Source organism: Pseudophryne corroboree, chromosome 4 (genome assembly GCF_028390025.1).
Source record: "Pseudophryne corroboree isolate aPseCor3 chromosome 4, aPseCor3.hap2, whole genome shotgun sequence".
Lineage (NCBI taxonomy): Eukaryota > Metazoa > Chordata > Amphibia > Anura > Myobatrachidae > Pseudophryne > Pseudophryne corroboree.
Window position 1 is genome coordinate 738,031,645 of NC_086447.1, and position 121,896 is coordinate 738,153,540.

Here is a 121,896-nt window from a genome sequence, read left to right on the forward strand (position 1 = left end):
AGGCGATATAACTAAATGATATGAACGTTCTTGTTCATTAATGAACGAGAACTCGTTCATATTGTTCAGTGTGTAGGCACCTACGATGAACGATGCGTGGCCTCGCGCTCGTTCATCGTTGGTGAGGGTCACATACGCATGCAAGGCAATATGGACAATCTCGTCCATATTAGCTTGCACTGTTATGGAGCCGGCTCGCCGTCGGGCAGCTCGGTGATGGGTCGGCGAATGTGTAGGGCCCATTACATGTACTGTAGCATAACATTCAGGACACACACACACACATTCCATATGTGTCAGCAGTGTACCTGAATGTAATGTGTATAGAGATGACTTAAAACCAAAGGCCCATGGCCACTAACAACCCGGGTAATAATGTAAAGAGCAAAATGAAGATAAGCTGTGCAACACACCCTTTTCCACTGGCAATAAGACTTTTTGCTAGGTTTGAATTTAAGTTTATATATATATATATATATATATATATATATATGTGCAATGATAGATCGGCACTCACGTTACTGTCCCATAACACACAAGAAGGCGGCACTCACAAGACTTACAATGGATGAATAATAATACGAACAGCGTCAGTAGTTCAACGTTTCAGTCTTTATGGACTTTTTTCAAGAACAAGAAAAACGTGTACAATCTTACCTTAAATAGGTAAGATTGTACACGTTTTTCTTGTTCTTGAAAAAAGTCCATAAAGACTGAAACGTTGAACTACTGACGCTATTCGTCTTATTATTCATCCATTGGAAGTCTTGTGAGTGCCGCCTTCTTGTGTGTTATATATATATATATATATATAGATATAGATAGATAGATAGATAGATAGATAGATAGATAGATAGATAGATAGATAGATAGATAGATAGATAAACCAATATGAACAAGCAGCACTCAAAGACTGAGTTATAATGTCAATGTATTAAAACACCTAAGTGCATAACCTCACAGTGTTTTGCCGCACGACTGCCCCTTTATCTAGGTGTGCCCCGAAACATTTGAATTTTCTGTTTTAATACACTGACTTTATAACTTGAGTCTCCGAGTGCTGCTGCTTGTTTGTATTGGTTTCTATTGGATTTATGCCAGAGGGCCCCGCAGCAGATAACATTCTACAGGAGAGTGGTGGTGGTGGTGGTGGTGGTGGTGGGGGGGGGGGGGGTGAGGTCATGCTGTGATGTCATAATGGAAACTGCCTATATCAGGGCTGTGCTTTTGCTGTCTCTTGCATATGCCTCCTGAGGCCTGGGACGGCATAGCACACCGGCAGAAGGTTAGTAACTGGACAAAGATAAGGGTAGCTTAGACCGAAGCGCCGGCAGACTTTTAGCATGACTATTATAATATATGACTTATGACCATGGGGATAGCATAGTATTGGTAAAAACAAAATCTCACACCTACTGGACAGTGTTGTTACTTAACAGCCACAAGCAGCTGCAAACAGGTCATTGGAGATATTTGAAGAGAGCTATCTAGATGGGCCTATAATGTCCCTAATTAAATCCTTTATGCGTGGCTGCACCTATGACATCTCCTTGGAGTTGTTTGGTGAGCCTATAATGTTGCAAGGTAAATCCTTTACTCTCTCTCTCTGCCTGCCTAAATCCCAGTGTGCCAGTTTTGCAGGCTGTTCCATTTTTTCTTAATTTGCAGAGGTGTAAGAGAATTATATTGTGCTTTAGTGCTTACTTTTGTTTTCATCCAATACTATATACAGATGTAGCCAGGCTGATCATGGCTACATCTCAGGTAAACGTGCAACCTCGACGCAGATAGGGCATGCCTGCGCCTAGCCGCGCCGAGCTGCGGAATTTGCCGCTCCCAGTCATGCGAAGTGGTCGCACAAACATCTTAGACGTCCAGACGTACGCGGCACTATTATGCCTAACAAGGCGGTATGATATAGCCACAACGAGATTGGCTACATTTGTACAGTTGTAACTCCCTGTTAGCATCAGAGATGAGTGCTATGGTGGTTATGACTGTCCCCCTCCCCAATCCATCTCTTGCTCTTTTTTCACTCTCTCACCATCGACTCTAGGTGCGTTCTTCACCGGCAAAGTAAAAGGTCAAAAATAGGATTTTAATTACCTACCGGTAAATTTTTCTCGTAGTCCGTAGAGGATGTTGGGGTCCATATTAGTACCATGGGGTATAGATGGGTCCACCAGGAGATATTGGCACTTTAAGAGTTTAATAGTGTGGGCTGACTCCTCCCTCTATGCCCCTCCTACCAGACTCAGTCTAGAAACTGTCCTACCAGACTCAGTCTAGAAACTGTGCCCAAGGAGACGACATACTTCGAGAGAAGGAATTACACAGATAGTGGCGAGATTCATACCAGCTCACACAACAGGCAAATCCGGCTAACATGCCGGAAAAACTCAGCAACAGCTGAAAACAGTAAATAACGCAGAACTTACCTAGGAACCAGGCAGTACTGAACTATAAAACCAATGCAGGAAAACAAAGCGCTGGGCGGGCGCCCAGCATCCTCTACGGACTATGAGAAAAGGATTTACCGGTAGGAAATTAAAATCCTATTTTCTCTTACGTCCTAGAGGATGCTGGGGTCCATATTAGTACCAACGGGATGTACCAAAGCTCCCAGAACGGGAGGGAGAGCGCGGTGGCTCCTGCAAGACTGCTTGACCAAACTTGAGGTTATCAGAGGCCAAAGTATCGAACTTGTAAAACTTGCCAAACCTGTTCGACCCAGACCAAGTAGCTGCTCAGCAAAGTTGTACAGCCGAGACACCCAGGGTAGCCGCCCAGGAGGAGCTCACTTTACGAGTAGAGTGGGCCTTTACAGATATTGGACACGGCAATCCTGCCGTAGAATATGCATGCTGGATAGTGAACCTGATCCAGCGTGAAATCGACTGCTTAGAAGCAGGACACCTAATTTTCTTGGGATCACAGAGGACAAACAGAGAGTCAGTTTTTCTATGACGAGCTGTCCTCTTCCCATCCAAGGCCTTTGAAGCAATTGAGGAGTCATTAGCCACTGGCACCACAATTGGTTGGTTGATATGGAAAGCCGATACAACCTTAGGTAGGAACTGTGGACGAGTCCTAAGTTCCGCCCTATCTTCATGGAAGATCAGATAGGGACTTTTACAAGACAAAGCCCCCAATTCCGACACACGTCGGGCAGAAGCTAAGGCCAACAAAGTGACCGTCTTCCACGTTAGAAACTTGATGTCAGCCTCCAGTAGAGGCTCAAACCAAGCTGATTGCAGGAACTGCAACACCACATCAAAATCCCAGGGTGCCGTTGACGCCACAAAGGGAGTCTGGATCTGCAGAACCCCTTTCAAAAAGGTCTGAACCTCAGGGAGGACAGCCAATTGTTTTTGGAAGAAGATAGACAAAGCAGAGATCTGGACCTTGATGGAGCCCAATCTCAGTCCCATATCCACACCGGCTTGCAGGAAAAGGAGAAAACGTCCAAGTTGAAACTCCACCACAGGAAATTTCTTGGATTCACACCAAGAAACATATTTTTTCCAAATGCGATGGTAATGTTTAGACCAGTGATGGCTAACCTTGACACTCCAGCTGTTGTTGAACTACACATCCCAGCATGCCCTGCATCATTTTTAGCATGGCCAAATAGCAACACTGTAGCAGGGCATGCTGGGATGTGTAGTTCAACAACAGCTGGAGTGTCAAGGTTAGCCATCACTGGTTTAGACGTTACCCCCTACCTAGCCTGTATCAGGGTAGGAATAACCTCACTCGGGATACCCTTCCAAGCTAAGATCTGGCGTTCAACCGCCATGCCGTCAAACGTAGCCGTGGTAAGTCTTGATAAGCGAACGGCCCCTGCAGTAGCAGATCCTCCCGAATAGGTAAAGGCCTTGGATCTTCCAGCAGAAGATCCAGCAGATCCGCGTACCAAGCCCTCCTTGGCCAGTCCGGAGCAATGAGGATTGCCAGAACCTTTGTTCTTCTTACCAGTTGAAAAACCTTTGGTATCAGAGGAAGTGGAGGGAACACATACACTGACGTGAACACCCACGGTGTCACCAGTGCATCTACCGCCACTGCCTGTGGGTCTCTCGACCTGGAACAGTACCTCCGCAGCTTCTTGTTGAGGCGGGAGGCCATCATGTCTATGTGAGGAACCCCCACCAACCGGTTACCTCCTCGAACACCTCCGGATGGAGGCCCCAATCTCCCGGATGGAGATCGTGTCTGGTGAGGAAGTCTGCTTCCCAGTTGTCTACTCCCGGAATGAAGATTGCTGACATTGCCACCGCGTGCCTTTCTGCCCACAGGAGGATTCTTGACACCTCTGACATGGCAGCCTTGCTCTTTGTTCTGCCTTGTCGGTTTATGTAGGCCACTGTGGTCACATTGTCCGACTGCACCTGAACAGCCCAATCCTGTAGAAGGTGTGCTGCTTGCAGAAGGCCGTTGTACATGGCTCTTAGTTCCAGAATGTTTATCAGGAGAAGGGATTCTTGATCCGACCACCTTCCTTGGAAGGTTTCCCCCTGAGCAACTGCTCTCCAACCTCTTAGACTTGCATCCGTGGTTAGAAGGATCCAGTCCTAAACTCTGAACTTTCGGCCTTCCAGAAGGTGTGGTAGTTGTAGCCACCAGAGGAGCGAAATCCTGGCTTTCGGTGAAAGATGTATCCTCTGGTGCATGTATAGGTGAGATCCCGACCACTGGTCCAAGAGATCCAACTGAAAGGATCGAGCATGAAACCTTCCTTACTGTAGAGCCTCGTAGGAGGCAAACATCTTCCCCAGAAGGCGGATGTACTGATGAACTGATACCCGGGAAGGCTTTAAGATATCCCGGACCATTGATTGAATCACCAATGTTTTCTCCACAGGAAGAAACATCCTCTGCACTTCCGTGTCTAGGATCATCCCCAGGAAAGACAGCCTCCTTGTCGGCTCCAGATGAGACTTTGGAAGGTTCAGGATCCAACCGTACTCCTTGAGCAGATGTGTTGTGAGAGCAATGGATCGCAACAACTTCTCCCTGGACGACGCTTTGATCAGGAGATCGTCCAGATACGGAATTATGTTCACCCCTTGCTTGCGTAGGAGAACTATCATTTCCGCCATCACGTTGGTGAAGACCCTTGGTGCTGTGGAGAGGCCAAACAGCAGTGCCTGAAACTGATAGTGATCGTCCAACAGTGCAAACCTGAGGTATGCCTGCTATGGTGACCAAATGGGAATGTGGAGGTACGCATCCTTGATGTCCAGTGACACCAGGAACTCCCCCTCCGTCAGACCTGAGATGACAGCTCTCAGAGACTCCATCTTGAATTTGAACTCCCTGTGGTAGGGGTTCAGAGATTTTAAGTTCAGAATTAGCCATACCGAACCATCCGGCTTTGGTACCATGTAAGGGTTCGAATAGTAACCTTTGTTCCACTGATGAGGTGGAACTGGAACAATAACCCTGGATACCACCAATTTTTGGATAGCTTCCAGAAGAATTGCTGTCTGCCGGCAGAGCTGGCAAGCCTGACTTGAAGAAATGGTGAGGTGGGAGATCCTGAAACTCCAGCCTGTACCCTCTGGACACTATATCCAGAACCCAGGGGTCCAGGCCAGACGACACCCAGACGTGGCTGAAATGCCGGAGTCTTGCCCCCACCTGACGTTCCTCCAGGCCTAGCTGTCCACCGTCATGCAGAGGACTTTGGGGTATCAGAAGCAGGCTTCTGGTTCTGGGAGCCAGCGGGAGCAGGCTTCTTTCCTTTAGCACAGGGATGGGGAACCTTTGGCCCTCAAACTGTTGTTGAACTACACATCCCAGCATGCCTTGCAACAGTTTTAGCATGGCCAAATAGCAAAACTGTAGCAAGGCATGCTGGTATGTGTAGTTCAACAACAGCTGGAGAGCCAAAGGTTCCCCACCCCTGCTTTAGCATGACCACCTCTGAAGAAGGTTTTGGAAGGCTTGTTCTTTCTAGGCCTCGTGGGCCGAAAGGGCTGTGACGTGGCTGGTGCAAAAGGCTTCTTCGTAGCCGGTGCAGCTGAGGGGAGAAAAGGAGACGTACCCGTGGTAGCCGTGGCAATCCATGCATCCAGCGCCTCCCCAAAGAGAGCCTGACCTGTATATGGTAGGCCCTCCATGCTCTTCCTGGATTCCGCATCCGCAGACCATTGGCGCAGCCAGAGACCCCTGTGAGCCGAGATGGACATGGAGGAGATCCCCGAAGCCATGGAACCCAGGTCCTTCATGGAGTCTACCAGGAACCCTGCAGAATCCTGAATATTACGTAAAAATAAATCTATGTCACCTTTATCCATCGTTGTTGATTCCTCCTGCAGAGTGATTGACCACCTGGCAATAGCCTTAGAAATCCAAACACAGGCTATAGTTGGCCGCAGTATAGCCCCTGAAGCCGTGTAAATGGATTTTAGCGTAGTGTCCACCTTGCGATCTGCCGGGTCCTTCAACACGGTAGATCCCAGGACTGGAAATACCACCTGTTTGGACAGCCTAGAGACAGAGGCGTCGACTATCGGCGGAGACTCCCACTGTTTTCTATCTTCCTCTGGGAAGGGAAAGGCAACCAAGACCCTCTTAGGGATCTGGAATTTTTTCTCCGGATTTTCCCAGGCTTTTTCAAAGATAGCATTTCATTCCTTAGATGCTGGGAAAGTGAGGGGGGGGGGGGGGGGCTTTTTACTGTCTGTGAAAAAGGCCTCCTCAACCTGCTCAAGAGTTGTGTCAGTAATGTGTAACACATCCCTCACGGCCTCAATCATCAACTGCACCCCCATCAACGTCTGCCGTGTCAGAATCAGTGTCCGTGTCATCCTGCATAATCTTTGCAAGAGCAGGTTTGTGAGAATGTACCACAGGGAGCAGTATCAGACCATACAACCATAGAGGATTACAGTACCTGAGTGGCATGCTCAGTTCTAGCAACCCTATCAGAAATCTGAGAAATAGTCCCCCTAAGAGAGGCTAACCATTCCGGCTCTCTAGCTGGGATCTGCGCTACAATAGTGCAATCCTGATTACATGGGATGGGATCTTCCTGGGAAGATAAATCCTCTGCAGCATATGAAACGGAGTCTCTAGACATGTTTGCAATTGCACACCAATCACCCCACATAAACACAGGGTACAGGGCAGACAGAGTTTCGCCCCCAAGAATGGCAGAGAGACACAGAGATTGGAGCCAACCCACACACAGCGCTATTATAGGTATAGGGAGACCCCAAACCAGCGCTGACTGTGTCCCTTAATAGGTGACACAGCCTTTACACAGCCTCTCCTCCCTTCTACAACCCCCTGGTACTAATACAGATAGCTGGAGGTGCTCTGGAGGGACTGTTCTTCCACTGGCTGTGTGTATGCAGGTAGGAAAATGGCGCTGAATGCGGCTTGGTCCGCTCTGAGGAGAAGCTCCGCCCCTTAATGCCGCTGTCTTCCCGCTCTTCTGAGATTATACTGGCCTGAGGATTTTGTGCTGGCTGAGATCCGCTTGATTTGGTCAGTGTAGGGTCAGGTGCTGGCTCAGGGTGCCCCTCACAGCGCCGCACGAAGTACCGCTGAGCCGTTCAGGAGCGCTGTTAATACTGCGCTCCTACCCTTAAGCCGCCATCTTCACACTGACCCCCCGCTTGTAAAAAGGGACAGTGATTCACTCGCCACACTTCAGCTCTGGCTGCTGGGGTGAGCGTTCCCCTGTGGCGGGGCGCGATCTGTCCCCTCTGGAGCTCAATGTCCAGTCAGCGGAGACAGTTGCTCAGACCCTGCAGGGCGGACACTGCTCCTCCCCTCAGTCCCTCATTGCAGGCATGCTGAAGCGTTTTGCTGCATATACCTTGCAGCTTTTTCAAAGGTCCCTCATCTCAATCCGACTTTTTTTAAAGTCTGATTGATATGGTCGGAAAAGGGGCCAAAATCTGTCGGATTTGGCCGTTCCTGACCATCTCAATCCGACTTTAAAAAAAGTTGGATTGAGATGAGGGACCCGAGAGGAGGAGATGGGGAGAGCCGTGGGGAGATGTGGAGAGCAGCTGGGAGACTGGGGAGAGCAGCGGCTACAGCACAGCGCAGCAGGAGGATGGGGCACCACCGCTAGAGCTCATGGCAGCATCTACCTGGCTCCAGCAAGCAAGGTCCTACTTGCTGAAGCCGTGTGGACGCTGCTGTGAGCTCTAGCGGCGGTGCCCCATCATCCTGCAGCGCTGTATTGTAGCCGCTGCTCTCCCGTCTCCCCGTTGCTCTCCACGTCTCCCCGCGGCTTTCCCTGTCTCCTCCTCTCAGTTCCCTCATCTCAATCCGACATTTTTTAAAGTCGGATTGAGATGGTCGGAAAAGGGGCCAAATCCGAAAGGTTTTGGCCCCTTTTCCGACCATATCAATCAGACTTTAAAAAAAGTCGGATTGAGATGAGGGACCTGAGAGGAGGAGACGAGGAGAGCCGGGGGGAGATGTGGAGAGCAGCAGGGAGACGGAGAGCAGCGGCTACAGCACAGTGCAGCAGGAGGATGGGGCACCGCCGCTAGAGCTCACGGCAGCGTCCACTCGGCTCCAGCAAGTGAGGACCTGCTTGCCGGAGCCGGGTGGATGCTGCTGTGAGCTCTAGCGGCGGTGCCCCATCCTCCTGCTGCGCTGCGCTGTAGTCGCTGCTCTCCCCCATCTCCCCGCTGCTCTACACGTCTACCCGCAGTTCTCCCCGTCTCCTCCTCTCAGGTCCCTCATCTCAATCCAACTTTTTTAAAAGTCTGATTGATATGGTCGGAAAAGGAGCCAAACCCTGTCGGATTTGGCCGTTCCTGATCATCTCAATCTGACTTTAAAAAAAGTTGGATTGAGATGAGAGGTCTGAGATGAGGAGATGGGGAGAGCCGTGGGGAGATGTAGAGAGCAGCGGGGAGACGGGGGAGAGCAGCGGCTACAGCACAGCGCAGCAGGAGGATGGGGCACCACCGCTAGAGCTCATGGCAGCATCCACCTGGCTCCAGCAAGCAAGGTCCTACTTGCTGAAGCTGGGTGGATGCTGCTGTGAGCTCTAGTGGCGGTGCCCCATCATCCTGCAGCGCTGTGTTGTAGCCGCTGCTCTCCCGTCTCCCCGCTGCTCTCCACGTCTCCCAGCGGCTTTCCCTGTCTCCTCCTCTCAGGTCCCTCATCTCAATCCGGCATATATATTGGTAGATGCTCAATTAGCTTAGTGATATCATTCAGGTGCTCATCTCAATCCGCCATTTTTTAAAGTCGGATTGAGATGGTCGGAAAAGGGGCCAAAACCTTTCGGATTTGGCCCCATTTCCAACAGAAGCACGCGGATCGGCGGCTATTCCGACGATCCACGTGCTTTCCGATAAGTCGGAATTCCCAACTTGTCGGATAATTTTGGGGTGTATTGAATAGGTTGGAACCCCTTCCGACCTAAAAAAGTCGAAAACTGCCATCTTTCCGACAGACGGCAGCTTTCGACTGCAATTGAATATATCCCTTAGTCCAAAATACCGTTTTATAATACAGAGTAAATAATAATAATAATTACAAAATAATAATTATAAGAAGAAGAAGAAAAAGAAGGAGAAGAAAAATAAAAAGAAGAAGTAGAAGAAGAAGAAAAAATAGGCTATATTTTACTTAAAATAAAGACATTTCTTTTTTAAATATATTTTGCTTGAAGTTGTTCTTATTTTTATTAATAAATCCTCTCAAAAGGTGAAGAAATAACACATATTTGGGGAGACAAAAATATTAGGAGAGTTCAGAACCATGCATTGTTTATTCTACACAAGAGAGTACCAGGCGAGGCAGACATGTTGGGCCCGCTACATAGGTTACACTCTGTGATTACCAAACATGGCAATGAGGCATACAAGGGTAAAATGAAAAACAACTAACAGGACACCTAGGGCCTAATTCAGACCTGATCGCTAGGGTGTGTTTTTTGCATCCCTGCGATCAGGTAGTCGCCGCCTACAGGGGGAGGGGAAATTCGGTGTGCAGGGGTGCGATCGCATGTGCAGGAGAGCTGCACAAACAGAAGCTTGTGCAGTCTCTGCACAGCCCAGGACTTACTCTTCCAGTGTGATGATCGGGGCCGGAGCTGACGTCAGAAATCCTCCCTTCAAACGCCTGGTCCATCCTGCGTTTCTCCGGACACTCCCTGGAAACGGTCAGTTGCCACCCACAAACGGCCTCTTCCTGTCAGTCACCTTGCGATCGCCCATGCGATCGCTTTTTATGCCAATCCCGTCAGTATGCACCGAATGATGCCCGATGCAGTTGTCTGACCTGCTGGCCCATTGCGGTGCATACGCATGCGAAGTACAGACCCAATTGCTCGCCGTGCGAAAACGCACAGCAGTGATCAGGTCTGAATTAGGCCCCTAGTTCTGCAGCTTACACAGTAAGGAAAATGCCCTTACTCTGTAATTGCTTATAAACACTTTTCTCCTTTATAACGAATTAAAGTGAGCTGAGAGAAAATAACAAAAGAGGGTCCAGTTATATTTTGAAATAATTAAAAAAAAAAAAAAAAATTATCTGATAAAAAATGTAAAGTTATATTAATTCTCTAACACTACGAAGATGATAAGCTCATATTGGGCTCATATTGTGAATTGCATAAAATATTTATATGAAGCCCACATGGATTACTAACACCTCAGGAGGGATGTGATAACTTTGGGCTGTGGTAAGGGTTCCAATGACACAGACTTTGTTTCAGTGCAAAATAGACAAATACAAGTGCTATGAGACCACCTAAACAAATGTTAATTACATTCTAAACAACTAGAGTGGAGATAATGGTGGTCATTCCGAGTTGTTCGCTCGCTGCCGTTTTTCGCAGTGCAGCGATCAAGTGAAAAAACAGCAAAAATGCGCATGCGCATGGTACGCAGCGCGCATGCGCTAAGTCAGTGGTTTCCAAACTTTTTTTAATCACGGCGCCCTAGAATATCAGAATTTTTTTCACGGCACCCCTAGGCCAAAAATTTCTTATGGAGAAATTTAGAAAGAAATATTACATTAAGTAGATCGCGTTTATATGTCATCCTTAGGGTCAGTTGTGTGGTGAGGGCAAGATTTGCTTCTGCTTGTCCACATATTTTATGACTGGCAGACACCAGCACTGGTTTTGCCTATTATATTAACCATGAATAATTTGAATTGGTCCTGGACCACCAACCCAAGGCACCCCTGCAGGTGTCCTGAGGCACCCCAGGGAGCCACGGCACACAATTTGGGAACCTCTGCGCTAAGTACTTTCACACAAAACTTTGTAGATTTACACAAGCTCGAGCAATGTTTTTTCATCGCTCGAGTGATCGTAGTGTGATTGACAGGAAGTGGGTGTTTCTGGGTGGAAACTGGCCGTTTTCAGGGAGTGTGCTAAAAAACGCAGGCGTGCCAGGTAAAAACGCAGGAGTGGCTGGCCGAACGCAGGGCGTGTTTGTGACGTCAAACCAGGAACTAAACGGACTGAGGTGATCGCAATCTAGGAGTAGGTCTGGAGCTACTCAGAAACTGCAGCAAATTATTTAGTAGCAGTTCTGTTAATCTTTCGTTCGCTTTTCTGCTAAGCTAAGATACACTCCCAGAGGGCGGCGGCCTAGCGTGTGCAATGCTGCTAAAAGCAGCTAGCGAGCGAACAACTCAGAATGAGAGCCCATATCATACAGTTTTTGTCTAATTTTCACTTTAAAACCAATATAGAAAAAAAAAATGCTGAACCAGCGCTGGATGTGATCAGCAATACAGAATTTCTGACCTGCTTCCTAGGACTTGACCAACGACTGACCTGCAGAGTCCTGAGAGCCGCAGCACATGACTGGACCAAATAAGAAAACAGCGCTAATGTCCTGGAACAGCGGAGGGCTTATTGCAAAATGAGCTTCAAACAAACATCTATTCCCTAAGCAGGGGCGGATTGGTACGCCGGGATAGCGGATGAGTTCCTGCTTGGCTGCCCCTCTGCTGCCTTCCGTAGCTTGCTGCAGGGCTGGCTCCTACTGTTGCAGGGCCGGCTGCTGTGTTCGGAGCTCAGTCAGCTCTGATCGGGCAGCCACAGTCACAGTTTTTTAAGAAGCCCCTCAGTCAGGGGCTGGCTGGCAACTTTTAGCCTGGGGGGCAAATCCAGAGCACTGGCCCATAAGTAATGACGTCATCTTAAATGGAGTTTTTTTTTTTGTTTAAAAAATATTTATTAATTAAAAAAAATTAGGCCTGGCGTAAATTATCCCAAAGATATTTTATTATAAATTTGTCAGTGCGGCCGCGGCTTCAGCAGAGCTGTGTAGTGTAGAGGTGGCCAACAAGTCAGTGGCAAAGAGCCAGAAAAGATCTGTAGTCAAGGGTAAGTGCCATATCAAAAATGGGGGCGTGGCATAGTTGTCACAAAGCCACACCCCATTTTTATGCGCACACTTTTCGGTTTGACGTTTGTAGGAGTATGACCTTGTGTCATAACCCCATTTTTAGTCATGTTGTACAGTGCCACATACAAATAAAGCCCCTGTACAGTGCCACATACATATAAAAATACTCAAAAATAGGTGCCTCCACAGTGCCAAATACATATATGCCCCCACAGTACCAGATACATATATGTCCCCACAGTGACAGATACATATATGTCCCCACAGCGCCAGATACATATATTCCTCCACAGCGCCAGATACATATACTGTATGCCCCACAGTGCCAGATACATATATTCCTCCACAATGCCAGATAAATATATTCCTCCACAGCGCCAGATACATATGTGTCCCCATAGTGCCAGATACATATATGTCCCCACAGTGCCAGATACATATGTCTCCATAGTGTCAGATACATATATGCCCCCATAGTGCCAGATACATATATGTCCCCATAGTGCCAGATATGCCCCCACTGCCAGATACACATCTCCCCAGTGCCAGATATGCCTCCAGTGCCAGATACACGTCCCCCCAGTGCCAGATACACCCACAGTACCAGATACACATGTCCCCCCATTGCCAAATATGCCCCCAGTGCCAAATATGCCCCCAGTGCCAGATATGCCCCCCCTGCTAGCTACACGTCTCCCCAGTGCCAGATATGCCCTCAGTGCCAGATATGCCCCCACTGCCAGATACACGTCACCCCAGTGCCAGCTACACGTCCCCCCAGTGCTAGATATGACCCCAGTGCCAAATATGCCCCCACTGTCAGCTACACGTCTCCCCAGTGCCAGATATGCCCCCAGTGCCAGATATGCCCCCACCAGGGACGTGCAGTCAGGGGAGGCAGTGCCTCCCCTGTCATTAATGATTACAGTAATACAAAGAAAATACTTATGACTCATTCCGTGTCACAAGTATCTTCTTTACATTATTCTAATCATTTAAAGGCGTTAAAGCAGTTTGGGAGGCACTGATAGCAAGTGCCTCCCGCTGACAACGGTAACTGGGATAGAGAGGGGGCGGGGCTAAGCACTGGGCAGTAAATGCCCATTGAAAAAAGCTGTAAAAGCGTCACTTTTACATGTGCCCCGTTAACAGGGACGGGCTTCCCCTGCCAGCGAGGCACATGTGATTGGACAGCAGATCCAGTGCTGGATCCGCTGTCCAATCACCCATAGGAGGCGGAGAAACAAGGCTCACCTCCGAAGTTTTCATTACCCCTGACTCCTCTCTCCTCCTGGGGCCTGGGTGATGTGAGCCTTTTTGACAGGAGCAGGGTGCGATTAGTGCTCTCAGGCACCCCCTAATGTTCAGCCCCCTCCTCATCAAGTGTGCCGATTGGGTCCATGCTGAATCGCCTGTACAGTAAAGCAGAGGGACACGGCAGTCAGAGAGCACTGCTTAACAGTGTCTGGCCGGCCCCTCCCACCAGGCTTAAAGTGGGCTGCGTGTGTCTCTGTTTCGGGCTGGCTTCTGCTATTCACAGGACTACACTAAAAAGCCAGGTAGGGGCTGTGGTTACTGGGGGGTAATATGGAGGAGGGAGGGGGATGCTGTGTATAATGTAGCATGGGTGTCCTATGGGGGAGGGGTTTCTGTACAATGCAATATATTATAGATGTGGGAGGGCTGTATATATTATAATATGCTTTTTTGGAGGGGCTGAATATAATGTTGCATGGATGTGCTATGGGGGAGGGGGCTGTGTATAATGTTGCATGGGTGTGCTATGGGGGAGGGGGCTGTGTATAATGTTGGATGGGTGTGCTATGGGGGAGGGGGCTGTGTATAATGTTGCATGGGTGTGCTATGGGGGAGGAGCTGTGTATAATGTTGCATGGGTGTGCTATTGGGAGGGGGGCTTGTGTACAATGTAATAAACTATGGGTGTGGGTGTGCTATGGGGGAGGGGGGCTGGATATATTATAATATACTATGGATGTGCTATGGGGAGGGGAGGCTGTCTATAATGTAATGTAGTATGTGTGTGCTATGGGGAGAGGGGCTGTGTTTAATGAAATATAGTATGGGTGTGCAATGCGGAGGGGGGGGCTGTGAATAATGCAAACAAACATGTGTGCTATGGTAGGGGGGGCTGTATATAATGTAATATAGTATGGGTGCGTTATGGGGGGACTGTGCATAATATAATCTATGGTGTGTGTACTGGAGACAGTGGCAGATTCGGGGGTGGGGGGCACCTAGGTATGTGCCCCCAGGTCGTTCAATTGATTTTTCTTTATTTTTTTATTTTTTTTGCAGCTGCATGGACAAGGCTGCTGCTGACAACCCTCCCCCATGCAGCTATGATTGATCTCAGTGGTGGACTGTAGCCGGCAGTAACAGTCAGGACCCAGCGTGGCTCTGTGGTCTTCATTTTCAGCATCCTCAGCTGGCCTGCAGCCGTGAAGTGGATTGAGCAGCAGTGGCCATGTGTTGGTGAACCTCATACCATGTGGCATAATGTGACTTTCGGCTCATACCATGTGGCATAATGTGACTTTCGGCTCATACCATGTGGCATAATGTGACTTTCGGCTCATACCGTGTGGCGTAATGTGAATTTCGGCTCATACCGTGTGGCGTAATGCGAATTTTGGCTCATACCGTGTGGCATAATGTGACTTTCGGCTCATACCGTGTGGCATAATGTAACTTTCGGCTCATACCGTGTGGCATAATGTGAATTTCGGCTCATACTGTGTGGCGTAATGTGAATTTCGGCTCATACCGTGTGGCGTAATGTAAATTTTGGCTCATACCGTGTGGCGTAATGTGAATTTTGGCTCATACCGTGTGGCGTAATGTGAATTTTGGCTCATACTGTGTGGCATAATGTGACTTTCAGCTCATACCATGTGGCGTAATGTGAATTTTGGCTCATACCGTGTGGCGTAATGCAAATTTTGGCTCATACCGTGTGGCATAATGTGACTTTCGGCTCATACCATGTGGCATAATGTGACTTTCGGATCATACCATGTGGCATAATGTGACTTTCGGCTCATACCATTTGCCATAATGTGAATTTCGACTCATACTGTGTTGCGTAATGTGAATTTCGACTCATACCGTGTGGCGTAATGTGAATTTTGGCTCATACCGTGTGGCGTAATGTGAATTTTGGTTCATACCGTGTGGCGTAATGTGAATTTCGGCTCATACCGTGTGACGTAATGTGAATTTCGGCTCATACTGTGTGGCTTAATGTAAATTTGGGCTCCCACCATGTGGCATAATGTGAACAAGTGGCACTACTGTCAGTAGCTGGTGAGCATGGGGACATGTGTGTCAAATGCTGGTGTCCTGCGGAGGAGAAGTCTGATGGTATAGGAAGAGGCAAATGTGGGTCTGATAGCACTTGTGTAAATTTTAAACTTTACTTGTGTTATATATTAAAACTCAAATGTTTGGCCCCCTAAATATCCCGTAGTTTTCAGAGTGGCCAGCTCAAAATCAGGATGTAAGTGCTGGGGGTGCAAGTGGTGGGGTGTGTGTGGGAGAGGGGGGATGCATATGCACCTAGGCACACCACTCTCTAGTTCCGCCACTGGGTCAGGGATAGGTTGGGGAAGTGTAAGCAGTGATAGGGTGCAGCAGCAGAAGCTAGAACTCAGGGTTATCCATAGCGGACAGTCAGTACTGGCCGGTGGTTGCACCATTATGTTTTATTTTATTTCTCTGGGGTGTATTAGATCTACTTTATTATTAGGAACTAGGGAGAAATTAGATTAAGCCATGTGATTTTACTGAGAGAATGTAAAATAGTGATAGACACGCCCCTGGGTGGTGCTACCCTTCCTGCGGTGCACCCCCTAATAAATTTAGCTGTGCATGCCTATGGCTGGGAGTGCATTGTGCAGCGGAGGACGGCGCTCTCCTCCTCCTCCTTTCAGGTAGCAGCTTCAGCAGCGTCAATGCCTGCTGCAGTCTCCCGCCGGAGGCGCTACACACAGGCTGATGGGGATGTACTGGAGAAGCCAGTGCCTCCTCAGCCATTGAACTCACCGCACGTCACTGGCCCCCACTGCCAGATACACGTCCCCCCAGTGCCGGTACACATGTCCCCCCAGTGCTAGATATGCCTACAGTGCCAAATATGCCCCCACTGTCAGCTACACGTCTTCCCATTGCCAGATATGCCCCCAGTGACAGATACACGGCCCCATCAGTGCCAGATATGCCCCCAGTGCCAGAAACACATGTCCCCCCAGTGCCAGATATGCCCCCAGTGCCAGATACACGTCCCCCGTGCCATATATGCCCCCAGTGCCAGATACACATCTTCCCAGTGCCAGATATGCCCCCAGTGTCAGAAACACGTCCCCCCCCCAGTGCCAGATATGCCCCCAGTGCCAGATACACGTCCCCCTCAGTGCCAGATATGCCCCCAGTGTCAGAAACACGTCCCCTCCAGTGCCAGATATGCCCCCAGTGTCTGATTCACGTCCCCCCAGTGCCAGATATGCCCCCAGTGCCAGAAACACATGTCCCCCCAGTGCCAGATACACGTCCCCCCAGTGCCAAATATGCCCCAGTGTAAGATACACATGTCCCCACACTGCGCCCCCCCCAAGTGCTGCTCACCGCCGCGCTGCTGCTCTGCTCAGTCTGCTGCTTGTGAGGAGAGAAGAGCGCAGCGTGTGCCTCTCCTGCCCCACAGTCTCCACTCTCCGGCGGCGTTGATTCTCTCTAATTAGGCGCCGGTCCATGAGCCAATCAGAGTTCGCGGACCGGCAGCTAAGACTCCTGATTGGCTGCTGGTCCGCGAGCTCTGATTGGCTTGCGGGCCAGCTCCGGGCACTGCAGACTAGGGCAGAGGGAGGCGCAGCAGGAGCTTACGAGCCGCATGCAGAGATAGAAGGAGCCGCATTTGGCTCAAGAGCCGCGGGTTGACCACCGCTGGTATAGTGGAAGGTGGCGGCCGGCCCGTGACCCTTGGCAGTAGCATGGCCCGGGGTACACATGGCACCCTGCTCCCCTGGCCAGCCACCTCTGCCCTCAGTACCATGGGGCTTTGCGGAGGCGGAGCTCATGAGTCAGCTCCATGCTCCATCCAGCAGCTCAGCTTGCCTGGTGATGCAAAAGCCCGGAATACATGGAATAACATGTGGACAGGCGCCTGGAGCCCTGCAGCCAGCCGCCGCGCAGATGGGGTGAGTGAGAGGAGAGCTGGGGCTGGGTAATCCCCAGTATCACCTTCTCTGTGTGGCCATGGGCTGGGAACACACTGCAGTCTGTCTGTGTATACTTATAGAGACACTCAACCACCTCATGCGTGTGTGTGTGTGTGTGTGTGTGTGTGTGTGTGTGTGTGTATGTATGTATGTATGTATATATATATATATATACACACACACACACACACACACACACATTATACATTACACGTGGGCTGACATTACACAGGGACTGACTTTACACATAGATTATGAGGGGACAGACATTACACCAGTACATTACATGGGGGCTGATATTAACCCTATGCATTACATGGGGGGTGACAATACACCTGTGCACTACACAGGGACTGACATTACACCTATACATTACACGGGGGCAGACATTACACCTATACATTACACGGGGGCAGACATTACACCAGTACATTGCATGAGGTCTGATATTAACCCTATACATTACAAGGGGGCTGACAATGCACTTGTACATTACGCAGGGACTGACATTACCCATATACATTACAAGGGGGCTGACAATGCACTTGTACATTACACAGGGCCTGACATTACCCATATACATTACAAGGGGGCTGACAATACACCTGTACATTATACAGGGACTGACATTACACCTATACATTACACATGGGGGGTCATTCCGAGTTGTTCGCTCGGTAAAAATCTTCGCATCGCAGCGATTTTCCGCTTAATGCGCATGCGCAATGTCCGCACTGCGACTGCGCCAAGTAAATTTGCTATGCAGTTAGGATTTTTACTCACGGCTTTTTCATCGTTCTGGCGATCGTAATGTGATTGACAGGAAATGGGTGTTACTGGGCGGAAACAGGCCGTTTTATGGGCGTGTGGGAAAAAACGCTACCGTTTCCGGAAAAAACGCAGGAGTGGCCGGAGAAACGGGGGAGTGTCTGGGCGAACGCTGGGTGTGTTTGTGACGTCAAACCAGGAACGACAAGCACTGAACTGATCGCAGATGCCGAGTAAGTCTGAAGCTACTCAGAAACTGCTACGAGGTGTGTAATCGCAATATTGCGAATACATCGTTCGCAATTTTAAGATGCTAAGATTCACTCCCAGTAGGCGGCGGCTTAGCATGAGCAAATCTGCTAAAATCCGCTTGCGAGCGAACAACTCGGAATGACCCCCATGGTCTGACAATGCACCTGTACATTACACAGGGACTGACATTACACCTATACATTACACATGGTCTGACAATGCACCTGTACATTACACAGGGCCTGACATTACACATATACATTACACGGGGGCTGACATTACACCTGTACACAGGGCCAACATTATACCTATACGTTTGTTGCTGTTTGTTTTTTTTCTGCGGGGAGCAATGTGTGTGTGTGTGTGTGTGTGTGTGTGTGAGTGAGTGTGTGTGTGTGTGTGTTTTTTTGTGTAATATTTTTCATCTGTGCATGCATTGAGTTGCACAACTTACGCATCCGGATGGTGTTCATACAGCATCACAGTACAGAGTGTATTTAAAATCTGTTGGGCAATACGGGGTGGTTACAGAGGTTTGGATAATCAGCCGCAGATGTAACGTAGTATGGGTGTGATATTAAAGTGACGTACGTGGGTGTGTTGCTGAAAGTGGTTGCGTATAGAGATGCTGAATTGTTTACACTGGAGGCCATACTTGGATGAATGATCTGTACCTAGTACAGGGCTACTGCATTTAAAGGCGCACAAGGAATGATTGCAGCATGTGTAGACACTGAATGGGGACATCTCAGTCCATGTAAATTTGGATGCACGGCCAGAGCCGGTTCTAGGCATAGGCAAACTAGGAAAATTCCTTGGGGCACACTCAGCTTCTGCTGATTAAAATGATATGCAGCATGCCTATATTCCGTGTGTGACTTGCGGCTGTATCTGCATATGAAATGCTACGTCACAGTGTATTCCTGGAAATCACTGCAGATACAGCCACAGTTGCACACAGAATATAGGCATGCCACATATCATTTTAATCAGCAGAAGCTGCTTGTGCATCCTAGTCACATAGTAATGCAATTAAGACACTTTTTCTGCAAAAAAGGGTGTCCGACGTTAGCATAGCTGGCCGGGAGCTGCCAGCTGACTCATGCAGGCATCTCCTGCTGTATGGTGTATTGAGGCAAGATGTATGAGGACACATCTGTATCCAATCAGAGGCAGAGGTCACAGTGTTAGCAGCTGTGTGAGAGCATCGTGTAGGTGGGTTGGTTGTGAAATATTGTGCGGCATATGTGTAAGGGGGATTTTATGTGTCGTGTATAAACGCATTATTAATGTGTGGCATATGTGTAAGGGACATTATGTGTATAACGGCATTAATAAAGGTTGGCATAATGTGTAAGGTGCATTATGTTTATAAGGACATTAATAATGTGTGTCATATGTGTAAGGGGAATTACTCTGTGGTATTATGTGTAAAAAGGCATTACTAATGTGTGGCATTATGTGTATAAGGTGCACTACTGTGTGGTGTAACATATAAAAAGGGCACTTCTGTGTGGTCTAATGTGAATAAAGGCCCTCATTCCGACTTGTTCGCTCGTTCTTTTTCATCGCATCGCAGCGATTTTCCGCAAACTGTGCATGCGCAATGTTCGCACTGCAGCTGCGCCAAGTAAATTTGCTAAGAAGTTTGGTATTTTACTCACGGCATTACAAGGTTTTTTCTTCGTTCTGGTGATCGGAGTGTGATTGACAGGAAGTGGGTGTTTCTGGGCGGAAACTGGCCGCTTTATGGGAGTGTGTGAAAAAAAGCTGCCGTTTCTGGGAAAACGCGGGAGTGGCTGGAGAAACGGGGGAGTGTCTGGGTGAACGCTGGGTGTGTTTGTGACGTCAAACCAGGAACGAAACTGACTGAATTGATCGCAGTGGCAGAGTAAGTGTCGAGCTACTCAGAAACTGCTTAGAAATTTCTATTCGCAATTTTGAGAATCTTTCGTTCGCAAATTTGCTAAGCTAAGATTCACTCCCAGTAGGCGGCGGCTTAACGTGTGCAATGCTGCTAAAAGCAGCTTGCGAGCGAACAACTCGGAATGAGGGCCAAAGAGCAATATGGTAAAGAGCAATATGGTGTGATGTAATGTGAAGGGACACTATTGCATGATATAATGTGAATAAAGTTGCACTACTGTGTGGCGTAATTTGAATTGGGGGTACTACTGTATATTGTGGCCATGCCCCTGCCTAGCAAAAACACGCCCCTTTTTGGGCTGCACAGCGAATGTTTGCACTGTTCCTATTTAAAATAATAAGATTTTACTTACCAGTAAATCTATTTCTCGTAGTCCGTAGTGGATGCAGAGGACTCCGTAAGGACCATGGGGAATAGACGGGCTCCGCAGTAGACATGGGCACTTTAAGAAAGAATTTAGATTCTGGTGTGCTCTGGCTCCTCCCTCTATGTCCCTCCTCCAGACCTCAGTTAGAGAAACTGTGCCCGGAAGAGCTGACAGTACAAGGAAAGGATTTTGGAAATCCAGGGTAAGACTCATACCAGCCACACCAATCACACCGTATAACTTGTGATAACTTTACCCAGTTAACAGTATGAACAATCACAGAGCATCAGATAAACTCTGATGCAACTATAACATAACCCTTATTTAAGCAATAACTATATACAAGCATTGCAGAAGAAGTCCGCACTTGGGACGGGCGCCCAGCATCCACTACGGACTACGAGAAATAGATTTACCGGTAAGTAAAATCTTATTTTCTCTAACGTCCTAGTGGATGCTGGGGACTCCGTAAGGACCATGGGGATTATACCAAAGCTCCCAAACGGGCGGGAGAGTGCGGATGACTCTGCAGCACCGAATGAGCAAACACAAGGTCCTCCTCAGCCAGGGTATCAAACTTGTAGAACTTTGCAAAGGTGTTTGAACCTGACCAAGTAGCCGCTCGGCAAAGCTGTAATGCCGAGACCCCTCGGGCAGCCGCCCAAGAAGAGCCCACCTTCCTTGTGGAATGGGCCTTAACTGATTTAGGCAGCGGCAACCCAGCCGCAGAATGAGCCTGCTGAATCATGTTACAGATCCAGCGAGCAATAGTTTACTTTGAAGCAGGCGCCCCAAGCTTGTTGGAAGCATACAGGATAAACAAAGATAATGTTTTCCTGACCGTAGCCGTTCTGGCTACATAAACCTTCAAAGCCCCGACTACATCCAGTGACTCGGAATCCTCCAAGTCAGTAGTAGCCACAGGCACCACAATAGGTTGGTTTATATGAAAGGATGAAACCACTTTCGGCAGAAATTGTGGGCGGGTCCGCAATTCTGCTCTATCCGCATGGAAAACCAGATAAGGGCTTTTATGTGACAAAGCCGCCAATTCTGACACACGCCTAGCCGAAGCCAAGGCTAATAGCATGACCACCTTCCACGTGAGATATTTTACTTCCACCGTTTTGAGTGGTTCAAACCAGTGTGATTTCAGGAAACTCAACACCACGTTAAGATCCCAAGGTGCCACTGAAGGCACAAAAGGGGGCTGAATATGCAGCACTCCCTTTACAAACGTCTGAACTTCAGGCAGAGAAGCCAGTTCTTTTTGAAAGAAAATGGATAAGGCCGAAATCTGAACCTTAATGGAACCCAATTTAAGGCCCAAAGTCACTCCCGACTGTAGGAAGTGAAGGAAAAGGCCCAGCTGGAATTCCTCCGTAGGGGCATTCCTGGCCTCACACCAAGCCACATATTTTCGCCATATACGGTGATAATGTTGAGCCGTCACATCCTTCCTAGCCTCTATCAGCGTAGGTATGACCTCATCCGGAATGCCTTTTTCTGCTAGGATCCAGCGGTCAACCGCCATGCCGTCAAACGCAGCCACGGTAAGTCTTGGAACAGACAGGGCCCCTGTTGCACAAGTCCTGTCCTAGAGGCAGAGGCCACGGGTCCTCTGTGAGCATTTCTTGCAGATCTGGATACCAAGTCATTCTTGGCCAATCCGGAACAATGAGTATTGTTCTCACTCCTCTTTTCCTTATGATTCTCAGCACCTTGAGTATGAGAGGAAGAGGAGGAAATACATAGACCGACGGGAACACCCACGGTGTCACCAGTGCGTCCACAGCTATCGCCTGAGGGTCTCTTGACCTGGCGCAATATCTCTGCAGCTTTTTGTTGAGGCGGGATGCCATCATGTCCACCTGTGGCAGTTCCCACCGACTTGCAATCTGCTTGAAGACTTCTTGATGAAGTCCCCACTCTCCCGGGTGGAGGTCGTGCCTGCTGAGGAAGTCTGCTTCCCAGTTGTCCACTCCCGGAATGAACACTGCTGACAGTGCGCTTACGTGATTCTCCGCCCAGCGAAGAATTCTGGTGGCTTCTACCATCGTCACCCTGCTCCTTGTGCCGCCTTGGCAGTTTACATGAGCCACTGCGGTGATGTTGTCTGACTGAATCAGAACCGGTTGGTCGCGAAGCAGGGACTCCGCTTGACGTAGGGCGTTGTATATGGCCCTTAGTTCCAGGATGTTGATGTGAAGGCAAGTCTCCTGACTTGACCACAGCCCTTGGAAATTTCTTCCCTATGTGACTGCCCCCACCCTCGGAGGCTTGCATCCGTGGTCACCAGGACCCAGTCCTGAATGCCGAATCTGCGACCTTTGAGAAGGTGAGCACTCTGCAGCCACCACAGGAGAGACACCCTGGCTCTGGGGGATAGGGTGATTAACCGATGCATCTGAAGATGTGATCCGGACCACTTGTCCAGTAAGTCCCATTGGAAGGTCCTCGCATGGAACCTGCCGAAGGGAATGGCCTCGTATGATGCCACCATCCTTCCCAGGACTCGAGTGCAGTGATGCACTGACACCTGTTTTGGTTTTAATAGATTCCTGACCAGTGTCACAAGCTCCTGAGCTCTCTCTATCGGGAGATAAACCCTTTTCTGGTCTGTGTCTAGGATCATGCCTAGGAGAGGCAGATAAGCTGTAGGAACCAACTGCGACTTTGGAATATATAGAATCCAGCCGTGTTGCCGTTACACTTCCAGAGAAAGTGATACGCTGTTTAGCAACTGCTCTCTTGATCTCGCTTTTATGAGGAGATCGTCCAAGTACGTGATAATAGTGACACCTTGCTTCCGCAGGAGCACCATCATTTCCGCCATTACCTTGGTGAATATTCTCGGGGCCGTGGAGAGACCAAACGGCAACGTCTGAAATTGGTAATGACAATCCCGTACCGCAATTCTGAGGTACGCCTGATGAGGTGGATAAATGGGGACATGAAGGTATGCATCCGTTATGTCCAGAGTCACCATAAAATCTCCCCCTTTCAGGCTTGCAATGACCGCTCTTAGCGATTCCATCTTGAACTTGAACCTTTTCAGGTATATGTTCAGGGATTTTAAATTCAATATGGGTCTGACCGAACCGTCTGGTTTCGGGACTACAACATGGTCGAATAATAACCCCCTCCTTGTTGAAGGAGGGGAACCTTGACCACCACCTGTTGGATACAATTTGTGAATTGCAGTAACACTGTTTCCCTCTCGTGGGGGGAAGCCGGCAGGGCCATCGGTGAGGGGGCATCTCCTCAAAGTCCAGCTTGTATCCCTGAGACACAATATCTATTGTCCAGGGATCTAACAGGGAGTGAACCCACTTGTAGCTGAACTTACGAAGGCGTGCCCCCACCGGGCCTAGCTCCGCCTGTGGAGCCCCAGCGACATGCGGTGGATTTTGTAGAGGCCGGGGAGGACTTCTGTTCCTGGGAACTAGCTGTGTTGTGCAGCTTCTTTCCTCTGCCCTCGCCTCTGGCAAGAAAGGACGCACCTCGGACTTTCTTGTTTCTTTGTTCGAAAGGCTGCATTTGATAATGTCGTGCTTTCCTAGGCTGTGCAGGAATATAAGGCAAAATATCAGAATTACCAGCTATAGCTGTGGAGACCAGGTCCGAGAACCCTTCTCCACACAATCCTCAGCCTTCCATATGCCTCTTAAGTCGGCATCATCTGTCCATTGCATATTCTACAGGACACGTCAAGCAGAAATCGACATAGCTTTGACTCTAGGACCCAGTAGACTCATGTCTCTTTGGGCATGTTTTATATATATATCTCTTAAGACAGCATCTTTAATATATATATCTCTATATATACATTTATATATATATATATATATATATATATATATACATACTAGGGTCTCAATCTCTGCTGATAAGGTACCTGTCCACGCTGCCACAGCGCTATAAACCCATGCCGACACAATCGCCGGTCTGAGTAGTGTACCAGAATGTGCACGCTATCTGCAGGATCCCTGAGAATAGCTGTTACGTCAGGGCAACCTTTTGGGCAAACGTGACACCCTAGGGGAAGATTCCCATCGTATCCTGGCCCTAGTGGGGAAAGGATACTCCCTGAGAATTCTTTGTGGGAAACTGCAGTCTCTTGTCTGGAGATTCCCACTCTTTTTCATCATGAGAGGAGGGAAATTTACCTCAGCTTTCTTCCCCTTAAACATGTGTACCCTTGTGTCAGGGACAGATGAGTCATCAGTGATATGCAAATCATCTTTTATTACAATAATCATATATTGAATACTTTTCTGCCATTTTGGCTGTAACTTTGCATTATCGTAGTCGACACTGGAGTCAGACTCCGTGTCGATATCAGTGTCTATTATTTTGGATAGTGATCATTGAGAGACTCTGAAGGTCTCTGCGACATAGGGACAGACATGGGTAGATTCCCTGTCTGTTCTCTAGTCTTTTGTGCAATAAATTCACCTTAGCACTTAATTACACATATCCAAACAGGTGTCGGCGTTGTCGACGGACACACCCTCTCACACACATATTTGCTCCATCTCCTCCTTAGGGGAGCCTTTTACCTCAGACATGTCGACACACACGTACCGACACACCACACACACAGGGAATGCTCTGTTTGAAGACAGTTCCCCCACAAGGCCCTTTGGAGAGACAGAGAGAGAGTATGCCAGCACACACCCCAGCACTAATAACCCAGGAATAACACCGTAACTTAATGTAAACCCAGTAGCTGCTGTTTATATTGATTTTTGCGCCTAATTATGTGCCCCCCCCCTCTCTTTTTACCCTCTTCTACCGTGTAACTGCAGGGGAGAGGCTGGGGAGCTTCCTCTCAGCGGTGCTGTGGAGAAAAAACATGGCGCTGGTGAGTGCTGAGGAAGAAGCCCCGCCCCCTCGACGGCGGGCTTCTGTCCCGCTTTCATGTAAAATTTTTGGCGGGGGCTCATACATATATACAGTGCCAAACTGTATATATGCAAACTTTTGCCAAAGAGGTCTCTAATTGCTGCCCAGGGCGCCCCCCCTGCGCCCTGCACCCTTACAGTGACCGGAGTATGCGGGTGTAGTGTGGGAGCAATGGCGCACAGCTGCAGTGCTGTGCGCTACCTCAGTGAAGACTGGAGTCTTCTGCCGCCGATTTCGAAGTCTTCTTGCTTCTTTCACCCGGCTTCTGTCTTCCGGCTCTGCGAGGGGGACGGCGGCGCGGCCCTGGGATCGGACGACGAGGGTGAAATCCTGTGTACGATGCCTCTGGAGCTAATGGTGTTCAGTAGCCTAAGAAGCAGGACCTATCTGCTTCTTAGGCTACTGAACTTCTCTCCCCTCAGTCCCACGATGCAGGGAGTCTGTTGCCAGCAGAGCTCCCTGAAAATAAAAAAACCTAACAAAATACTTCCTTATAGCAAGCTCAGGAGAGCTCACTAAACAGCACCCAGCTCGTCCGGGCACAGATTCAAACTGAGGTCTGGAGGAGGGACATAGAGGGAGGAGCCAGAGCACACCAGAATCTAAATTCTTTCTTAAAGTGCCCATGTCTCTTGCGGAGCCCGTCTATTCCCCATGGTCCTTACGGAGTCCCCAGCATCCACTAGGACGTTAGAGAAATAGGGGGTAGGAGCACCAAAATAAGAACTGCTATGGCTGAGGGGTGATGGTGCTGGGAAAGGGGTGCAGGGTCAGAGGCAGAACTAGTGGTGAAATCTTGCCTAGGGCATCATATTGGTTAGGGCCGGCTCTGGCTGCGTAGACTGCTATTCTTACCTTAGGTGTGTAGACGGAATGGGTATTTTTTACTTTTAGGCGAGAAGCCGCCTGTCAGTATACCGACAGCGAGGCAGCAAGTCCCCTCACGGGTTCGCTTCGCTCGCCACAAGTTATATTCCCACTCGGTTGGTGGCGTTGACCCATCAACTGAGTGGGAATACCCTGGGGATGTCGCGATTCCGTCCATTTGTATTTCACCGGCTGTTGGGATTCCAATGTCAACCTCCTGAACATTGGGATCACAACAGCTGGTATTTTAACTGCATCCCATATAGACTGCTATTATTACCTTAGCTGTGTAGACTGCGATAGATAATGATAATGCGGTGAAACGGTCTGAACATTTAAGGAATGATATATGCTTTTTCATACATTTACCCCTGTGTTCTGTGTCCAGCAGCATTACAGGGGACCCTACAAGTTTATAAGCTTAGGGTGTCTGGAACCCCTAATCAGTATCCATGATAGGTCGACAGTCAATAGGTCGACCCTCTGTGGTCAACGTGCATTTGCTCAACATGGTCAAAAGGTTGATAGTGTTTAAGGTCGACAGGTTTAAATTGCCTGAGGGGAAAAAGCTGTTTTTATGTCTGACAGTTTTTACGGGATGTGCTCTATAGCGCATGTAGACCTAACTACCCTGTTGACCTTTTGACCCTGTCAGCCTATGCTGACCTATAGTATTGACTGTTGTTCTAATTAGTGTCAACCCAATGATCCATCCCCCCTCCCCCCCCAATCCGTCCCTGACAATTATTCCGGAAATAGAAATCTCTTCTATCTGACATGTGTCAGGGCCTAATCCCACTGACGATAAACACTGTACATACACAGATCTTTGCAACATGGATCAACTTTTTTCTGTATATTTTACTATATGGAATCATGAGTGCTAGACTCAGGGCCTAATTTATATTTGTAAGGAAAGGAACTGAACAGCCGTAAGGAAGATATTAATTCAAATGCAATGGTAGACAGAACAGGTCATAGTGGTGATGCTTATGCTGAGTCCTTTTTCTTCGACCCATGCTTCAGAACCATACCTCAGCATGGGAGTCCATCTGAGAGAAAGAAAAAGATACAAAGAATGTCAGAGGAAGAAACTGAGAAAAGCCATCAAATATTTCAGCCAAAGATCAACCTTAGCACCTTGGACATTCTTCAGGTGTCAGCTTATATGGTGCCCAAAGGCAATACCTATGGCTGTGCTGCCTGTTGTCAACAGTTCCCCAGCATTCGATCCCTAGTGCAGCACATTCACAGTGGATATAAACACGGCTACAGCTGTCAAGTCTTTTACCACGAATTTAAGAACATGAAGGGGGAGATTCAAATGTTTGAAAAGTCAGTTGGGGGGTCTGTTTTTTCCTATCTAATAGACAGGAAAAAACAGACACCCAACCAACTTTTCAAACATTTGAATCTCCCCCTTAGAGAAACTCTAAAGGCATCTGCAGCAATAGTACAGCAAAGAGAAATGGTTAGAAGAAATGAGAAATGTGGCATTAGGACACCAATTAATATTACAATAATTACCATCACAATTTATCTGTTATGATCCTGAGTTATTTCTTTCATGCACCTAGTAATTTCCTTCCTTGTCACTTACCTCTCCTACCTGTCCTGCTTTACCAAATTTCTTGCCTAGAAGTTTGCTTTGCATTCAAGCTGCAATACCTTCAGAGTAAGCACAAGCCTGTGTTTCTGATCCTGTTTGTTTGCGGTTATATATATGTAGTTTGAGTTGTGGGATGATGGGATCTATAGAGAAGAACAAGTACAAGTGATTCATGGGATGATCTATTACTTGTTTTTTGACTAGTAAAAGTGGGGGTGATTCAGATTTGGATGGAGTTGCTGCATCAGCCGCAAATAACCGATTATCCCGCACAATGGACGCAGAACGGCATCAGACTGTTAGTGATTGACAGTCTGATGCCGTTTGGGAGTGGCAATGGCCTCCGTTTGTCTAAGTGGAGGCATGCCGCCGCCATTTTGGGGATGGGGAAGAGGCCAGGATCTCCGTTGTAGGACAGAGATTTCCTGGCCTCTTCGTAACAGATGCGATGGCCACGCAGCTGGCTGATGGTGCCAGGGAAGATCCTATGTCATGTCCTTGGATGCAGTTTGGATCAGTAATGCTGCAGGTGGTGTGCTGCATTACATTAACACTATCGCTGTTGCTTCTGTGTAAGCAGCAGCGATAGCAACTCCATCCACATCTGTATGAGGACCAGTATTCCATCTAATCTGGAGGTATGCCGTGTGCGGGGGTGTATCTAGGGGTCCGAGCACCCCTGGCAAAGTAAGGGACTGGCGCCCCCCATATTAGGAATAATTAATGTGTGTGTGCCAAAAAAAGGGGCATGTTCACACTACATCGCCCCCAATTCAAATGACACCACACACTAGTGCCCCATATACATATTATACCACACAGTAATGTCCGTTATTCACCTTACGCCACACAGTAGTAACCCTTATATACATGACGCCATACACTAGAGCCCCTTATTAACATTATGCTACACAGTAGTACCCCTTGGTGAGAAAATGAGGTCTGTGACAATTAAGATAGCTATGCCTCATTTCCTATGTCAAATATGTACTTTTTATACCCATATCATATTCATCCAATTTGTCTGTTTGTTCATTCTCCATAACATGTCCATTGCTGCTCACCCAATACTGTGTTTAAATCATCCTTAATATTGTTAATATATGCAATTGTGATATGTTATCTGTTACCCTTTAGATAATGTATTTATGTTAGACCTAGTTTCCTATTGTTTTCATACACCACAGTGGACCCTGAGAGGGTGAGTCATATAAGGTACCATTGTCTATGTTTGTTTACTCCCTATTGTCCAAAAGTGAGCTGACCAGATAGGGTGGCTCTCTGGCTGATGTAATCACCTTGATTAGAATATGTATTGTATTCCAATGCTGTAAGATCCTAAGACACAGAGGTCACACACACCCCAGCAATATGAAGCTTCTGGAGGTATAAGTAGAGCTACCCAGAGAGCTGAAGGGAGATTCTTTGATCCCAGGCTAAGAAGTGATGTTCTGCCAGGGATCTGCTTGGGGACCCATCATATTGGATTTATCTGGGACTCTGTATTGCTAGAAGAGAATCTCTGCTCCCAGAGTAAGAAGTAATGTTCTGTCAGGAGATTGTGGTGGGAATTGTCATGTGGAATTGGATCACAGAAGTGCGCTGAGCTGTTTATCACCCATTCTGTTCAATAAACCACTGTTGGCGGTCCAAAAAAAGTTTTGTGCAGAACTTACTCAGCCGCTGCGATCACTTCAGTCTGTCCGGGCCCAGAATTGACGTCAGAAACCCGCCCCGACGAAGAATCTAAAAATTAAATTTCATCTTCACTGCAAGCTTATTTTAACTTGCCCGATGTTTTAGGGAACATATGGCCAATCATCGCTTGTCAATCAGAACAGCCATTCAAACTGGCACAACGGACAAGCCAGTAGCCCGGCATTATTTACAAAGAGGACATCAGGTCTTTAATTTGAAATGCAAGTTAATCGATTGGGTTAGACCCCTACCCAATGGAGGTGATCGCTCTTTGGCATCACGAAAGCGCGAAAGCTTCTGGATCTCACATTTAAATACAGTTTCACCTAGAGGTCTTAATGAACACTCTGCTTTGAATGTTTTCTTATAAAATATTCTTCACCTTTTAATCAGGTCGGGTGTTGTTACTGCCCTTGAGGCAGTGACATGATTCGATGTGTGTTTGGCATGTATACATTGACAGTGCTTGTATTTTATTGAAGATGCACAGTAGGAGAAATATTCATTATAATTAATGACTAAAATAAAAAATAAGAATTTACTTACCGATAATTCTATTTCTCATAGTCCGTAGTGGATGCTGGGGACTCCGAAAGGACCATGGGGAATAGCGGCTCCGCAGGAGACTGGGCACAAAAGTAAAAGCTTTAGGACTACCTGGTGTGCACTGGCTCCTCCCCCCATGACCCTCCTCCAAGCCTCAGTTAGGATACTGTGCCCGGACGAGCGTACACAATAAGGAAGGATTTTGAATCCCGGGTAAGACTCATACCAGCCACACCAATCACACCGTACAACTTGTGATTTGAACCCAGTTAACAGCATGATAACAGAGGAGCCTCTGAAAAGATGGCTCACAACAATAATAACCCGATTTTTGTAACAATAACTATGTACAAGTATTGCAGACAATCCGCACTTGGGATGGGCGCCCAGCATCCACTACGGACTATGAGAAATAGAATTATCGGTAAGTAAATTCTTATTTTCTCTAACATCCTAGTGGATGCTGGGGACTCCGAAAGGACCATGGGGATTATACCAAAGCTCCCAAACGGGCGGGAGAGTGCGGATGACTCTGCAGCACCGAATGAGAGAACTCCAGGTCCTCCTCAGCCAGGGTATCAAATTTGTAGAATTTTGCAAACGTATTTGCCCCTGACCAAGTAGCTGCTCGGCAAAGTTGTAAAGCCGAGACCCCTCGGGCAGCCGCCCAAGATGAGCCCACTTTCCGTGTGGAATGGGCTTTTACAGATTTTGGCTGTGGCAGGCCTGCCACAGAATGTGCAAGCTGAATTGTACTACAAATCCAACGAGCAATCGTCTGCTTAGAAGCAGGAGCACCCAGCTTGTTGGGTGCATACAGGATAAACAGCGAGTCAGATTTTCTGACTCCAGCCGTCCTGGAAACATATATTTTCAGGGCCCTGACTACGTCCAGCAACTTGGAATCCTCCAAGTCCCTAGTAGCCGCAGGCACCACAATAGGCTGGTTTAAGTGAAATGCTGAAACCACCTTCGGGAGAAATTGAGGACGAGTCCTCAATTCTGCCCTGTCCGTATGAAAAATTAGGTAAGGGCTTTTATAGGATAAAGCCGCCAATTCTGATACACGCCTGGCTGAAGCCAGGGCTAACAGCATTACCACTTTCCATGTGAGATATTTTAAGTCCACAGTGGTGAGTGGTTCAAACCAATGTGATTTTAGGAATCCCAAAACTACATTGAGATCCCAAGGTGCCACTGGAGGCACAAAAGGAGGCTGTATATGCAGTACCCCCTTGACAAACGTCTGAACTTCAGGAACTGAAGCTAGTTCTTTTTGGAAGAATATTGACAGGGCCGAAATTTGAACCTTAATGGACCCTAATTTGAGGCCCATAGACACTCCTGTTTGCAGGAAATGCAGGAATCGACCCAGTTGAAATTCCTCTGTAGGGGCCTTCCTGGCCTCACACCACGCAACATATTTACGCCAAATACGGTGATAATGTTGCACAGTTACATCCTTCCTGGCTTTGATCAGGGTAGGGATGACTTCATCTGGAATGCCTTTTTCCTTCAGGATCCGGCGTTCAACCGCCATGCCGTCAAACGCAGCCGCGGTAAGTCTTGGAACAGACATGGTCCCTGCTGGAGCAGGTCCTTTCTTAGAGGTAGAGGCCACGGGTCTTCCGTGAGCATCTCTTGAATTTCCGGGTACCAAGTCCTTCTTGGCCAATCCGGAGCCACGAGTATAGTCTTTACACCTCTCCTTCTTATGATTCTCAGTACATTGGGTATGAGAGGCAGAGGAGGGAACACATATACTGACTGGTACACCCACGGTGTTACCAGAGCGTCCACAGCTATTGCCTGAGGGTCCCTTGACCTGGCGCAATATCTGTCCAGTTTTTTGTTGAGGCGGGACGCCATCATGTCCACCTTTGGTTTTTCCCAACGGTTCACAATCATGTGGAAGACTTCTGGGTGAAGTCCCCACTCCCCCGGGTGAAGATCGTGTCTGCTGAGGAAGTCTGCTTCCCAATTGTCCACTCCCGGAATGAACACTGCTGACAGTGCTATCACATGATTTTCCGCCCAGCGAAGAATCCTTGCAACTTCCGTCATTGCCCTCCTGCTTCTTGTGCCGCCCTGTCTGTTTACGTGGGCGACTGCCGTGATGTTGTCCGACTGGATCAACACCGGCTGACCCTGAAGCAGAGGCCTTGCCTGACTTAGGGCATTGTAAATGGCCCTTAGTTCTAGGATATTTATGTGAAGTGACGTTTCCATGCTTGACCACAAGCCCTGGAAATTTTTTCCCTGTGTGACTGCTCCCCAGCCTCTCAGGCTGGCATCCGTGGTCACCAGGACCCAATCCTGAATGCCGAATCTGCGGCCCTCTAGGAGATGAGCACTCTGTAACCACCACAGGAGAGACACCCTTGTCCTTGGAGACAGGGTTATCCGCTGATGCATTTGAAGATGCGATCCGGACCATTTGTCCAGCAGATCCCACTGAAAAGTTCTTGCGTGGAATCTGCCGAATGGAATCGCTTCGTAAGAAGCCACCATCTTTCCCAGGACCCTTGTGCATTGATGCACTGACACTTGGCCTGGTCTTAGGAGGTTCCTGACTAGGTCGGACAACTCCCTGGCTTTCTCCGGGAGAAACACCTTTTTCTGTACTGTGTCCAGAATCATCCCTAGGAACAGCAGACGTGTCGTCGGAATCAGCTGCGATTTTGGAATATTTAGAATCCATCCGTGCTGTCGTAGTACTACTTGAGATAGTGCTACTCCGACCTCTAACTGTTCTCTGGACCTTGCCCTTATCAGGAGATCGTCCAAGTAAGGGATAATTAAGACGCCTTTTCTTCGAAGAAGAATCATCATTTCGGCCATTACCTTGGTAAAGACCCGGGGTGTCGTGGACAATCCAAACGGCAGCGTCTGAAACTGATAGTGACAGTTCTGTACCACAAACCTGAGGTACCCTTGGTGAGAAGGGCAAATTGGGACATGGAGGTAAGCATCCTTGATGTCCAGAGACACCATATAGTCCCCTTCTTCCAGGTTCGCTATCACTGCTCTGAGTGACTCCATCTTGAACTTGAACCTTTTTATGTAAGTGTTCAAGGATTTCAGATTTAAAATGGGTCTCACCGAGCCGTCCGGCTTCGGTACCACAAACAGCGTGGAATAATACCCCTTTCCCTGTTGTAGGAGGGGTACCTTGATTATCACCTGCTGGGAATACAGCTTGTGAATGGCTTCCAATACCGCCTCCCTGTCGGGGGGAGACGTTGGTAAAGCAGACTTCAGGAACCGGCGAGGGGGAGACGTCTCGAATACCAATTTGTACCCCTGAGATACTACCTGCAGGATCCAGGGGTCCACTTGCGAGTGAGCCCACTGCGCGCTGAAATTCTTGAGACGGGCCCCCACCGTGCCTGAGTCCGCTTGTAAGGCCCCAGCGTCATGCTGAGGACTTGGCAGAAGCGGGGGAGGGCTTCTGTTCGTGGGAAGAGGCTGTCTGCTGCAGTCTTTTTCCCCTTCCTCTGCCCCGGGGCAGATATGAGTGGCCTTTTGCCCGCTTGCCCTTATGGGGACGAAAGGACTGAGCCTGAAAAGACGGTATCTTTTTCTGCTGAGAGGTGACCTGGGGTAAAAAGGTGGATTTCCCAGCCGTTGCCGTGGCCACCAGGTCCGATAGACCGACCCTAAATAACTCCTCCCCTTTATACGGCAATACTTCCATATGCCGTTTGGAATCCGCATCACCTGACCACTGTCGCGTCCATAACCCTCTTCTGGCAGAAATGGACATCGCACTTACTCTTGATGCCAGAGTGCAAATATCCCTCTGTGCATCTCGCATATATAGAAATGCATCCTTTAAATGCTCTATAGTCAATAATATATTGTCCCTGTCCAGGGTATCAATATTTTCAGTCAGGGAATCCGACCAAGCCACCCCAGCACTGCACATCCAGGCTGAGGCGATTGCTGGTCGCAGTATAATACCAGTATGTGTGTATATACTTTTTAGGATATTTTCCAGCTTCCTATCAGCTGGTTCCTTGAGGGCGGCCGTATCAGGAGACGGTAACGCCACTTGTTTTGATAAGCGTGTGAGCGCCTTATCTACCCTAGGGGGTGTTTCCCAACGTGCCCTAACCTCTGGCGGGAAAGGGTATAATGCCAATAATTTTTTAGAAATTAGCAGTTTTTTATCGGGGGAAACCCACGCTTCATCACACACCTCATTTAATTCATCTGATTCAGGAAAAACTACAGGTAGTTTTTTCACACCCCACATAATACCCTTTTTTGTGGTACTTGTAGTATCAGAAATGTTCAAAACCTCCTTCATTGCCGTGATCATGTAACGTGTGGCCCTACTGGAAAATACGTTTGTTTCCTCACCGTCGACACTGGAGTCAGTGTCCGTGTCAGTGTCTGTATCGACCTGAGGTAACGGGCGTTTTATAGCCCCTGACGGTGTTTGAGACGCCTGTACAGGTATTAACTGATTTGCCAGCTGTCTCATGTCGTCAACAGTCTTTTGTAAAGTGCTGACACTATCACGTAATTCTTACCATAAGACCATCCAGTCAGGTGTCGACTCCCTAGGGGGTGACATCACTAACACAGGCAATTGCTCCGCCTCCACACCATTTTCCTCCTCATACATGTCGACACAACGTACCGACACACAGCACACACACAGGGAATGCTCTGATAGAGGACAGGACCCCACTAGCCCTTTGGGGAGACAGCGGGAGAGTTTGCCAGCACATATAACCTTATATAAGTGTTTTTCCCTGATATAGCTGCTGTATATATTTATCTGCCAAATTAGTGCCCCCCCTCTCTTGTTTTACCCTGTTTCTGTAGTGCAGGACTGCAGGGGAGAGTCAGGGAGCCTTCCTCCAACGGAGCGGTGAGGAAAAAATGGCGCCAGTGTGCTGAGGAGATAGGCTCCGCCCCCTTCTCGGCGGCCTTTCTCCCGCTTTTTTATGGAAAAATTGGCAGGGGTTAAATGCATCCATATAGCCCAGGAGCTATATGTGATGCATTTTTTGCCAAAAAAGGTATTTTTATTGCGTCTCAGGGCGCCCCCCCCAGCGCCCTGCACCCTCAGTGACCGGAGTGTGAAGTGTGCTGAGAGCAATGGCGCACAGCTGCGGTGCTGTGCGCTACCTTATTGAAGACAGGACGTCTTCTGCCGCCGATTTTCCGGACCTCTTCAGTCTTCTGGCTCTGTAAGGGGGCCGGCGGCGCGGCTCTGGGACCCATCCATGGCTGGGCCTGTGATCGTCCCTCTGGAGCTAATGTCCAGTAGCCTAAGAAGCCCAATCCACTCTGCACGCAGGTGAGTTCGCTTCTTCTCCCCTTAGTCCCTCGGTGCAGTGAGCCTGTTGCCAGCAGGTCTTACTGAAAATAAAAAACCTACTTTAAACTTTTACTCTAAGCAGCTCAGGAGAGCCCCTTAGTATGCACCCTTCTCGATCGGGCACAAAAATCTAACTGAGGCTTGGAGGAGGGTCATGGGGGGAGGAGCCAGTGCACACCAGGTAGTCCTAAAGCTTTTACTTTTGTGCCCAGTCTCCTGCGGAGCCGCTATTCCCCATGGTCCTTTCGGAGTCCCCAGCATCCACTAGGACGTTAGAGAAATTATATAAATACTGTATTTGATAACCCACTGTTAGGGTGGTATTTTTTGTGACTGGTTGCTATATGTGTTGTTTGATAGATTTATCTTTCATATGTTATATACACTACTGTGTTGTCTATTTTATAGTTTGTAATATATGTATATTACTGTCTATTTATGGACACTTCTGGGTCCCCATTACATGACATTAGTCCTACTATTTTTTGACTACACACCTCTGGGACCAAGCTACCAGTGATTTACCATGCCCAGTGCTGTTTGGGAGCTAGTATTTTTGGGTTTGGTATGTGGCTTTGAAGATTGTCCATTAAGTGACTCTATTTATTATCTCATCATCAGCCTGGTTATGATAGGTTGCCTGCACTGTGTAGATCTGCTAGCGCCTCGTTCCCCGCACTTTGCATCACCATTATGTTAGTCACGGTCCGGCGGCGCCTGGAACGCATTGTGCTTCTGGCTTCTGGGTGTTGGAACGCATGGCGTTCGCGTCTCCGGCGGCTTTTGTAGGCTGCCTTGTCCATCCCACGGCCGTTTTAAGTACACTACATAGGTAGAGAGGGCAGTCTAAGAGGCTTGGCATGGTTGAATCCTAGCAGCCTGGAGTGTTTAATGACATAGGCTTTTGTATGGTATGACGCCCTGTTTTTCCAGCTGCACGGTATACTTCCGGTCCCGGGGTATTTAAGTCCACACTGTGAGAAAGTTAGTTGTGTGGCTGTAATTTGATCTGGAGGTTGATGAGGCATCTATTGGTGAGTACATAGTTTAAGGGTTATGTCACTAATCCATGCTGCTTTGTACATAGAATCCTTGATTATCTACACTTTTCTTTGTGATTACTTATTATGGCATCTTTTTATAGCAGCGATGTCTTTTCCTAATCTCCTTGTGAACTAGTTGGCTGAGATTGGATTTAGTAGATTGTGAGTATCACCCTTTATCTGCATTGGTGGGTGGCTTGCTATTAATATTCTTTGGTTTAAGGAGTCTTATATTGTTTGATTCATTATAGTGGACGTTTCTGTATAGAACTACATTACACTGCCACTGTACCATCTGAGAGCCCCATGCTGAATTGATAGAGTAAGTGGAGGATTTTTGAAAGTGCATGGTCACACTGGTGTTGGTGCTTTGAATACACTATAGAGTTGTCTGTAGGGGATTTTAGCACTTGACTGAGTACCCATGGTTACAAAATTAGTGTATTTCTCTGTGCACATGGGGGGTAATTCCAAGTTGATCGCAGCAGGAAATTTTTTAGCAGTTGGGCAAAACCATGTACACTGCAGGGGGGGCAGATATAACATTTGCAGTGCGAATTAGATTTGGGTGGGTTATTTTGTTTCTGTGCATGGTAAATACTGGCTGCTCTATTTTTACACTGCAATTTAGATTGCAGATTGAACTCACCACACCCAAATCTATCTCTCTCTGCACATGTTATATCTGCCTCCCCTGCAGTGCACATGGTTTTGCTCAACTGCTACCAAAAATCCTGCTGCGATCAACTCAGAATTACCCCCTTGGTGAGCTTGGTTCTAGATCTATTATCATTTTGAGGCCACATATCTTATAATTACATATAAATGTGACTATATTAAAATGTGTTTATCATGTAGGTTAAGGGACCTGGGAGACTGATTTCGTGTTCCTATTGTGTCTTTATTTTATATATGTTATTTAATTTTTGTAGTGCAATCATCATGTGATGCTTTAAAAAAAATTTCATCACGGAAGCTTGTCTTGATAAAGATTAAAAATACTGGATCGAAACGTCGACAACAATAAGCCGGATTTCAACTGAAATAAAGTTACTGTGAAATTGAAGCTGTTGAAGACATCATTGAAGGAGTGCACCTCCATTTTGTTGGAGTGTGTGTGTGTGTATATATATATATATATATATATATATATATATATATATACGAAACCCCTAGCCCTATATACATGCAATTCGGGGAGCATAAACCTTCCATGAGGTAAGCAGCCACAAAGCAGGGTTTTTTTAAAACTCGACTCCAATGAAGAGGGGTGAAATGTTTCCTGTCGTATGGGGTGATTGGGTGAAAAAGCAACATGTCTCAAGTGCTGCAGGACTGTAAACTCATCGTTTGGGATGAGTGGCGGCTCGAGTGGTGGGGCTTCCGCACAGTCCAATATACAAATAAGAGAGCAACACCAACTGCCAGTGATATTTGGCAGCATTTGTTGTGGCAGTTGGTGTGGCTCCCCTATTTGTATATTGAACTGCTCTGCGGGTCCACATCTCGAGCAGACGCTACAAAGGACTTAACTTTTGGACTAGGTCAAGAATCGCTCAGGCATGGCGTATGATCCAGATGTGGCTTATGAGACAATTGGGGCAGATGTATTAAGCCCGGAGAAGTGATAAAGAGGTGATAAGTGGAAGGTGATAATGCACCAGCCAATCATAACAGGTTTCAAAAATGATAGTTAGGAGCTGATTAGCTGATGCGTTATCACCTTCCACTTTTCGCTTCTCCAGGCTTAATACATCTGCCCCAGACAGCACTGTGGCCCTGGGGACCATGAGCCACAAGTGCCACTACTGCCATGCCCTCCAGCGGAAGGATGAGGCCCTCGGCATGTACGGCAGCGCTGGCGAGGTGCAACTACCGCCCTTCAAACCGGGCACATCAACTAGCAACAAATAAAAACAAGGGTACAGGCATGTGTAATAGGTGGTTTATTGAAAAGTTACTACTTTGTAAAGCTATGAAATACTCTGCATTTTGCATGAGACTGGCTACGGAGGGCACTGTTGCAGCACATATAGTTTATTTTAGCGCAGCAAGGAGAAGCAGTATGGCCACTGCCCCTCATAATAGTAATTGTATAAATAGGGAAAGCAATGGGATTCTCGGTGCTGAATGACACGTGCCCAAAAAGTAAATAAAAAATAAGTAACTCAGACCAATTTATCAATACGGTATATTTCCCTTTAATAAGGGAACTGGCCTGGACAATTTGTTATTGAAATAAATATACACAAATAAAATACATTCAATTCAATCAAACACACTGTAAGACACAATGCGACTGTTCTATAGGAACCATCATCCAAATATGCCTCCCACCTATCCAACCCAAAGAAAGTAAAATAAAACCTAGGACAAGAAATAAAAAAAGTGAGAAGCTAAGGCACTAAATTGTTGCAAGACAGTTTCCATTCCATAAACCCCACGTGAAGACTGGAGTCACAAATGATACTTTCTTGTGGTCTTTACTTCTTATAGACGAAAACAAAGTCCCTAAATTCACATACAGGAGGGTATTGGTGCTCTATACTTCCATAAAAAAAACTCAAGCTTAAACTAAATCTGCATCCTTCATTCAATGGAAAGTTAAAAATAAGTTGTAAAAAAAAAAAAAAAAGTTTGGCTTGCAAAAGCATAGAAGCTAGGTACAGTACTGTGCAGATACTTCAGCTCTTCCTGGAGATTTTACCAACAAGTTCACTGTATCCTCTTCCAGACAAGTTCTCTATTGCATCCGTTTGGCGTGATACTGGGTGAGAACGTCGAGTTGAATCTCTACCAATAAATATGGGACAGCAGTGCTTGTGGATGTAGATAACGCAGAATCTTCAAAGCTTGATGAATATATTGTCCTGGGTCTCCTGCTGTTCAGTGTTGCCGAGTGGAAAGACACTGGAGATCGCTAAATCCACAATACCTTGACACAGTTCAGCATACAGCTTCCTGTAACAGTAAACCGAAAAGATTCTGAGAAGTCTGTCAAAAGGTATCTTCAATATTTTAATACTTAATAATATATGAAAGTTATCTTATACAGGGCATGGTTCAAAGGTGCCTGAAGTTGCATACGCAGCGGCGATTTCATTTGCAGTGGACTTGCGGAAATATGCTGATGACTCAGCCTCCGTCTTGTGCACAGATACACCCACTGCCAAGTACATAAGCAGAAAGATCAGGAACATCGGATAGACAATCGGACCTGTGGGAAACCCTAAGCCAGACATGTCCAAATTGCGGCCCTCCAGCTGTTGTGAAACTACATATCCCAGCATGCCCTGACACAGTTTTGCTGTCAGAGAATGCTAAAGCTGTGTCAGGGCATGCTGGGATGTGTAGTTTCTCAACAGCTGGAGGGCCGCAGTTTGGACATGCCTGCCCTAAGCTGTCTCAGAGCAAGGCCTCTCCAGCTGCGGATTAAGTTGCAGTGACTGACAAAGCACTGACTAGCCACTCCCCATTATCTCCTCCAAACGCTGGCAGTCACTTTGTGAATAAATCCTCTGTGCGTCTGCAAACACTAATCATTCACAGCGTGTGCACAGTGCGGCTTTGATGTTCCACTGCGTCTGACATAGAAACTGCTTCCAACTCTACATTAGGTCCACAGTCACTATGCTAGGGACAATGTAGGGAAAGACAGGGTCATGTTTTAATGTAAATTAATCTATTTAAGAGACAAAATAAGGGACAGATTCAGAATTGGGAACAATGAGAAAAGACTCTCACCACTACAACCCATTTTGAATGCAGTTGCAAGGCTAATCTTCCTATCAAGACATTCACGTCTGCTTATCCTCTCTGTCAGTCCCTCCACTGGTTGCCCATATTCTACTGTATTCAATATAAAATACTTCTCATGTAAAGCTATTAACCAAACTACACCAACATATATCTCTTTGCTTATCTCAAAATATCTCCAAACTCGACCTCTCCGCTCTGCAGAAGATCTGCGTCTCTCAACTGCATGGATCACTCGCTCCCATTCACAATTGCAGGACTTTCTCCTGGCAGCACCCACCCTATGGAATGCCCTCCCACGCCACAATAAGACTCTCCTCTAGTCTCCAAACTTTCAAGTGTTCCCTGAAAACTCACCTATTCAGGCGAGCCTATCAAATTCCTGAACAGCCCACATAACCTTCAGAAGCATGCATATCTAATTACATCCCATCAGGACTGTCTATGCAATCTGGTGACTGATATGATATAGATAGAGCCTATCCTTGTGTATCCTTCCTATTTCCATATAGATTGTAAGCTTGCGAGCAGGGCCTTCCTACCTCTATGTCTGTCTGTTATTACCCAGTTTGTCTTATCACTGTTGATTCCAATTGTAAAGCTCAACAGAATATGCTGCGCTATATAAGAAACTGTAAGTAAATACATAAATAAATAAATTAAATAAATAATAGGACCAACTTTGCACCTGGACACACCAAAGGGGTAAAATACATATAATGGGCTATATGCAAAAGCAGCTTCAATACTGGCTGGTTTTCATATAGCCCACAAATACTGGACTCCTTTCATTTTTACACTGCACTCTTGAATTGAATTAGGACACGCCCCTTCCAACTCTAAATCTCTTCCAGTTTGTTCTACTCGCCACTCTGAATCAGCTCCTAAGTCTCAAGCAGTTTGGATTTTCGATTCCATACCTAAACTTTAATTTTTCAGGTTTACATATACCGTATGCTGGATCAAATACTGTCACCATTTGCTAAAGAAGTTCATATTTTTATCACACAGAGGAACAGGATATACCGTAAAGGGTGGTACACATGGAGAGATCCGTGCTTAAAAATCGAAGCAATCTGACTAGATTGCTTAGAAGTTAGGCACAGATCTCTCCATGTGTATGCCCCCCAGCGATAGAGATGCGCGGCCCCGCACATCGCTATCACAGGTGCTAGATTGAGCCTGCATGCAGGCTCAATCTAGCAGGTTGCTCACTTCAGCGCTGTGTGAAGTGGAGCACACATATCGCGCTGTGCTGAGCGGGGGAGAGACGTGTTCTGAGCGGTCTGTAATAAATCGCTCAGCACACATCTCTCTAGTGTGTACCCCCCTTAAGGGTTTCAGAAAATAGGTAATTTTTAGAAATACTTTCACTTTTGTATTTGTAAAGCCCCTTACCCACTAGTGTTTTTCTTACTTAAAAGATGCAAGTGCAAACTGCATGTGTAAACGCAATGGATATAAATCTACATGGTTGATACTGTATGTGCATCTCATGTACGCAAGTTAGCAAGAGGTACGGAAAGTTTCCATTCATTTATATACTTATTTGAATAGGGTTTGCAGTATGTATGAAATAAGTGGAAACCCCATTGAAATGAATGGACCATTTGAATGAATAAATAGAAAGAAAGAAAAATTCAAGCAGTGCCCGCTTCCAAATTCCTCATCCAGCCTCAGAACTATATAGCCAAGGCTGGACAACCCTTTTTTCTGCGTATAGAGCATAGAGCACGAACAAAGAATCCGTCTTTCTGATCTGAGACGTTCGCTTGACATAGATCTTCAAAGCTCGCACAGCATCTAACGCAGTGATGGCTAACCTTGACACTCCAGCTGTTGTTGAACTACATATCCCAGCATGCCCTGTTACAGTTTTATTATTTGGCCATGCTAACACTGATGCAGGGCATGCTGGGATGTGTAGTACAACAACAGCTGGAGTGTCAAGGTTAGCCATCACTGATCTAACGTCTCCAGGGGAGCAGAAGAGCCAGAACTTGACGGAACCACAATAGGTTGATTCAGGTGGAACGCGGAGACAACCTTCAGCAGGAACTGCTGTCTGGTACGGAGGTCCGCTCTGTCCTCGTAAAAGACCAAGTAGAGACTCTTACACGATAAGGCCCCCAATTCTGAGACACGTCTAGCAGAAGCCAGGGCCAGTAACATCACAGTCTTCCATGTGAGGTACTTGTCTTCAACCGTCATCAGAGGTTCAAACCAGGATGATTGTAGAAATTCCAACACCACATTCAAATCCCAGGGTGCCGTAGGCGGCACAAAAGGAGGGTGGATGTGAAGCACCCCTTGCAAGAAGTTCTGAACTTCTGGCAATACTGCCAATTTCTTCTGGAAGAAAATTGAGGGCCGAAATCTGGACCTTGATGGAACCCAGGCGTAAGCCCTTATCCACACCAGCCTGCAGGAAACGTAGGAAACGTCTTAAGTTGAACTCCGCAGGCGGAAACGTGCATTTCTCGCATCAAGAGACATATCTTCTCCAGATATGATGATAGCGTTTTGACGTCACAGGTTTCCTGGCCTGAACCATGGTAGCAATAACCTTTTTGGAAAGGCCCTTGTGAGCTAGGATGTTCCGCTCAACCTCCATGCCATCAAACGAAGATGCCATAAGTCCAGGTGGACGAACGGTCCCTGTTGAAGATTTCTTCTTAGTGGGAGAGGCCAAGGGTCTTCGATGGACATGTCCCAAAGATCCGCGTACCACGCCCTCCAAGGCCAATCCGGGGCAATCAGAATTGCCTGGACTCCTTGATTCCTGATTCACTTGAGCACCCTTGGGAGCAACGGAATCGGAGAAAACAGGTAGACCAGCCAGTAGGGCCAAGGCGACGTCAGTGCATCCACTGCCCTCGCCTGAGAGTCCCTGGTTCGTGGGCAATACCAGTGAAGCTTCTTGTTGAGTCAAGAAGCCATCATGTCTGTTTGCAGGTAGCCCCACCGGTTGACGACCTGCTGGAACATCTGCTGGAGGAGTCCCCACTCCCCCGGGTGGAGATCGTGACGACTTTGGAAATCCGCTTCCCAGTTGTCCACACCCGGAATGAAGATTGCCGACATTGCTCTTGCATTTTTCTGCCCAGAGGAGTATTTTTGACAACTCTCGCATGCAGACTCTGCTTTTTGTACCTCCTTGCCGATTGATGTACGCAACTGCTGTGGCGTCCAACTGTACTTGGATCGCGTGGTCCCTGAGCAGAGGAGAGGCCTGAAGCAGAGCACTGTAGATCGCCCGAAGTTCCAGAATGTTGATCAGAAGGAGGCTTTCGTGGGCTGACCACCTGCCCTGGAACTGTGCCCAATGGGTGACAACTCCCCATCCTCTTAGACTCGCATCCATCGTGAGAAGGGTCCAATCCTGAAACTCTGGCCCTCCAGTAGATTGGAGGACTGCAGCCACCACAGGAGGGAAAGCCTGGCCTGAGGTGACAGCCGAATCATCCGGTGCATCTGTAGATGTGATCCGGACCACTTGCTCAGGAGATCCAACTGAAATGTTCTGGCGTGGAACCTTCCATATTGGATCGCCTCGTATGAGGCGACCATCTTTCCCAACAATCTTATGCAAAGATGGATGGACACTCGAGTAGGTCGGAGCACCATGCGGACCATCTCCTGAAGTGTTCTCGCCTTGTCCTCTGGTAAGAACACCTTCTGGGCCACAGTTTCCAGCAACATCCCCAGGAACAGGAGCCTCTGAGTTGGTTCCAGGTGGGACTTCTGTAAATTGAGGATCCACCCATGGTGTGACAGGTGGATAGTGCGATCGATATGGAGCAATAAAAGCTCCCTGGATCTTGCTTTTATCAGAAGATCAACCAGGTAAGGGACAACATTGACCCCCTGGACCCAGAGTTGGAACATCATCTCCGCCATCACCTTTGTGAATACCCTCGGAACTGTGGACAGGCCGAAGGGCAGGGCCAGGAACTGGTAGTGATTGTCCAGCAGGGCAAACCTCAGGTATGCTTGATGAGGTGGCCAAATCGGAATATGAAGGTACGCATCCTGAAATTCAAGGAGACCATGAATTCCTGTTCCTCCAGGCTCGCAATCACTGCTTACAAGGATTCCATTTTGAACTTGAAAACCTTCAGGTAAGGATTCAAGGACTTTAGATTGAAAATGGGCCTTACGGTCCCATCTGGTTTTGGTACCACAAACCGGTTGGAGTAATAACCCTTGCCTCGTTGTGGTATTGGTACTGGAAAAATGACGTGAGACTGGACCAACTTTTGGATGGCCTGTTGTAACGTAACCTGCATATCCTTCAAAGCTGATAAGCTTGATTTGAAAAATCGCTGGGGAGGAGCACCATCGAACTCCAGCTTGTAGCCCTGAGAAATAAGATCCCTGACCCAGGTATCCTGGCAGGAAGCCTTCCAGACGCGGCTGAAGTGACGCAGCCAAGCTCACACCTAGAGATCCCCTCGGGGTGGGCGGGCACTGTCATGCTGAGGTCTTAGTGGAAGCAGAACTGGTGGTCTTTTCCTGAGAGCTGGTGCTTGCAGGTTTCTTCTTGACTTACCTCTGGTGCCTCTATTTGCATTTGAGGCACCTCTGGCCTTAGATCAAACTCTGTTAGACCGAAAGGACTGCACAGACGGCCCCGCGTAGGAGCGTCTCGCCGGCGGGGCCCCAGAGGGGAGAAACGTGGATTTCCCAGCTGTAACTTTGGAAATACACGTATACAACTCAACCCCAAAAAGCCATTCCCCCCAAAAGGGGAGGGATCCACACTGCGCTTTAATTCTGCGTCCGCAATCCACTGACGCAACCACAAAGCCCTGCGCGCCGCCACTGCCATGGCAGAATTCCTAGCATTAATATTTCCCAACTCCTTGAGCGAGTCACACAGAACGCGTGTAGTGTCCTGAATGTGCTTGAGGAGAGTTACCATAGTGAAAGGCCCTCCTGAATCTGAGTAGCCCACGTATGAATGGCATGGAGCATCCAGCTATGACTGGCCTCTGCGATACATCTGCAGCAATGTAAATAGATTTTAGCATAGTCTGTATTTTCCGGTCCCCAGGATCCTTTATGGTAAAGGAGCCCGGGGCAGGCAGCACCGCCTTTTTAGACAGTTGAGAGACTGATACGTCAACCCCTGGGGGTTCCTCACAAAACTTCCTGCCATCCGGGAGCAAATGGGAAAGTGCACTAAAAATTTTTGGAGTTTTTTTGTCTGGATTTTTCCAGGCTAACTTGAATAGGTCATCTAACTCTGCCGAATCAGGTAAAGTGACATTAGATATAAACACTAAACAATATAAAGGTTTGTTGGCGCTGTGCAGGTAGGTAGGAATAAAACCTGTATGTCAGCTGCCACCATGTTCATCAAACGGCTGGTTTCAGCGGCTGCTATATTACACAAGCCTGGAAGAGAATATATACCACCTTTACACATATTCTTGGTGTTTAGATTGACTGAACTAATACTGAGTCTCCGCCTGCCAAAAAAAAAAACGGTGGTAACTATATGTATCTACTTCATTTGCCTTTTTATTCAAATTATTAACTCCAGGGATATTTTAGGAATTAATTACATTGTAACATTTTCAGAATAGTACTACTATCTGATTATTAATTCAAAGATATTAACTGTGTGTTGTTTAATTGTTTTGTATATGTGGAATAAAATGTTTACTTTTAATTAATTGTTCCTGTTGTCAAGCGCCTACCAAATATTTACTATATAGTGACATTAGGCTTGTTTTGTGTAAATAAAAATGACTGCTGTGACGCAACGTCTTCTAGAGGGAGTTTCAACACGTCCCGTATAGCCAAAATTAGGGGTTCAATACCCTGAGCAGAATCTGAATCCCCACTAACGAGATCCAAGTCTTCCCCATCCTCCTGTATATCCTCATCTGTATCAGAGAGTAGAGCAGGTAAACCATGCTTTTGTGGACCTGCATGAGAGAGGGGGAGGGGAAGCTGTGGAACATCTGCTCTAGCAGCTAAGTCTGCAACAGCTTATTGTAGTAGCTGCGTTTTCTGTACATTAGCAGTGAGCTGGGATGACATATCAGACATCATAGTTTTAAGAGACCCTAACCAGTGGGGCTCTGGACCCTTTCCCCCAGCCCCTTCACTGAGTTGTGAAGATTGGCTGCATTGTTCACAAGAAACAGAATCAGATGACAATAGAGACACACTGGTGTGGCATACACTGTACAGCTTGTGTTTAACCATGTTTCACAGTAAGCACAATAACATACACAGTAATATACTGTATTGCAAGCCTGCCCTTACTGTACGTGAGAGGAGACAGAGAGGGGGAGAGAGAGACACACACACACACACACACACACACACACACACACACACACACACCAGCACACCCCTAGCTGCACTGCCCCAGTGAGGCTGACAGCTAACTATAACACAGTAAATACCAGTAAATTCTGTCCTGCAGAGGACACAGACTGTACAATAGCGGCTCTCCCCCTTTGCTACACCCTGCACCAGATTTTCAGCGTGTCTCGTGAGGCACAAAGTGCTGCGTGTGCTGTCCGTGGCTGCATTAAGCAGAGGAAGGCTCCAAAATGCCTCTGGTCCTGCTCTGAGTTAGCTCCGCCCCCTCCAATGGCGCCGTAACTATAATGATATTTATACTGGCCAAGTCTCCTTTGTGGCTTAAAAACATTGCACAAGTGCTAGTTCAAGTTAATATAAGCCAGTCTACACGGGGGGCTCTAGCGGGACCCCCAGGAGGGTCCCGTATGCCGCACCCACGTTCAGTCACACTTTGAATCTTGGAACCCCCTAGTGGGGCCCCCGGTTTGTACTCACCACAGATGTCACCTTCAGGCTAGTGTTAGGGGTGTGCGGCGTTCTGCGATTGTGACAGCTGAACAAACAACCTCTCAGGACGGTGGTCCTGCAGCTGGAATGCGGCTTTGCACCTCGCAAGGCCGATGACTGCCCCCCCCCCCCCCCAACTCCCACGGTGCAGGTATGTAGTTGCCCAAACAGCATACCGAAAATAATAAAAGTTTAAAAGAAATTGAAGAAAACTCTCTGGAGCTGCAGAGATGTCCATCCTCTCCTGAGGGCACTTTTTTCTAAACTGCCTGTGGGAGGGGGCATAGAGGGGAGGAGCCAGCACACCCAGTGAAGACATTTAAAGTGCACCGGCTCCTTTGGACCCCGTCTATACCCTATCGTACCAGATTCCCAAATATCCCTTATGGATGCTAGAGAAAAAGGAATAGACCCATTGGGGTAAATTTACTAAGATGGCAGTTCTATTTAAGATAGGATGTTGTCCATAACAACCAATCAGATTCTACTTCTCATTTATATAGCACCTTCTAGAAGATAATACCTGGAATCTGATTGGTTGCTATGGGCAACATCCCATCTTAAATAAAACTCCCATCTTAGTAAATTTACCCCATTGTGTCAATAGCAGCCATGTGGGTAGCACAAGAGGCTTCTTACATGGCTGTGATGAGATTGGCTGCTGGTGAGGGTAGCACCAGGGGCTCCCTCCATTTATAAGAAATCAGAAAATGATGGGAGGGATCCTTTGGAAGCTGCATTCATGCCAACTGTCTATTCATTTCAATTGTGTTTCTATATGTAATGAACAAACTCACATGTTTTGGGGAAACGTTGTAACTGTGATTAGACTAATAAAACATGCAGGTATTTCTGTGTTGTATGCTAAGCATCTTTAATGAAGGACTGTAGTAGGTATATGTAGTATTGTGTAGTGTTAAGGCCCATTCACACTTGCCGAGAAAATGAGTGACGTCGCTCATTTTCCCCCTTCCTGAGCGACGTCGCTCATTTTCTCGGCAAGTGTGTATGCCGCCAGCAACGATCGATGCGCTGCCCTGCGGGTCGGCAACGATCGTCGCTGTCGGCATTGCACGCATGCTCTATCTGGACTGTCGTCCAGGAGCTGCATGCACGGCCGGCTGCTACAAGACGTCACTGAGCGACATGAGCGGTCATATCACTCAGTGTGTACGGGCGGCCATCGAACACCCGGCCGGGTACTGGTTCTAAATTTAGGTAACTTGCTCCATGTGTAATTTTAACCTTCAAATCTAAAGCCGGTTACACATTAAACAATGGGGGTCATTCCGAGTTGTTCGCTCGTTGCCGATTTTCGCAACGGAGCGATTAAGGCAAAAATGCGCATGCGCATGGTACGCAGCGCGCATGCGCTAAGTATTTTAGCACAAAACTTAGTAGATTTACTCACGTCCGAACGAAGAATTTTCATCATTGAAGTGATCGGAGTGTGATTGACAGAAAGTGGGTGTTTCTGGGCGGAAACTGACCGTTTTCTGGTAGTGTGCGGAAAAACGCAGGCGTGCCAGGATAAAATGCGGGAGTGTCTGGAGAAACGGGGGAGTGGCTGGCCGAACGCAGGGCGTGTTTGTGACGCAATTCTGCTACTCTTTCGTTCGCAATTCTGCTAAGCTAAGATACACTCCCAGAGGGCGGCAGCCTAGCGTGTGCAATGCTGCTAAAAGCAGCTAGCGAGCGTACTACTCGGAATGACCCCCCAATGTGTGTTCCCTTCGATATTGGTGGCGACGAGACCTGATGTCGGCACCGACTGAGCAGCGGCAGGGGGAGGAGCAGGGCCATGCTGCATTCAGCAGTATTCAGCATCATGGCACCGCTAGCAATTTCCCCAGATTGAGCTGCATGTACAGCTGACGAGGGACATTGCTAGTGACCTGCGGGAGCACGCACCATTAACAATCTAGTGGGTACACACTAGATGATTTTAATGATGTGTCGTTCCGATCCGTCGGCACTGGCCACAACGATAGAATAATCGTCTAGTGTATACCCAGCTTAAGTTACGTCCATTACTAACCAACAGTGGTAGGTTATTTAGAAATATTCACAAAATGTAAAAAACACATAGGAAAACACGCATTAAACAAAACGGAGCCACAAAATGTCTTACTGTGCACAGGCTGGGGCCCCATTCACTTCAATCAGCCAAACCTTCAAATCTTCATCCACCATGAAGTCAAAGCCAAACAGCTGGAAACTCTGGTAGGGCAGATACTTAGTGCTGATTGCCGGTTCTATACAAGTCAGGCTGGTCCTGAATGGAATAAGAGTTACGGATGCTTTAGATGTATACGATTACACAATATAGTTTTATACAGTATATCTCTACCAGAACAGTCTGCCTAGTAATGAAAGAAAGTCATCATTGTGATCAATGGTGTCAAGTTGGATTTAGCTTGTGCCTGATTTAGAGATGGATACAATGCTGATTTTGTGGAGAGGGTGGGCCTGGACTGCACACCCTAGCTTCTCATAATGAGATGTGCTACCTTGCTGAGACTTAGGGGGTCATTCCGACCCATTCGCACGCAGCAGTTTGTCGCTGAGGTGCGAACGGGTCTGGAATGCGCATGTGCGGCGCTCGCACTGCGCGCACATCGTTTCCCGGCGACAGGGGTCGCCGGGTTACATCGCGGACAACGAAGAAAGCTGTCGCAGAGGCGAATGCAAGAAGATTGACAGAAAGAAGGCGTTCCTGGGCATCACCAGACCATTGCATGCCGTTTTCGAGGAGTGGTGAAGAAAACGCAGGCGTGTCCAGGAGAACGGAGGGCGGATGTCTGACGTCAAAGCCGTCCCCAGTATCGCTGAGATCGTCGCACAGGGTAAGTATGTCCAGGGCTAGTCTTGTTCTGCATTAAATTTTCTTAGCTTAGCAGGGCGGCACAAGCGATCGCAGCCCTGCAAAGCTAAAATATACTCCCCCATAGACGTGGACTAGTTGATCGCAGCAGCAGCAAAACGTTGCTGGCTGCGATCAACTCTGAATGACCACCTTAGTGCTACCATATAGGAACAAAAGTGCAGGTGCACCATACACCATTAAATTATAACAACCATAATATCTGAGGTTCTTGGCATAAATTGGTCAATATATAAGCCTGCCCACCTACTTCACGGTGACCTCATCGGACAGGTCCCTAACATTATAGGGGTTTTGCCTCTGGGGCGCAGAGCACCCCCAAACCACCCCAGCCATACAACTCCACGGCATCACACAAATAAGGGAAAGAAGTGAGAAATCAGTGTTAGGCAAGTGAAAAGAGGCTGCTGAGTGTAAGAAAGAGGACAGCAGTAAGGTGTCAGAGTGTTAGAAAGTGAGGTTAGCTGATTACTGTTACCAGTGTAAAAGAAGTGTGAAAAATGCTACATAAATAAAAAGAAACACAGGGTGATATAGGTGTTCAAAATAAATTTAGTTGCCCAGCCAGAGCAATTCAAGGAGCCCCACGCTCCAAAAGATGCACTTGCACTCTTGTTCCTACAATGCAGATTTTTGTATGCAGCGGAGTTATTTTTTTCCCCACTGCACATGCATATAAGTCACACTGCGCATGTGACGCGAAGGTGTTGTGACGGCGGTTGCAGTGAGGATTTATTCATAAGGTGATTGACAGGGAGTGTTTGTGGGAGGTAAAGGGAGAGTGGCAACTCAAACACAGATGTGTCACGACCACTGTGGAGTGTGTCACAGCTTGCGACTGTGATCCCGTACGCAATTACAATGACTCTTTACTGCAGCACACATGCTGCATGAGCCAAAGGGGTAGATGGTTGATATTTCACCGATGTGCGTTCTATGGTCATCACTGTGTTAGGAGATGCATTCTTTTACTTTTTTACCTAGTATAGGGCAAGTGCAAGTACACACTGATCACTATTAGTAAACCAGGTGCATATCCAGCTGCTGATGAAGAGGTGCCGGGATCTGGAGATAGACAGCTCTACACACATGCTCCACGGCTGTAATATCACTGTAACCCTGGTCGCCACTTGGGGGAGGAGACATGACGCGTTTCACAAAGAGGAGGCGTGTCATCTCTGTTTTGTGGGAGTGCCGGGGTCAGTAACTGCATCTTCCGACACAGATTTACCCGCCTCCATTCTTAGGGTTACACAGATGGCTGATGATGCAACTGATGGTGATTTGATGCTGTGTCTTTGGACGCAGGCATTGGATCTAAGATGCTGGCAGTCTGTGTCTTTTAACACAAGATGCCTCCTGAAGCATTAGCATATCCAAAGACACGGCTGCTGTGCTGTTTTGTTCACCTCTGAATCAGACCCAGACTGTCAAAAACGATTTGCAGATAGAAAATGGTACCTTATTATTTGCTTTATCTGCCAAAGGATGCTGTTTTCTAGATTAATGTTAAGAGAGGTCATAAGGTATTGATTGAATTCTTCAAAGAACATCTCGTTCCCGTCCTCGTATCGACCATAGTTTTTAGAATGTTCCTTCTGAATACAATGATTGGTTAAGTGGCTGGTCATGTCCTGGAAATCAGAGTCATTGTAAGGATCAGATGACGTTCTTAGCACACCCTCTCGATACAGGTAGATGTTGTACTGATTGTCCACAAGGACCCAGCTCCTAGAAGACACCAAGAACAAACAATATAAAAGATGCTAAAAGTCTTTCACTGTTCCACATTAAACATAAAAAAATATTTTTCTAACTCAATTTACAGTTAGCTATTTGCAAGATATGTGCCCATATATCCACCCATCCATCCAAAATGTTTTAAAGGAAAAACACTGTAGCTTAGCATTTTGTATGCAGATACAGCCACACGCTGCATATTATTTTAATCAGCAGAAGCTGCTTGTGTGTCCTATTACATCACTTTGCATCTACAACATTTTTGCGGAATAAAACGCACAAAAAAAGACGCTCAGTGCTACCAAGTCACACGGCACTCACGCGTTATGTGTAAGATGACTTGTAGCACACGGAGCACAGATGTAAGAGAGCACATCTGTAGTTACAATATTTACTGAACTTCTTAAGGGTAGAATCTTTACTAGTCATATTGCTTCTAGAATAAACAGAGGGTGGAAGTGTCTAAGCGCATCTGAGAACGTTAAAATATAAATATGAAAGGCATTGACATTGAAACTTCACAGTAAATATTATATTTATATTTTCTCCCACGCTTCTTGCAGTATACATGATACCACTGGGTGAAATAATCAGACGTCATGGCCTGGTCTGCCACTGCTATGCAGTGGATACACAGCTGTATAACCCGATAACAAACCTAAATGGCTGACTAGCTGAGCGCTAGGAGTGGATAAGTGCCAATTGGCTGCGACTGAACCCTGATAAAACAGAAGTCCTTATAAATCATGGTTGGTCACAGGACATAAACCCTCTATCGGCAGATGTGAGGCTGAGTGTCTCCCACATGCTTACCCCCAATAAAAACCCTTTAACCATACAACTCTAAACTTATCTAAAATAACGACACTGACAACAGAAAAGAATGCCATTAAAATCGGTCAAACTTTTTATTATTTAAGAAATCTATTACACATATATATCTAACTATATATATAGCAGTTTCAGACCGGCACTCCACGCAAATTTCAAATGACTGCGCCGGTGCCTCCACATATACCGAAAGTATAAATATAGACTTGCAGAAGTGTGGCACTCGGCTTGATGAATAGACAATAAACCAGTCAGGTCTTACAACGTTTCAGTGCTTTTATTGCACTATCGTCAGGATACAAAACAAATGAAAATGTTACATACCTTTATACACCTACACCCAGAGTGAATTCGCGCCAGCAGGTCAGTCTGAACCTCCCACTCGCGTCCAATACATATTACATCATCACGTTAGTGACACCCATCACCATAACAACAGAAAACAAATAATCTCATCACGGCCTCTGAAAAAAGTATCTGTATATTTCAAGAGCAACAAATCTTAAAAGCAACTGAAACTCAGATATTCATTTAACCCCTTGGGTGACAATACATCCAAGCGGTAAATCCATTCCGTTTCCCGTTGCAATAATAATCGATTACGATCACCTCCTCTCAGAGGCTTTTGTACAAAATCAATCATCCTGTATTTAATACTCGCAACACTGTGGTTAAATTCGGCAAAGTGCCTGGCTACAGGTTGGTCAGATTTACTCTTGCTAGCTAGAGCAGCTCTAATAGCCGACCGGTGCACAGACATTCGGTCCTTAAATCTGCCCTGTGTCTTACCTATATAGGAAAGACCACAGGGACAGATAATCTGGTACACCACATACGTTGAATTACATGTCAGGTGGTGTTTAATGCGATATTCTTTACCTGTATGTGGGTGACAGAAGACATCACCAGGTATAAGATACCCGCAAGTAGTACAACCACATTTGAAGCAGCCAAAGCTTTTAGTAGACATAAAGTGTGATGGTTTCTCCTTAATGGCACTAATGTCGGCATGTACTAATAGGTCTCTTAAATTGCGACCCCTCGTGAAACAAGGCATGGGATTCATATTGTGAAAAGGTAATTGTCGGTCAGACTTAATAACATGCCAATGTTTTTTAATTACTGTATTAACCTTTCTCGATTGGATGTTAAATTGATTAATTACTGGAAATCGTGTCATATCATTATTTTTAATCTCAGATTTATCCAATAATCGTGCTCTATCCAGCATCATCACTTTCACGCTGGTTTTTACTAAATCTTGTCTGGAATAACCTCTTGCAACAAGTTTCTCAATTAAAGACTCTATCTGTGCTCTAGCAATGGAGCTGTTAGAATTAATTCTCCAAATCCTTAGCATCTGAGAGTAAGGTAATGATTTTTTCAAGCTAGGAGGATGGCAACTAGTGTATTGAAGAAGTGTATTGCGATCAGTTGTTTTTGTATGTACTGATGTCACAAACTTATGAGCATTAATCATAATGTCCACATCAAGAAAATCAATTTTCTCTTGACTCATTCTGATGGTGAATTTAATTGGACATTGACTATTATTGTTAGTTTCAATTAAATCAACAAATGATGACTCAGTACCCCTCCAAACAATAAATAAATCATCTATAAACCGTTTATACAAAACAATATTGGATGAAATATCTAAATCAGAAAAAAAGATTTTTTGTTCTATATTAAACATAAAGATATTAGCTATCATCGGAGCAACAGCAGAGCCCATTGAGCATCCGCTCAACTGAATGTAAAACTTGTTATCAAATAAAAAATAATTTTTTTTCAACACAAATTCCAATAAATGAATACAAAATTCCACAAAACCCTCAGAATACATGCCACTGGAGACCAAGAACTCATTAACCATCTGTAAACAAGCCTCTTGAGGAATCACGGTATAAAGGCTAACAACATCAGCGCAAATCATCCAAGCTCCTTCAGGTAATTCCTGTAAGGAAATCAGTTCATTCAAGAACATCGTGGTGTCCAATAGAAAGTTCTTATGTTTTTTAACCAGCGGTTGAAGTATTGCGTCCAGATATACAGAAGCAGGTTGTGATAGCGAACCCCGTGCCGACACGATCGGCCGACCAGGAGGGGGAGTTAATCCCTTATGTATTTTTGGGAGGGTATAAAGGAGGGGAGTCAAAGGGTACTTAGGAAACAAAGAATCGGCTAATTTTTGATTAATTATATTATTATCAACCGCCCTTTTAAGAATCAATCCCAATTCTTTTTGAAAAATATTAACAGGGTCAAAAGGTAACTCTCTGTAGGTGTTGGTATCACTTAACTGGCGCAAGATTTCCTTACGGTAATCCTGCAAATCCTGTAATACAATAGACCCACCTTTATCGGCGGGTCTAATAATAAGATTTTTATTATCAGTCAAGGTTTTAATAGCTAATTTTTCACCCGGAGATAAATTAGGATGAACCACACCTGTGTCAGAAGTAACCATGCTAATCTCTTTGTCTACCAATCGCATGTACGTTTTTAGGCTAGGGTTATTTGTATTAGGGTCAAAACTCGATTTAGGCAATATTTTTTTCAGCTGTTCTGGTATAGGATCAGGTTGTGTATCACTAACGGGAAGCACTGATCTATTAAAAAATTCTTTAATTTTTAATTTCCTAAATAACTGGTGCTTTTCTTGCTGCCATCTAAAGTCATCTGGCTGAGTAAATTAGAAAACCAAGTTGCCATGTACCGTAGAGATCTATTGAAATTCAAAAAAGAAAAATTTTCCAAGGTTCAATTAGATTACGAACAACACACAGTGTATCAGTGGATTTCTGGCAATAGGGGGACTATGAACAAACGTCCATTTTTTAGACGTAACCCTAGATTTGGTGATTCTTCTTCTCAAGATTATACTACCAACAGTGATTCTGATTTTTCTCAACCAGGTTCAGCCCCTTTAGGGACACAAACCCGGGCAAAAATCAAAGCAAAAAATGTAAAGCAACAAGGAGGGGTGGCCAAAATAAAAGAAGGGGCCCTTGGAAAGAAACCTCCGGCAACCAGGAGGAAATAATATTTAATCTTTCCTCCTATGACCTCTCTAGAACAGAACAATCATTATTAAATAGAGGTCTATCATTTATCCCTACCACATATTTTGATGACTTTAGATGGCAGCAAGAAAAGCACCAGTTATTTAGGAAATTAAAAATTAAAGAATTTTTTAATAGATCAGTGCTTCCCGTTAGTGATACACAACCTGATCCTATACCAGAACAGCTGAAAAAAATATTGCCTAAATCGAGTTTTGACCCTAATACAAATAACCCTAGCCTAAAAACGTACATGCGATTGGTAGACAAAGAGATTAGCATGGTTACTTCTGACACAGGTGTGGTTCATCCTAATTTATCTCCGGGTGAAAAATTAGCTATTAAAACCTTGACTGATAATAAAAATCTTATTATTAGACCCGCCGATAAAGGTGGGTCTATTGTATTACAGGATTTGCAGGATTACCGTAAGGAAATCTTGCGCCAGTTAAGTGATACCAACACCTACAGAGAGTTACCTTTTGACCCTGTTAATATTTTTCAAAAAGAATTGGGATTGATTCTTAAAAGGGCGGTTGATAATAATATAATTAATCAAAAATTAGCCGATTCTTTGTTTCCTAAGTACCCTTTGACTCCCCTCCTTTATACCCTCCCAAAAATACATAAGGGATTAACTCCCCCTCCTGGTCGGCCGATCGTGTCGGCACGGGGTTCGCTATCACAACCTGCTTCTGTATATCTGGACGCAATACTTCAACCGCTGGTTAAAAAACATAAGAACTTTCTATTGGACACCACGATGTTCTTGAATGAACTGATTTCCTTACAGGAATTACCTGAAGGAGCTTGGATGATTTGCGCTGATGTTGTTAGCCTTTATACCGTGATTCCTCAAGAGGCTTGTTTACAGATGGTTAATGAGTTCTTGGTCTCCAGTGGCATGTATTCTGAGGGTTTTGTGGAATTTTGTATTCATTTATTGGAATTTGTGTTGAAAAAAAATTATTTTTTATTTGATAACAAGTTTTACATTCAGTTGAGCGGATGCTCAATGGGCTCTGCTGTTGCTCCGATGATAGCTAATATCTTTATGTTTAATATAGAACAAAAAATCTTTTTTTCTGATTTAGATATTTCATCCAATATTGTTTTGTATAAACGGTTTATAGATGATTTATTTATTGTTTGGAGGGGTACTGAGTCATCATTTGTTGATTTAATTGAAACTAACAATAATAGTCAATGTCCAATTAAATTCACCATCAGAATGAGTCAAGAGAAAATTGATTTTCTTGATGTGGACATTATGATTAATGCTCATAAGTTTGTGACATCAGTACATACAAAAACAACTGATCGCAATACACTTCTTCAATACACTAGTTGCCATCCTCCTAGCTTGAAAAAATCATTACCTTACTCTCAGATGCTAAGGATTTGGAGAATTAATTCTAACAGCTCCATTGCTAGAGCACAGATAGAGTCTTTAATTGAGAAACTTGTTGCAAGAGGTTATTCCAGACAAGATTTAGTAAAAACCAGCGTGAAAGTGATGATGCTGGATAGAGCACGATTATTGGATAAATCTGAGATTAAAAATAATGATATGACACGATTTCCAGTAATTAATCAATTTAACATCCAATCGAGAAAGGTTAATACAGTAATTAAAAAACATTGGCATGTTATTAAGTCTGACCGACAATTACCTTTTCACAATATGAATCCCATGCCTTGTTTCACGAGGGGTCGCAATTTAAGAGACCTATTAGTACATGCCGACATTAGTGCCATTAAGGAGAAACCATCACACTTTATGTCTACTAAAAGCTTTGGCTGCTTCAAATGTGGTTGTACTACTTGCGGGTATCTTATACCTGGTGATGTCTTCTGTCACCCACATACAGGTAAAGAATATCGCATTAAACACCACCTGACATGTAATTCAACGTATGTGGTGTACCAGATTATCTGTCCCTGTGGTCTTTCCTATATAGGTAAGACACAGGGCAGATTTAAGGACCGAATGTCTGTGCACCGGTCGGCTATTAGAGCTGCTCTAGCTAGCAAGAGTAAATCTGACCAACCTGTAGCCAGGCACTTTGCCGAATTTAACCACAGTGTTGCGAGTATTAAATACAGGATGATTGATTTTGTACAAAAGCCTCTGAGAGGAGGTGATCGTAATCGATTATTATTGCAACGGGAAACGGAATGGATTTACCGCTTGGATGTATTGTCACCCAAGGGGTTAAATGAATATCTGAGTTTCAGTTGCTTTTAAGATTTGTTGCTCTTGAAATATACAGATACTTTTTTCAGAGGCCGTGATGAGATTATTTGTTTTCTGTTGTTATGGTGATGGGTGTCACTAACGTGATGATGTAATATGTATTGGACGCGAGTGGGAGGTTCAGACTGACCTGCTGGCGCGAATTCACTCTGGGTGTAGGTGTATAAAGGTATGTAACATTTTCATTTGTTTTGTATCCTGACGATAGTGCAATAAAAGCACTGAAACGTTGTAAGACCTGACTGGTTTATTGTCTATTCATCAAGCCGAGTGCCACACTTCTGCAAGTCTAACTATATATATATATATATACATATATACATATATACAAACACACACACACACACACACACACACACACACATACATACATAATATATAATATATAATATATATGTCATTATCTCAGTAGGGGACCCAAAAGTGTGGGATTTTGAATTTTGGATAAGGGATACTCAACCTGTATTAAGTATGGTGGCAGAAAGAAAGAACGTCCAGTTGCTCAGTGACGTTGCAACTTACACTGATCTGATGTCCACGACATGCACTGAACTAGGCCAAATGGCCGCTACTAACAAACCAGTCGAGGCTCCAACTCTCCCATCAATACACCGATAAAGAGCTGGCCAGGCAGCCAATGCCTTTGACCCGCAGTAGGGTAAGTCAGACTAGCTGAATGTATTGAAAGAGAGAGCGCACCTCCAATAAAGCAGCACAATAGCCACTGGACTGCCATTCTTTCCCGCTGCATCGAGGACAAACCCAACCGGCAAAGAAAATAAAAAGTTTTTGGGGTGGGAGGGCGGGGAATGCAGGTAAAAGAGGCAGACCCTATTTAGTACCACTCACAAAATGCCTGACAACCCACCAAAAACACCCCCCCAGAAAACCTAACTGGCTGACACTTCCTAACCATTAACCCTAACCTTCCCTGAGTGAAAGCACTCATCTCACACTCCCTAGGAGTTTATCTTGTCTCGCGCTCATTCGAGCACTCGCCTAACAGGACTGCAGCATAGCCAACCAACAACACTTAAGCTTGGGGGTTCAGAACTCCAAAACACTGAACGGGTTGGAGCTGGGAGACCAGTGCTGGGGAACTGGCGGTCAGCATACCGACCCCGGGTTCCCAGCAGCAGACTGCCGCTGGCGGGGGGCGAGCGCAACAAAGCCCCTTGCGGGCTCGGTGGCTCGCTGTGCTTGCCACAGGTTCTATTCCCACTAGTAGTCCCTGTTTATCGGCATGCAGACTGTCAGGTGTTCAATCGCTCGGGATCCTGGCGTTGGTGTCCTGGGGAGTGACTTGACACTTAAACATCAGGTATCAGCCACAAAAAAATCCTCACCTGATATCAAACTTGCGGTGTCCAGGTTCCAGTAACAAGGGGTTTTCTAAGTATTTCTGAATGACATGAACTTGGCCTTGATTGTCTATGAAGTCCAGGAGCTCAGTGGCATCAGAAGATATAAGAATCCCTTCCCCTGAAAGAGAGCAATAGGAAATAAAATGAATGCTAGAACACCTTTTATTTCATATAATCTTCTTTTTTTCATATAAACAACATAGGGTCTGATCAGAGGCAAAAACGGGTGGGCGAGCTATGTCATTGGCAGGATGGAACCATCGTTTCCAAACAGAACCTGCATTTAATGTGCAGGCTGCCTGGAGGGGCTGGCAGCAGCCTGTAGGTCCAGACATGCAACCTGTAGTGCTACCCAGAGCGTTCTAGGGTGCTCTACTTCCTGGAGTTGGCAGACATGCCCCTCTGTGTCACATCATGACATCACACGTTCAGTATGGCACTAAGCCCTGCTCCAGCACTGGGCCTGAATCGAGTTAAAAATAAATGTAAAAAAAGAAACAAGCAAGGAGCAGTTTGCTCCTGAAACAAGCCATTTGACAGTACAAGGGGTGCACATTGATTTTTTTTTCATATACTGGCCACCTTTGCTTTTGCACTGAAATTTAGGCAAACACTAAGACACACGCCTTCCCAGCTACACATTTTTCGGCACATTTTAAATCATCCCCACCTGCAGTGCAAGTTGTGCAACATGGTTTTGCCAAGGTGCAAACTGAAAATTGTTTGCTCCTTTTTTGAATTTGCTCCTAACTCTGAATCAGGCCTGGAAGATGCGCCCTATGCTATCGGGAATGTTATACACATAGAAGGTGCAGAGTTTTACAGTAGATCCCCAAAATAAGAATTTACTTACCGATAATTCTATTTCTCATAGTCCGTAGTGGATGCTGGGGACTCCGAAAGGACCATGGGGAATAGCGGCTCCGCAGGAGACTGGGCACAAAGTAAAAGCTTTAGGACTAGCTGGTGTGCACTGGCTCCTCCCCCCATGACCCTCCTCCAAGCCTCAGTTAGGATACTGTGCCCGGACGAGCGTACACAATAAGGAAGGATTTTGAATCCCGGGTAAGACTCATTACCAGCCACACCAATCACACCGTACAACTTGTGATCTGAACCCAGTTAACAGCATGATAACAGAAGGAGCCTCTGAAAAGATGGCTCACAACAACAATAACCCGATTTTTGTAACAATAACTATGTACAAGTAATGCAGACAATCCGCACTTGGGATGGGCGCCCAGCATCCACTACGGACTATGAGAAATAGAATTATCGGTAAGTAAATTCTTATTTTCTCTAACGTCCTAGTGGATGCTGGGGACTCCGAAAGGACCATGGGGATTATACCAAAGCTCCCAAACGGGCGGGAGAGTGCGGATGACTCTGCAGCACCGAATGAGAGAACTCCAGGTCCTCCTCAGCCAGGGTATCAAATTTGTAGAATTTAGCAAACGTGTTTCCCCTGACCAAGTAGCTGCTCGGCAAAGTTGTAAAGCCGAGACCCCTCGGGCAGCCGCCCAAGATGAGCCCACTTTCCGTGTGGAATGGGCTTTTACAGATTTTGGCTGTGGCAGGCCTGCCACAGAATGTGCAAGCTGAATTGTACTGCAAATCCAACGAGCAATCGTCTGCTTAAAAGCAGGAGCACCCAGCTTGTTGGGTGCATACAGGATAAACAGCGAGTCAGATTTTCTGACTCCAGCCGTCCTGGAAACATATATTTTCAGGGCCCTGACTACGTCCAGCAACTTGGAATCCTCCAAGTCCCTAGTAGCCGCAGGCACCACAATAGGTTGGTTTAAGTGAAAAGCTGAAAACACCTTAGGGAGAAATTGAGGACGAGTCCTCAATTCCGCCCTGTCCGAATGGAAAATCAGATAAGGGCTTTTACAGGATAAAGCCGCCAATTCTGACACGCGCCTGGCCCCGGCCAGGGCCAACAGCATGACCACTTTCCATGTGAGATATTTTAACTCCACAGATTTAAGTGGTTCAAACCAATGTGACTTTTGGAATCCAAAAAAAAAAACTACATTGAGATCCCAAGTGCCACTGGAGGCACAAAAGGAGGCTGTATATGCAGTACCCCTTTTACAAACGTCTGAACTTCAGGGACTGAAGCTAGTTCTTTTTGGAAGAAAATTGACAGGGCCGAAATTTGAACCTTAATGGACCCCAATTTCAGGCCCATAGACACTCCTGTTTGCAGGAAATGTAGGAATCGACCCAGTCGAATTTCCACCGTCGGGCCTTACTGGCCTCGCACCACGCAACATATTTTCGCCAATTGCGGTGATAATGTTTTTGCGGTTACATCCTTCCTGGCTTTGATCAGGATAGGGATGACTTCATCCGGAATGCCCTTTTTCCTTCAGGATCCGGCGTTCAACCGCCATGCTGTCAAACGCAGCCGCGGTAAGTCTTGGAACAGACAGGGTCCTTGCTGGAGCAGGTCCCTTCTTAGAGGTAGAGGCCACGGATCCTCCGTGAGCATCTCTTGAAGTTCCGGTTACCAAGTCCTTCTTGGCCAATCCGGAGCCACGAATATAGTGCTTACTCCTCACCATCTTATCAATCTCAGTACCTTGGGTATGAGAGGCAGAGGAGGAAACACATACCCTGACTGGTACACCCACGGTGTTACCAGAGCGTCTACAGCTATTGCCTGAGGGTCCCTGGACCTGGCGCAATACCTGTCGAGTTTTTCCCAACGGTTTATAATCCTGTGGAAGACTTCTGGGTGAAGTCCCCACTCTCCCCGGGTGGAGGTCGTGCTGAGGAAGTCTGCTTCCCAGTTGTCCGCTCCCGGAATGAATACTGCTGACAGTGCTATCCCATGATTTTCCGCCCAGCGAAGAATCCTTGCAGCTTCTGTCATTGCCCTTCTGCTTCTTGTGCCACCCTGTCTGTTTACGTGGGTGACTGCCGTGATGTTGTCCGACTGGATCAACACCGGCTGTCCTTGAAGCAAAGGTCTTGCTAAGCTTAGAGCATTGTAAATGTCCCTTAGCTTCAGGATATTTATGTGAAGTGATGTCTCCAGGCTTGACCATAAGTCCTGGATATTCCTTCCCTGTGTGACTGCTCCCCAGCCTCGCAGGCTGGCATCCGTGGTTACCAGGACCCAGTCCTGAATGCCGAATCTGCGGCCCTCTAGAAGATGAGCACTCTGCAACCACCACAGGAGGGACACCCTTGTCCTTGGTGACAGGGTTATCCGCTGATGCATCTGAAGATGCGACCCGGACCATTTGTCCAGCAGGTCCCACTGGAAAGTTCTTGCGTGGAATCTGCCGAATGGGATTGCTTCGTAGGAAGCCCCCATTTTACCCAGAACCCTTGTGCATTGATGCACTGAGACTTGGCTCGGTTTGAGGAGGTTCCTGACTAGCTCGGATAACTCCCTGGCTTTCTCCTCCGGGAGAAACACCTTTTTCTGGACTGTGTCCAGGATCATCCCTAGGAACAGAAGACACGTCGACGGAACCAGCTGCGATTTTGGAATATTGAGAATCCAATCGTGCTGCCGCAACACTATCTGAGATAGTGCTACACCGACCTCCAACTGTTCCCTGGATCTTACCCTTATCAGGGAATCGTCCAAGTAAGGGATAACTAAAATTCCCTTCCTTCGAAGGAACATCATCATTTCGGCCATTACCTTGGTAAAGACCCGGGGTGCCGTGGACCATCCCTACGGCAGCGTCTGAACTGATAGTGACAGTTCTGTACCATAAACCTGAGGTACCCTTGGGGAGAAGGGTAAATTTTGACATGAAGGTAAGCATCCTTGATGTCCCGAGACATCATGTAGTCCCCTTCTTCCAGGTTCGCAATCACTGCTCTGAGTGACTCAATCTTGAATTTGAACCTCTGTATGTAAGTGTTCAAAGATTTTAGATTTTAGAATCGGTCTCACCGAGCCGTCTGGCTTCGGTACCACAATAGTGTGGAATAATACCCCGTTCCCTGTTGCAGGAGGGGTACCTTGATTATCACCTGCTGGGAATACAGCTTGTGAATGGCTTCCAAAACTGCCTCCCTGTCAGAGGGAGACGTCGGTAAAGTCGACTTTTGGAAACGGCGAGGGGGAGACGTCTCGAATTCCAATATGTACCCCTGAGATATTACCTGAAGGATCCAGGGGTCTACTTGCGAGTGAGCCCACTGCGCACTGAAATTCATTGAGAACGGGCCCCCACCGTGCCTGAGCTTGTAAAGCCCTAGCGTCATACTGAGGGCTTGGCAGAGGCTGGAAAGGGTTTCTGTTCCTGGGAACTGGCTGATCTCTGCAGCCTTTTTCCTCTCCCTCTGTCACGAGCAGAAAAGAGGAACCTTTTGTCCGCTTGCCAACAAAGGACTGCGCCTGATAATACGGCGTCTTATTTTGAGAGGCGACCTGGGGTACAAACGTGGATTTCCCAGCTGTTGCCGTGGCCACCAGGTCTAAAAGACCGACCCCAAATGTCCCCTTTCAAAGGCAATACTTCCAAATGACGTTTGGAATCCGCATCACCTGACCATTTTACTGGTAGAATTGGACAACGCACTTATACTTGATGCCAGTCGGCAATTATTCCGCTGTGCATCATGTATATATTGAAATGCATCTTTTAAATGCTCTATAGGCAATAATATACTATCCTTATCTAGGATATCAATATTTCCAGTCAGGGAATCCGACCATGCCAACCCAGCACTGCACCTCCAGGCTGAGGCGATAGCTGGTCGCAGTATAACACCAGTATGTGTGTAAATACCTTTTTTTGGATACCCTCCTGCTTTCTATCAGCAGGATCCTTAAGGGCGGCCATCTCATGAGAGGGTAGAGCCCTTGTTCTTACAAGCGTGTGAGCGCCTTATCCCCCCTAGGGGGTGTTTCCCAATGCATCCTAACCTCTGGCGGGAAAGGGTATGCAGCCAATACTTTTTAAGAAATTATTAATTGTTATCGGGGGGAAACCCACGCATCATCACACATTTTATTTCTCAGATTCAGGAAAACTACAGGTAGTTTTTCCCTCACCGAACATAATACCCCTTTTTTGGTGGTACTCGTATTATCAGAAATGTATAAAACATTTTCCATTGTCTCAATCATGTAACGTGTGGCCCTACTGGAAATCACGGTTGTCTCTTCACCGTCGACACAGGAGTCAGTATCCGTGTCGGCGTCTGTATCTGCCATCTGCCTGACGGCCTATGAGACGTCTGGACAGGCACAAGCTGAGTAGCCGGCTGTCTCATGTCAACCACTGTTTTTTTATATAGAGCTGACACTGTCACGTAATTTTCAACAGTACATCCACTCAGGTGTCGACCCCCTAGGGGGTGACATCACTGTTACAGACACTCTGCTCCGCCTCCACATCATTTTCCTCCTCATACATGTCGACACACACGTACCGACACCCAGCACACACACAGGGAATGCTCTGATAGAGGACAGGACCCACTTAGCCCTTTGGGGAGACAGAGGGAGAGTTTGCCAGCACACACCAGAGCGCTATATATGTATAGGGACAACCTTACAATAAGTGTCTATCCCTTATAGCTGCTTATATCTGTTATTTTGCCAAATAAGTGCCCCCCTCTCTTTTTTACCCTGTTTCTGTAGTTGCAGGATGCAGGGGAGATTCTGGGAGCCTTCCTACCAGCGGAGCTGTGTGGGAAAAATGGCGCTGTGTGCTGAGGAGATAGGCCCCGCCCCCTTCACGGCGGGCTCTTCTCCCGCTTTTTACTGGAAAACTGGCAGGGGTTAAATACATCCATATAGCCCAGGAGCTATATGTGATGTATTTTTCGCCAACTAAGGTAAATTCATTGCTTCCCAGGACGCCCCCCCCAGCGTCCTGCACCCTCAGTGACCGGAGTGTGAAGTGTGCTGAGAGCAATGGCGCACAGCTGCAGTGCTGTGCGCTACCTTATGAAGACAGGAAAGTCTTCTGCCGCCGATTTATGGACCTCTTCTTGCTTCAGCATCTGTAAGGGGGCCGGCGGCGCGGCTCCGGGACCCATCCATGGCTGGGCCTGTGATCGTCCCTCTGGAGCTAATGTCCAGTAGCCTAAGAAACCCAATCCACTCTGCACGCAGGTGAGTTCGTTTCTCTCCCCTAAGTCCCTCGATGCAGTGAGCCTGTTGCCAGCAGGTCTCACCGAAAATAAAAAACCTATTTAAACTTTTACTCTAAGCAGCTCAGGAGAGCCACCTAGATTGCACCCTTCTCGTTCGGGCACAAAATCTAACTGAGGCTTGGAGGAGGGTCATGGGGGGAGGAGCCAGTGCACACCAGCTAGTCCTAAAGCTTTTACTTTGTGCCCAGTCTCCTGCGGAGCCGCTATTCCCCATGGTCCTTTCGGAGTCCCCAGCATCCACTAGGACGTTAGAGAAAACTTTGTTAAGAGCACAATCTTACAAAGTCCTACCGATCAGCTTTATTCATATATATAGTCATTTTTCTAGCACAGCGCATACCAGGATAGTTAAAGCTGATTGGTTGGTACTTTATATTTCTCTCCACTTTATCTCTCTCCAACATTTCATAAAGGTTACCCTAAGCAGTGGCAAACGCAGGATTTTCATACGGGGTTTCCGTACATGTGTATGTGTGTATATACACACACACCGAAGAAGAAGGCAGCGCCTACCCTCCACACACAAATATATCTATAATGTATATAAATAATGTAACAAGCACCAAAATTATATGAATCAAAATAAATAAAACAAAGTTCATTTTATCATATAAAACAAATAACAGTCCTGATAAGTCATATATGGAAATTCAGCAATTGTAGGTATATTCACCATTAACAGTACATAAGTATTTCCATAGTGGTAAAAACTTTTTTTTGTTTTTTTTTTTAAAGTTCTGTTACACTCGTTTTTTTTTTATCACACACTATATCAGGAACATTGGGGTCCCAAAAGCTCACCAACTATATAGTCCAGTCCTTCTATATGTTTCCCAGAAAGGAAGATCAAGGTAGAATTGTATGCTGGTTGCTGTCTGTGTACTGGTTGTAAATCCAGCAGGGACAGCCTGCTGATAAGAGAGGACCAGGTAGCTCCCTCTTTTACATACTGCACCAGGTAGAGCCCCATTTCCTTTTATACATTGCACCAGGTAGGGCCCTGTTTCTTTTTATACATTGCACCAGGTAGACCTGCTGCACCAGGTAGAGCCCTGTTTCTTTTTATACATTGCACCAGGTAGACCTACACACACTCTCTCTCTCTCTCTCTCTCTCGCTCTCACTCTCTCTATCTCTGCAGCTATACACAAACAAACATATATACACACAGGCACAAACACACACACACTCACTGTGCAGCCAGGCACAAAAGCCCTCTTCAGCCTGCTTCAAAACTTAATTGCCCGGCCTTCCATTTTCTCCTGAAAGGGGCTGCTTGCTCCTCCAGTGCGCCGGCTCCTCTCTCCTCTAGAAGCGCGTCGTTACGTCAGGCGTCGCACATAAACTTTATTGTGCTGCTGCTGTGAGAAGTAGCAGATGGCCAGCAGGACCCGGGCACTCCCTCACTTTACGGCAGGGGCGAGCGGGCAAGAAGATTTGCAGGCAGGCCGCCTGGTGGGCGGGCGGCCGGCCGGCCAGGCAGAGGACCAGCTTGTCACAGGTGCTTGATTGATAGTGGCGGCAGCAGGGTCACAGTCGTGCGGGTGCTGCTGGTGGTATTGCGCCCACAGTGCATTTGCGCTGTGGGCAAGGCACCGCTAGCACACTGCTAGTTACGGCACTGCAATTTAGTATATGGGATTAAAGCAGAAAAAAGCACTGCATATAGCAGTGCCATGGGGACTATGATTAGGGGTATGGACACATTAGCAAAAGCTGAAGCCAGCATCCATTGTGCTGCTGTTCCGGAGTTTCTTTCTATCAATGGTAACACAAGTCAGGTTCTCACTAAAGTGTATTAAGGGTCTGATTCCCAGTGGTTTACGTACTAATCTGATGTTCAGTCATCTGCGCATACGCAGGACCCGTTTTGCCACCACGCTCACAATGCCAGAGAAGCCGCAGCCTGACTGACAGGCTGCAGCTGTTTGTGGGTGGGGTAGCAGTGCCCGGCTACAGGCCTACTAGCACCCTAAGCAAGAAAATGTCAAAGCACCCCCCCACGTGCTCCTGCAAAACTGGGCGTGGCCTCACAACTTCATATTATCAAAATATAAATATATTTTCACACCCCCTCTATGCACACAATTAGCAGCCTTACACATAACAGCCACAGTAGTGTTCCTTACACATAATGTCTCCAGTATAGTGCAAGATACACATCATGACCCCAGTAGTGCAGTGCCAGATAGACATATGCCCCCCAGCAGTGCCAGATAGACATGATATGCCCACCAGCAGTGCCAGCTACACATTATATGCCAACCATAAGTGCCAGGTACACATGGTATGCCCCGCAGCAATGCCAGATAGACATGATATGCCCCCCAGCAGTGCCAGATACACATGGTATGACCCCCCAGCAGTGCCAGCTACACGATATGCCCCCCAGCAGCGATAGCTACACATGATATGCCCCCCAGCAGTGCCAGCTACACGTGATATGCCTCCCAGCAGTGCCAGCTACACATGATATGCCCCCCAGCAGTGCCAGCTACACATGATATGCCCCCCAGTAGTGCCAGATACACATGGTATGCCCCTCAGCAGTGCCAGATACACATGATATGCCCCGCAGCAGTGCCAGCTACACATAATAGGCCCCGCAGCAGTTCCAGCTACACATGATATGCCCACCAGCAGTGCCAGCTACACATGATATGCCCGCCAGCAGTGCCAGATAACATGATATGCCCCGCAGCAGTGCCAGATACACTATATGCCCCGCAGCAGTGCCAGATACACATGATATGCCCCCCAGCAGTGCCAGGTACACATGATATGCCCCCCAGCAGTGCCAGGTACACATGATATGCCCCCCAGCAGTGCCAGCTACACATGATATGCCCCCCAGCAGTGCCAGCTACACATGATATGCCCCCCAGCAGTGCCAGATACACATGATATTCCCCCCAGCAGTGTCAGATACATATATGTCCCCACCCTGTGGGGTGGGATCAGTACAAAATCCCGCCGGACGTTATCCCGGCGGTCGAAATTCCAACACTGGAATCCTGACCGGCACAATCCCGACAAGGGGCGAGCGCAACGCAGCCCCTTGCGGGCTCGCTGCGCTCGCCACGTTGCGGGCACACTAATTTATTCTCCCTCTATGGATGTCGTGGACACCCACAGAGGGAGAATATGTTGGGATTGTGCAGTTCGGGATTCCGGTGTTGGTATTCCGACCGCCGGGATTCTGTCCGGCGGGATCTTGACCGCATCCCTGTGGGGTAGGGGTGGTGCTGGCCAACATTCCTGAAAATGGTGGCGTGTTGCCCCATTTTTGGGGAGTGCCAAGGCCAGAGTCTGCATCTGCCAATGCAGATTTCCTGGCCCCGTTTAAGAAGCTGCACCTAGTCTGACTAACTTGATTGTTACGCAGAAGGCGAATGGTCCCGCAGAGTGACACAATGCTGCATCATCGGACACAGCAGAGGAGCACCAGTGCCAGCAACAGAAATATTGGGGCCCCATACAGTGATATATATTTCTCTCTATATAGATATTAATATATATGCACAATGGAATTTGCTGCGCTAGATAAGAAAGTGTTAATAGATAAATAAAATATTTATACAAATATATAGATATGTATATCTCTTCTTCCTCCCCCACACACACCACAGTCTGTGTTTCCCTCTCTCCTTCCTCCCATATACCCCACAGTCTGTCTCTCCCCAATGATTCCATGCTGCATCCCCACCTCAACTACCCCATCCCAAAGCCATGTATCCCCTCACCAATCCACTTTTACCCAGGGGAGAGACTCACCTGTGCTGCACTCCCCAGTATCCAGGCCTGAACACACACCGTAGGTACCATGCAGCCCTCACACCTCACCAGAAGAGGCCAGCGCAGGGCACTGGAATCCTAGCCAGTGGAGCTGCTGCCATGTCCCGTAACTGCCTGCAACAGAGCGGACGCACACTCGCGTCGCACAGTTATTGTGTGTGAGAGACTCCTGTCACTCAGAGGCTGCGCCCATACAGCCTACAGCTCGCTGCCCTATTTGGACAAGACGGCTCACATCCCTGCCGAGCACTAAGTGGCATATCCTTGGGGCCCCTGTGTTCCTTGGGTCCCAGTGCAGGTGTCCCCTTTGACCCCTCCTGTCGCCAGCCCTGAGGATCAGACATGCAAGCAGGAGGAGTCTATTACACCAGATACCTCCTGCTGCATTAGCATATGTTAGCATCACTGCTGCGTGCAAGGACCCAGCAGCGATGCTAACAGTGTACAAATCGGAATTAGGCCCTAATCATTACACTTTACCTAGATTAAAGAACAATGGGGCACATTGCAGATGCCTTACAGACACCCATCCTGGTTTAAAACAGTTTATTTTGTGATGTGCTGTTTTCGGGAGAACGCATTTATAAAATGTATGTTCTTCCGCCTTTGCCCCTTACCAGGTCTTAGCCATTAAAATCATAGTAACAAGATAATCAGCCAAACGGAATGAATAATAAGCCTTAAAATAAAGTTCTGGCTCAAGGCTCTGACAATTCTCAGATGCTACTACACTGGCTGAGCAGGTGGAATTAAAGACCCAGGGGGATTAATGTTAACGCAGCACCTGCTAGTCACAATGTAAAAAGGACTCAGAGGGGGAGATTTATCAACGCTTAGAGAGAGATTAAAAGTACCAACCAATCTGCTTCTGCCGGTATACAGGCTGTTTTTAAAGAATTACAGGAGGTGACTTTTTGGTACTGTATGGGAGATGTATTAAGTTTTGGAGAGTGATAGGGTGTGTATCAGTGACGCGCAGTGAGTTCTATGACTGGGGAGGCTAATTAAACTCCCCCCCCCCCCCCCCCCACCCCTTCCCCAACACACACACACAAAAAAAATGTGTGCAGTGTCCCCATTTAACACCACCAGGCCCAACCAGCAAGGAGGAAAATGCCATAGCAGGAGGGACACTCAGTGTGGGGTCCCCCTGCCATCACATTAACCAACCCTAAACTAGTCAGCCCAGGGCTGGAATTCCTCAAAAAGTGGAGACCCCCCCCAAAAAAAAAAAAAATCCCTGGTGGCGGTGGATGCGGGGTTCATTGTATGTTAATATTGTTCTTTACAGGTGGCCTACAGGTCCCAGCAACCCTGCCCCAGCATGCTGGCACTTGGAGAACCACAAGTGCCAGCATGCCCGGACATAAAGGGCCCACTGGCACGTCTTCTTCTTGTATATTCATCTGGGGGTGGTGGCTTTAAGCTCTTTCCCCCAGGGCTTCCGGAGACTTCTTTCTTCAGGAGCTCTTCCATACTCCCTCCCCGCCGACGAACTGCCCAACCGCTGCCTCGCACTGGCTTATATAAGCCAGCCGAGGGGGCGGGGCGATGACGCAGCAAGACATGATTGGCTCGCAGCGGCCATCTTTAATTTTTGAACTGGTAATGGTTGCAAAGTGTTCCACTGTGCCTTAATGGCTGACAGGGACTGGATCTATGATCCAGGCCTGCAGCCAAAATGCCCGCTAAGTCCTGTCTCCACCGCCGATGCCCGCTGCTTAAGTCCCGCCGCCGCAGCTTAAGTCCCACCACTAAAGTCCAGCCTCCGCCTCCGCCTGCTACAGCTCTCCAGATGCCCGCTACCGCCCCTGATGCCGGGTCTAGCGTTGCAAAGTGTGCCTGCTCATCAAACGTGATGAGCAGGCAGACACTGGCTGACACTAGCTCTCTCTCCCTGTACAGCACTGGCAGTGAGAGCCGAATGCAGGTCACTGTCAGTGCTGAGTCTGCTGCTAGCCAGTGCCCAATCACATTGTCAGCAGTGACAGGGGCGTGCTTTCATATGGGCTGAAAGCACGTCCCTGCTGTTCTGAGGCTCTAGAATAGGTGCTGCTGACAGTGATTTTTTTAATGGGCTTTTACAGCCCTCTGCTTGGCCCCGTCCCCTGCTTCCGGCCATTTACAATTGGCAGCGGGCGGTACCGTTCTCGGTGCCTCCGAAATCAATTTGAAACAGGTTTTCCACTGAAAATGATTACCATAATATAAAGAAGATACTTATAACACAGAATGTGTGTCATAAGTATCTTCTTAATATTATTTTAATCATTAATGACAGAGGAGGCAGTGCACATCCCTGGTGTGTATACACTAGAACAATCTCAGTCCGGTATGTCGTTTCCGGCCAAATCGCAGTGACCTATAGATCGGATTGTTCAGTGCATAACCATGAATACGTGCTCCCGAGGGTCGCATACAATATCTTCTGGTCGTCTGTGCTGCACGGCCAACAGGAAGATAATGTGTACAATGTTATGGTGTCTAATTCAGCATGGTATCCTACAATGCACCGTCATCCCCAGCATTGTGCAAGTGTGTACGTACTGCACGATGCAGGGTCCCATCGCCCGTCAGATCAGCCAGCTACACTTCGTAGGGTATGTGTACCTGGCCATAAAGTGTGAAGAGATAAAGTACCAGCCAACCAGCTCCTACTGTATCTGCCATTTTACAGGCTGTGCATGAAAAATGTGAGTTAGGAGCTGATTAATTGGTAGTTTCTCTCTCTCCACTTGATTACTCTACAAGGCATGGTACATCTGCACCTAAATCTCTCTCTACTTTATCTCTCTCCAATCTTTGATAAATCTCCCTTTATAGCACTTCAAGACCAATTCCGCAAACCAGAAAAGAGCACTGTAAACTGCTTTCAAATAGATGGCGCAGTCTAGTACCAGGCATCATGTAATAATGGGAATCCTGATGTAGGGTTCCCACCCCAACTGCTACACAACAAAGTTGTCCAGAACTGAGAAATCCTTTAAAAAAATCATAATGCATTCTCAACTTTACAATATATATTTTCTTTTTCATCACTGTACATTTCTGCTTTTTGGCTCAAGTTCAGAACATGGGACCCCTGGGGTATCAGTTTCACTATCCACCTGGACATCTAATGGGAACAGTAACCTGGGTGAGTGAAGCGAGCCACCAAGCCCAGAGAGTGGGGAATGAAGCGAGCCTGCAAGCTACACTTTTTAATGTTCTGAACAAGTTTAATGATGTTCTTAAGCATTGTAGCTATGCTAATCCAGGGATTCCCATGTTCTAAACCTGAACCCTGCTTTCCTGTTTTATTTATTTCAGTGGTTTACCTTATTATGCGTTTGAATACAACAAATATCAGAAAACACGCACATTTTACAATCCTCACCCTTAATTAATAAGAGATGACCTGTAAAAGCCATGGATATTGTGTTTATATATATATATATATATATATATATATATATATATATATATATATATATATATTTATTTATTTCACCCCAGCATAATATCCGGATTTCTCAAATATAAGTATTCACTGAGCAGGAAGGTTGTAAAACTAATAAACAATTTCTGATGAGATCTACCTACAGTAATATGAACACCAAAATTTACTAGTGACAACCTACTTGAATATACAGTACCACAAATAGTTGCATCTAACCTTTGGCACCTGACGAGGACTTGGCTATCCACACATTTCCTTTTCCGCTCTCCTTCCTTTCATTAAATGATTCCAGGAACTCTTCTCGTTCATCTGTGCGGGTGTTGTTAGTTATGTCTTGGAAGCCATTCCTTGCACGAGGTGCAGGAGACTTTTGATTGGTTGGATAAATCACAAAGGATTCTGGGAACCATGTGCAAGACTCAGACAGCTCAGGACTTGTTTTGATTAATCTAGAAAACAAGTTGTGCGGATGCTATAGGCATAGTCTAAAATGTAATTACTGCATAACGTCATATGAGCTCTCCCGTCACAGTACAATTAGTACATTTCTAACATCATTTAGTTGGTGATCCAATAGCATATTTTTATATAAAATTACTCTGAATATGTGGACAATTTAAAAGTATAAAAATGTTATGAATAACAAATATATACAAGAAAAGGAGAGACAATACTTTAATATACTGTGTAAAATAAAACTGTTACAACAATGAGCATGGTAACCTCATTAAATGCCTCAAAAATAATTCTATATTGTTTTTCTTTTCTCTTAAATAGGTCAGAAATTGTGTTGTATATTCTGATCTCCATATAAAAAAAAAATTGACATCTTTTATAGAGTATAACTGTCTTCTTCACAAATACAGTATGAAAGCTTTAATATAATGTTACTCTGGAATAGAAATTACTACTATTAACATATTATAATTTCGATAAAGCAGGATACAGAAGCAGTTACATTTGTTTGCACAAGGACAACATTTATTGACCCAAATGGACATCACTTACTTCACTAGGGAAGCCTTCCGACAAAGCTTGTCTGCACCGCGGTAGTAATTTACCAGCTGCGCAAGTCCTGGTTCATGACCTATGGGTACAAAAACAGCAGAATTAAACAAATGCTGGGCAGCACGAACGGTGTAATGGTTAGCATTACTGTCTCACAGCGCTGAGGTAATGGGTTCGATTCCCACCATGGTCCTAACTGTGCGGAGTTTATATATTCTCTCCATGCTTGCGTGGGTTTCCTCTGGGTACTCCGGTTTCCTCCCACAATCCAAAATTATACTGGTAGATTAATTGGCTCCCAACAAAACTAACCTTCGCGTGAAAGTGTGTGCGTGCACATGTGGTAGGGAATATAGATTGTAAGCACCAATAGGACAGAGACTGATGTCAATGGCCAAAATATTTTCTGTATAGCGCTGCGGAATATGTGTGCGCTATACTGGTAACTGGTAATAAATAAATAATATTACTGTAACATTCCTGAGGTATGAAGTGCAGCTCAGCTGGCTCTTGTTGTTTGTCGATCTCTCAGTTAGGAATGGGGCAAATGTAGCGATGTCCAATATTTTGGTCAGGTTTGGTAGAATTCATAGCAAATGTATTGGTCAGAGGTGGTGACAGGTGAAGGTATTGATAAATCTGTAGTCGAAATTTGTGAATGTCGATGCAGGAACAATTACAGCCGACATTCAACGTTGCACTGGCCCTTGTGTGTTTTACCTTTAGGAATAAAAGTGTGCTTGCTGAGCTTTCAAAGAAAATAAATTAAGATTGTTGCAAAATTCACACCAGGACAGGTGTCAGTCAAAGCAAAATCGAACTTAAGGTTTTAAACTTAAGATAAACAAAATTTAAAATCAGGCAAAATAAGCATGGATTGTGCCACCGATATCCTTCAAATGTTAGTGTTGTGGGATTCTCATACGGGAAAACAGATGGTAGGAAGCTTCAGCACTCAATTACCTGGCCTAAAACACAATAAATCTACTTTTAGTTGGAGCAATTGATCAAAAGTTTGGATACCAATAAATCAATCAACCCAACCCTCAGTGTGCTGTTCAGTGATGCTAAGCAGCAGAGTGCCAGGGATGTTATGTGATGCAAAGTCAACCAGAGTATACAATGGACACATACAGAGCTGGTCCTAACCGATATATTGCCCTAGGCAAGATTTTGGCTGGTGCCCCCTAGCCCCGCTGCTAGTTCCGCCTCTGACCCTGCACCCCTTTCCCAGCACCATAACCCCTATCCCATAGCAGTCCTCATTTTGGTGCTCCTACCCCTTTATTTTAAATAGGAACAGTGCACACATTCGGTGCACAGACCAAAAAGGGGCGTGTTCTTGCTGGGAAAGGGCATGTTCACACAATAGTGCCCCCAATTTAAATTAGGCCACACAGAAGTGCAATTTTATTCACATAATATCATGCAATAGTGTCTCTTATTCACGTTACATCACACAGTAGTACCACTTTACCTTATATATGTTACTCCTCACTTTAGTGCCCCTTGTTGACATTACATCACACTGAATTGCTACTTATTCACATCAGACCACACCATATTGCTGTTTATTCACATTAGACCACACAGTAGTGCCCTTTCTATACATTACGCAACCTTATATACATAATGCCACACATTAGTAATGCATTTATATACATAATACCACACAGTAATGCCCCTTACTCATATGACACACATTAATGCCCTTCTAAACATAATGCGACTTTCACATTATACCAACCTTTATTAATGCCCTTATACCAGTGGTTTCCAAACTTTTTTGAATCACGGCGCCCTAGAATATCAGAATTTTTTTCAATGCAACCCTAGGCCAAAAATTTCTTAATGTTATATTTCTTTCTAAATTTCTCAATAAGTAGATCGCGTTTATATGTCATCCTTAGGGTCAGTTGTGTGGTGAGGGACAAGATTTGCTTCTGTTTGGCCACATATTTTATGACTGGCAGCCACCAGCACTGGTTTTGCCTATTATATTGACCATGAATAATTTGAATTGGTCCTGGACCACCAACCCAGGGCACCCCTGCAAGTGTCCCGAGGCACCCCAGGGAGCCACGGCACACAGTTTGGGAACCTCTGCCTTATACACATAATGTCCCTTACACATATGCCGCACATTATTAATGCCCTTATATACATAATAACACTCATGTCTCTTACACATATGCCACACATTATTAATGCCCTTATACACATGACACACATAGTGCCACTTAAACATATGCTGAACACTATTGAACAACCAACCCGCCCGCACACAGCACTCACACGGCAGCTAACACTGTGACCTCTGCCTTTGCTTGGATACAGATGTTTCCTCATACATCCTTCCTCTAAATGCCATGCAGCAGGAGATGCCCGGCGTTAGTCAGCTGGCAGCTCTTCTAACGTTGGGCACCTTTTTTGCTGAAAATGCATCCTATTTGCATTGCTAAGTGGCTAGGATGCAAAAGCAGCTTCTGCTGATTACAATTATATGTGGTATGCCTATATTCTATATGCGACTGTGGCTGGATCTGCATACAAAATGTTCGTTACAGTGATTTCCAGGAATACACTAATGTACAGATGGAGCCATGCTAGTCGTGATTCTGTCTGTGCCTAACGCCGAGAGCGTCTCCGTCTGGGCGGGCACACGCCCCATTCACTACAATGGGAGAGCGTCTCCGTCCGGGGCGCACGCGCGTCCATGACGGAGATGATGGTGGAGACGCGCCCCATTCTAGTGAAAGGAAGAGCGTCGTTGTGCACTCCCGGTGGGGCTATGCGGAAGGATCGCCTAGTCATGCCGGGAGTGCACGCCTGCAATGGAGCCGCCTCAGATGTGCACAGCTTCATCGATAGCATTTCATATGCAGATACAGCCGCGGTCACACACAGAATATAGGCATGCTGCATATCATTTTAATCAGCAGAAGCTGCTTGTGCCCCTAGGCATTCCAAATGCCCTTGGCATTTGCCTAGTTTGCCTACGCCCGGCTCTGGACACATACTGCGACAGACTATTTAACATCTCTGACAAAATCTTGAATGAGAAAATAGGAAACCTCTTCAATTGAAAGGGAACAAAAAGGTAGGAGGACCAACAGCAGGGTGAGGAAAGGATGATTTAGTAGCCCATGACAGAAGTATACATGCAAACCATGAGCTGTTAGAAAACTGAGGAGTTATAATGTACTGTCTTATGTTATCTATGTGAAGTTTCATCATTTTCTAAAATTTTGAAAATGTTCAAATTTCAACTTTATGAATACATATGGGAGCAAATCTATTAAAGAATGCTATTAAAGAATGCTTCAAAGACATTTGTGGTAGATCTTCAGCCAATCACAAGTGACTGGCCTGGGAAACATAGCGAATAGCTGACGCCAGCCCTGAGCAGAGCAGTAAATCACGAGAGCATGGGAAGAAGAAATTAGAACAAGAAAAACGCTATGTTTTATTTAGCAGAACTTTTTCATTTATTCAACGCAACGCAGTTACTACATTTAACTGAATGGCCAGTGAAATAAATTGGAAAAGCTGCTGCCTTATTTAAAAAAGGAGATTTATGGTAGACTTACCATGGTTAAATCTCTTTGTGCGAGCTACATTGGTACCACAGGGAAACATTGGGGGTGTAGAGATGGCTCTTGATCCACGCACCAAGAGGCTAAAGCTTTAGATCAGTGGTGGCCAACGCGTGGCTCTTGAGCCACATTCAGCTTTCTTTATTCAAATGTGGCTCCCAACACTCAAAGTCACGTGACCACAAGAGATCTGTAAACCACTGCACTCCAGCCAGACATGCAGCAGCATTACGTAGACTGAGAACTGAGTGAGCCAAATACACATGAGGGAGCTGGCTGGAGTGACACGGGCGGGTGCTGGCTGGAGTGACACAGGCTGGTGCTGGCTGGAGTGACACATGGGGGAATTGAAGTGTATTATGTGAATCTGGCTTTTCAATATATTTTATGCGGATCTGGCTTTTTCAATTATTTGATGTAGAAGTGGCTTTTTCATTCTATTTTATGTTAAGTCTGGCTTTTTCAATGTATTTTATACCAGGGGCGTGGCCTAGCAGGCACAAGGTCACACCCCATTTTTGCAAGTGCGCCTTCGGCTCGAAGTCGGTTCTTTGATGTACCTAACAAGATTTCTTGGCTCTTTGTCTCTGACTGGTTGGCCACCCCTGCTTTAGACTGTACCAGGATGCATTGGGGCCTCCTCTATAACCTTGCCTCCAGGCACTGTAAGCTCAGTTTCGTTAACAAGTCCAATGCAGGAGCAGGTAAAAGAGAAGGCAGATGTTAATCACATAGAACCACAATCTCACAATAGGAGAAAGGACCAGCGGCTAATATACAAACCCATAGAAGCTAGGTGCGTCAGGGTGGGCGCCCTGTGGAACCAATGTACCTTACAGAAAGAGATTTAACCATGGTAAGTAAACCATAAATCTACTTTTCTGCAGCGTGGTACATTGGTTTCCACAGGGAAACATCGGGGATGTCCTAAAGCAGTTCCTCATGGGAGGGGAGGCGCCGTATCGGTTATGAGAACCCGCGTCCAAAGGAAGCATACTGGGAGGCGGAAGTATTGAAGGCATAGAACCTAATGAACGTGCTCACCGAGGACCACATAGCCGCCTTGCACAAGTGTTCACCGGACGCGCCTCGGCAGGCCGCCCAAGAGGGTCCAACAGACCGAGTAGAATGGGTTTTGATAGCAACAGGATCTGGGAGTCCAGCCTGCGCATAGGCTTGTGCAATCACCATTCTAATCCATCTGGTCAAGATTTGCTTATTCACAGGCCAGCCACGTTTGAAAACCAAAAAGTCCAAAAAGGGAATCTGACCTCCTGACAGAGGCAGTCCTCTCCACATATATACGGAAAGCCCGTACCACATCCAAAGACCGCTCTTTGGAGGACAAACCAGAAGAGATGAAGGCCAGAACCACAATCTATTGGTTAAGGTGAAAAGATGACACCATCTTAGGTAAATAACCAGGGTGAGTTATAAAAACTGCCTAGTCATGATGAAATATCAGGAAGGGTGGATGACAGGACAAAATGCCTAGGTCTGACATCCTCCTAGCAGAGGCAATAGCCAGTAGGAACAAGACCTTGACCGTGAGCCATTTAAGGTCCACTGACTCAAGAGGTTCAAATGGAGACTCTTGCAGGGCATTCAGAACAACAGACACATCCATGGAGCCACAGGAGGGACATAGACACAATTTTTCTCTGAAACCACACTGACAAGGCAGATATATGAACCTTCAGGGAGGCCAGACGAAGGCCTAAGTCTAAGCCTTGTTGCAGAAAAGCCAAAAGTCTGGAAGTTCTGAATTTGTATGAATCGTAATTCATAGCAGCACACCAGGTGAAGTAAGAATTCCAGACCCTGTAATAAATCCGTGCAGATGCCGGTTTACGGGCCTTTAGCATAGTTTGGATAATCGCCTCAGAGAATCCTTTGGCCCTCAGGAGTGATGCATCAAGAGCCACACTGTCAAAGCCAGTCCGGCCAGGTCCGGATAGACACAAGGGCCCAAAACGAGGAGGTCTGGGAGTTGAGGAAGTAGAAGAGGACGCTCTATCGATAGACCCTGCAGGTCTGAGAACCAATGCCGTCTGGGCCACGCTGGGGCAACTAGAAGTAGTATTCCTCCTTCTTGTTTGAACTTTCATAGTACCCTGGGCAAGAGTGAAACTGGAGGGAACACGTAAGGCAGACGAAAGTTCCATGGAATTGCCAGTGTGTCCACGAACGCTGCTTGAGGATCCCTGGTTCTTGATCCGAAGACCGGAACTTTGTGATTGTGTCGAGACACCATCAGGTCTACATCTGGTAGGCTCCATTTGTCCACTAGGAGTTGAAAGACGTCCTGATGAAGACTCCACTCTCCGACATGCACGTCCTAACGATTGAGGAAATCCGCTTCCCAGTTGAGGACTCCCAGAATGAACACTGCTGATATTGCTGGCAGATGGTATTCTGCCCAACGAAAGATTTTTGACACTTCCATCATTACCATGCGGCTTCGAGTGCCTCCTTGATGGTTTATGTATGCCACTGTGGTGGAGTTGTCTGACTGTACTTGAACAGGCCTGTTCTTTAACAGAGGCAGGGCAAGAGATAAAGCACTGAACACTGCCCGTAATTCCAGAATGTTTATCGGGAGGAGTGATTCTTCCTTGGTCCACCGACTCTGGAAAGAGTGTTGCTCTAACACCGCGCCCCAGCCCCTCAGACTGGCATCCGTAGTCAGTAGGACCCGGTTGGGGATCCAGAAGAGATGGCCCCTGCTTAACTGCTGGTCCTATAGCCACCAGGTCAGCGATAGACAAACCTCCGGAGTCAAGGAGATCATGTGAGACCTGATCCGATGAGGTAGGCTGTACCACTTGGAAAGGATTAACCTCTGCAGAGGGCGGGAATGAAATTGATTGTACTCTACCATGTCGAAAGCCGACACCATCAGGCCTAGTACTTGCATCGCCAAGTGTATCAACACTCTTGGGCGAGAGAGGAAGTATCTTATCCTGTCCTGAAGCTTCAGGACCTTCTCTGGAGACAGAAAAAGCTGTTGACTGTGTGTGTCCAGTAGTGCCCCGAGGTGCACCATGCTCTGAGCAGGGACCAGCTAGGACTTCTTCCAGTTGATGAGCCATCCATGGGCTTGTAGGAAGTTTACCGTCAGTAGCAGATCACTGAGGAGGATATCGTGGGAGTTTGCTAGGATCAGCAAGTCGTCCGGATATGGCAGGATCCTTACTCCCTGGCGACGGAGATGAGCCGTCATCATGGCCATAACCTTGGTGAAGATCCGAGGGGCCGTGGCCAATCCAAATGGCAGAGCCTGGAACTGATAGTGAAGGTTGCCAATAGCAAACCTCAGATATTGCTGATGCGATATTGCAATAGGTATATGCAGGTAAGCATCTTGGATATACCATATAATCTCCAGGTTCCATGGCCAGTACTATTGAGCGCAGTGTTTCCATACGGAACTTGGATACTCTCACAAACTTGTTCAGTGATTTGAGGTTGAGTATAGGCCGGAAAGACCCATTGGGTTTCGGTACTAGAAACAGGGTTGAGTAGTATCCTCTGCCTCTCTGGGATAGCGGTACCGGCACCACCAATTCTGTATCCAGGAGGGAACTCACAACCATTTGTAGAGCTTGCGTCTTTAACAGACCCGAAGGGATAACCATTTTGCAGAACTGGCTAGGTAGACGCCTTTTGAAAGAGACTGCGTACCCGTGAGAGACAACTTCTCACACCCATGCTTCTGAAGTGGTCTTTAACCAGACCTGGGTGAATCGCAGAAGTCGGCCTCCCACCCTGGGATCCCCCAGGAGAAGGCCTGTCCCGTCATGCAGCAGGCTTGTCGTGTTTAGAAGCAGGCTGACGGGCAGCCCAGGATTGTTTAGCCTTGGGCTTTGTGGTTTTGGAAGCACAAGATTGTCTCGATCTGACCTTTTGCTTTCCCTTGAGGCTGAAAGGAGCGAAAAGTGGTATCTTTTGCCTTCTGTGCAGAAGGAGTAGTGTTAGGGAGAAAGGCAGTATTAGCAGCTGCCAAGTCAGCCACAATTTTATTGAGGTCTTCCCCAAAAGGGAGTACCTCCAATGTCTTTTCGGAGTCCACGTCCACCTTCCATGACCTCAACAGAATACGGCGAGCCAGGATGGACGTCTCCTGAATGTAATATGCGGTGGTGGTAATGTGAGACGGGCACTGTCTGGCAATGTCAGGTATATCCTGAGGCAGCTCTTCCTCTAATGCCTGAACCCATGCTTCAATTCCTTTTGCAGCCCAAGAAGCTGCTATAGTTATGGGTCTATGTACAGCACCTGTAAGGAGGTAAATAGATTTCAGGCATCCCTCCACGTGCTTATCTGTTAGTTCCTTCAGTGAGGTGACAGTGGTGACAGGCAGAGTAGACGACACCACTAGATGGGTGACATGGGAATCCACCGGTGGTGAATTTTCTCACTTGTTACACAATTCTGTAAGGAGAGGATAGCGAGCTACCATCCTTTTAAACAGGGAGAATATCTTTCCTGCAGAAGACCAGGGTTCTTGTCATATGTCCACTAGATGGTCAGAATGCGGTAATAACGTTTTAGTTACCTTCTGATGTTTAAACTTATCAGGTTTCTTAGACACCGTAGTGGAATCCTCGTCCATCATCAGTGATTTGCAGGATCTGCTTAATAGCAACCACTAAGTCAGGGACATCAACCTGAGTAGTAGATTCCTCGTCAGAAGCAGCTGTGTCAGTGTCTGACGGGACAGTATACTCCCCATCCTCATCAGAAGAATCTTCTGAGAGATTAGTGGATTGAGAGAAGGAACTAGCCCGCTTAGATGACCCCGTGAAGCAAGAGTGACTTGGGGCAGTTTTATGTCTAACCAAGGATCGCTGCAACTGGGTAGACAAATTATCCTCCTAAGGCGGATTTACCATAGGGACAATATGTGGCTGTAATTGCACAGGAGGTCCCATAGTGGACGTAAGGCGTGTCACAAGCGTATTGAGCTCCTGCTTGCTTGCACCTCATGTCATCTGTCTGTCGACCCTTCCCACTAGATTGTTAGCTATTCAGAGCAGGCCCCTCTTTCCTCTTGTTATCTAAGCCCTCTTCTCAACACATTTCACTCGCAGCTCTCCCCTACTCAGTGAACATCTTTAACCGCTTTTTCTCCTGCTGGTAAAGGCTCATCTCCATCTATGGCCACCAGCCCCTTGTAGTACGATGATTACATCCTCACTACTTACATCTTAGCTGTATTATGTCTTGAGAATTGTGGTGCTCTTTGTTACCTGTACCTGATTTCTCTTTTTTATTTACTGTAATGCTAAGTTTTGTCTCCCTGTACTGTCCTTTGTACGGCACTGCGAAACACTTGTGGCGCCTTATAAATAAAATGTAATAATAATAATAGTTGAGAACGCCACCCAAGGTGGCTCCTGATTGGTTACAGGAGCCGAGGACTGACTGGGTGATGTATGGCACACAGTACACAGACCATCATACAAAACTTCCCCCTCAAGCAAATCCTTGGCGCATGCACTGCAGGATGCAGGAGCGTCCTCGGATTTCCTGCCCTTTGTGTTAGTCATTATTAGTGAATGCAACCACAGAACGTATTAGTACGATACAGCCAAAGTACAATATCTGCGAATAAATTCCTTAGTATGTGACTGCGTACACAGTACACAAACACCAGCGAATATATCCGGTATTATGTGACGGAGTACACAGTAGAGTACACTTTAATCAGTAAATACCGTGAAGCACTATATATGGACCCAGACGCACCTAGGTGGTCATTCCGAGTTGATCGCTAGCTGCATTTGTTCGCAGCGCAGCAATCAGGCTAAAAAACGGCAGTTCTGCGCATGCGTATGCGGCCCAATACGCACGCACGACGTACGGGCACAACGAATGATGCAGTTTTGCACAGGGTCTAGTGATGCATTTCAGTCGCACTGGTTGCCGCAGAGTGATTGACATGAAGTGGGCGTTTCTGAGTGGCAACTGACCGTTTTCAGGGAGTGTTCGGGAAAACGCAGGCGTGGCTGGGCGAACGCTGGTCGGGTGTGTGACATCAAATCCGGAACTGAATAGTCTGAAGTGATCACAAGCGCTGAGTAGGTTCTGAGCTACTCTGAAACGACACAAACATTTTTTGCAGGCGCTCTGCGATAAAAACGATGCAATTCTGCTAAGCTAAAATACACTCCCAGTGGGCGGCGGCATAGCGTTTGCACGGCTGCTAAAAACTGCTAGCGAGCAATCAACTCGGAATGACCCCCCTAGTCCCTTAGGGTACAGAATACAGTGATATAGCTAAGATACACTGAAAGTGAAATCCAGACAGCAGATACAGGCACACACAGTCACAGTGACAATGCAGATAATTATTTTAGTAATACAAAAAAACTGCACTGGACTAGTATATGTATATTATATATAACAATGCACGGTCTGAGACCGGATGTATATATCAGAATACTTGTACAATATATTCTGGCACAGGTACACTTGTTCTTAACTAACGCTGTCTTAATAATCGACATGTAGAATACTTAAGTGCTTGTAAAACCACAGCGCTGATGTACAGGCGGGTTTACAAAGGAGACCTTGCCCTGCAGTCCCGGAGATAAGGCGCATTTATTTTAGAAAATGGTGCCCAGCATCTCATTTAGGGAGTGAGGGAGAGTGTGAGGCAGCTCCAGGGCGGGAACACCAGCAGTAGATGGCGCCCTGGGCCGAGGGAGGGGCTGCAGGTCAAGCGCCGGCTCCCCTATGCTGGACTTCACCAACTGGTACTATGGAGTCTTATTAAAGTGGATATTAGTATATCTGACCTGTACTCCTATGCCCTGGTGGATATAGTGGGGTCCCTGCTTGGTTACAGTGTCCACGCCAGCATCGCAGTCCGTCTCCCTAGACTGCGATCAAAATGCGGTTTAATGACGGGTCCCGCCTGGGGGACCCTCTTACCTCCTCCCTTCTGTAGAAGCCACGCGAACCAGGAGAGCTGTCATGGGGACTGGGTTTTGTGAATCCGGAATTGTGGCTTGCGGTTTGGCATCGGTGACTTTAGGCAGGATTAGCCGAGCAGGCTAAATGAAAGCCTTTTCATAGATCTTTTAAGGAGGTTTCACGGGTTCCCTAGCTGTTTACTTGTTAGAGCGGTTGCGTCGGCAGGACCTGTACGTCTGTGGACGAACGTCTGGCGGAAACCCGGATAGGAAGACTGTAGACTGGGGTAACTGAGACTCGCTGAGAGGGATGGTGACTCGGAGAGGTCAGCATGCGAGGAGAAATAACCGGGTGTAGATCCAGCAATCCAGGTGAGAACTCAGGAAACAGGATGCTTTAGAAATAATGCTGTGGAGCACAGGGAACTAGCACACACAAGGCTGTGTGAGAGACGTTGCACTGGCAATTTGCTTACCCAGAAATCCCTAGATTTATACCTGCAGACTGTTTCCCATTGGTTTTGCAAACCTTGCAGGTGACTGAGTGTTTTAGATTAGCTGACCCTTCCAAGGCGGCGACGCCCATCCCGGACCTCTGCAGCTGGAAGCTGCACAAATGTTTGCTGCTGCCTTTGAGACCTCTCCTCCCAGACATGCCTGCAAGTCGTACCCCTCGCCAGCAGCCCGCACCCCCACCGGTGGGACCGCGCCAGAGCGTCCGGACAGGTAAGTACCGCTGGTCCCGGAACCCGATCCGCCGGACCGTGACATTACCCCCCCTTTTACGGATGGCCACTGGACAGCCACCAGGTTTGCTGGGATTTTCTTCATGGAACTTGTGAAGTAAAGCGGGAGCATGAACATCCAAAGAATCCTCACAGGAACGCTCCTCAGGACCGTAGCCCTTCCAATCCAGAAGATATTGTAGACGTCTATGTCTTACTCGGGAGTCAAGGATTTTCTTGATCTCGAATTCAATACCACGATCCGTGACAACCTTTAGAGAGCGAGGAAGGATCTTACAAAACTTGTTTAACACTAAAGGCTTCAAAAGAGAAACATGAAAGGCTGGGAAGACTTTCAGGTACGGGGGTAACTTACGCCTATAAGTTACGGAATTGATGATTTGTTCAACTGGGAAGAGCCCAATGTAGCGAGGAGCGAACTTCATAGACGGAACACGTAACCTTAAATTGCGCGTAGAGAGCCAGACCTGATCTCCAACTGCCAACTTAGGTACCACCCTTCTCTTCTTATCAGCCCAGAAATTATAGCGAGCGGAGGCTTTTTGTAGATTTTGGTGAACTTTTCGCCAAACTCCGGAAAGTCTCTTGAGAGATTCCTGAACCGCAGGAAGATCTTGAGCTGGTAAAGTCAGGAACTGAGGAACTCGAGGATGGAAGCCATATACGGTATAGAAAGGGGTATGACCTGTGGAAGAGTGGTAGGAGTTGTTGTGAGCAAACTCTGCCCATGGTAGTAGTTCTAGCCAGTCGTCTTGAGGAGAAGAGACATGAATTCTGAGGAACATCTCCAAGTCTTGATTGACTCTCTCTGTACTTCCATTGGTTTGAGGATGATATGCCGTTGAGAATTTTAACTGTACCCGTAGGGCGGCACAGAGAGCCCTCCAGAATCTAGCCACGGACTGGACTCCCCGGTCAGGAATAATTTAGGTCGGAAGACCGTGGGACTTGAAGATCTCTGCAATGAATAGCTGAGCTAACTCGGGTGCGGTGGGAAGACCCTTAAGAGGTACGAAACGAGCCCTCTTAGAGAAGCGGTCTATGATTACCCAAATAGTAGTAAATCCTTTACAAGAGGGTAAATCCGTGATGAAGTCCATAGAAAGGTGGGTCCATGGCATCTTAGGAATAGTAAGGGGTATTAGCTCTCCCGCTGGCCGAAGACGAGGGATCTTATGCTGTGCACACTTGGTGCAGGAGGCGATGTAAGAGGAAACATCAGAGTTCAGTGCAGGCCACCAATACGAGCGTTGGATAAGGTTGGTTGTCTTATGGACTCCAGCATGACCGGAAAACCGAGAGGTATGGGCCCAGGTCAGTAATTTCTTCCGAAGGTGAGGAGGTACGAACACTTTTCCCACTGGGGGCTGAAGATTAGTGGAGGCGAAGTTCCGAGACTCCAATACAGGCTGAGGAGGAGAGTCGTTGGAATCCTCAGAGGAGTAGGATCGGGAGAGAGCATCTGCCTTCTGGTTTTGAGAACCAGGTCGAAAGGTTAGGGAGAAATTAAATCTTGAGAAGAACATTGCCCATCAGGCTAGACGAGGATTCAAACACTGAATATTCCTGAGAAAGATTAAATTCTTGTGATCAGTGAAAATTGTGATAGGAAACTTAGCCCCCTCCAAGAGATACCGCCACTCTTCCAATGCTAACTCAACAGCCAGAAGTTCTTGCTCTCCTATCGTGTAGTTCCTTTCTGCTGGTAAGAACTTCTTGGAAAAGAACCCGCAAGGATGAAGTTTGTTGTCATTCAGACGTTGGGAGAGAACTGCTCCCACAGCATCGGCCGAAGCATCTACTTCTAAAACAAAGGCTTTATTGACATCGGGTTGCCTCAACACTGGAGCTGTAGCAAAAGCCTGTTTTAATCGTTGGAAAGCTTCGTCTGCAGATGTTGACCATTCTCTGGGATTAGCCTCCTTTCGAGTGAGAGCGGTGATAGGTGCCACTATAGAGGAGAATCTCCGGTAGAAATTTGCAAAACCCAAAAAGCGTTGGATTGCTTTAAGGGTGGTGGGTTTGGACCAATTGAAAACCGCTTGTACCTTGGCTGGATCCATCTCTAATCCTGAACCAGATATTATGTAGCCCAGGAAGGGCATGGAGGATTGTTCGAAAATAAATTTTTCCAAATTGCAGAACAAATGATGTTGGCGAAGCCTCCGCAGCACCTCTTGGACTTGAGAACGGTGATCTTTCAGGTTGGTTGAGAAAATTAGTATGTCATCTAAATAGACTACTACAGACCTATAGAGTAAATCACTGAAAATGTAATTTACAAAATTTTGGAAAACTGCTGGTGCGTTGCTAAGCCCGAAGGTCATGACTAAATACTCGAAGTGCCCATCACGAGTGTTGAACGCCGTTTTCCATTCGTCACCTGCTCTGATCCGGATCAGGTTGTATGCTCCCCTGAGGTCCAACTTGGTGAAGACAGAGGCACCCTCAACCCAGTCAAATAGCTCTGAGATCAAGGGCAACGGGTAACGATTTTTTATTATTATGTCGTTCAGACCCCGGGAGTCGATGCAGGAACGAAGACCAACATCCTTTTTTTGGACGAAAAAGAACCCCGCACCGGCTGGAGAGGTGGAAGGCCGAATAAATCCTCTAGCTAGATTTTCCTTGATGTATTGCGACATGGAGTCTGTCTCAGGGGCCGAGAGAAGATAGATTCGCCCTCTAGGAGGAATCTTTCCCAGAATCAGGTCAATAGGGCAGTCCCAGGGTCTGTGGGGTGGTAAGACTTCTGCTGCCTGGTTGCTGAAGACATCAGAAAAGGAGGAATACTGAGACGGAATTTGCGGTAGGATCTCCAGTTGGCTTTTATTCACATGTTTAATACAGGTAAGACAAGTTTGAGCACACGACTCTCTCCAGGCCAAAATTTGCATATTCACCCAATCGATTCTTGGGTTGTGCTTCTGGAGCCAAGGAAGTCCCAAAACAATTTCATGAGTAGCTATTGGAATGACTAAGAAATTAAGTAACTCCTTATGGAGAGCTCCTATACATAGCTGAAGGGGAAGAGTCTGGTGGGTAACTACTCCACTGGAGATTCGACTTCCATCTACAGCGGAAAGGGCAATTGGTCGGGAAAGCTCAACTGTAGGAATCCGTAGTCGCTGTACCACATCTTCCGTGATAAAGTTTTTAGCTGCTCACGAATCTAGGAGAGAGAAAAAACCTTTAGAACCCTGTGGCAGGCCCAAAGAAACCTCTAGGACAGGCTCAGAACGAGATGGAGACGATGTCACCACTCCTAACCTAATGTCTCCTCTTCTGGTTAGGAACGCTAGTTTTCCGGACGCTTGGTGCAAGAGGCTACCAAATGTCCTGAACCACCGCAGTATAGGCACAAGTTCTCCCTGCGCCTTCTCTGACGCTCCTCTGGCGAGAGACGAGCCCTATTGATCTGCATAGGCTCATCCTGGGACGCTTCAGCTGACACACTCGAGGAAGAAGGCGGAGGAGGATGGAACCTTGCGCGCTCCCCACAATTCTTCTCTAACTGGCACTCTCTAAAACGAAGGTCAATCTTGGTACAAAGGGAAGTCAAGTCGTCTAATTTGGGCGGAAGGTCCCGGGTAGCCAACTCGTCCTTGATTTTGTCAGACAGACCATTCCAGAAGGCCGATACTAGTGCCTCCTCATTCCACCGTAATTCTGAAGCATAGGTCTGGAATTGTACTACATACTGTCCCACAGACCGGTTTCCCTGCCGGAGGCGCATTATCTCGATTGATGCCGACGTGGTTCTTCCGGGCTCATCGAAAATTTTTCGGAAGGTAGCGATGAATTCATCATATTTGTCAAGTAGAGAATCAACTCTCTCCCACAGGGGTGACACCCAATCCAGGGCTGGACCGGCCAGGAGGGAGACGATATATGCTACCTTTGCCTTCTGTGAGGGGAAGTTAAAGGGCTGTAAAGAGAAATGAATCCCACACTGGTTTAAGAACCCGCGGCACATCTTCGGGTTCCCGTCGAATTTGGTGGGCGTCAGTAGTCGCAGGGATGAAGGGGAAGTTACCATAGGAACTGGGGCGGTCGGCACTTGCTGAGTCTCCGGGCGTCGACCAGTGGCGACATGAGCAATGTCGGCTTGCATGGAATACTGGCGGGTAGCCATCCCTTGCATAAATTGAGCTAATTGGCGCTGGGATTCCTCTAGACTCTCCAGACGAGCTGCTATGCCCTGCAGAAGATCCGTACCGGAACCATGAGCACCCTCCGGATCCATGTGGCCAGTGCAAACTGTCACGGGGACTGGGTTTTGTGAATCCGGAATTGTGGCTTGCGGTTTGGTATCGGTGACTTTAGGCAGGATTAGCCGAGCAGGCTGAATGAAAGTCTTTTCATAGATCTTTTAAGGAGGTTCCACGGGTTCCCTAGCTGTTTACTTGTTAGAGCGGTTGCGTCGGCAGGACCTGTACGTCTGTGGACGAACGTCTGGCGGAAACCCGGATAGGAAGACTGTAGACTGGGGTAACTGAGACTCGCTGAGAGGGATGGTGACTCGGAGAGGTCAGCATGCGAGGAGAAATAACCGGGTGTAGATCCAGCAATCCAGGTGAGAACTCAGGAAACAGGATGCTTTAGAAGCACTGCTGTGGAGCACAGGGAACTAGCACACACAAGGCTGTGTGAGAGACGTTGCACTGGCAATTTGCTTACCCAGAAATCCCTAGATTTATACCTGCAGACTGTTTCCCATTGGTTTTGCAAACCTTGCAGGTGACTGAGTGTTTTAGATTAGCTGACCCTTCCAAGGCGGCGACGCCCATCCCGGACCTCTGCAGTTGGAAGCTGCACAAATGTTTGCTGCTGCCTCTGAGACCTCTCCTCCGAGTCATGCCTGCAAGTCGTGCCCCTCGCCAGCAGCCCGCACCCCCACCGGAGGGACCGCGCCAGAGCGTCTGGACAGGTAAGTACCGCTGGTCCCGGAACCCGATCCGCCGGACCGTGACAAGAGCACTGCGAAGTGTGCCCAATGCCGGAGCATCTCCGCCGCAAGTACCCGGGAACAGCCAGCGGGAGTATGCGACGCCGCTGGGGAGGTGATGGAGCCGCAGCACAGAATGTCACCCTGACATGTAAGTGCTGCGGCCAGTGAAGTCTTCTAAAAGCTTTTTCAGGGCTGCCCAGTGCAGCCCCCCTGTTAAGTGACCTGCTCTGCAGGCATCAACTTGAAAACTGAGCTCACAGTGCCTGGAGGCGGGCTTATAGAGGAGGCCCCAATGCATCCTAGGACAGTCTAAAGCTTTAGCCTGTTGGTGCCTGGATCAAGATCCATTTCTACACCCACGATGTTTCCCTGTGGAAACCAATGTAACCCGCTGCAGAAATTAAAATAAAATTCAAAATTAAAAATAAGAATTTACTCACCGGTAATTCTATTTCTCGTAGTCCGTAGTGGATGCTGGGGACTCCGTAAGGACCATGGGGAATAGCGGGCTTCGCAGGAGACTGGGCACTCTAAAGAAAGATTTAATACTATCTGGTGTGCACTGGCTCCTCCCTCTATGCCCCTCCTCCAGACCTCAGTTAAGGAAACTGTGCCCGGAAGAGCTGATAGTACAAGGAAAGGATTTTGGAATCCAGGGTAAGACTCATACCAGCCACACCAATCACACCGTATAACTTGTGATAAACTTACCCAGTTAACAGTATAAACAAACAACAGACATCAACCATGGATGCCAACTTAACATAACCCTTTATCAAGCAATAACTATATACACGTATTGCAGAAAGTCCGCACTGGGGACGGGCGCCCAGCATCCACTACGGACTACGAGAAATAGAATTACCGGTGAGTAAATTCTTATTTTCTCTAACGTCCTAGTGGATGCCTGGGACTCCGTAAGGACCATGGGGATTATACCAAAGCTCCCAAACGGGCGGGAGAGTGCGGATGACTCTGCAGCACCGAATGGGCAAACACCAGGTCCTCCTCAGCCAGGGTATCAAACTTGTAGAACTTTGCAAATGTGTTTGAACCCGACCAAGTAGCAGCTCGGCAAAGCTGTAATGCCGAGACCCCTCGGGCAGCCGCCCAAGAAGAGCCCACCTTCCTTGTGGAATGGGCCTTTACTGATTTTGGATGCGGCAATCCAGCCGCAGAATGAGCCTGCTGAATCGTGTTACAGATCCAGCGAGCAATGGTTTGCTTTGAAGTAGGAGCACCCAGCTTGTTGGTGCATACAGAATAAACAGCGAGTCAGTCTTCCTGACTCCAGCCGTCCTAGCAACATAGATCTTCAAAGCCCTGACTACATTAAGCAACTTGGAATCCTCCAAGTCACGAGTAGCCGCAGGCACCACAATAGGTTGGTTCAGATGAAAAGCTGACACCACCTTTGGCAGAAACTGCGGACGAGTTCACAATTCTGCCCTGTCCATATGGAAAACCAGATAGGGGCTTTTACATGACAAAGCCACCAATTCTGACACACGCCTAGCTGAGGCTAGGGCCAACAGCATGACCACTTTCCACGTGAGATACTTTAGTTCCACCGTCTTAAGTGGCTCAAACCAGTGGGATTTCAGGAAACTCAACACCACGTTAAGATCCCAAGGTGCCACTGGTGGCACAAAAGGAGGCTGAATATGCAGCACTCCCTTAACAAACGTCTGAACCTCAGGCAGGGAAGCCAGTTCTTTTTGAAAGAAAATGGATAGGGCCGAAATCTGGACCTTTATGGATCCTAATTTCAGGCCCAAAGTCACCCCCGACTGTAGGAAGTGCAGGAATCGACCCAGTTGGAATTCCTCTGTAGGGGCCTTCCTGGCCTCACACCAAGCAACATATTTTCGCCATACACGGTGATAATGTTTTGCTGTCACGTCCTTCCTAGCCTTTATCAGCGTAGAAATAACTGCTTCCGGAATGCCCTTTTCTGCTAGGATCCGGTGTTCAACCGCCATGCCGTCAAACGCAGCCGCGGTAAGTCTTGGAACAGACAGGGCCCTTGTTGTAACAGGTCCTGTCTGAGAGGCAGAGGCCACGGGTCCTCTGTGATCATTTCTTGCAATTCCGGGTACCAAGTTCTTCTTGGCCAATCCGGAACAATGAGTATTGTTCTCACTCCTCTTCTTCTTACAATTCTCAGCACCTTTGGTATGAGAGGAAGAGGAGGAAACACATAGACCGACTGGAACACCCACGGTGTTACTAGTGCGTCCACAGCTATCGCCTGAGGCGCAATATCTTTAAAGCTTTTTGTTGAGACGGGACGCCATCATGTCCACCTGTGGCAGTTCCTATCGATTTGCAATCTGCGTGAAGACTTCCTGATGAAGTTCCCACTCTCCCGGGTGGAGGTCGTGTCTGCCGAGGAAGTCTGCTTCCCAGTTGTCCACTCCCGGAATGAACACTGCTGACAGTGCTAGTACGTGATTCTCCGCCCACCGAAGAATCCTGGTGGCTTCTGCCATTGCCACCCTGCTTCTTGTGCCGCCCTGGCGGTTCACATGGGCCACTGCCGTGATGTTGTCTGACTGAATCAGCACTGGTTGGTTTCGAAGCAGAGGTTCCGCTTGACTCAGGGCGTTGTATATGGCCCTTAGCTCCAGGATATTGATGTGCAGACAAGTCTCTTGACTTGACCACAACCCTTGGAAGTTTCTTCCTTGAGTGACTACCCCCCACCCTCGGAGGCTTGCATCCGTGGTCACCAGGACCCAGTCCTGTATGCCGAATCTGCGGCCCTCGAGGAGGTGAGCACCTTGTAGCCACCACAGAAGAGACACCCTGGCCCTTGGGGACAGGGTGATCATCCGATGCATCTGAACATGCGATCCCGACCACTTGTCCAGCAGGTCCCACTGAAAGATCCTCGCATGGAACCTGCCGAAGGGAATGGCTTCGTAAGACGCCACCATCTTTCCCAGGACTCATGTGCAGTGATGCACTGACACCTGTTTTGGCTTTAGGAGGTCTCTGACCAGAGTCACGAGCTCCTGAACCTTCTCCTCCGGGAGAAACACCTTCTTCTGGTCTGTGTCCAGAATCATGCCCAGGAAGGGCAGACGCGTCGCAGGAATCAGCTGCGACTTTGGAATGTTCAGAATCCAGCCGTGCTGACGCAACACTTCCTGAGAGTGTGCTACACTGATCAGCAACTGCTCCCTGGACCTCGCCTTTATGAGGAGATCGTCCAAGTATGGGATAATTGTAACCCCTTGCTTCCGAATGAGCACCATCATCTCCGCCATCACTTTGGTAAACACTCTCGGTGCCGTGGACAGGCCGAACGGCAACGTCTGGAATTGGTAATGACAGTCTCGTACCACAAACCTGAGGTACTCCTGATGAGGCGGATAAATGGGGACATGCAAGTAAGCATCCTTGATGTCCAGCGACACCATAAAATCCCCTTCCTCCAGGCTTGCAATGACCGCTCTGAGCGATTCCATTTTGAACTTGAATTTCTTCAGATAAAAGTTCAGGGATTTTAAATTTAAAATGGGTCTGACCGAACCGTCCGGTTTCGGTACCACAAACATAGTGGAATAGTAGCCCCTTCCCCGTTGAAGGGGGGGGACCTCTACCACCACTTTCTGGAGAAAAAGTTTGTGAATTGCCTCCACCACTATCTCCCTTTCCATGGGGGAAGCTGGTAAGGCCGATTTCAGGAAACGGTGAGGGGGCATCACCTCGAATTCCAGCTTGTATCCCTGAGATACAATTTGTATAGCCCAAGGATCCACCTGTGAGCGAACCCACTGGTGGCTGAAATGTCGGAGACGCGCGCCCACCGCTCCTGGCTCCGCCTGTGGAGCCCCAGCGTCATGCGGTGGACTTAGTGGAAGCGGGGGAAGACTTTTGTTCCTGGGAACTAGCTGCGTGGTGCAGCTTTTTTCCTCTACCCCTGCCTCTGGCAAGAAAGGACGCGCCTCTGACCTTCTTGCTCCTCTGGGAACGAAAGGACTGCATTTGGTAATACGGTGCTTTCTTAGGTTGTGGAGGGACATAAGGCAAGAAATTTGACTTCCCAGCCGTAGCTGTGGAAACGAGGTCCGAGAGACCATCCCCAAACAATTCCTCACCCTTATAAGGTAAAACCTCCATGTGTTTTTTAGAGTCGGTATCCCCTGTCCATTGCCGGACCCTTCTGGCAGAAATGGACATAGCGTTAACTCTAGAGCCCAGCAGGCAAATGTCCCTCTGGGCATCCCGCATATATAGGACCGCGTCCTTGATATGTGCCAGGGTCAGTAGAACAGTGTCCCTGTCCAGGGTATCTAACTCCTCAGACAGAGAATCCGTCCACGCAGCTACTGCACTACACATCCAGGCCGAAGCAATTGCTGGCCTCAGCAGTGTGCCAGAATGTGTATAAACTGACTTCAGGATAGCTTCCTGCTTTCTATCAGCAGGATCCTTTAGGGCGGCCGTATCCGGAGACGGCAGGGCCACCTTTTTAGACAAGCGTGTCAATGCCTTGTCTACCCTAGGGGAGGATTCCCAGCGTAACCTGTCCGTTGGCGGGAAAGGATACGCCATGAGTAATCTCTTGGAAACTATCACCTTCCTGTCAGGGGAATCCCACGCTTTTTCACATAATTCATTTAATTCATGGGAAGGGGGAATAGTCACTTCATGCTTTTTTTCCCCATACATATAAATCCTCTTGTCAGGGACAGGATTTTCCTCAGAAATGTGTAATACATCCTTCATAGCTACAATCATGTAGCGGATGGCTTTAGTCATTTTAGGCTGCAACTTTGCCTCATCGTCATCGACACTGGAGTCAGACTCCGTGTCGACATCTGTGTCAACTATCTGGGATAGTGTGCGCTTTTGGGACCCTGAGGGCCTCTGCGCTGCAGGAGCAGGCATGGGTTGAGACCCTGCCTGTCCCCCGGTTACAGTTTTATCCAACCTGTTATGCAAGGAGTTTACATTATCATTTAACACCCTCCACATATCCATCCAATCCGGTGTCGGCACCGTCGGTGGCGACACCACACTCAGCTCCACTTGTTCTGCCTCCACGTATCCTTCCTCATCAAACATGTCGACACAGGCGTACCGACACACAGCACACACACAGGGAATGCTCTGACTGAGGACAGGACCCCACAAAAGGCTTTTGGGGAGACAGAGAGAGAGTATGCCAGCACACACCCCAGCGCTATATAACCCAGGGATTACACAGTACCTTAGTGTTTACCCTGTAGCTGCTGTTAATATATGTATATATACTGCGCCTAAATTTATGTGCCCCCCCTCTCTTTTTTACCCTCTAATGCACCTGATACTGCAGGGGAGAGCCTGGGGAGCGTCCTTCCAGCGGAGCTGTGAAGAGAAAATGGCGCTGGTGTGCTGAGGAAGAAGGCCCCGCCCCCTCAGCGGCGGGCTGCTGTCCCGCTTAAATGTATAAAAAATGGCGGGGCTCTGGCATATATACAGTCCCAGACTGTATATATGTCTCTTTTTGCCAAAAAAGGTATTTAATTGCTTCCCAGGGCGCCCCCCCCCCCCACCTGCGCCCTGCACCCTACAGTGACCGGAGTGTGCGGTGTGCTGTGGGAGCAATGGCGCACAGCTGCAGTGCTGTGCGCTACCTTAAGTGAAGACAGGAGTCTTCAGCCGCCGATTTCGATGTCTTCATGCTTCTGCTGCTTCTGTTCTTCTGGCTCTGCGAGGGGGACGGCGGCGCGGCTCCGGGAACGGACGATCAAGGTTAGGTACCTGTGTTCGATCCCTCTGGAGCTAATGGTGTCCAGTAGCCTAAGAAGCGCTACCTAGCCGCCGTGAGTAGGTTTGCTTCTCTCCCCTCAGTCCCTCGTAGCAGAGAGTCTGTTGCCAGCAGAAGCTCTCTGAAAACAAAAAACCTAACAAAATACTTTCTTATCTAGCAAGCTCAGGAGAGCCCACTAGGAGCACCCAGCTCGGCCGGGCACAGATTCTAACTGAGGTCTGGAGGAGGGGCATAGAGGGAGGAGCCAGTGCACACCAGATAGTATTACCGTATTTTTCGGACCATAAGACGCACTTTTTCTCCCCAAAAATGTGGGGGAAAAAGTATGTGCATCTTATGGAGCGAATGAGAGCCAGCACAGATGGAGGTTGCAGGTAGCGGGTAGCGCCGGCGGGTAGCGCCGGGTCCTGTATGCTGCTGCTGCTGCAACGTCATCAGCAGAGCGCCCGCATCTCAGAGCCCAGCAGCAGAGCGGGCATCATGTGACTCCCCCCGCTCCCATCCACCTCCTCCCTCCTCAGGAGTGCACAGCGGGCAGCGTTAGCTGACAGCCTAGATGCGGGGAACCACTGGTACTGTCTATGTATGCATGTGTGTGTCTGTCTATGTGTATGCTGGCTCTGATGTGTGTGTGTGTGTGTGTGTGTGTGTGTGTGTGTGTGTGTGTGTGTGTGTGTGTGTGTGTGTATGTGTATGCTGGCTCTAACAGAAGGCTGCACTCTGACAGAAGGCTGCACTGTACAGAATACTTGTAGGAGTCTTGAGAAATCACACAGAACTGGAAATATCTCTTAGAGGTCGGTGAAAACTAGGGAGGCAGGGCTATTCTGTTATAGTTTATATATTTAGTTCAGAATATTTTTTTTCCAGTTTTCCTACTCTAAAAACTAGGTGCGTCTTATGGTCAGGTGCGTCTTATGGACCGAAAAATACGGTAAATCTTTCTTTAGAGTGCCCAGTCTCCTGCGGAGCCCGCTATTCCCCATGGTCCTTACGGAGTCCCCAGCATCCACTAGGACGTTAGAGAAATACATTTATTAATACCTTCGATACAAAATAAAGCAATGACATTTAACTTGTTCCATCTTACTCCTCTTCAATCTATACTTACTTCTGCAGCTAGACCTATCTTCCTCTCACTGCTCCACATCTGCCTCCCCCTCTGCCAAACCTTACACTGGCTCTCCTACCCCTACAGAATACTCTTCAAATACCTCACCTTCATATACAAGGCCCTATCAAGCTCCACTGCTCCCTACATGTCCAGTATCATCTCCTTACATACTCCCTAACTCCATCTTTGGTTGGCCAATGAACGTCACCTTTCCTCCACCCACACTTCCCTCTTGGCCTCAAATCCCCCTACATTGGCTCACCCCATGTGACTACCGTTTGTCTGCCCCCTTCCCTTATCTACTGCGCAAAACTCCAAGAAAATGGTTGCAGCACCATTTTTTAGGTGATTTGTGCAGCGCTGCCGATACGGAGACGTAGGTGTTGAAGAAATGGTTGCAGGGTATGTGGTGTAAGCCCCCCTGGATCAGAGGTCTGTATGCACCACACACCTTGCACCCATTATAGAAATGTAATTGCTGCTTAGACCAATGAGATGTTTATACAGTCCCTGGGCCTGATTCGGAGGTGTACGTAAACCTGATGGGACAGTTGTGCATGGGTTAATTCCCCCCAAACTGCAGCCTGATTGACAGAGGGCGGTAGGAAGGCGGAGCGGGACAGCATCCCCAAAAATGGGAGAGGTGTTTGCCTGATTCTCAGTCGCAGCAAAAGAGCAGGCAGCAGAGTCTATTGGCGACTTTATGCAAATGGCCTACAAACGCCTTCCCTTGTGTACATCCATGCGGCCGAATATGCATGGACTGAGCCACCCACTATTAGCACCCGTGCATGCTGTGATACCGATTGGTGTGTCCATATACTTCGCCACTGGTCGCACCATTGAAACTTGCACCAGCCTTATGGGAGGTGCAGTTTCCCCGTGTAAGCACAGCTTCCTATGCCTGCAGCTGTGCGTCTGTGTATGCAGCAATGACAAGCCTGTGACACATAACACGCCCACTGAGCGCCCATGTTTGCATGCACTACGGGCCACCTCCCAGTCACCACCCAGGAACGCCCATTACTTCTTAGCCACATTTCTGATACCATCTGAATAGATGGCAGTAGCAGCACCTCTGTGCAGACGCTGTGTAACGCATGTGCCACAGGATTTCCACATATTTAAAATTATGCGCATTTATGTGAATATCGGCATTGCGTGAGGCTCTGAATCAGGCACCACGGGGCGTATTGCAGAGAATGAGAAAGCCTGATTTTTACTACTTAGTAATTTGGGACCCATTTATCATTACTCGCATATTCAATGGAATCTGGATACAATATTAGTACCCTGGACTGCTTGCAATATATGATTACTTCAGGTCAATGGTTTAACATGCACCCGCAAGGACACGGGGAGCCCGCCCCTGCAATACGCTATAGCCCGCCCCTGCAATGTGCTGTAGCCCGCCCCTGCAATGTGCTGTAGCCCTCCCCTGCGATTAGCTGTAGCCCGCCCCCACACATGCACAGCAACCATTTCCACAGTAGGGTTACCCTCCGGAATTATGGCCGAATTCACTAAGGATCGCTATTTAGGCTAAGATAGCATTTTTCACAGATCTGCTATTGCTAAAATTTGCATTGTAACCCCTTCAATGGCGAGATTCCAATTTAAAAACACACCTGGGGGGGGGAGGGGTTAAATTGGCATGGGAGCGGGGGGGTATGTGCAGGGGGCGAGTGACGGGACAGGGCTAGGTTATCGCCTGGCCTAGCGCTGGTTCCCGGCTGCCTTGCGGCGCCCAGGAATCAGCATAAGCAATTTTACAGCTAAGCCCGCTCCCCGGCCAATAGGAGCCCAGGGAGCGTGCTAAAATCCATATTTGAGTATGCCGATTCCTGAGTGCTGTGCACGCTGCACGGCTGTCCCCAGGGAATCAGAAGGTAGTATGCACGGAAATCTTCTGGGGTAGCCAGCGCTGGCTAGCCCGGAAGATTTCCGTGTATACCACTGAAGCGGTTAAGAGCTGCCCAGAAAGGATAATAGATGCCTACCGATGCATTTGCAAATCTGCATATGCATTAGCAGAATCGCAATGCATACGCAAAAAATTAGCACCATCGACAGTTGCAGCCGACCCCAGCAAACTCAAATCAACGAGAATGCAGTTTCACCGGGCACCATTGTTTTTGAACATTGCGTTCGCAGATGACGTTAGATACACGGCCTAAAAACGGCCATGACATACCTGCGTTTTCCCAGCCACTCCCCACAAACGCCACGTTACCACCCACAAACGGTCACTTTCTGCCACTCAGAATGCATTCTCTTTATGATTAGGCTGCATACGCAGTGTGATTGCCCTTAGCGTTCCCAGCTCATGCGCAGTATGCCAATAATCGCTCACTGTGTGCAACCTCACATTTGCAAATGGTAGTGAATCAGGTCCTGAATCTGCTATGTATAGCTTAAAGGCTACAACGGGTTTCGCCCCCCCCCCCCCCCACACTCCTAAAATCAACATTCAAAAATGCGTCCCCCCACCATATTAAGTCCCATGCAGTAATGCCCCTTGCACCATATTATGCCACATACCTCAATGCAGTGATACATTATGCCCTACAGTAAAGCTTCTAATTACTTTTAAATTACCTGCTGGTTGCCAAGGGTTTCATGCACTGGGTGTCATGCTCATTGCCAGGGGTTTCATGCTCTTGGATCCATGCTCGTTGCCAGGGGTTTCATGCTGTGAGACGGTGTCATGCTTGTTGCCAGGAGTGTGTAATGCTAATGGATGGGTGTTATGCTCGTTGCCAGTAGTGTGTAATGCTCGTTGACAGGGGTAGTGCTCACTGCCAGGGGTGTGTAATGCTAGTTGCCAGGCGTAATGCTGGTTGCTAGGGGTGTGTAATGCTTAGAGCAGCCATCAGGGGGGGGGGGGGGGGGCTGCGGGGACTGGAATCCCGGACCCATATTGAGAGGGGGGTCCACCCCTGGCTCCTACTGCTAATACCTGAGCATCAGCTCTGTGAATCGTTCCTGTAGGTGCGCAAAGCTCCACATATATGTAATGTCATGATGTGTGACATCACATAGGGGTGGTGCGGTGTGGCAGAGTATTTTTTTAATGTGGGGGGGCCCAGTGTATTTTGTCAGTCCCAGGCCCCACAATTTCTTATGGCAGCCCCAGTAATGCTAGTTGCCAGGGGTAATGCTCATTGCCAGGGGTGTGTCATGCTCAATGCCAGGGGTAATGCTCATTGCCAAGGGGGTGTAATGCTCATTGCCAGGGGTGTGTAATGCTGGTTGCCAGGGGTAATGCTAATTGCTCATTGTCAGGGCTCAGGGGTAATGATAGTTGTCAGGGTGTGTAATGCCAGGGGTTCCAGGGGTGTGTAATGCCAAGCCAGGGGTGTGTAATGCTTGTGGTCAGGGCTCAGGGGTAATGCTAGTTGCCAGGGGTGTGTAATGTTTGTTGTCAGGGGTAATGCTAGTTGCCAGGGGTGTGTAATGCCAGGAGTGTGTAATGCCAGGCCTGGGGTGTGTAATGCTTGTTGTCAGGGCTCAGGTGTGTGTACAGGCTTACAGCCCCCCTCTCCCCCGCCTCCCTGTCATAGTTCTCCACTCGGGGGGCGGAGTTTAGCGAAATGACGCTTTGCGTCGCGACATCCTGATGCATATGCGCCATTCTTCTAAACTCTGCCCCCTGAGCAGAGTACTAATAACAGGGAGGAGGGGGAGCAGTGAGGGACATTGAAAAGTGCTGCGGCGGGCTGTGAACCCCTGAAAATGGGTATTTTTAGGGACTAAGCCGCAATGATAAATGGGCCCTTTATCTGTTCTGGTACTGAATGTGACTTCTTTTGATGCTATCATTAAATTTAGTTACAGCAAAACAATGTTTTGTTAACCCTGTCCCCTCCTGTTACTTTGCTGCCAGACTGCTAATAAAGTAGGGGAGTAGGCAGACTTAGCAGCCATTCAATAGCAAGGTGTTCCCATCACTGTAACTTTGGAGGGATGAATAAATTGTCACTGCTCCTTTGTACCAGTAATATTAGTATGACAATGCATTGTCATTTCAGTTTCATCTTCCATGAGGTCTGACTACAAGCATACCGGAGTTGCTTTATACTTGAATAAAAACATATAAAGTACAGGCAATGCTGTACAAGTGAATACAATGTTACATTATATGACAAGCATCATCCCCTAATTCTGAACCAGATAAAGGGGCCATCACCCCCCAAATATTTGTGCAAAACTAGGCTTTTCTGCAACAAAATGTTGAATGTTTCCACTATGCAAGTTCTGATGTTTGATGAGCTTTGTGTTGTCAGCTATGTCTTCTGATACAATATGGGAATCCTGCCTTTACTGAATGTGTCATTGCTCATGTTTGACTGAACTATTATTCCAGAGTCCATCTACATCTAGCTAATAGTGAATTCTGAGATAGTACTGTCTACTGTAAATATTAATAATAAGGATTTTTTACAGGAAGGCCCTTACATTGCTCTGACAACAATCTCAGAAACGGTTTCCCATAAAGGTCCCTTATAGTATAGTGTCAATGCAATGTGAGGTGTTGTGTACCACACACTTCTATATCACTTTTTCATATCCGCACAATAAATCTTTGCAGGCTGACTGGATGCTATAAAGTCTAGGGAGGGATTCACTGGCAGCGCTGCAGCTGCATACAGTAGGCAGAGTCCCCTCTTGGTGCAGTAGGCAACACCCAAATGCAGCTCCTCGCACTTATGTGGAGTACAAAGAATGCAGCAGCAGCAGCAGGATGTCACTTTGTTAAATGTAACTGTGATCCTTTATCTTTTAGTGTGTATCTAGCTCATGTGGCAGATCAAGGACTGTTAAAGGGTTTAAAGTGGTTTCATGTGTCACAATACAAAGCAAATCAGTGTAACTCAGACATACACAAACAAAAGGAAGCCAGACACAAGGAGAGAATGCCAGTGACTGATGTGTCTTACCCAACCTCCCAAAAGGCAGCCTGTTCCTTTCCCCCAGCATGAGGTTGAACCGGGGATTGTCCCTCTTCAGCTTCTTCCATTGTCCCGTGGCCAGGAGGATTTTAGAGACTTCAGCATAGACTGTGCTGTTCTCATCCCTCACCACGAAGGAGTACATCATCCTCTGGCTGCTGGCTGATAACCCTAGATGCTATTGCCGTGCAGCATCCCAGGCTGGCAGTGTACTCCCCAGCAGCAGCAGCATGCTAGAGATCAGGGAACAGATCCATCTGTCTGTGTGATGTCACCCAGTCCCAGGCCGCCCGGCTGCTGCTGCTGCTGCTGCTGCTGCCTAATGGGGATCTTCCTACCCTGTATACTGAGCTCACATAGGAGGAAGGAAAGCAGCTGCAGCCTCTCAGCTTCTTCTATATCAGGAAGGCAGGGCAGGGGGATTTCTCTCTCTGGTTACGTTGTAACCCCTCCTAGGCACTGTAGGCTGGGCCACAGGGTCAGGGAGCAGTGGGAGGGAAGTATCCTGCCAGCATGGGACTGTCCCTGTCATTCACAGATCACACACACTAATTGCCAGAAGTCTCATTACAGTGAGAGGGCCATAGCTTGTCAGCTTAAATGGCGTCATACTATGAATCTGCATGTCATTTTGTATACTGGCTGCAATCCACTTCATAGGTGCAGGAGTCCTGACTCACAGGATATAAACATACAGTATTTTCATATATATATAGATAGATAGATAGATAGATAGATAGATAGATAGATAGATAGATAGATAGATAGATATATAGATATATATAGATATATATATATAGATAGATATAGATATATATCTATATATATAGCTATATACAGTACATCTGGAAAATATTCACAGCCCTTCACCTTTTCCACATTTTGTTATGTTACAGTTACAGCCTTCCAAAATGGAATAAATTAATTTATTCCCTCAAAATTCTACACACAATACCCCATAATGACAACATTCACCTGAGCTCAATTTTGAGCTTCATGGCAAAGGCTGTCTTAGGCTAGCGATCACCTCTGCCTGATTGACAGGCAGAGGTGGGCGCTGGGCGGGCCGGCGGCGTTTGGCCCGCAGTTTAGGGGGTGCAGTCCGGGCAACGCAGACATGCCCGGACCGTTGGGGGGGGAGGGGGGGGCGGGCCGTGGCGGCTGCGTGACGTCACACACAGCCGCTACGACCCTCACAGCGACAGGTAGCTCCCTGCCAGTGCGCAGGAGCTGCGCTGGCAGGGTGCTACTCCTACAGTACAAAAGCATCGCCGCTGTGCGATGCTTTTGTACATGTGCAACGAGGCAGGGCCTGACATGCGGGGCAGTCTAGCCCTGTGCTGGGCATCCCCCCCCCCCCCCCCCCGCATGTCAGGGAAGCCATCTACGATCAGGTCTGAATCACCCCCATGGACCACAAGAGTTTTAGAGTGTGGGCTGGCTCCTGCCTCTATGCCCCTCCTACCAGACCCAGTTTAGAAAATGTGCCCAGTGGAGCCGGTCACAGCTAGGGGAGCTCTACAGAGCTTTCTTAGAAAAGTTTTTTTTTTAGAGTTTATTATTTTACAGGGAGGCTGCTGGCAACAGCCTCCCTGCAGCGTGGGACTAAGGGGGGGAGCAGTGTCCGCCCTGCTGGGTCTGAGCCACTGACTGGACACTGAGCTCCAGAGGGGTCTGATCAGTCCCTGCCACAGGGGCACCGCTCGCCCCAGCAACATGCCGCCGACCCCTTACAGTGGAAAAAGGGAAACAGTTAGAAACAAAGTCTCAAACTGTAAAACCCGGCGATGAATAAGTTAGTTATTTTATATCAAACAGTGTTCCTTTAAAGCAGCTGAGTAAAAACAGCTTGCTAGGATGCAAAATTACAATGATTCTTGGAACAAACAGAAATTACTCTGCGCTATGAAACACTCTATAACTTGAATATGTGTGGTCTGTCATGGAGAATAATTGACTCAGACTCAATGTAGAAAAAAATAGGTTATTTTATACAAAATGTTTATAAACCACAAACAACATATAACAGAAACTAACAATTAGTGTCAGATTAGTAGCTCTTAATAAGAAATAGCAAGTTTATAATAAACAAGCAGATATAAACTTATTAATATGTAATTAGAGCTGTTCAATTATTCTTTAAATAAAAAAGATATTTATTAAAAATATGCAAAACATGCACTAAAATCAGATAGTAAAAATGCTCTCTCAAATGATACAAAAATGTTTACACTGGCGTCCCAGTGTGTTATGGAATGATTGTCCCGCAAACAGTTCACGGTAATAGCTGTGAAATGGAAATACCGTATGCTCAGAGAATAATTACCCACGGGTTGGATCCTGGTTTCATACAGGGTCCCGTTGGCAATGGTACACGGGGTGTATATATTGCGGTGAGGTCACTGTTTAACGGCACTGGAAATGACAGCCCCGCTAGGAGACCTGATGCGTCTCTGCTCTCAGACGAGCGCTGCCCGCTGGTACGCTGTGCGGCTGTCGGAGGTAATACTGTGTGGTCCGGGCCTCGCAGCGGAGGTCAGATGGAACTCGGCCGGCGCACAGCCGATAGCTCTTACAGCGGTGTGAGCAGACACTGCCCGCTGATGTGCTGTATAGCTGCTGGCAATTAGATGGTATGGTGTAGACCTCTCGGCAAGGGTCAAATACAGTTCAGCCGATGCCACAGCGGCGGGTACTTACAGCGGTGTGCGGGAGCTGTCAGAAACCATGAAGTGGTTGATGCGGCAGTAAAAACCAAATGGAGAGCACAATTGAAAGAAGTGGGCGTCAATGCGTTTCGTCTCCTAGCAACCGGAGACTTCCTCAAGACGAATCACTCCCTTCTACCAACAGCAGCATTTATACCTATGTAATTACTTAATTCTGACCTGGTGTGTTTAATTAGTAACTTTGGATAGAAAGTATTCATTCAATACAAATAGTGAACAAAAAAGCAGAATGAGGCTGCGCTAAATTATTGCATATAACAACAATGATATCTGATAATTCAATATTGAATATTAAAAATGAATATAATAAGTATAGAAATATAAACCATTAATGGTAGTTCCAAAAAATAAACATTAAAAGGTATACATGATAGAATAAATAAAACCAGGGTTACCCATAAGCCAGGAGTGTAAACAGTATTGGATTGAGGAAGTCCGTTCCAGATTTTTTCCCAATGATCAATATGTCCAGCAATTGCAGATTTAGGAGGTGTGTATATATCCAAAATTGTGGCTTTACCGCTAGAGGGTATGTTGCTCCAAGATGGTAAATGGTGAGCTCCTCATGCAGTGCGGTGGACAAGGTTCGACAGTTCAGCCAAATTAGAAACGCCCTCCGATGTAGATCTTGTGCTGGAATGTAGTGGGGGATGGTCCGGACTTTCAAATAAAAATTCCTGGCATGGGTCCCTGTAGCTTGACGCGTTTCGCTGCACTGGGGTGGCAGCTTTTTCAAAGGTGTCCATAAGTAAAACATGTGGGGTTTATATACCCATTCCAATATGGTAGCTAATTAGCACCTGGAACTAGTGTTGCATAATTGTCAGATAATAAGCAAATAATAAAGCATATTTATAAAGAAGACAGACCTAATTAGACATAATTGCATTTTTAATCATAAAATATGAACTTCTAAAAGATATCTAATTATGACAGCTGGAAGAACCAGGAAGTATACATAGGTTAGCAACCAATCAAAGACTTTATTAGTGCTTAGGTCGCTATGGGAACCTTTCTACAGAAATTCTGGTTGGATAGGGACAGTATTTAGGGAGACACATAATTTTCCCTATCAGGGGTGTGTGTGCCAAAACCCGGTCACGTGACCGCCGTCATGTCACATGGTCGGAGCTAAAGCCAATACCACCAACAATATATAAGTGCTGGATATTCCGGCCACGTGACCTATATCATATCACGTGATCGGCTGTGTTTATTACTGGTGTGGGGGCGGCCGCCGAGAGGGTTACTTCCGCCCTTCGGCGCGGCATCACTTCCGCCCTTAACATGTATGTAAGAGACTAGGAGAATCAAAAAAAAAAAAAAAAAAAAACCTGATCACGTGACCTACGTCACGTCATGTGAGCGGCACTATTCATCACCATTTCGTGGGCAGACACCAGGGAGGTTACTTCCGCCCTCAGCACGGCGTCACTTCCGCCCTCAACGTACATCTAAGAGAGAGGAAAGCTAAGGGTATTGTTATAATAGCACTTCCGCCCTCACTGCCAGGACTCCAGATATCGGCCCTATATACTCAATATATGTAAGTGGAAATCCACTTTTATTTAATACATATTGAGTATATAGGGCCGATATCTGGAGTCCTGGCAGTGAGGGCGGAAGTGCTATTATAACAATACCCCACGTTTTACTTATGGACACCTTTGAAAAAGCTGCCACCGCCAGGAATTTTTATTTGAAAGTCCGGACCATCCCCCACTACATTCCAGCACAAGATCTACATCGGAGGGCGTTTCTAATTTGGCTGAACTGTCGAACCTTGTCCACCGCACTGCATGAGGAGCTCACCATTTACCATCTTGGAGCAACATACCCTCTAGCGGTAAAGCCACAATTTTGGATATATACACACCTCCTAAATCTGCAATTGCTGGAAATATTGATCATTGGGGAAAAAATCTGGAACGGACTTTCTCAATCCAATACTGTTTACACTCCTGGCTTATGGGTAACCCTGGTTTTATTTATTCTATCATGTATACCTTTTAATGTTTATTTTTTGGAACTTCCATTAATGGTTTATATTTCTATACTTATAATATTCATTTTTAATATTAAATATTGAATTATCAGATATCATTGTTGTTATATGCAATAATTTAGCGCAGCCTCATTCTGCTTTTTTGTTCACATATTGTGGGAGTGACTTCCCGTTTCCTTACGGCTGCTGCTTGGCATAGCACCCCATACCTAAGCGCCCGAGAATCTTGGGTTATTCCTTTCTTCCACACATTCAATACAAATAAACACCTTCCAACATATTATCTCAATTTAAACATATAATGAATAGGAGGCACACTGAGTCAATATCAGATATATAAAGATAAGAATATTTTGTACAGGTTTAATAAAAGTTTCCTAAAGAAAGACGTTTTTAGACCAATTAATTCACATGTAGTGAGAGAAAAATCAGACTTCAATTAACCCCTTCAGATTTCTACTTGATATTAAAAGCAGAGCATAGACATAAGGTAACTATAAGAGGTGAGTTATAATTAGAGATAATAAATTGATAATATATTAAATTTTATTTCTTATTTATTACTAGCGCTTTTAATTTTATTTTACAGTAGTCCACTCTGCTAAATTATCATTTGAAGAGACTCCTAATGTTCCAAAGGAAGGAAAAATGATACAGGTGGCACCAACATTGTGGCATGAACAGAAATATATAGAAATATACTAAGTATCAAGGACTTGATCTTTAAAGGGACAGGCAATCCAAAAATTTCTATATATAGACCAATAATACATGGTAGCAAAAAAAAAATTTCAATAGAAACGAATAAATACACAAATAATAGGATTTTAATACCTACCGGTAAATCCTTTTCTCTTAGTCCGTAGAGAATGCTGGGAACACTTCAAGAACCATGGGATATAGACTGGATCCGCAGGAGACATGGGCACTTTAATACTTTCAAAGGGGTGTGATCTGGCTCCTCCCTCTATGCCCCTCCTTCAGACTCCAGTTATAGTAACTGTGCCCAGGGAGACGGACATTTCGAGGAAAAGGATTTATTGTTAAACTAAGGTGAGATACATACCAGCTCACACCTCAAGCACGCCGTACAACATGGCAGTCAACGGCATGAACAACATCAGCAACAGGCTGACCATAAACGTAAAACAACATGTGTGTAACCATAACTAATAACTGCAGAAACAGTATGCACTGGGACGGGCGCCCAGCATCCTCTACGGACTAAGAGAAAAGGATTTACCAGTAGGTATTAAAATCCTATTTTCTCATACGTCCTAGAGGATGCTGGGGACACTTCAACAACCATGGGGTTTATACCAAAGCTCTAGAATGGGCGGGAGAGTGCGGATGACTCTGCAGCATCGATTGACCAAACATGAGGTCCTCATCAGCCAGGGTATCAAACTTGTAGAACTTTGCAAAGGTGTTTGAACCCGACCAGTAGCCGCTCGGCAAAGTTGTAAAGCCGAGACCCCTCGGGCAGCCGCTCAGGATGAGCCCACCTTTCTGGTAGAATGGGCCTTCACCGATTTCGGTAACGGCAATCCAGCCGTAGAATGAGCTTGCTGAATCGTATTACAGATCCAGCGTGCAATAGTCTGCTTGAAAGCAGGAGCCCCAATCTTGTTGGGATCATACAGGACAAACAGAGCCTCCGTTTTCCTAATCTGAGCCGTTCTGGCTACATAAATTTTCAAAGCTCTGACCACATCTAGAGACTTCGATTCCGCTAAGGCGTCAGTAGTCACTGGCACCACAATAGGTTGGTTCATGTGAAACGATGACACCACTTTTAGCAGAAATTGCTGACGAGTTCTCAACTCCGCTCTATCTTCATGGAAGATCAAATAAGGGCTCTTGTGAGACAATGCCGCCAATTCAGACACCCGCCTCGCAGAGGCCAAGGCCAACAGCATGATCACTTTCTAAGTGAAGAATTTCAACTCTACCTTACGTCAAGGTTCCAATGAGATTGCAGGACCCTCAGGAGCTAATGATGTCCTCTAGCCAAAGAAGCAGAGCATTGAAACTCACAGACGTAGGTCTGCTTCTCTCCCCTCAGTCCCACGAAGCAGGGAGCCAGTTGCCAGCAGGTCTCCCTGAAAATAATAAACCTAACAAAAGTATTTTTCAGAGAAACTCAGGAGAGCTCCTCAGTGTGCATCCAGTCTCACTGGGCACAGATTCTAAACTGGAGTCTGGAGGAGGGGCATAGAGGGAGGAGCCAGTTCACACCCCTTTGAAAAGTCTTAAAGTGCCCATGTCTCCTGCGGATCCCGTCTATACCCCATGGTTCTTGAAGTGTCCCCAGCATCCTCTAGGACGCATGAGAAACACACATGTACAGGCATGAATACACACAAACATATATATGCACATGCGCATACATGTGTACAACACGTATATACACTTCTCAAAAAAATAAAGAGAACACTTAAAAAAACACAATGTAACTCCAAGTCAATCACACTTCTGTGAAATCAAACTGTCCACTTAGGAAGCAACACTGATTGACAATAAATTTCACATGCTGTTGTGCAAATGGAATAGACAACAGGTGGAAATTATAGGCAATTAGCAAGACACCCCCAATAAAGGAGTTGTTCTGCAGGTGGTGACCACAGACCACTTCTCAGCTCCTATGCTTTCTGGCTGATGTTTTGGTCACTTTTGAAAGCTGTCGGTGCTTTCACTCTAGTGGTAGCATGAGACGGAGTCTACAACCCACACAAGTGGCTCAGGTAGTGCAGCTCATCCAGGATGGCACATCAATGCGAGCTGTGACAAGAAGGTTTGCTGTGTCTGTCAGCGTAGTGTCCAGAGCTTGGAGGCGCTACCAGGAGACAGGCCAGTACATCAGGAGACGTGGAGGAGGCCGTAGGAGGGCAACAACCCAGCAGCAGGACCGCTACCTCCACCTTTGTGCAAGGAGGAACAGGAGGAGCACTGCCAGAGCCCTGCAAAATGACCTTCAGCAAGCCACAAATGTGCATGTGTCTACTCAAACGATCAGAAACAGACTACATGAGGGTAGTATGAGGGCCCGACGTCCACAGGTGGGGGTTGTGCTTACAGCCCAACACCGTGCAGGACGTTTGGCATTTGCCAGAGAACACCAAGATTGGCAAATTTGCCACTGGCGCCCTGTGCTCTTCACAGATGAAAGCAGGTTCTCACTGAGCACATGTGACAGACGTGACAGAGTCTGGAGACGCCAAGGAGAACGTTCGGCTGCCTGCAACATCCTCTAGCATGACCGTTTGGCAGTGGGTCAGTAATGGTGTGGGGTGGCATTTCTTTGGGGGGCTGCACAGCCCTCCAAGTGCTCGCCAGAGATAGCCTGACTGCCATTAGGTACCGAGATGAGATCCTCAGACCCCTTGTGAGACCATATGCTGGTGCGGTTGGCCCTGGGTTCCTCCTAATGCAAGACAATGCTAGACCTCATGTGGCTGGAGTGTGTCAGCAGTTCCTGCAAGACGAAGGCATTGATGCTATGGACTGGCCCGCTCGTTCCCCAGACCTGAATCCAACTGAGCACATCATGTCTCGCTCCATCCACCAACGCCACGTTGCACCACAGACTGCCCAGGAGTTGGCGGATGCTTTAGTCCAGGTCTGGGAGGAGATCCCTCAGGAGACCATCCGCCACCTCATCAGGAGCATGCCCAGGCGTTATAGGGAGGTCATACAGGCACGTGGAGGCCACACACACTACTGAGCCTCATTTTGACTTGTTTTAAGGACATTACATCAAAGACGGATCTGCCAGCGTCCGGGGTCTTACCGGAACGCTGGGGCCGCGGGACGGGCTTCACGGGCGGCTGGGCAGCGGCGGTGGAGGGCTGCGGCACTGGGTTCAGGGGTACAGGCAGTGGTAATGGCGCTGAGGGGGTCCGCTCGTGGCGGCGGGACGCCGCTGCAGCGGCTCCCTCTCGCTAAACCATTGCCTAGGAGACCAGGGGCAGTGAGCAGCATGTTGTCAGAAAAGGTCTGCATTACTGGGCGCCGCCATGTTGGAGACCAAGTTTCTGACATAATTCCTGTTCCTAGTTTTCCAGCCAATCCAGGGAGACTTCTTCCTATAAAAGGGGGCTGGTTTAGGACAGGAATGCCAGTGCTTCAAGTTACAACCCTGTTGTGGGTGCATTGGTCTGTGCTCCCAGGATTCCTGCTGTATTCTGGTACTTCTAACCCTGCTTTGCCAGTTCTCAGTTGCTACTGCAGTCTTGCCGTCCCTAGCCTGCTGCTGCCCGTGTAGACGCTCTTGGAAAACCCTGTTCAGTAAGATCCTTTGGGCACGGACGACCCCGGGTCTCTTGCCTCGTCCTCCAAGCCACAGTCCGCAGATTCTTGCTTCCAGCCAGTCCTCGAACCACCATTCACAGTCCTCAGCTCGTTATCTCCAGCTTCATCTTTCAAGCCACAGTCTACAGTTCTCAGTCTCCAGTCACGACCCAAACTACCGTCCACAGTTCTCAGCTCCTCTACCGCAGTTTCATCTTATAAGTCACAGTCCACGGTTCTTGGGCCTAATTCTGAGTTGATCGCAGCAGCATGTTTGTTAGCAGTTGGGCAAAACCATGTGCACTGCAGGAGGGGCAGATATAACATGTGCAGAGAAAGTTAGATTTTGGTGGGGTGTATTCAAACTGAAATCTAAACTGCAGTGTAAACATAAAGCAGCCAGTATTTACCCTGCACAGAAACAAAATAAGCCACCCAAATCTAACTCTCTCTGCACGTTATATCTGCCCCCCCTGCAGTGCACATGGTTTTGTCCAATTGCTAACAAAGTTGCTGCTGCGATCAACTCAGAATTAGCCCCCTTGTCTTCAGCCTCGTTTTTACCCTCACTCACAGTTCCACAGTTCTTTGTCTACGACCACGTTCTCAAGTCACCGTTCACCAACCTGAGTTTTCTACCTCAGCTCTGTACATAATAAATACTTTCCATTGACTCTCAAACCTCGCCTGCATCCTTCATTGCTCCGTGTCCCATGCAAAGGAACTGTATCCAACCCCCTCATCTTGTTCTTCAACAGCCTGCTACCTCCTTGGGCAAATCTCAGCTGCCGGATCCCCAAACTTTGCTAGACGTGACACGGATCAGCCTGTAGTATGTTTTTCCACTTTAATTTTGAGTGTGATTCCAAATCCAGACCGCCATGGGTTAATAAATTTGATTTTTCCATTGATAATTTTTGGGTGATTTTGTTGTCAGCACATTCAACTATGTAAAGAACAAAGTATTTAATAAGAATATTTCATTCATTCAGATCTGGGATGCGTTATTTTAGTGTTCCCTTTATTTTTTTGAGCAGTGTATATATATATATATATATATATATACTGTATATACTCGAGTATCAGCCGACTTTTTCAGCACTTTTTTTTGTGCTGAAAAAGCCACCTCGGCTTATACTCGAGTCAGTGCAGTGACAGGGAGTGCAGTGTGAAGGAGGGACACGGAGCGCACAGCGCGCGGCTCTCCTGTGTCCCTCCTGCATCTCCGGCGGCAGTGGCGGGTCTATTAAAGGAAGTACCCATTCGTGACCCCACGTGGAGGAGGCCATAGAACAACCCAGCAGCAGGACCGCTACCTCCGCCTTTCTGCAAGGACGAACAGGAGGAGCACTGCCAGAGCCCTGCAAAATGACCTCCAGCAAGCCACAAATGTGCATGTGTCTACTCAAACGATCAGAAACAGACTCCATGAGGGTGGTATGAGGGCCCGACGTCCACAGGTGGAGGTTGTGCTTACAGCCCAACACCGTGCAGGACGTTTAGCATTTGCCAGAGAACACCAAGATTGGCAAATTCGCCACTGGCGCCCTGTGCTCTTCACAGATGAAAGCAGGTTCTCACTCAGCACATGTGACAGAGTCTGGAGACGCCAAGGAGAACGTTCTGCTGCCTGCAACATCCTCCAGCATGACCGGTTTGGCAGTGGGTCAGTAATGGTGTGGAGTGGCATTTCTTTGGGGGGCCGCACAGCCCTCCATGTGCTCGCCAGAGGTAGCCTGACTGCCATTAGGTACCGAGATGAGATCCTCAGACCCCTAGTGAGACCATATGCTGGTGCGGTTGGCCCTGGGTTCCTCCTAATGCAAGACAATGCTAGACCTCATGTGGCTGGAGTGTGTCAGCAGTTCCTGCAAGATGAAGGCATTGATGCTATGGACGTGGCCCGCCCGTTCCCCAGACCTGAATCCAATTGAGCACATCTGGGACATCATGTCTCGCTCCATCCACCAACCACAGACTGTCCAGGAGTTGGCGGATGCTTTAGTCCAGGTCTGGGAGGAGATCCCTCAGGAGACCATTCGCCACCTCATCAGGAGCATGCCCAGGCATTGTAGGGAGGTCATACAGGCACGTGGAGGCCACACACACTACTGAGCCTCATTTTGACTTGTTTTAAGGACATTACATCAAAGTTGGATCAGCCTGTAGTGTGTTTTTCCACTTTAATTTTGAGTGTGACTCCAAATCCAGACCTCCATGGGTTAATAAATTTGATTTCCATTGATAATTTTTGTGTGATTTTGTTGTCAGCACATTCAACTATGTAAAGAACAAAGTATTTAATAAGAATATTTCATTCATTCAGATCTAGGATGTGTTATTTTAGTGTACCCTTTATTTTTTTGAGCAGTGTATATATATATATATATATATATATATAACAAGAAGCAGGGTAGCAGGCACTCTCAGTATGAGCAACCACCGGGGTGCCTTCCTAATAGGGAATAGATATAATGTAGTCCCCTGTTTCAGACTTGGCAAGTCTCCTCCTCATTGCAGGGACCAGGCGGCACTCACCGGATTTATTTCAAAACGGCTTTATAGAAATTCAAAGGCTCAATACAACATATGCAAAAATAAAGTGCAAAGCATTCCGATGTTTCAACGCCACACAGGCGTTTTTATCAAGGTGCACAGTGCTAGAAGAAAAAACAAAACAAAAAACAATAACCACAAGTGTACTTACCTAAATAGACACCTCGTGTAAGGTCTCCCTCCTCCCGCTTCCAGACACCAACGGCGAGCCGCGCGCGCGCTCCGGAGCTGTGTCAGCGGCTCCCGCTGATGACGTCATGCCGTTGCCAAGCAACCAGACGCGGCGTCCACTCAAACCGCTGCTCCAGGAAGCTGAATGATAAGAGGGGGGACAATAATAAATACACATGATGAGCAATAGCGGTGCATAAGTGATAAAGAAGAGGTGTAAAATACATTAAAAAATGTAGGTTAAGAACAAGTAACACAGGAGAACCAATTAAAAAAATACAGTACCGGAACAGACATCAAACAATAAATCTGTAGGTAATGGTGTTCCTCTATAAAGAGAAATATTTTTAGTATAGTAATAGGGGAGAGAGAGAAGACACTACCACCCCTAAAAATAGACACAAATAGCGGAGATAGAATAATCAAGTGTGTCACAAATATTTAAATTGAGAAATTAATATATTAATATAATTAATATCCAAACTATAATTATAGAAAGACATTCCAAGGCATCTGTTCATTCAAGCCGTTTGGGATTAGAGAGTTCAAGTATAAATCCATCTGGCTTCTTTCTGTGCCAATGCTTTTGCTCTGTCACCCCCACGGATAGATACCGGTACATGATCCAGAATTTTTATATTTCAATTCAGAAAGTTTGTGGTTAGCCATTTTAAAATGGCGGGCGACCGGTTGGTCAATTTTCTTTCCCTCAATAGCCCCCCTAATCGCAGAGCGATGTAGTGCCATACGCTCCCTAAAGGTCCTTATAGTTTGTCCTACATAGATAAGTCCACAAGGACAAAAGATGGCATAAATTACAAACTGGGTCATACATGTCACATAATGCTGGATCCGATGACATCTTCGGGTGACTGGATGTATAAATGTAGGTCCCGTTTTCATATAGCAGCATGTCTCACAAGATAAGCATTTATAACATCCTTTGGTATTGACGGTCGTCCGTTTCGGGGTCACATCAGTCTTTACCAAAAGATCATGGAGGTTTTTTCCCCTTTTATAGCTCGGCATGATGGTTTTATTCTTAAAACATGGTAGATCTTTATTCGAGGTGACAATAGGCCATAAGGCCTTGGTTGCTCTAGGTATGACCCCACTGGCTGTCGTGAATTCTGTAACAAGTGGAATCCTGTTGGTCATTTGTTTCATACCTGGGCTCAAAAGTTGTTCCCTAGGGATCATCATCACTTCTTGTTTGAGCTCTAGAAGATTCTTATAGTCATAGCCGCGTTCCAGAAATTTTTGCACCACCACATCCAGCGCCGGTTCCAATTTAGATCTATCATTGGTGATACGTGCCTCCCTAATCAACTGGGATTTTGGAAGGCCTCTTTTTAAGGAGGGTGGATGGAAACTGCTATGTATCAGCAGAGTATTTCGGTCTGTTGGTTTGTAAAACACATTTGTCATAATGCTGTTATTCTTGATACCAATCTCCACATCCAAGTAGTTAATACTACTGGTGCTAAAACAGGCCGTTAATTTAACAGGTGAACAGTGGCGTGCAGTGAGGTCAGAGGCTGGTGAGGCACTACAGCCATAATGTCCGCCGAATCCTGCCGATAACCCCTGCCGCCACCGAGCCAATGCCCGCTACTGCCACTGAGCCGATGCCTGCTGCCACCGCCAATGGCTTACAAACTAGCCCACCATCAACTGACCCAGCCCTCCGCCACTAATTTGCACCTCAGTCCGATGCCGCCAATGCCCGCTGCCTGCCTGCTCATCATACTTGTGATATATTGTACATTTTTATAGAAAAAAATAAAAATTAGTGTTTGGGAAGGGAGTGGGAGGAGGACATGAATGCAATTTTGTTGTCCAGGGCTTCCATTAACTTAATGGAGAAGGATCTGAATGGGTTAAAAAAAGTAAAAAAAAAAAAAATGCGTGAGGTCCCCCTTCCTAAGTATAACCAACCTCGGGCTCTTTGAGCCGGTCCTGGTTGTTTAAATACTGGGAAAAAATTGGACAGGGGTTCCCCGTATTTAGACAACCAGCACCGGGCTCTTAGACCGGTCCTGGTTCCAAAAATACGGGGGACAAAAGATGTAAGGGTCCCCCGTATTTTTCAAACCAGCACCGGACTCCACTAGCCAGGGACATAATGCCACAGCCGGGGGACACATTTATGTAGGTCCCTGCGGCCGTGGCATTACCCCCCCAACTAGTCACCCCTGGCCGGGGTTCCCTGGAGGAGTGGGGACCCCTTAAATCAAGAGGTCCCCCCCTCCAGGCACCCAAGGGCCAGGGGTGAAGCCCGAGGCTGTCCCCAGCACCCCTGGGCGGTGGGTGCCGGGCTGATAGCCATAAGTGTGTATAAAAAAGAATATAGTTTTTTGTTGTGGAACTACAAGGCCCAGCAAGCCTCCCCCGCTTGCTGGTACTTGGAGAACCTCAAGTGCCAGCATGTGGGGAAATAACGGGCCCGCTTTTACCTGTAGTTCTACAACAACAAAAATACCCAAATAAAAACACAAGACACACACCGTGAAAGTAAAAATTTATTAAAACACACTTACACACTCACACGTACTTACCTACATCCCACGCCGGTCACGTCCACTTGTCCATGTAGAATCCAATAGGTGGTCCCTGTAAAAATGAGAGAGAGATTACTTACCTACATCCCACGCCGGTTCTGCTCTGAGGAGAAGCTCCGCCCCCTTTCATGGCACTGTCTTCCCGCCCTTCTGAAGATTATACTGGTCTGAGGAATTGTGCTGGCAGCGATCCTGGGACCCTGACAGGCTTGCTGGACAGTGTAGGGGCTGGCTCAGGGCGCCCCTCACAGCACCATGTATCGCTAAGCCTTGGAGCGCAGTTAATACTGCGCTCCCTACCCTGTTGCCGCCATCTTCACACCGGCTCCTCGCTTGCCATGGGGGCTGGTGACTAATTCGGCACTGATCTTCTGGCTCTGTAAGGGGGTGCGGCATGCTGCTGGGGTGAGCGATCCACCAGTGTTCGCAAATACGCGCTATAGCGCGTATTTTACCCTGATCTGTGGTCCGGGGACTCACTTTTCTAAACTGTGTGGGTCCCCGGGGACGCGCTCCGCTGAAGCTGGTCATCTTGTTAAGCTTCCTGTATCTTGTTTAAGTCCTCTTGTGGCGGCGCGGGCCGCCCCCCCTTCCCCCCGGACAGAGAGTGAGGACGGCTTCTCTCCTCCTCTCCCCCCCCCCATCACCTGCTGCCCCCAGTCGCTGTGCCCCCAGTAGTTGTGACCCCAGTCGCTGTGCCCCTTGTAGCTTTGCCCCCAATAGCTGTGCCCCCTGTCGCTGTGCTCCCAGTCGCTGTGCCCCCAGTCGCTATGCCCCCAGTAGCTGTGACCTCTGTAATTGTGCCCCCAGTTGCTGTGCCCCTTGTAGTTGAGCCCCCCAGTTGCTGTGCCCCTTGTAGTTGTGCCCCCAGTCGCTGTGGCCCCTGTAGCTTTGCCCCCAGTCGCTGTGCCCCCAGTAGTTGTGACCCCAGTCGCTGTGCCCCTTGTAGCTTTGCCCCCAATAGCTGTGCCCCCTAGCTGTGCCCAAAGTAGTTGTGCCCCCTGTCGCTGTGTCCCCAGTCGCTTTGCCCCCAGTCGCTGTGCCCCCAGTAGCTGTGACCCCAGTCGCTATGCCCCTTGTAGCTTTGCCCCCAATAGCTGTGCCCCCTAGCTGTGCCCGAAGTAGTTGTGCCCCCTGGTGCTGTGCTCCCAGTCGCTGTGCCCCCAGTCGCTTTGCCCCCAGTAGCTGTGCCCCCAGTAGCTGTGATCCCTGTAATTGTGCCCCCAGTTGCTGTGCCCCTTGTAGTTGAGCCCCCCAGTTGCTGTGCCCCTTGTAGTTGTGCCCCCAGTCGCTGTGGCCCCTGTAGCTGTGCCCCCAGTCGCTGTGCCCCCAGTAGTTGTGACCCCAGTCGCTGTGCCCCTTGTAGCTTTGCCCCCAATAGCTGTGCCCCCTAGCTGTGCCCAAAGTAGTTGTGCCCCCTGTCGCTGTGTCCCCAGTCGCTTTGCCCCCAGTAGCTGTGACCCCTGTAATTGTGGCCCCAGTTGCTGTGCCCCTTGTAGTTGAGCCCCCCAGTTGCTGTGACCCTTGTAGTTGTGCCCCCAGTTGCTGTGCCCTTGTTGCTGTGCCCCTTGTTGTTGCGCCCCCCAGTTGCTGTGCCCCTTTTTGTTGCGCCCCCCAGTTGCTGTGCCCCGTTGCTGTGCCCCTTGTTGTTGTGCCCCCCAGTTGCTGTGCCCCTTGTTGTTGTGCCCCCCAGTTGCTGTGCCCCTGTTGCTGTGCCCCTTGTTGTTGCGCCCCCCAGTTGCTGTGCCCCGTTGCTGTGCCCCTTGTTGTTGTGCCCCCAGTTGCTGTGCCCTTGTTGCTGTGCCCCTTGTTGTTGCGCCCCCCAGTTGCTGTGCCCCTTGTTGTTGTGCCCCCCAGTTGCTGTGTCCCTCTTGCTGTGCCCCTTGTTGTTGTGCCCCCCAGTTGCTGCCCCCAACACAAACACATAAAAAAAAAAAAAAACACACACACATACTTACCGCTCCTGCAGCGCTGTCCTCCATCTCCGTCCGCTGGCTCGTCTCTGCTGTACTATGGGAGAGACGTCATGACTCATGACGTCTCTCCCATAGTAGCGGCGCTGGCTGCAGCGGGCGCCCACACAGCCCACGGCGCCTGCTGCAGCCAGGAAGGGGGTGATTGGACAGCGGATCCAGCACTGGATCCGCTGGGCCAATCACATCTGGGGCACTGACAGGGGCGTGCATTCATCGGGGCTGAATGCACGCCCCTGTCATTGCGGCACCAGTATAGGTGCCGCTTGTCCATTCATTTTCAATGGGCTTTCACAGCCCATTGCTGCGCCCCGCCCCCCGCTGCCCGGAGTTTTAGTGTTAGCAGTGGGAGGCACCTCTCCCGCTGCCTCCCACCCTCACAAGCAGCCACAGGAGGGGAATTATTAAAATAATGAAAAAAGATATTGATAACAGACTCTGTTATAAATATCTTCTTTTTATTATTTTAATCATTATGACAGGGGAGGTACTGCCTCCCCTGACTGCACGTCCCTGCAGGTGAATCACTGTTATTTATCGATTCAATGAGAGACTCAAGTGCAGCCTGTGTCCCCCCCAAAAACAGAATCAGGTCATCAATATAACGTCGATATAAAATAATATTAGATGTTACTTCAAAGGATGAAAAAAAGAACAATTGTTCTTGGGCGAACATATAAATATTGGCGTACATAGGGGCCACAGGTGACCCCATGGCACACCCAGTGAGCTGTAAATAATAATCCCCATTATGAATGAAATAATTGTGAGTCAAAATAAATTCCAATAATTGTACAAATAAAGAAATATCCAATTGTTCAAAATGATTAGTGCGAAAAAAAATCTCAACTGCCCTCAACCCAGCTTCGTGTGGAATGATAGTGTATAAACTTTTTACGTCCATAGTGCACATAATAGTGTTTGACGGTAAATGTGTCATCTTATCCAATAAATTAAGTAAATGTGTAGTGTCCTTCAAAAAAGTATCCTGTGCCATAACTAAAGGTTGTAATAATCTATCAAGATATTGTGAAACTGGTTGTGTCAATGAACCTTTAGCCGATATGATCGGTCTGCCAGGGGGGGGACACAGGGTCTTTGTGTACTTTCGGCAACGTATAAAGTACAGGAATGACCGGTGCCACTTGTGTCAAAGATGTCCTTAGTTGTGTATCAATCAGGCCACTCTTTTCCGCTGTCGTCAAAATTGTATCGAGTTGTTTCTGATATCGAACTGTAGGGTTATTCAGTAACTTCTTATATGTCGCAACATCAGAAAGTTGTTCATCAATTTCTTCAATATATTTGTTCTTGTTCTGGATCACGATCGCCCCGCCCTTATCTGCAGGGCGAATGGTAATATCGGGATAGGATTGTAGATCTTTAATGGCTTTAATTTCCTGCTCGGTGATATTTTTAAACATTTTTGGTTGTGCTGCAGAGTATTTCGTCACAGAGTCGTCCAGGAGTCTAGAAAAAGTTTTTATTGCCGGATTGTTGGAGACAGGGTCAAATTTGGATTTTCTCTTAACCGTGCCAGGTTCAGTTGTAGATACGTCAGGTCTGTGTTGGAAGAATTCTTTTAATCGAAGATTCCTGGCGAATCGATATTCCTCCACCTTCCATCTAAATGGATCATGCTTGTTAGTAGGAATAAACGACAAACCCTTGTTTAAAACTTGCACCTCAGTCTCAGATAATACTCGGTCCGACAAATTAAAAATTAGTTCTTTTTCTTCTCTTTTTGATTTGTTGGCGGCCTTCCAGAGCCCTTGGTTTTGGCCCCCGCGTCTTGTTTGCTGGACCCTGGGTTTTTTAGAAGGGCCCGTGTGGTGACCCCCTAAAGGGGCTGAACCCGGGGTTTGTGGCTCATCACTATTGGACGAATTGGGATTTTTTTATTCTATCTCCGCTATTTGTGTCTATTTTTAGGGGTGGTAGTGTCTTCTCTCTCTCCCCTATTACTATACTAAAAATATTTCTCTTTATAGAGGAACACCATTACCTACAGATTTATTGTTTGATGTCTGTTCCGGTACTGTATTTTTTTAATTGGTTCTCCTGTGTTACTTGTTCTTAACCTACATTTTTTTATGTATTTTACACCTCTTCTTTATCACTTATGCACCGCTATTGTTCATCATGTGTATTTATTATTGTCCCCCTTTTATCATTCAGCTTCCTGGAGCAGCGGTTTGAGTGGACGCCGCGTCTGGTTGCTTGGCAACGGCATGACGTTATCAGCGGGAGCCGCTGACACAGCTCCGGAGCGCGCGCGCGGCTCGCCGTTGGCGTCCGGAAGCGGGAGGAGGGAGACCTTACACGAGGTGTCTATTTAGGTAAGTACACTTGTGGTTATTGTTTTTTGTTTTGTTTTTTCTTCTAGCACTGTGCACCTTGATAAAAACGCCTGTGTGGCGTTGAAACATCGGAATGCTTTGCACTTTATTTTTGCATATGTTGTATTGAGCCTTTGAATTTCTATAAAGCCGTTTTGAAATAAATCTGGTGAGTGCCGCCTGGTCCCTGCAATGAGGAGGAGACTTGCCAAGTCTGAACCAGGGGACTACTTTATATATATATATATATATATATATATATACATACACACACACCTAAGTGTACAAATGTACACCCATGTGTAATATCAAATAGAAATCTGAAGGGGTTAATCGAAGTCTGATTTTTCTCTCACTACATGTGAATTAATTGGTCTAAAAACGTCTTTCTTTAGGAAACTTTTATTAAACCTGTACAAAATATACTTATCTTTATATATCTGATATTGACTCAGTGTGCCTCCTATTCATTATATGTTTAAATTGAGATAATATGTTGGAAGGTGTTTATTTGTATTGAATGAATACTTTCTATCCAAAGTTACTACTTAAACACACCAGGTCAGAATTAAGTAATTACATAGGTATAAATGCTGCTGTTGGTAGAAGGGAGTGATTCGTCTTGAGGAAGTCTCCGGTTGTTAGGAGACGAAATGCGTTGACGCCCACTTCTTCCAATTGTGCTCTCCATTTGGTTTTTACTGCCGCATCAACTTTATGGTTTCTGACAGCTCCCGCACACGGCTGTAAGTACCCGCCGCTGTGGCATCGGCTGAACTGTATTTGACCCTTGCCGAGAGGTCTACACCATACCATCTAATTGCCAGCAGCTATACAGCACATCAGCGGGCAGTGTCTGCTCACACCGCTGTAAGAACTATCTCCTGTGCGCCGGCCGAGTTCCATCTGACCTCCGCTGCAAGGCCCGGACCACACAGCATTACCTCCGACAGCCGCACAGCGTACCAGCAGGCAGCACTCGTCTGAGAGCAGAGACGCATCAGGTCTCCTAGCGGGGCTGTCATTTCCAGTGCCGTTAAACAGTGATCTCACCGCAATATATACACCCCGTGTACCATTGCCAACGGGACCCTGTATGAAACCAGGAACTAACACGTGGGTAATTATTCTCTGAGCTGACCCCTTACAGAGCTGAAGTGAAGTGGTGAGTTTGTCACCGACCCCCTAGCAAGCGGGGGGCCGGTGTGAAGATGGCG

The 121,896-nt window shown here is 47.2% G+C and overlaps 1 protein-coding gene across 1 annotated transcript; it reads right to left on the reverse strand.

The window, feature by feature from the left end:
* Window positions 1–38,833: 38,833 nt before the first annotated feature.
* Window positions 38,834–102,458, reverse strand: TTL (tubulin tyrosine ligase). The gene is made up of 7 exons (XM_063918105.1): window positions 102,044–102,458; window positions 74,013–74,091; window positions 73,221–73,453; window positions 59,615–59,750; window positions 51,837–52,106; window positions 49,623–49,766; window positions 38,834–39,865 (listed from the first exon to the last, which is right to left on the reverse strand). The coding sequence occupies exons 1-7, from the start codon at window positions 102,201–102,203 to the stop codon at window positions 39,751–39,753; spliced, it is 1,137 nt and encodes a 378-aa protein (XP_063774175.1). The 5' UTR covers window positions 102,204–102,458; the 3' UTR covers window positions 38,834–39,750.
* Window positions 102,459–121,896: the final 19,438 nt, after the last annotated feature.

Bases quoted from the DNA above. Each gene is read 5' to 3' on its own strand.
- TTL (XM_063918105.1), bottom strand. From the start codon at position 102,203: ATGATGTACTCCTTCGTGGTGAGGGATGAGAACAGCACAGTCTATGCT. The intron at 49,767-51,836 runs GTACCATTTTCT...TATTCCATTCAG, and splicing joins CAGATAAAGCAAATAATAAG to GACCAGCCTGACTTGTATAG. The intron at 39,866-49,622 runs GTAAGACATTTT...TTACTGTTACAG, and splicing joins GGGGCCCCAGCCTGTGCACA to GAAGCTGTATGCTGAACTGT.